This window comes from Artemia sp. Qi Xiang Cuo, chromosome 14 (assembly GCF_049724085.1).
Source record: "Artemia sp. Qi Xiang Cuo chromosome 14, ASM4972408v1, whole genome shotgun sequence".
NCBI classification, from domain to species: domain Eukaryota; kingdom Metazoa; phylum Arthropoda; class Branchiopoda; order Anostraca; family Artemiidae; genus Artemia; species Artemia sp. Qi Xiang Cuo.
The window spans coordinates 34,340,963-34,447,912 of record NC_142807.1 but is presented as its reverse complement, the minus strand read 5'-3'; the positions used below and the strand labels follow the sequence as shown (position 1 = coordinate 34,447,912).

At 35.7% G+C, this 106,950-nt stretch overlaps 2 protein-coding genes across 2 annotated transcripts; both read right to left on the bottom strand.

Annotated features, from left to right (window-relative positions):
• Positions 1–8,277: 8,277 nt before the first annotated feature.
• LOC148944399 (uncharacterized) lies at positions 8,278–12,936 on the bottom strand. The gene is made up of 2 exons (XM_089099917.1): positions 12,930–12,936; positions 8,278–8,621 (listed from the first exon to the last, which is right to left on the bottom strand). Exons 1-2 carry the CDS (start codon positions 12,934–12,936, stop codon positions 8,278–8,280), a joined length of 351 nt encoding a protein of 116 aa, XP_088956043.1.
• A 4,037-nt stretch (positions 12,937–16,973) lies between these two features.
• Positions 16,974–104,401, bottom strand: hdm (meiosis specific with OB domains hold'em). Its single transcript, XM_089100154.1, has 10 exons — positions 104,251–104,401; positions 79,578–79,712; positions 73,672–73,741; positions 57,189–57,402; positions 46,311–46,464; positions 42,867–43,070; positions 34,321–34,471; positions 32,804–32,902; positions 21,927–22,023; positions 16,974–17,310 (listed from the first exon to the last, which is right to left on the bottom strand). Exons 1-10 carry the CDS (start codon positions 104,351–104,353, stop codon positions 17,122–17,124), a joined length of 1,416 nt encoding a protein of 471 aa, XP_088956280.1. The 5' UTR covers positions 104,354–104,401; the 3' UTR covers positions 16,974–17,121.
• Positions 104,402–106,950: the final 2,549 nt, after the last annotated feature.

Sequence of the window (106,950 nt, the reverse complement as noted above, 5' to 3'; positions counted from 1 at the left end):
CACAGAGCACAGAAATCGATATCTATTATCTTATATTTGAACTCCTTGAGTCAAAAGATCTACTGAAAGATATCTGAGAATATCTAATAAATAAGAGACAACCAAGACAGCAGCTCTGTAGCCCACAGAGTGAAGCAAAAAGAAGAGGGCTAAATAGTACCAACTGAATAGCCCGCCTGCTGTGAATTAGAAGAAGAAGAAGAACCACAAAGAGCAGAAAAAAGCTGACTATGACATACACTATCAAAAGCTTTTGATAGATCTAAAGTACAAAGATATATACTCCTAGATATATATGTAAACTTTGGCGGGAGCAATTGCAGTTGCTTTGGTGCCAATACTGATACCTATACAGCAATACCAATAGACATTTGTGAAGAAGCTATATTTTTCAATTATAGCAAAAATGAGGTTGTTAGTCTTTAATGAATGCAGGTGTCAGAACGAAGATGATTTTGATGCAGTCCAATTTTTTAGAATGACTTCTCAAGACCCTAGCATCTCTACTATGGATTCAAGCAACTTTGCATATGAAGACACAAGGGGAACTTCAGTAAAATTCTAGTTTAGGTACTTTTTGCTATCTTGGAAAGAGGTTAGGTTTCGAAGTCTTAGAAATTCGCCTAGTAGACAGGTAAAGAAATGTATTCAATACCTATTGAAATTTTGACAAAAAAAAAACATTTTTTGTTAATTTCAGTTCAGTTTCTTTTTCTCTGAATTTTGTTCTGAAAATGCAATTCCTGTAATTTGAGTAGAATTTTAGCCCATATAAATGTTTTTTTTTAGTTAGGAATCACCCCTACCCTTAAAGGTGGCAGCCGAATAGACCCATCAAATTAATGCCCTATAGGCAATATATCTTTTGTTCAGAAAATTCTGGAAGGAATAGTAAATACTGCCATTGTCAGACATCTCACCTCCAACAATCTTATTATGCAGTCAGCATGGATTTAGACAAGGACAATCTACTGATACAAATCTGATAGATGTGTACAATTTTGTCAGAGCTTCTGGATAGAGGAATCCCAGTAGACCTTGTTTTCTTAGATCATGCCAAAGCATTTGACAAAGTATGTCATAATTGACAACACACAAAATTAATTGTAATTGGGGTAAGCCAAGAGGTTGTTGAGTGGGGGATGGCATTCCTGATAAATAGAAGGGAGAGTGTAAAGGTGCATGGAGAAAACAGTCAGGTGTTTCACTCAGATAGTACTGAAGTGGAAAGTGGATTCCTACATGGAACAATCTTTGGTCCAGTATAATTTAACATCTATATCAGCTTTGCCCCACAATCTGTCAAAAATAAAATGAACCTGTATCCCAATGATTTGAAAATCATCAGCCCTGCAAAAAAAAAGCCAAAGAGCAAGCCTTATTACAACCTGACCTAGACAAACTACAATTGGGCAAAACTCTGGAGGTTGCAGTTTAACATTAAGAAAAGCAGGACAATTCATTTTAGCAGAAAGAATGTAAAGAGTTAGTATTACATGTGTGGAATGGATGGTGTTGGGCAAATGATTGGTTCCTCTCATGCTGAAAGAGACCTGGGTATGCTTGTAGATGATGAATTGAAATTTGACCAACATGCTTAGTCAAGTTGCCTCCAAAGCACTCCAGACCCTGGGAATTGTAAAAAGAACATTCCAGAGTAGGTGACCAAAGCTGATGTCAAACTATACAAAGGACTTCTTCAACCAAAACTGATGAATTTGGTATGTGTGTGACAACCCCATTAAATAAAAGCAACAAGAAAAAACTAGAGAGTGTCCAAAGGCAAGCAACTAAATCAATAGAGTTTTAAAAGCCTGGACTACCCATCCTGCTTAGAGAAGTTACAGATTTCCTCTCCTACTGAGAGAAGTGTGGGAATGTCATCATAGCATACAAAATGCTACACACTCAGTCCTTGCAACAAAATATGCTTGAACTTGACCAGTCAACAAGAACTAGAGGACACACCATGAACCTGCATTGCAAACAAGCCAACACCAGACTACAGAACAACTACCCAAATAGTCATGGGGCTCTGGAGCTCCCTAAGCAGGGGAGCAGTCTCAGCCCTTAGTCTGGAGGCCTTCAAGCAGAGTTCACAAGCATGCCTAGCTAGAATTCAATGTCTAGGCAATGACCATAGACAAGTAAAATTTGGAGCTTAGCTACACACTCTAGACAAGGTGCTTAGACATTGACTCTAGAACTCAATGTCAAGGATTTTTGATTACAGGCAATCAGACTGTGTCAAGTTCCACTATTTTCATCATTTATGTTTACATTTTCAAACTGTAATTTAATTTTTGTTTTCTCGTTTTTTTTTCTAATTTTAGGAAACATGCAACACCATATATAAAAGAGCCGTTTTTTCACTGATCAGAGTGCTAAGATCTTTAATTTTTTATCAGAAAATACTTAAAAATGACATCTTTGAACTAATGTATCACATATTTTGTTGTTTTTGTGCAAATGTCTTTCATCATTCTGCTCTGATCAGCAGTCTGAGAACAATGATGAGTAGATCATCAAAGTTATCTCATCTTTTTTATATATGGCAGAAAAATAGCATCTTAAATGATTTTTTCTAAGATCAGTGAGCTGTAATATCTTAGAACAAGTATGAGTTGAAAATACAATAATCTTTTCCAGAAAAATGAAAGATCTTAGATGTAAGATCTTAGTGCTAAAAAAAAGGCCTAAGAGTGAAGGACTAAGGCAATTTTTCGCTTATCTCATCCACTATCTAGTGACAGTAAAAATAAGGATTATAATTTTGAGTTTTTCCTGAATAAGCTCTATTGATTGGCAAGAAATGACAATTTAAAATTAAATTTGTAGTTTTTGCTAAGCATCAAATTTTACTTATGAATGGTTGATGCTTAAACATTGAATTCTGGCTAGACATGTATCTCTACATATGGGATTCTAGCTAGACATGCTAGTGAACACTGCTTCAAGGGAGGTTAATTTTTTGTTATTCATATTATTGACTTATGTAAACATACATAAGTCAATGTAAATATACCATGCAATACCTTTTTTATGCTCTTTCCAAATACAATAATCATTTTTGTTGGAAATGAATTTTACCCCCACCCCTGTGTATACTAATTCAGGGTATATATTTGCACATTAGGGGGGCGGGGGTAAATTTTATTTATTATGTAAATGTAAGTTAAAACCTTCCCCCCAACCCCCTAATGTTAAAATATATACCCTGAAGTGGTATGCATTGAGGTGGGGTTAAAATTCATTTCTGACAAAAATGATTCTTGTATTTGGAAAGCGCATTAAAAAAGGCATCAAGTGGTATGTTTATTTTATTCATAAGTCAATACTATGAATAACAACAAATTTACCCAAGGGAGCTGAGGACAAAGATTAATCATCCAAATCATGGCTTTGAGGATGGGATACAGCTGACACATTGGCTCAATATCTTCACTAACCAGCACCTAGAGGATAATTCCTTATTTGCTGGACAATTGGATTAAGGTAGGTCTATTTAAGAAAGTTTTGTTTTACTTCATTTAAGCAGAAGATCAATTTTGCAAGGTTTCACTTTTACAACAAAAATATTTTTTAAGGTCATCAAAGGTCCAAGACCTTTAGAGGGAGAAAGAGGAGAGGTGGTTACTTCAAAATACCTTCCTAGGACATACTTTGGTAAAATTCTACTTTAGCTACTTTGGGCTATCTTGGAGAGGGGTTAAGTTAGGAAGTGAAACTCTCAGGGATGGGGCTACATGCTAAAGTGTGTCCCGGGAAGGTATTTTGAAGTACCTACCTCCACTCCTTCTCCCTCTAGTGGGTCCTGAAATTTGCCTACATGACAGGTTTAGGTCTTGTCAAATGATTTCACTCTTTTGACAGTACCTGAATTAAAATTTTGACAAAACAACATTTTACTTTAATTTTCAGTCATCCGTTTCTTTTACTCTGGCTTTAGTTTTGAAAATACAGTTTCTTTCATTTAAGTAGAATTTTAAGCCATGTCAATAGTTTTTATTTCAATACTTGGGAAATGTATTTGCATATATTTAAAATTTTATAAATTGGGATTGAGCGATGCTGTGAAGCTGAAAACAATTTTGTTGGATTTCATTTAAGCAGAAACTAGATCTGCCAAGGAGAATGTTAAATTTTTTGCAAATCATATTATTGACTTACAAATAAAGTAAACATACCACTTGATGCCTTTTTTTATGCTCTTTATAAATATAATAATCATTTTTGTTGGAAATGAATTTTACTCCCACCCCTATAGATACCAATTCAGGGTACATATTTACACATTAAGGGGGTAAAGTTTAAACACGTCCCATTTTCATAAGAAATTAACTTTACCCTCACCCCCTCAGTGTGCAATATATATACCCTGAATTGGTATATATAGTGGTGGGGGTAAAATTCATTTCTGACAAAAATAATTATTATATTTGGAAAGAGCATCAAAAAAGGGTAAAGTTCTACCAAATCATATTATTGAGTTAGGAATAAAGTGAATACACCATTCTATGCCTTTTTTATGCTGATTACAAATATAATAATCATTTCTATCGGAAATGAATTTCAGCCCCCCCCCCTATATATGCCAAGTAGGGGTAGGTTAGGTTAGGGTGTAGAAATATATACCCTGAATTGGCATGTATAGGGGGGGGGGGGGTGAAATTCATTTACGATAGAAATTATTACTATATTTGTAATCAGCATAAAAAAAGGCATCGAGTGGTATATTCACTTTGTGCTTAAGTCAATAATATGATTTGGTAGAACTTTACCCAAAAAAGGCATCAAGTGGTATGTTTACTTTATTTGTAAGTCAATAATATAATTTGCAAAAAATTTACCAGGAGAATTTGGTGACAGATACTATTGAAACAGTTTCAGTAATTTGGGCAAATGTCATAACAAAAATCATACAGAGCCAGTAACTTGTCAATGTCCCCAAGAGATATGAAAGTTTGGTGTGAGTGATATTGAAATTTGGCAAATTCTTTTCAAAAACCTTACTAAAAGTATGGAAGTACAGATGCCAGCAGATAAATCATGATCCTTGATAGTGTGGATCAGTGTGGAGTGAGGAGGCTCACTCTAAGAATATAGTTAAATTGATTAAATTAAGTGATATAACTAGTTTTTCAAGCAGAAGTAGTTGCAATAGCCAAAGCAGTGAGATACATAATAGATTTGGGACCCACAGGCGAAAAATACATAATCTGTTTGGATTCAAAAAGTGGTTTAGAGGCAATCAAGAATATTTATCTAGCAAATAAAGTAGCTCCCAAAGTGATCTTTTGCCATAAAGAATTACAGAAACTACTGAAAAAGGTAGTAACCATGATAAATATTTACCAAATCATATTATTAAGTTACGACTAAAGTGAGTATACCACTCAATGCCTTTTTTTATGCTCTTTATGAATTTAATAATCATTTTTGTCGGAAATGAATTTTAGCCCCCACCCCTATATATACCAATTCAGGGTATATATTTGCACATTAGGAAGTTTAAAATCCCCCCACCCCCCTAATGTGCAAATATATACCCAGAATTGGTATATATAGGGGTTGGGGCTAGAATTCATTTCTGACAAAAATGATTATTATATTCGTAAAGAGCATAAAAATCGAGTGAGTGGTATATTCACTTTAGTCAAAACTCAATTATATGATTTGGTAAATATTTACCGTAACCAAAACATTGGATTGGGTACCAGGACATGCAAATATTAGTGGAAATGAAATGGCTGACACTGCAGCAAAACAAGCATCCATAAAAGACAGGCAAACATTTGTAGGTATCACACCCAGGATGTTTAATAAAATTGGAATAGTGATAAAGAAATTGAGAATAAAGATATTCAAGGACAGCCGTGTGTTCTCAACAAATATGTTAGTTATACGAAAGAAAGAAAGGCAATTTGAAAAGACAATATATGGACTGCTAAGTAAATCTGAAGCCAGGGTGATATTCAGACTAAGGTCAGGTCATGCAGGAATTCAGAAATATAGAGCCCGTTTTAATATTGAAGATCCGAGATGTGCATTTTGTGGAAATGAGGAAACGGTAAAACATCTGTTATTTAAATGTGCAGGAACAGAAGACAGGAGGAAGGATATTAGACAGTTTAATAGAGAAAAAAGAATTCAACAGAGTAGTGACATACTAAATGGAGCAGGCTTGAACAGTGACTGTGCTGATGGACTTAAGTTGATATGCAAGTTTTTAAAGGATATTAATTGGATGCATCTTATATAAACCAAGTGGTATAGTGATTGTTCCTACTAGATTTCTGTTCCGTCTTTTTGAAAATCCTGAAAATTTCGACACCCGACCACAGAAAATCCGACTATTTTTCCGACACCGTGGTGGTCCGAAATCCGACAAATGTCCAACTGGAACTAAAAAATCTGATAACAGTCCGACTTCAAGAATGAAGCTTCTCTTTTTCTACACTATTTATAGACCTTCAGAACGGCTTAAAACGGTTTCTCAAACGTCTTCTTCTGCAAATGATTTTGGCGATTTCAGCTTGCTGTTGTGTTAGGCTAAAAAGGATGTAGTGAGTCGCCTTTCAGTTCCCCGATCCGATCCTGCTTTCATCCTTTTGGCCCTTCTTTTAGCATGCAGCCTCGCTAGAAATTCCTTGCGCTGACGACGCAGCTATTTGCGGTTCAGACGCCGTGGACCATTAGCCAAGACACTATGTTTTCAAAACGCCGTCAACCGCTTCAAGAAGAAAAAGAAGTTGCACCGAATTCGGAATTTCGATGAACTCCTAGAGTCAAAAGATCTACTGAAAGACATCTGAAAATATCCAATAAATATGAGGCAATCAAGCCAGTATCCCTGCAGCCCACAGGGCAAAGCAAAAGGAAAAGGGCTAAATAGTACTACTGAAAAGCCCGCCTGCTGTTAAATAGAAGAAGAAAGACGAACGGCAACACTTTAAGAAATTTTAAAAATAAGTTTCTTGTGAATTATTGTCTCGATTAATCAGTAGCTGTACTGAACCCCTCGTGCTCAAAATCCTCCTCAGGGCCATACTGTGGTGTTTCTTTTGCGGAAGTTTTCCCCACTGTAGAGTGCAGACGGTCTGGTATCATACTATTATCCTTTCCTTTTTAGCTTAAAGCTTATTAAAAAAGGCAATGCAAAGAACTCTCCCTAAAAAAAAGGTCCCTCCGGATCCCACTCCAAATACTAATGAAATTGATCCATTTTTGCCCCATCCTGGCTGGTCAAGCTCCCTATCACAAAGTTCACATGAAAGCTCAAATTCTAAGAATAGGATAATGATCAGTGTTGGAGCAAATGTCACTATAGATGATAATGGCTTTTAAGACGTCCTTTCTAGGAGCTCCAAAAAAAGGAAAAAAACATCCCCAATCAAAAATATTTCCCCTCCTCCTGTCGAAGATTATCCTTTCCAAAACTTAGGAATTTACCTCACAATTTCTCCAAATACCCCCTTTGAAATAAGAAAGATTACTACAATAAGGGTTGCAATTTTCAAAATGTTAAAATCAATGTTTTCTCGTAACATTCACCGGGATGGATCTTTGCTAATAGCTGTCCAAGATCAGAAATCAGCTGATATAATACTTAATCTAAAGTCTCTTCTGAATACCCCAATTAACTCATCTAAATGGAATCCAAAACAATCCCCAACAAAAATAGTAGTATATAATGTTCCCCTAGAAATACCAATTCAGGAGTTAAAAGAAGGGCTCTCAGATAGGGCTGGTAACACAATCCCTGTAGAAGATGTCACTTAACTGGGTAAACCCAACTCTAATGGATTAAAAACAAGTAGATCTTTCCTATTTACACTGAAGGAAAAAAATAATATCCCAGAAAAGTTATTCCTATTTGGGCAAATCAAACCGCACAAGGAATACAAGCCAAAGCTTATCCAGTGTCACTTGACTTACTTTGACTTAATGCTCCTGCTGGTGGTCCAGCGTAGAGAGACACGTGACTCTTGGCCTCCATTCGGAACGGTCTTGTGCAAGCGTGACTGCTTCTTGTATATCAGTGCCGATCATTGAGAGGTACTGGGTAAGGCTGTCCCTCCATCTGAACCGGGGCCTTCCGCGGGGGCGCTTCCAGCCATGCGCAGGGGGATCAAAATTGAAGAGAGTGCTGGCGGGTGTTTCTGCTGGCATGCGGACCAAATGGCCGAACCACCGTAGGGTTCGTGCAGTGACCTGATGAGAGTCTGGGGTCTGATCTGTTAGTGCCAGCAATTGGGTGTTCGAGACGAAGTCGTCCTATCTGATCCCTTCAATACGTCTCAAGAACTTTGTTTGGGCCACGTCTATGGCATCGCGAGCAGAAGCAGCAGCCGGCCAGGTCTCAGCACCGTAGAGAAGGACTTGGGTTACGGTGATGTTGTAGATCTGCATTTTTGTTTTTCGGCTGATGTTGGGCTTTGACCACACTGAACGGCATAGTCGTGCCATAATTGATGCGGCTTTTCCGATTTGCGACTGAACTTCAGTTTCGACTGAGCCGTTTTCCTTGATGACACATCCAAGGTAGGTGAAAGACTTGACAACCTCGACGGTGTGCCCTGATACGTTGAATGCTGGTGAGTATCCAGGGTCAGAAGTGTCTGAAATTGGGACACACAACAAATAAATACAATGAAATTCTCCTAGCCTGTAGTAATTGTAAAGGCTCCCATCCTAAAGAGTTGACAACTTGCAACAACACTCAGCCTAAATGTATCAATTGTAAAGGTCCACATGAATCTACCAATAAATCACAATGCCCTACATATAAGAAAAGAGCACTAACACTCCAAATAGCAACAGAGAAGGCCATTCCATACCCTTTTGCAGCTATGGAAGCAAATGCTGCCCAATCACACCAAATAAAACCTATATTGAAATCAAATAAAACTCCCAAGTCAAACACTCCCAATACATCAAGTACTCCTTACAAAACACCATCCTTTAAGCCCCCCAGCTCACATCTCTGTCAGAAAGAATCACCAAGCCAACAAGCATCCTTGCCCAGTCAGATGAGGTCGGCCTGGCACCCCCTCCCAACAAGAAACAAACCAGAAACACTACCAGGAATTAATCCCTTAACTGACAAACTGGATGCACAGCCAAACATGCAAACCCCAAATATATGCTTATTCATTCTAAACTGCAATGCAGTTCAGGCCATGAATATACAACAACAACAGAAAACAAAAATCATTGCTGAATTGATAAAAATATATATCCCTAACAAGATACTGATTCAATCAAAAAAATATCTTGCTCTACTATTAAAAAGGCTCAACATTGATACACAGCCATATGAAAAATAAAACAACAACACAACACATATCAATGTTTCATGAGAATATTAGATCCCCTGCTGAACTCAAATTATATGAAGTAAGATCTCTTATGAATAATAATTCCATCAATATTGCTTGCCTCCAGGAAACTCATTTAACCCAAAACCAACAAATTAAAGTCTCTGGGATACACTATCCTGAAAAAGGATAGATCATCAGAAAGAAAAGGAGGTGGAGTAGCTTTAATAGTTAAAAATAATATAAAATTCTGTGGCATCAACTTTCCACATTTTGTAAATGATGTTGATGCAATTGGTATCAGTGTTTGGCTGAATAATACAAAAACTTACATATTAAGCTTTTATAACCCTAATGGCCAAACTACAGATGCCATGGATTTCTTCAGATACATAAATAATTCTGATATGTTGAAAAATATTATTATTTGTGGAGACTTTAATGCCCACAGTCTTTTGTGGGGGAATAAACCAGCAAATAAAGCTGGTAAGTTCATTGAGCATATGCCTTCAAATAATAATGAATTAGCTATTGCTACCCCTCCAAACCTGAATACATATTTCAACCCCAAAAGTGGCAGTTTCTCTACAATTGACCTACAAATTGTGTCTTTAAATATTTTGAATAAAATTTATGTAAATAAAATTTATAGTCTATGTACTAACCACTTTGCCATATTTTGCTCCCTAAATGAACCTGCTGAAACCCTATCACATACCTCCAAATATATCAACGCTAAAGCAAATTGGCATATGTTCCAAAATAAGCTAAATAATAAAATTGAAAGTTTCACCCAAAATTCATGCCTTTCAAATGCAAGAGTTGACACACAAGCTGAAGTTTTACCAACTTTACTAATATATGTAGCTAATCATGCTATCCCCAGGACAACACCCATGAAAACTTTCCCTACATATATTCCAAAAGCATGGTGGACAAATGAGTGCCGAAATATATGGAGAACAAAAAAGGCTGCTAGGAGAACATTCTTAAAAAAAACCATCACCTACTACATATTTTAAAAAAAATACAAGCAGAATCTAATCTAAAAAGGACCATAATAAATGCCAAATATAACTACTGGAATAATTTTGTAAATAATCTCTCCAGAGAAACACATGAGCCAATTATACATAAAGTCATAAGCCACATCTGTGGGAAAAATACTTCCCCCAACCCACTCCTGTATGAGCTTATACATAATAACACCCATTATGACAATGATAATGAAAAAGCTAAGCTATTTGCCACTCTTTTTGTTAATAAGTTTACATCAAACAATTGTAGCAAAATACCCCCAATTCCTATGAACCCAAGTTACCAACCTCGCCCAGGATCCGAGTATATAATCAGCCCATTTTCAATCCAGGAAATGAACAATGCAATACATCATATTAGGACCAAGACTAGCGGCAGCTATGACAATATACACCCTACATGGATAAAGAATCTCACCCCTTCATACAATCAGAAATCTGGATTGTTATAATCATGCTTGGGCTTCATCTATGTTCCCCAATATCTGGAAATGTTCGTCCCTCTTACCAATCCTAAAGAAAAATAAACCCAAAAATAATCCAGAGTCCTATAGGCCCATAATGATTACTCCTGTGATGGGGAAAATAATGGAGAAAATGATCTATTACCGACTCCTCTGGTTTGTTGAAAAAAATAATATAATCCCTCACACTCAAACTGGCTTCAGGAAACACCAGTCCTCAATAGATACTTTCATATTATTAACAAATGCAATAAATGAATCATTCTCAAAAAATAATGTCCTAGTAGCAGCTTTCCTAGACTTTGAAAGGGCATATGATAGCGTGAAACACAAATTCCTTTCAATTAAAAGTGCTAACCTTGGACTACTTCCCAAGCTAATGCTAGCATCTATTATAAAATCTCTAATAGAATCGCGAAGTTTCATTGTTTGTGTAGGTTCGGCTTCTTCACCCCAAAAGACAATAACCAAAGGCCTTCCCCAGGGAGCAGTCCTCAGCTGCCTCCTTTTTGCCCTGTATCTCTGGGACATGAATCTCCCCCATACGAATCTACAATATGCTGATGATCTGGTACTATGGTCATCTGGCAACACATCTGATTGCACAGTAAAAGCTACAAAAGTCACTTTTCCAATTTGAAGAATTTTCTCAACATTCAGATTTACCCATTGCACCCACCAAGTAAAAAATAATCCAATTTCACCAAAAGCGAAATCATGTTAATGTAAAACTAACTCTAAATGGAACAACTATTCCAGAAGATAATCATATCAATTACCTAGTTCTCATGCTTGACCAAAAACTTAATTTCCGCCTCCACATTTCAAACACAATACAAAAAATGCTATAGAAAAACAATTATACTAAAAAGACATTTTTCTACACCCTGGGGCTGTAAAGAGAAAACCTTACTCCAGTTTTATAAATCACATATAAGACCCCATATTGACTATGGGCTCATCGTCTATGGTGCATGTGCAAAGACCCAGATACAAAAAATTTAAAAAATACAAAATGATATAATACGTCTCATATTTGGTCTTATGAAACCCACAAGCACCAAGTTTCTGCTTATGGAGAGTGGATTAACAACAATAAGGGAGAGACGTAGCTTTCTCTTGATAAAACATCTTACAAAAATTGAATCAAATAGCTCACACACCCTACATAATTTTTTAAGAAATTCAGCCATGTATAGAGGCATTGCAGATGAGTATGCCAATATTCAGAAGAAGTTCCCTCTGCCCGCAAAGTCAATTGCACCTACTTTCCCCCAATCCCCTCCATGGAATTGGTCAATCCCCATAATAAATACTGATTTCTCAAAGTGGACTAAAAATTTAACCCCCATTGCTTTTGTCCAGAAAAAATTTGCTGAACTTAATACAATTACTTATAAAAACCATTTCCAAATATTTGTTGATGGGTCCAAAATGAATGAGAAGGTACCAAGTTGTGCGTTTCTTCCTGAGCTTTATATTGTGATGGTTGACATATTGTACCACTATGCATCAATAATAACTACAGATTTAAATTCCATAATCATGACATTAGGATAACGTATGGAAAATAAACCCTTATTTACCAATTAAAGAAATTTTGTAGTTTGTTATGACTCTCTATCAAACCTTGAGTTGCTGTCTTCAGCCCCTCAGTATAAGCTGGATATTGACACTTATCATTGTCTTATTATTATAGATAATCTTGCTTCAAGTGGCATAAGAACTTATCTTCAGTATATTCCCAGCCCCTCTGGTATGAGTGGTAATCATCAGTTTGATGAAATATCGAAAAATGCTATAAATATTGACCATCAAAATGTGAGACCAATCCCCATTAGAGATATTTACCGATGGAGACTATCAGATATTATGTTTAATAAGAAAAATCCTACTCTTTCCCCCTTTCCCAATAAGTACTTTTCTAAAATTTATCACAGAATTCGTTGTGGAGTAAATGGACTCAATCTTCTGGCATTCTCGTATCAGTTTTCTAATTCAAGTTGTTCATTTCCTTTGTCCCCTCTTTGCAGGGTTTTTATTATGAATAGTGAAACAATTGACCACTGCTTATTTGAATGTAATAAGCTAACGTCTGCACAGCATACCTTGCATTATAAACTGTTTAAGTGCTTCAAACACCACAAAATCTCACTATCAGCCAAGAACCTAGCCGACTAATCCTGCACACAGAGCACAGAAATCGATATCAATCATCTTATATTTGAACTCCTTGAGTCGAAAGATCTACTGAAATATATTTGAGAATATCTACTAAATAAGAGACAACCAAGCCAGTATCTCTGTAGCCCACAGAGTGAAGCACAATGAAAAGGGCTAAATAGTATCAACTGAAAAGCCCGCCTGCTGTGAAATAGAAGAAAGACGAAAAACCGAAATTGTGAACCAAAATCCCTCTTTTGGGCGTAAAATAGCCTGTTTATTTTGTTTTCCATACTATTTTACCTTCTGCTTTGCCTTTTTTTTCCATCGGATCAAATGACCGAGAGCAACTTCTACTTCTTCTTGGGCTGTTGTGCGGCGATCTTGACCACGTTTTAGACAGTGTTATACCTTATGGGCCTAATGGTCCAGTCCAGTACAGGCTCTCTACGAAGGTGACGAACGCAGTGACGATTTCAAGAATGCTTAGCTACTCATGAGTATTCATTTATTGGAAAACTGGTATAAAAAATCAGACTATTAATGTAAACAAGTATGGCAGTCTTTGGCAATAGTTTCGCATATTCAAAAGAAGAAAAAAAAGAAAAAAAAAACGCTGTAGCTGCTGCCTTGTAGATGGCACAAATCCATAGGACTATGCCCAAACGAGCGATGTAAGCCTGATTGTAGAAGCATAAGAAAATGTATCTCTTTTCCTCTCTCAAGATCAACATTGCGATTTTCGCCGTGTACGAGACATCCGAAACAGTGGAAAAGTAATGCGAAACAGGGTTTTCGGTTTTTGTTTTCTTTTAGGAGAGATACTTGCAGCTTAAACATTCACTTATGCTCCTTACCCTCTTACGTCGTTCATCTGCACCTAACTTTTTACTTCTGTCAGAAAACTTGTTATCATAAGGAAAAATTGTTACTTCCAAGAAAAATTTGGCATCATTGACAGTAAACTTGTTACTTCTAATAGATAACTTGTTATTATTGGCGAAAAAATTGTAACTTTTAAGTGAAATTTATTATCATTGAGGGAAAGGTTGGTGTTTTTGTGGTCACAACCGATGCTAGTTAAAGGGTATTGGCGCTATTCTTTCGCAAATAATCCCGGTAGAAAACCTTAATCCTCTAGAGGGAACGCCTAAACAAAAACAAATACAAAAAGTTAGATGCTATTCGAGTAGAACTTTATCAAAAGGCGAAAGTAGTTATTCAGCCACAAACTTAGAATTATTATCAATAATCCATCACTTGGATAAATTTAGACACTATTTAATTGGTAGAAAATTTATACTACGATCAGACCATAAAAGCTTGCAGCACCTGCGCACATTTAAAACCCCACGGGCATTCTAGCTAGATGTATTATGAAAATCCAAGATCTAGATTACGAATTTGAATATTTAAAAGGTAAACGAAATGCAGCTTACGACTTTTTGAGTAGACACCCAGCAAATATTCCGTCGGAAGCTGAGAAAAATGAAGTTAACGCTATCAATGCTAAGAGCAAACATGGACATAAGAAAAACAAAGTCAAGGACACGGTAAAAGAAAACAAGATTAACTATTGTCCCGTGTCTTTAGAAAATATAAACAGAAAGCAAAAAAAGGACGAAAGGTGTGTAGCATTAATTAATTATTTTGTGAAGGACGATGTGTTACCGGATAAATTCAAAACTCTTAGAAAAGAGATAGATAATCTTTACTATGATCTTGATAAAGTAATTCTATGTAGAATCGTGACTGCTGAGACAAATAGAAACCAAACCTCAATAATACCTGTATTACCACAAAACTTAATAATAACTGCGTTTGAATATTTTCATTCAGATATAGGTGGACACTTAGGAGTAACGAAAACTTTCCATAAATTAAAACAATATTTTTACGTGCCGTCGGGAATAACAAAACTTAAAGAATTAGTAAGTACATGCGAAGCGTGTAACTTAAGAAAAATCCACCAAGCTTATCCTAATCCTCCAATGGGAAGGGTCCCGGTAGCAAAGTACCCCTTCGATATTGTCTCATTTGACCTATATGGAACAAGTGGAGGCTTGCCTGTTTCCAACAGAGGCCATACTTGTATTCTTTCAGTTATAGATCACTTTTCTGGATTTACTTTAGCAAAAGCATTAAAAAATCAAGGTGCTTACGCCACCAGTAAGAAGTTAGCAAAATTATTTTTAAAATTTGGCATTCCAAATAAGGTTTTAAGTGACAACGGAAGCAATTTTGTTTCAAAAGTAACAAAAGACTTAATGAGTTTTCTTAATATAGAGAAAATGGTGACAGCTCCTTACCACCCACAAGCTAATGGTAAAATAGAAAATAGGCATAAAATATTTTCGATAAAAAATATTTTAGATAGGGATGTAGAATAAAATAAGAAAAGTAATAGAGAGAACTTTTAGCACTCCTCATTAAGCAAAAAAAACAACAAAAAAACAATATAAATCAAAATTATGTAGAATAAATAGTTAATAAATTGCGAACATTTCAAAAGCCCAAAGGCAAGCAAGTCCTAATGACGGGACGTCATTGAATAAAGGGAAGGGTAATATGTACCGTGAGTAAAATTCGATATATTTAAAATACAAAAATAAAGGTCCTTCTTCCTAAAGATGATTCCGACTTCATCTAATTAAGTTTAAATCGAGTTTCAAAAAAAAGAAATGTCCTTAATCAGCAAAGAGAAAAATTGCAGTTAGCCTCAGACAAAGAACGGCGCTATCCAGCTTTGGATTTCGCTAAGATAGTGGGCAATACAAAAGATGCTGCACACAATATTTCTAAGGAATTTTAAATTATAAGAGCCGTGTGAACGTTTGAATCATCAGAAATATTTAAGACAGATTATTGGACGGAGGGTTCGGCCCGCCTCAGGACTTAGGCCAATCGTGGGGTAGCTCCCACGGCACATGATCAGGATTTAGTATTTATAGTAAAGAAAAGTGATTTTCGTGCTCTCATTATCATAGTCGACAGACTTATTTCGGCAATCAAGCTTTGTAATTCTATCATTGTTGTTATCTCAGTCACCGTTGTTGTCATTTGAAGTGGCCCACTGCTGTTCACCTAATTATGTAAGTCTCAATAAATCTATTGCTTTTTACTTGTGTTTATTTTATTTTATATGTCTGTATCTAGTTACACGACAGGTAATTAGTTCTTATGTCTCCAAGGTACGTTCCCAGAAATCTGATCTCCAGATAGCTCAAGGAAAAGAGGTAACATTTATATTTCTACGCATTTTATTTTCACTCAATAATTGAGGGTGGCACGGTCATAAATTTACTTCACTCCCCATTGCTGTGGCGCAGGCCTTGATGGTACAATCTTTAGCGCTATAAGCGGCGCTATCGGAGAACTTATAAGGTGTAAGTTCGCAGCTTTAGCTTTAGTACGATATTAGATTTGACGCGGTCAATATTTATTACCACATTTGCCTCAGTCACTTTCTTTTTATCGCTACAATTCTTTGATATTTACCCAGATGCACTTCCTTCTTGGAGGAAGGGGAAGGGTGTTCCTTTTTGCCCATCACGCATATTTTATTATGTAAGGTAGTTTTCGGGGACAATTCCAATATTGATAGGAGAAAAAAATTTGGAATCAAAGTTAAAGTTAGAAGTTTTTCTTGTGGTATATTCTCGTCTAGTTATATTCTTACGTTTCACTTAGGTATAGACCTATCTAGAATTTTCTTTTTTTCACTTAAGTACCATTTTTCTTTTAATTTTAGATACAGTAATATTGAACGTGAACGGTTTTAAGTTTCACTATAGAAAAAAAAGACATTAAAAGTTTTATTCCCTTTGCATCTTCTTATGATTATAAATACAATAATGATAAAAAATCCTATGCTCGTGTCACCTAACAGCTCGTTTCAGTTACATCTACATACGGTATTTTACTAGTAGAACATGTTTTCTAATTAAACAATAATGGTTTCTTTAGCTTTCGAAGTACATAAAGACACATATTTTTCAAAATTTATTTTCGTCATAAACTCTTGGTATAAACGTAATATCAAACTCCAATATCAATAAGTTAACGAGAGAAAATATTTTGGCCTAGGAACAAAATGAAAGAAAAAAAGGCAAAAGAGAGAATAAAAAGGTAACAAAATTAGGCAGCAGAGCAGCGGACAGTTACTTCATCCAGATTGGCTCGTTCGGCAAACAGAATCCAAATATCCGCCTGGGATTGGTCAGATTTCTTTGGCGCTGCTGATATATAAACTTTACATCTTTCAAGTAGAAACTGCCATTTGATCATAGTCAGCTCGTGAGGTGCCAAATTCATGAATGCCTCAGGCTAAAAAGAGAGAATTTTCTAAAAGGCCATAGTCACTAAATTTGAAATCAACTGAACTTTAGTTTTGACTATGTTAAGTTCTGAATGTAATGTTTTTCATAAATCGTTATTAACCAAATTTGTACGACTTTTTGGTAAAATCACATGGTGAGTGGGCCTTAAACATTGTTTCCGTGTTTCGAGAGAGCCCATGAGTTCACATGACACCACCCATCCACCTCATTCATAGACACGAAATTTCTAAAATTCAGATTCCTTTTTCTTTTTTTAGTTAACTCAGATTATTCGAAGAATATAAACAATCAACCGAATTTTCTTTTCATAGTAATTGACTGACCTACATCTGCACATATGGGGAGAAGGAAGATATTACGACCAAAGACTGACCTCAGAAACTTGTTTTTAATATTTAAAAATTTGACAAAAATAATAGTGTAATTGAGCGTAATAATGTACAAGAATTATATAGTAGAATTTGGGCCTGAGGATGGAATTTTATTTTTTGCACAAAAACTCCCTGAAATTTAATACCACAAGGGGGTATTAGGATTTTAGAAATGCCTAGGTAGGGCACAACCCGAAATCGTGAGGACATCCTCTTCATGCGGTACGTAGTCTCCGTCTCTTTTTGTCGTGTTTTAATGTGATACTTAAAGATTTATTGTTACTTTTTACTTGTTTTCTAGTAAAGAGAAAAAATCTTGCTTTATAAATTAGGTATATTTCCATTTATTTCGATAATTAATTCCATTAGAATAGAATTCTTCTAAATGAAACTGGTAAAAACTTTCAATATATTTTAATGGTTTACAAAGGAAACAGCAGGCCATAAAAAAGGGCCTAGGATTTTCGAACTGATTTTAATTACTTCAGCGTAGTCGAATGATGTGAAATCGGTTTTTCTCTATCAGCTCTATGATTTTAGATATATTTATCTATCAGCCAATGTTTTCTACTAAAAAATTTTAATTATAAACGATGTAAAACTAAAAATCCCAGCTTAGCTTACTATTATTCGTAAAAATTTTTATGAACTTCATAAACTCTCCAAAATTTTGTAAAAGGATTGTATATTATTTTCTTATTAAACTTTTAAAAAGAAGGCTTTCAAGTAATCATCGGAATTATTGTCAAATTATTCAGTTTAATTATTTCTGTTTTTAATTTAATTTTATTAGATTTAATTAATCAACTTTAATTCATATTATTGTATTAGATTTTAACATTAAATAAAATAAACAAATATAATTATAGGTTGAATAGAACTATTAAATTCATAAATATTATTAAACATTAAAAATTGTTCAAGTTCCCTTATGGACTGTTTCTAGCTAAAAGATTACCGCCTCACAGTTTGACAAAAGAAGCGGTACTTGTTAATTAAACGAAACACACTCAAGAATTACGCTTAGGTTTGATCTCAGAAAACCGGTTTCATTGCCTCAAAGACAAATGATGGGTGATAGAATGCATTGAACTTGTATTATTTGGGTTATATATTTGCATATTAGATAGGGGGGGGGGGGAGTTAGGTTAGGTTATGTTAGAGGCGCTGTCCAAATACTTTACCCCCCCCATAATGTGCAAATAAATAGCCCAAATTATATTACTATATAAACTAAGGTTTATATGAAGGTTATATTTCATTAGGATTAATTTAACTTCACTTCTTGGATGTGTTTCTTTTAATTAATATGTACCAAAGAAACAAAACATATATGTGGTAGGCAAAAGGATCCGTGGTATTTAAAATCCATCGCTTGATTAGAAATAAAAATAATATAATACAAATAAATCATATCGAAAAAGTGAAGTACTCACAATGGAAAATGTTGATGTATTGCCGACCACTATGATTTAGGTACTTGTTTTACATGAGATAGAAACAATAATGAGGAAAAATTTAAAGAAAAAACAAATACATTAAAACTTAACCACCAAGAATTTCTGTTCGTTTATATGGAAAAGATTAACGACAACCCTTTTAAAGAAAGGGGAAAGATCACTATTTGCGATATATTAATTACAATTCTATTAAACTAAAAAGTTAGGCCTAAATGTCTGTAAGATGTTAGTTTCCTTGCGGCAAGCGGGATCAAACTTGGCCACCTTTAATTACGGAGCTTGGACTCTTCCCCCATGCTACCGCAAGGAAATGTGTAAAATGGTTTTTAACATAATATATAAAGTTGTTGAAACAAAACTGATCTTTGATCATTTCATGCTGTCCTGTCGGTTCGAAAATTTACTTACGTGCATGGATAGAAAAAAGAAAGAAAACGGGGTTAAATTTTTTTTTATTTAGTGATTGACCTCTCCAGAAGGAAACGCTCTAAAGTTCTAAAACTACTAAAAAGTTTACAATATACTTTACTTATAAAATACCAATATCCAAAATACAAGATAAGAAGGGGGGCACCATTGCTCTAACTCAAACTAATTCGCTAAACCGAAACAATCAAAATTTACATTACTGGTCAACCCTCATCCGGACAGAAATTCTCAAATAGGGATGAGGTGGCTACTTTCTCAGAGTCCCTCATTGCTAGTTCGACAGTTTTGCTCTACTGAAAACTAAATGGACTGCTACAAAAATTACCAATTAACATTTCAAACTTCCGTTTGAAACGTTAAGCTATAAGTAATATCTATTAAGCTATTAGTAACTCATAGAATGTAGATTTCCCATATATTTTTGAATTGTAGTTGAAAGTTTGACAGTTAAGAACTGAATGTACCATAATAAAAGAAGTCATGAATTGACTTATTTTTTCTAGCGGGGAGGGGGGGGGACTTGAAAAAAAAGCTTGATCATTTGACTAGGAAGTGTCCAGAAACTGAAGAAAGTATGGAGTGTCAGAGGGTTTGGCCCAAAGCACCACGCCTGCCCTCGACCCTAAAGAAACCCAAGCCTATTTATCTTAAATCAAAGAATTACTACTAGTCTAGTTTACATGTCCTTATAAAGCAAATACTGTCTAAAACAAATTGAATTACTTTATATTACGATAATTTCTATCTATTTATTTCCAGAATCACTCCTGGTTTAACAGCTTTCACCCCCCCCCCCAAGTGCCTGGTCGTGATGTCAATTCACAAAAATATAAGACACAAAATGTATTTTACAGTGTGCAGGGGAGGGGGGCAAACTTGTCATTTTGAAACTGGAAAAACAAAAAGGCTTTTTTCAATAAAAACACTCCCAAAAAGGTTTTTTTTAAAAATCAAAATATAATTTTCTCTTTATTAAAAAATTAAAACAAAAAACCCCTTACTTCACTGATGCCTGGATATAGCCTTGGTTTTAAACGAAAGTTGACTCATTTTGACAGTTTGCACTGTTCAGCTGTGCATAATGCCAAATAAAAAACTAGAAAACTTTAGCTTATGATCTTATATAATATCCAAGCTTTAGGGGAGAAGGTAGTAAAAAGTTCAGAAACTGTAAGGGATTCAGAAAAATTCAATAAAAAACAATCTTCAAGGAAACATTTTTTGAGTTTAATGAAGTAATAATAATGAAGTAATAATCAAAACCTAACACTTTACGTCACTGACAAAAACAATTTACGTCACTGATACCGTCACTGTTTTTAGCCTTGGTTTTAAACGAAAGTTGACTCATTTTGACAATTTCTGCTATGCAGCTGTGCATAATACCAAATGAGAAACTAGCAATCTTTAGCTTATGACCTTATATTATATCCAAACGTTAGGGGAGAATATATTCAAAAGTCAAACTATAAGGGATACAGAAAACCCAACAAAAGACAAACTTCAAGAAAAACATTTTTGAATTTAATCAAATAATAACTTTAGTAGTATAGTATTTGCATCCAAGAGGACACGATCTTACTCTAGCTCAAATAACAACGCGCTACCTGTACTACAATTACTTATTAATAATGTTTACCTATGTTTTGTATAATAACATTTACCAACGTTTTATGTATCTATGCAATTACATTTTTAACTGACTTCAGCCTAACCCTCGTTCGTATTATGTATAAATGAACCGGAACAACATACTGCAAGAGTATTTTCTCAACGTCCTAAATGAGTAATTGACGAAGGAAAATATTCCGAATGTTTGAACAAAACGATACAAATTGTGTGTGTTTTCGTAACCATCATAATTTAAGATGCTATAAATGTATGAGAGTATTATCTGATGCACCATAAATGAATGCCCATATCGACTAAATCGAAAACCGTTAATTTTTCATGGGGAAACATTGGTTGCTAATGAGGAACTTCTTGACTTCTTTTAGAACGTGCTATATACATAACAGTTTTAGGACCGTAACAACAATAGCAGCATTTTATTGGAAACGTTTGATTTAAATAAGAAATGCCAAAAGTAAAAAAAAAGCACTAAGTGTCCGTTTCAAAGCTCCATAAGTACCATGACCTAAGTACGCGAACTGCGATGAAAAAACTTAAAATTAGACAAGAATATATCGTTCAAGGGCTTCTTGACACGCTTAATTTATTTTATGGGTTTTTCAAGGATCAAAACTTTATCGAACACGTGTACCAAGATCAGCTCATAATATGTTTTGATTCTTAAAAACATGCGCGATGTCTATTTTTCAAAAAGAATTAATTTTACTCACTTGAGTTGCGAAGAGGCGTTCTGCGGCTATACCAGTAAGACGACAATTGTTGATAGATCCGGTGGAATCTGACAGAGTCACGCGTATGTCAAAGTTCCTGAAAAAAGTTACTGTGAAATCTGGATGTGTCAAAAGTTGCTATAAACCAACAAAACATTCATTACACAACGATTTCGCCTTTTGAAAATTAAATTTCGGTTAAATAGAACCTATTTCGATTTTAAGTCATATGCTTGAAATATAAGCGTCGGATTGTTCAACAGTCATGGGATTCGCTTGTCAGTTTTAAGAATGAAAAGAAAAAATCCTACTCGATAGAATTATTAAGAAATTTTCGAAACAAAAAATGGTGCAATAGAATCATTGGAAGTTATCAAAGTAGTTAAAGAGCCAAATGGGCTTTAGAATTTTTTCATTAGCAAAATTTACAGTTTTCGCATTAAGCTATGACATTTCACAAGTTGCAGTCTCTGTGAAGAATCCAAAGCTATAATTTCGCACTAACTCAACGAAATACAGGCGCTTTCATTTGTAAGTTAAAAATCAAATTTTGCCAACATAAATGAGTTCATTTTAAATGAATATAATGAGTATAAATGAATATTGTATAAATGTATAAATGAATAAATATATATCATAAATGAATATGAGTATAATGAATATAAATGAAAATAAATGAGTTAATTTTAGTTCTTCCAACTCTGGATTTTCCGTATTTTCTTTGCTTCCTGATAAAAATTACTTTTGATTCTTGATTCAGTAAAATGTTTTGAAATAAAGACCTCTAAAGGGCTGTGGAAGACAATTAGATTTTCAGGGGAACGAGGAAATAATACATTAAAGCTGCAAATCAGTAAAATATAGACAAAAAACTGTATGTATGTATTGGATTAATGACGCTTCTTGAATACTAAGGTCCTTGCATCGACCCTGAAGTGTGTTACAGCTGAGTTTGAACTGAGTTCGAACAGCTGAGTTTGAAAACACTGCGCCAACACAGGACAACGAAATAAACAACAGCTAGATACTAGGATGTACCCATTTTGAATTCTAAACTTTCATGATGATGTCAATTCGGGAGAGGGGGAGGGCAAGAGCAGTTCATCCATGAACAAACGGATGATGACTAATACAGAGTGCATTACAATAGTAACAGCATCCAAAATTAATATCTAAACATGACGGAATAGTAATTTCGGTTGGCCAAAAGAACTACCTATTGCTGAAGCAGTTGCAACGTCAAAGTTTGCAAGATGGTGCCAACAGTATTTGCATCGATATTGCGCCTCAATTAATATTGGAACAGATATCGGTGTTTATATCCGAGAGGAGAATGATATTAGCTGGGAGATAGTTTGAGGTTCGATATTTCTCCGTGAAATAGTTGGAACTTTTCTTGACATGTTACTAATATTTTCAATGCATCTATATCTCTTGACGTGGAGCTATTTGGTCAATTAAAAAAAATCTGTTTTGTGCTTTGTTTTCCCAGCATGGATTTGTACTTCAAGTGATGACCAAAGAACGAAGATATCTTATTTTGTACTTGAACAGCTGAAATCATCTCCATTTTAGATTCAAATAGCATGAGCTACTCAAATCTTCGAGTATATAAAGCCATTAGTAGGGATGCCATTGAAAGAGCTTGTTCAATAATGACGGTCATTAATTCCATACAGATGTAGCTATTCTGCAAGCAATATGAGCAACTATAGATTAAAGCAACTGCCACAGAATTATGAAAATGTCACGGTCCTTTATAGAGTCTGTAAATCTGGCATCACTTACAAAAGGTGCATTTGTTTTTTAGCCAGGTACATCTTACTTATTGACAGGAAATTCCCACACTGCAGTCACTGCAGTCCACTGGCTGGCTTAGTCTAAAGCTTAAATAAAGGAAACCCAATTTCCCAGTTGCCGCTGATCTTGTTGACCCTGTTGAAATATTTTTAACACTGAAGACTAGCGATGCAGTTTGCAACGAAAATTATTTTAAGCACCTTTTCCATCCGCCTTCTTGAAATTTTTAGCCTATTGGCCATAATACTCGTACATCGCTGAAAAGTCAAAATTTCGGGACTCGATGAGAATTTAGTGGATGATATTTCAAATGCTTTTACGTACAGATGCTTAGCAAAGTCACAAAACTATCTAACAGTTCGTGGTAACGAACTGTAAGTAAGGAGAGACCCGGCTCAATAGTAACCGAAACTCTAAAAAAGGAATTTTGATACCAATAGATATATCAAAAGAATTTGATTTTTACGTTGATTTCAAATATATAAGGTTTATCAAGTTTAATCTTATCCATCAAAAGTTATGAGCCTGAGAAAATTTGCATTATTTTTAAAATAAGGGAAAAACACCCCCTAAAAGTCATAGAATTTAAATGAAAATCAAACCATCAAATTTAGCGTAGTAGAGAACCCTAGTGTAGAGGTTTCAAGCTCCTTTCTGCAAAAGTGTTGAATTTTGTATTTTTTTTTGCCAGAATACCGATCACGGATGCGTGGTTATTTGTTTTTTCTTTTACACAGGGGTGATCGTATGGACCCAGTGGTCCTAGAATATCACGGGAGGGCTCATTTGAATGGAAATTAAAAGTTATAGTGCCTTTTTTAAGTGACCAAAAATGGCGGGCAACTAGGCCCCCTCCAGCGCTCCTTTTTCCCCCAAAGTCATCCGATCAAAATTTGAGATAGCCATTTTGTTCAGCATGGTCAAAAGAATAATAACTATATCTTTGAGGATGACTTAATCCCCAACAGTCTCTGGGGGAAGGGCTGCAAGTTATGAACTTTGCCTAATATTGACATATAGTATTGGTTATTGGGTAGTTTACAGACGTTTTCAGGGGGGATGTTTTCTGGTAGTGGGGGGGGGGTCGGGGGTTACGTCAGAGGATCTTTCCATAGAGGAAGTTTTCATGGGGGAAGGGACATTGCAATGATTTCCTAGCATTATTGAAAAAAACGATCAGAAATTAAATTAAAAAAAAGTTTTTCAACTAAAAGTAAGGAGCAACATTAAAACTTAAAACGAACAGAAATTATTACGTATATGATTGGATTCGCCCCCTATTCAATACCTCGCTCTTTACGCTAAAGTTTTTTTTAGTACTTTCATAAGAGCTATTTATTCTAAAAAACGGCTTTTGTAATTAAAGGGTCATTTTTAAAGAATTGGAACAAAATTCGAACTTTAGCGTAAAGAGCGAGGAACCCAATAATATACGTATTAAAAATATATGAATATAGAAGTTCGTTACGTAATTTAATTCGTAAGTTACGTATATTTATTGCTAATAAAAACGTTCGTAAATAAAATTAAACAACTTTAGAGAAAACTATTTAACCAAAAAATAAAATAAAATTTATATGCAAATTTCGTTTTAATTATTCATGTACAGCGAGCCAAAATCAAAACCTACATTAATTCAAAAACGTTCATAAACTAAAAAAAAAAAAAATTTTAACTGAAAGTAAGGAGCGACATAAAAACTTAAAACGAATAGAAATTATTCCGTATATGAAAGGGGCCATTCCCTCCTCAACGACTCGCTCTTTACGCTGAAGTTTGGCTTTTTCTCACAACTCTTTTTTTTAAAACAATAAAAACTTTAGCGTAAAGAGCGAGGCGTTGAGGAGGGGACAGCCCCTTTCATATACAGAATAATTTCTGTTCGTTTTAAGTTTTAATGTCGCTCCTTACTTTCATTGAAAAGAACTGTTTTTTTTATTTAATAGACGAAAAGAATGGGTTGTTTTGAAAAGTCTACCTCTTTTTTGACAAGAAATTCCAGAAAATGATAAAATTGAAAACCGCAAGCTTTGAGGTTGCATTTGTTGAAACTATCTTTCAATGGTCGAGCAACAATGGCTAGAAAATCCCACCAAGACAATCATAACTTATTTACAGGCTATTTATTGGTCTCTACTGCTTTTTCTAAAGCATAGTTAACTTTTTCTCCAAAACCCATCATTACTGCCAGGATTTCTGAATTGTAAATTTAGCACCCCGTTTATTTGACAGATGTCAATACCCTAAATATGTCATACTATAACGGATAAAACAAATAAAGAAAAAACTCTATAACAAAGAAAGCTACCCATAAATCTCAAATTCCAGGTTCAATTTTAAACATCGGTCATTCAATTTCCTGATTTTACCGGAAATTTTTGAATATTTCATGACTTTCCATCCTGCTTTTGTAATTCCCTAATCATTCCAGGTTATTCTCCTTACCTTCAGAAATCGCACTCACCTACATGGTTTGGCATAAAAAAAGAAAAAAAAAATTTGTCAACTCGATATCGTTATTTTCTGAATACTATATTGTTAAAACGAAAAAATAAAAATAAAAAACAAACAGTCTAAATAACAGCATTTCAAAAAATGCAATGTCTGGTCTCCAAATAATAGATTCACGATTCTAAAAAAAAAAAAAAAAAAAAAAAAAAAAAAAAAAAAAAAATCCAGTCAAAATAAGACACATAGACCTGAGGGCTGTAACACAGGACACCCACCATATAGGGGGTGATTATCTTTTGTTTCTTAAAGAAGAAATTTAAGGAAGGCAATGGACTAAATATTAGGCTTGATTTGGTCAATACCCTTAAGACTTTTATTTAAATGATAAAACGCTTGTGTCCTAGAATTAGGTCGAAAGTGGAAATCAGAGATAGTTACAGGAATAGCGACATATTGAGAATCTTAGTGTGTTGCGCACCACAAACAATTTTATTAAGATTTGTAGGTGGAAGATTTTGATTCTATTAATGCCTCGATGGAACAAGGGAAAAAGCGCACCAATTTGTATCACTAAAATTACAAGTAAAAAACATAGATTGGGAAAAAGTTTTCCACTTAAAAAGTATTCAGTATTGATTCAGAGTTCAAAGTGAACGCACCTGTACTAAATTGGGTATTCCATTAAAAAATCAGTAAGCTTTTAAAGTGAATTTTAATCCCTGTTTGTCAGATTTCGCAATCTTTGGCAAATTATGAATTGTACGATTTAGATTATGGCTGCTTACGAGTGAAATAAGATTATTGAAAAGTTGGTGTTCAGCCCCATTCTGAACTTTTTCATTAGATCACTCACAGAAGGTGTTAAACTTGATCTGATCGTCAACAGTGTTATTAATTATTTCGAACACGATGGAGTTTTACAAGCTAAGAAGACCCTTCATAGTGAGCTGGATATCCAAATCAGGATGGTTTCGTATGCCAAGGATGATGAGAATATTACTGATATGTGCAAGTCACTAGGCACGGCGGCAAAGCAAAATGTTCTGATCCCAAAGTTTGTAATTTTCAGTCCGTGTGAAGTAACTGCCATCGGCGAGTTTGTTCATGCCACAGTAGTTTCGAAAGTAAATGAACTTCCGAAAAAAATAGATGGATTTATGTTGAATGCTAGCTGCTTCCCGACCAGCCTGCCTGACAAGTCCCAGCCTCCTCAATCCACATCCCCCTTATAACTCTACTCTGTGATACTTAAGAAACCCCAAAAGACTTAAAAGGCCCAAATGAACGAAAAACATTCATCTATAAGGTGTGCCCAAATCCGAACGATATAGCCGAGTTACGCCACCCTAACGACGAGTGGAAAATTGTGGTTCAGTCCATGAAAACCGCGGGCCAGATAGTCGAAAATGTTAAGTGCGCCGAACCCTCGCTCAACATTTTCCTCAATGAGTCTGCTTTTATCGCAGCGATTAAGCGAGTACCAGAAGATTTAGACGAAATGTCGCTGAAACAGCTAATCCTCAAGTGCACTAAAACGGTACAGTGTGGTAACTCCCGAACATTTAAAGTTTATTTTCCGTCTCAAACTGATATTGATACGTTTCTGAAAGCATATATGAAAGTTGGATATGAATGCCTTCCGGTTGAAGAGTTCGTGTTCCTACCACGTCGCTGCTTCAATTGCCATGCGATCGGTCACCTCGCCGTGAATTGTAAGAACTGTGCACTGTGTTCTAAATGTGGCTCTATCGATCACAAATCAACGCCTGATACTCTATGCCAAAACAGTGCCTTTTGCGTTTGTTTCAAGACCAATGGTCATACGTGTTATAGTGTAATGCGCCCAAAAAACCGCAAAACTTAAACCCATGGACTCGTTTCTACTATCATGGAATATAAACGGGTCATTTGCAAATAAATTTTCTGTGTTGCCAAGCCTCAGATCCAGTTATAACGTGATTTTCCCCCAGGAATATTTTGTTACTAAACATGGTATCAACATACTTACACTTGATTGCATGGTGTCGCACTCCATGCCTACTAGAAAGCTGTATAAAAGAGGCAGATGCTCTGGTGGACTTGTTACTTTCGTTAAATCGACTCTCCGTTCTGCTTGTTCGAACTAAATGATCATTACTTAGCCGTGAGAGTGGACTCCTCTGTTTATATTTGTGTGTATCTACCCTCTGACTATTCCAACCATCAGTCAGGGCGATTATTTGCTTTATCGTACGAAAAGTTAGGTTCTTGTGTAGAAAAAAATCGGCGTCTAGTTTTACCTTGTGTTATAGCCGGATACTTTAATTATAATTTGTCTGAACCAGATTCTCATGTGTCTCCACGTACTACTATAGTTAAGGGTTTATTTAGTGATTTTTTGCGTGTATTACATAAAATGTCGATTTATGTATATTCACACGTCTTTGCGAACCTCTAACTTGGACCACGTTTGCTATATCTTTAAATCTGACCGCCGATACAGTTAACGTTATATTTGATTATCAGCTGTCTGACCACTTACCTATAATTTGCTCTATCGGTGTGCCATCTTCGGTTTCTCAAAGTAGTCCACTAGCACGTGATTCCTCAGCACGGCGGTATCGTCGTGATTGGTCAAAGATTGACCAAACTCGGTTCCTCGAGTCGGTTGACTAGATTCTAAGTAAAATTTGTGCCCCATTTCACAATCTCCAAAAGTCACTCCAGTTGCCTATGAGTGAGGCCATAATTTGTCTTGATCTATATTGTGCTGAAACATGCCATGCCCTCTGCTTTGCCGAAAAACAAGCTGTCCCCATTCAACATGTCTTCAAAGAAGTCGTTCCTGGATGGTCCACAAATCCAGAGCTTTTTACTTCATGTGGACAAGCAAATTTTTGGTTTTCTATATGGCAAAAGTGGGGGCGTCCTAGTCCGGGCATGTGAATGATATAAGGATCTCTACAAAGCGGAAGTTTTCCAAAATACTTGCTCAGCATAGTAGAGCTGTTCTGCCCATGCAAAAGAAGATCGAAATATGGTATTTAAATTTGTCTCCTCCTCACCACACGCTTCTTCGCCACCGTCCTCAGCTGACATTCCAGAAGCTGAATGGTATTCATGTTATGAATCTGAGTTTTCTGTCCCTGATCCCATCATAGAGCAATCTTAAGAAGTAGCTCTGGATCAGTTTTTGGATGCTCAACCCGATTAAGATTGTGTGGTCAGTATCCGTTCTTTCGAAGATCCCATCCAAAAACTAAAATGGAAACGTTCATCTGGTATTGATCAAGTCAGAGCGATTCATTTGAAATACGGGGGAAAACCTCTTACGGTTCATCTGTCTCTGCTTATGCAGATGATTTTCACTCAGGATATCGTTCCTTCTTCTTTTTGCATCGGAGATCTGATTCCTATCTCTAAAAAGGGAAATCTGAAGTCCACTGTACATCATTCCGCCCTATTACTGTAGATACATCATTTGAAAGCTCTTTCAGCTACTATTCATTAGGAAACTTCAAAAAGACTGCTATACCCCCCCCCCCCACACTAGTTCGGATTTAAGCGAGGCACCGGGTGTGTCGACGTTTTAACCGCTGTTGCATATGCCCTGATTGATGCGGAATCGTTTGGAGAAAGCCTTGTTTTGGGGGGACATGATGTCAGACGTGCACTCAATTCTCTTATCCACGCAGCGATGCTTCTGAAAGCTGGTAAACGTGTATTGAATCTGGCCATTATTCGTTCTCTTCGGGATTTATATTCAAGACTTCATATCCACCTGAAACTACCCCCAGATAAAGGCATGCCCCCGATTCCGCGTAGACAACTTATCCTAATCAAGAAAGGGACCCGTCAAGGAGCTGTCACCTCTCCCGACCAATTTAATAGCTATGTTCTGGAAGCACAAGATTAATGCCCACCTTCACTAATTTTGTTTTCTGTAGACCTTTCCTTGGTTTTCTATGCTGACGACATCCTAAGTCTTAGTCGAACTCTTGAACGTATCACCATAATTTTGGAATCCTTGAGGCAAAATATCAGAAAGCTGGGCTTCAATTCAACTCCTCCAAATCTGAAGTTGTCCTGTTTAACTTGAAAACAAATTCCTCTGCCCCTTCCATTACGCTTTGATCTAGCTCTGTTCAACCTATAGATTCTTCTTGAATTAGACAAATCAGACGTAGATTCTCAGCAACTTACGCTTCCATTGTATCTTGTAATCTTCGATTCAACCGACCACTTCTAGCGAGTCTATATAATGCTGTTGCCCTTCCCCATATCCTCTACACCGAACCATTCTGGAAACTCCTAACTAAAACTGACTGAAGTAAAATCCACTATTGCGAAATTCAAGGTTGCTGACCCAGAGGTTGAGGTTGCCAGACGGATAGCGAAACATAACAGAAAAATTGATAGAAATTTAAATAATTGGTCCCAAATTCTTAAGCAGGGATATATATATATATATATATATATATATATATATATATATATATATATATATATATATATATATACATATACATATATATATATATATATATATATATATATATATATATATATATATATATATATATATATATATATATATATATATATATATATATATATATCGTTACACCTTTGCGTGCTGGAGGATAAGCTAGTGTTTGTGACACTTCTGCTTCCTCGAGGATAAGTTGGAGGTTTTCACGACACTTTTACTTCCTTGAGGATAAGTAGATTTGAGGATATGTAGAGGGTATTCATGGCACTTCTGATTGCTGAAGGATAACTAGATTGAATGATAAATAGAAAATGCTGATGACAGTTTTGGTTAAACATTGTGAGTGCTTAATGTAGGACATTTACAAGATCACCAGTAAGGAATTTTTACTTATCTATATTGAAGAATGTTTTAAGTCCTGTGTATTTTTTTTCAAGATTTATTTAATGATAGTAGTTTGATACTTGGATTTTGATATATATATATATATATATATATATATATATATATATATATATATATATATATATATATATATATATATATATATATATATATATATATATATATATATATATATATATATATATATATATATATATATATATATATATATATATATATATATATATATATATTGGTGAATGACTCATTTTTATTGTTGTTAGGTAATTGATTTCAATTCTTACAATTTTTTGGCTTTCATTGAATTTTATTCATCTTTTAATTTTTTAGTTTTTTCATTGTTTTTTTTTTTCCACATTCCTATTGACTTTCCGCGTTTTCTTTGTTGGGTTGTTCATCGGCACTCTCAATGATTATATTTTTTCATTTCGCGCTGAAGAAGAGAGGCGTTTGCCCCCTCGAAGTATTTGCTTTGTCGTGTTTTGTCAGTAATTTCATTTGGTCTTTTAAAACCCAATTTTGCTCGTTTATCTTTCTTTGTTACGTCAGGCCAATGTGGTTTAAGAAATTTTCTTTATATATATATATATATATATATATATATATATATATATATATATATATATATATATATATATATATATATATATATATATATATATATATATATAAATAAAGGTTTATAAATATATAAACCTTTAAAGAAAGTTCTTTTTCTTTTTTTTTTTTTATTAATGTGTGAGTTTCAAACGCTACGGAAATTTCTTTTTTAAAGGCGATTAAAGAGCGATATCAAAACCATAAACAAACAGAAATAAAGTTATAAAATAATTACATCATACAACGAACAAAAATTAAAATGAATATAAATTCAGAAATAAAAATAAAGATGTTTCTGTGACAAAGCACTGTAACAAACTTAGGCTAGGAAAAGTCACTAACTTAATATTTATTTTATTTTCAAATATAGAAATGAGAAAGCTCCTGGGTTTTATTAATAGAAGCTGCAGTCGAATATTATTGCGTATTCCCTCTCACAAAAAAAAAGACATACATGCCAATTTATGCGTGTTCATTTACATGATCTGACTTAGGCTTGGAAAAGCTTGGAGTTTTATTTTTATTAAAGTAATTAGGACAGGGGTCGAATATTAGTCAATACTTGGTGAAAACTAATTTAAAAAAAGTGATGAGACCATTTTTTAAAAAGAAATGCAGGCCTTTTACTTAAAACTAGATTTTTAGGATTGCATTTTGTATGCATTTTGTACAGTTTCATTTATAAAAATAAATGGAACTATAGTTCGCAGGAGTGGCTGCATACTGAGCAATTAGGTAGGAGAGAGCGGGGAAGTTTAACTTTAAGTTTATGCATCCAGACGAATAGTCTTTTAGACCAAGTTGATGAGTTACCAGGAACTGTTTGACATAGGAACTAAAAAGTTGTTAAAAAGAAAGAATGAATAACATTTTTCTTTTTTTTAGTTTTTCTACAAATTTCTAAAAGGATATATACCTAACCAATGCTGTAAACTCTAGTTAGATCTAAAAAAAAAAAAATTTCATACGCTAAATAGGTCTCAACCAAACACCTCAAAAAGTCCACAACCAAACAACATGTTTTTTTGTTTTTTGGTATAAATAATGATTTTAAAGGAATATTCGTAAAAAGTAAAAAACTATGACTAAACTAAGCGCTTGGATGCTAAGAAAAGGGCTTCTGAATGGCCCACAAAAACAGAAAACTTACATATGATGTTTTCCGGCGTAACTTGATCCATCACAATTTAAATCTGAACAAGCATAATAGTTTGATGACTGACGAGACACACGACCACCGCAAACGCCACTGAAATTGAGAGAAGTTATCCTTTTACTGCAGATATGCTTCTTAAGATAAAATTTCATAATGAAAAAGCAAAAATATTATTAGAACGATACACTCCAAAATTGATTACACTTTGTTCTTAGTGTAGAAAACACCCAAAGAATACAATAATAAATTGGTATAACCATCAAAAATTCAATAAAAATCAATTAGCATTTTCATTTTGCAAACTCGTTTTACAAAAAAAAACGAATAAAAATTTTGCATTCAATTGCACGTATAATCCAATTCTACAGTAACCTTTGTAGGTATAACTTGGATTAGGTGCATTCTAAACATTTAGAATACACCAATGAATTGCCGTCCCAACTTACGTTCATAAAAGAACAACAACTTTTTTTCCGTTTCAAGCAATTCCCTCCTAAAGTCCCTTTAATGCCCAATCACTCCAAGGGTAGAAATTGTTTGCCAAATGCTGAATAGTGGTACAGAGTTTAAAAATGACGAGGTCTTTACTTACTTACCAGTTAAACAAAAATCTGGGAAGAGAGAAGAACTTTAACTGAGATACAAATCTGGCTACCTGGTGTCAAGAAGAAGAGTATTAAATATTGACTTGGTTGGGGATTTCTTAGCACGTTTTGCCAAGGCTTAGACATAGACCAATCTTCTCTTTTCAAGGTATCCCAATCTCTACTTTCTCGAGGAAACACATACATAGTCTATGTATATCAAATTAATTCATGGCTACCTCAATACACCGGAGGGGAAATTCCTTCCAGTGGGTGGGGAGGGGGAGGGAGATTCTCCCAAATCGTAAATGTTGGAATATAAGAGGGAAGCTGAGCCCATACGCCACTTGCGTACGTGGCTCGTTACCTCTTCCACGACCCTGTACCTTGAGGACAGGGTACCAATTATACCCTGTCCTAAAGTTCTCTTGGGATATGATAAGATTTTTGAGAAAGATGTTGGACAGATGTTTTCCTGGATTAAAGTTGAAATTTCCTAAGCTAGAATTCAAAAGTACAACCTGTATCCTTAGTTTAATAGCTCTTCGACAGATTATTTCTTAAATGTACTTTTGATTTAATCAAGATTGAAAAATACCAGCTTTAGATAGCTCAAGCATTTGTAGACGGTGCTAGAGGAGGGAAAGTCCCTTTTCTTTTACTCAGGTCATTACAGCTCCTTCAGACGAATACTTCCAAAACTGGGGCCAGGGACCAAATTTTCTGCAAAGGACTGAAAATTTTCAGCAGAATTTTTTCAGTGTTTATTATTTTTATTTTGGTTTTAATAGCAACAATTTACTATCGGAGACTTATTGTCTATTTGTTTACCAAAAAGCCCGCTTCAGGGCCTTTTTAACGGTCTTCATTTTGTTTGGACTGCAGCTCGGATGGTTTTAGATAGTATATAATAAAAAAAAAACGAACCAAGAGCCAGAGAATATGGAAGTGTGTTCACTGTCTATGTCAAACTCCGAGAAAAAGCAATACAGCACAGCATCCAAGTGTCTTCCCTTTCCAATTTGTGGTGTCACTTCTTTAAGCTGCTCAACATTAAAAATGCGATTGATCTTGCTCACTAGAGAAAAAAACAATTGTCATGTTAGAAGCATAAAGAAAGTTGATATAAACAAGCAGAGCCATTCCTAGAGTTGGTGGTAGCCCGGGGAAAAATTAATTGCAGCGCCTCGATCCCGACCCAAAGATAAGCAAAAAAAAAGAAGAAGCTGAATCAAACATAAAAACTTGATCAAAGTGGGCAATCCTCCAGCCGCGGCGCCCCTCCCGCAGCTGCGGTCATCAGGACAGCTGACCTGCCCCCCCCCCCAGGAGCAGTTTTGTAAGCCTCCCCCCCCCCCCCCAGGAAAGGCTTACTGAACATTTCGCGAGGGAGTTTTTGAAAAAAAATCGCGTGAAAAATATGGAGTTATAGTTAGCTTGGCCTAACGATATTACCTAATCCCCGAGAAATGAGTTATTTAAGTTGGCCCACGAAAAAATTTTGAATGAGGGTAGCAACATATAGCTGAGAGGATGGGAATATTACTGATGGCTTAGACTTATCAGATGCAGATAAATTATACAGATAGTCGCTTATTAATGCAAAGATTAATTAGTTAATTCAATAAAAGTATTCAACTAATGAAGTATTCAGTCACACTAAAATCACACAGTAAAACTTTCGGACACTTTAGATTTGTCTTTGAAGAGTTATATCTGTATCGTCTTTATTGTTTCCATAGTTTTTGCCCATAGAACAATTACTATTCCCGCAGCTCAGGAAATGCATGAAGAATAAAGAAAGGTTCAAGCCAGGAAAATATATAAAACAGTTCGTGGTAACGTATTGTAAGTAAGGAGCGACGCGGCTCAATAGTAACCGAAACTCTAAAAACAGAATTTTGATACTAACAGATATATCAAAAGAATCTGATTACAGAAAATATAGAAAGTTTCATTAAGTTTAGTGTTACCCCTTAAATGCTAAGAGCCTGAGAAAATTTGCCTGATTTTCAAAAAAAAAGGGAGGAAGATCTCACTAAAAGTCAAAGAATCTTAATGAAAATCACATCATCAGGATCAGCGTATCAGAGAAAACTACTGTAGAGGTTTCAAGCTCCTATCAACAGAATTATAGTATTATTCAGTTTTTGCCAGAAGAAACATCACGGATGCATATTTATTTATTTGTTATTTGTTTTTTTTTCTCAGGGGTGATCGTATCGACCCGATGGTCCTAGAATATCGGGAGAAGGCTCATTCAAACAGAAATTAAAAGTTCTATAGCGTTCTTTTTAAGCGACCAAAAAGATTGGAGGAAAACTAGGCCCCCTTCCACGCCCCTACTTTCTCAAAATCATCCGATTAAAATTTTGAGATAGCCATTTTGTTCAGCATAGCTGAAAGATCCAATAGCTATGCCTTTAGAGATAACATACCCCCCCCCCCCCCCAACTCCCAGGGAAGGTCTTTAAGTTATAAAAATTTGCCCATTGTGGGTAATATACATACAATTTCGGTTGGGGGGGGGGTGATTTTTCTGCTAAAGAGCGTTTTCCACGGGGAGAATTTACCATGGGGAGGGGAGTTTCCAGGGTTCAAGCTTTCAGGGGTAATTTTACACAGAGAGAATTTGCCAGAATTCCTGTACGAAATTCTTCTTATATGTCTTGCCTTCTCTTTTTCGACACAATTTTACGCTTGGAGATGTTAAGGGTAATTGTCCGGGGTAAATTTTTACCGGGATTGAATTATGTAGAGTATATTTCCGTAGGGACGGGAGATTTTTCCGTGGAGGTGGAGCCAGATTTCCAGGCATTATTTAAAAAACGATCAGAGATCAAATAAAAAGAAATTCAACTGCAAATAAGGAGCAACATAAAAGCTTAAAAAAAACCAGCAATTATTATGTATATGAGGGGTGCTGCCCCCTCCTTAATACCTCGCTCTTCACGCTAAAGTTTGAATGGTGTCCAAATTCTTTAAGAATGACTCCTGAAACACAAGAGTCGTTTTATTTGAAAATTAAGAAGCTTTTTAAAAGTACTGAAACACTTTAGCGTGAAGAGCAAGGTGTTGGAGGGGGCAACAACCCTTACATACGTAATAATTTCTGTTCGTTTTAAGTTTTAATGTTGCTCCTTGCTTTCAGTTTAAAGAACTCGTTTTTTTTTTTATTTAACAGTATAAAGAAGCAAGCTACATTTGAAAATACACTTCATTTTAATGCTCAATCTGCAAACAATTTGCCAATTACTTAAACTATCAAGACTTGAAAATAAAAATACATTTTGCCACCTGGACCATTTTCAGGTCTATTATTACTAAAGTCCGTGATTTTCTATTTTTCTTTTGATTGTTTCGAAGTTTTAAGGACAGTACGATATTTTCGTCAGCGTTGCCATATTGAACTGTGAAAATAAAACAAGCAAAACTATTCAATAAATTTGACGACACTTTTGTTCTAATGACGTTTTTAAAAGCCAAAATTGATAGGAGGGAATCAGCCCGTCATGTGCCCTTTCTTGATACCCGGTCCTCTTAGCCCCCAAAGATATTTGATCAAAATTTTGATACAGCCATTTTGTTCAGAATAATCGACAGCTCAGATAAATATGCCTCGGGGGATGACACGACCCCCCCCACACACACTTACAATCCCTAGGGCAATGGCCGTAAATTATTACGAGATGCCCATTTTTAAATATGGTTTCTTTAATGAAAAGGGGGAGAGGGCATGTTTAATGTTGGGTGTACAGTTGGCTCAGACCTACCAGGAACCGTTCTCTGGGTAAAAAAGATCAAACAAAGAGGGTAGGTGACCCAGAAATCGGCCAAAAACTTTTTGTTCCTGATTAATTGCATTTCGAGCAAGATCTTACGGATCATACGGTATGCAAAATTCCCAAGTTTCCCAAGAGTATACTCTGGAAACGACAAGCCTACCTAAGTAAATCAAAGCTTGGGGGAAGTTAAATCGAAAAATTATATTTATCCAGGTTATCGAAATAACTTACCTGTCACGTCTTGGGGGATGAAACTTAAACTTTAAGATACAATTGTAAAAAGAAAGGGGGGCAATGGAAATTTAAGTTTAGTGTTGGGAAAGGGGGAAGATGTTACGCAATTTTTGTCTTCGATTCAGACAAAAATAACGATTTGCACAATAAGCTCCTATGGGACTTGATTCATACATGGTAAAATGGCGAGAAAAATCAAGCTAAATCAATAGACTATATGCATCTAGGTCATCCAAATACCATACATCCACTATCGTGGGAACAGAAATGGGCTAATGAAACGAAAAATTGAAAGTTCCAATGCCTTTTTTGGGATTAAACAATGGCTGGAGTGCAACCAGTCCCCTCTGGTGCTCTTTTTCCTAGCCTCCCCCTGCAACCCCAAAGACTTTTGATCAAAATTTTGAGATTCGTGTTTTCCTCAAAATAGTCAAAATGCTCATCAAAGTTATCTCTAAGGATGACACTACACCCTCAGACCCTGGGACAAAGGCAGTAAATTATGCAAGTTGTCAGTTCCTTTACTCATAATTGAAAAAGAGTTTGATCCCGGGTGTCCTATTGGCTCGAAGCTTTCGTGAACCATTTATTGGGCCAAGAAAATCATACATGTTGCTGGGAGTCTAGAAGGGAAGTCTTAGGGAGCCCAATATGGGCCGAAAAACTTTTTGTTCTAAATTAGTTATATTAACAGCGAATTCTTGCAGATAGATTGCTTGGTCAGACTTCCAAGAGTTTTCACGGAGTTTACTCTAGAAACGAAACACATAGCTGAGTAAATTGAAAAACTGTATGTGCATCTGATTAGTCAAGTTATTTACAATGTCTTGGGAATGATTTAATGAATAGAGCTGAAACTTTGAGGGAGTATTGGACGGTGGAGGGGTGGAATGGATTTGTAATTCTGACTTGAGACGGGGGAACTGAAGATAAATTGAAAGACACTACATGCATTCAGGTCATCGAAAACACATGTCTTCAATATATTTGGAATGATTTGGGGCATGGAGTCGAAAATATTAAGGTACTGTTAGAGAAAAGAAAGGGAAGGGGTTGCTGATAAAAATTCAAATTTAGATTTGGGGGAAAAAGGAAAGGGTCAACTAATTTTGTCTCCAATTCATGTATAAATTTCCCCCGCCGTGTTTATCCACTATAAAGCATAACTTTCACCGAGCATTACTGCACTATAAGCTCCTATAAAACGTATAATTGTCATGCAGCGTTACGTAGAGAGACAGATCAAACGGCTACGTAGCGAGACAGCGAGACAGGTACTATGTACTATCTTGGGAAAGGAAACTAAATTCAAGCTTTAAGAGAATTTTTTTGGAGGGGGGCAAATTGACGTTAAATTATAACTTCGGCGAAAGAGTAGAGCTAAATCTAAAGACACTGTGTGCATCCAGGTTATCAAAATACCATACCTTCAATTTTCTGGCAACGAAAATTAACGACTTAAGGAATCCAGTTGAAACTTTAACGAAGTATTGGAAAAGGTGGGGGGTCAAACAGAATTTCAAATTTTGACTTATGAGAATAAAGGGGAAATTATCAACGGCAATAAAGTTCATAATAACTATGTGGTTGCAATGATTCTTAACGGAAAATTAGAAATTTTTTTAGGCTTATCTGCTTTAAAAAATTTCTGGTCGAAGTCTCAATTAAAATCTCTGAACCAAGAGAATCTCAATCAGGAAAAAAAAATGGTTTTATTGAAACTTAAGGTTCTACTGTTATTTAAAATTTTTAAACAGCCTAAACAGAACTCTGCTTAATAAATGACCTCAAATTCATTTAAGTAAGCAAACAAGCAGCTAGAATAAAATATAATAGAATAAGATTCTTATAATAAAACGGTGTATCAATATGCATCAATATTCAAGATTTTAACAAAATGGATAAGTCCTATAGAAAGCCAAAATTGATCAGTTTTCTATCAATTTGAATCCCCTTTTTCATCCAACGAAAGTTCTACACTAGAACTATTATCAAGATTTGTCGCAAATTTTGTCCAAAATTAAATTAGCAATCCAAAATCTTAATTCTTAAGCAGAGAAACTGATTTCTTTTTTTTTTACATATAAATATCCTTTTTTTTTAAATTGAAAAAGTAAAGTTAATTCAAACCGAACAGATAATAACTTAAAAATTGCTGAGACTCTCGGGAATGAATATCATTACATATTCAACAATCAGTCTAACTTCCAATAGCTTTTTTTCAGTAATCTTGTTAATTATTGTGATTTATTTTGTTGTGTTGTTGTTGTATTCGTTGATGCTTTGGCAAATACAAGCACATTGTTCAAAGGTTTGTAGTTTTCAATGAAATTAAAATGGCAATCAAGCCGTTTTGAGGTTTAGAGAGGTATTACTAGTCTTATTAGTAAAGCTTGATTAGTCTAAATATAATTTTTTTTGGGTTTTGTCTTGTTGTTGATGTGGGAAAAAAAAAAAACACATGATCCAAAGTAAAAATTGCTTTCAATAAAGCGCAAATGCACTCTGATTTCTCGAATGCTTAGAAGGTGTTGCCTATTTCCTCTTTGTGATAATTTTTTTTTTAAGTTTATAATTATTAGATAACTTTATTTCTGCTTGTTATTTGTTTAACATAACACTTTAATTTACTTTGAAAAATCTCATCTTTGGAAATTTCTTTCAGATTGATTTATACAAACACTTGCTATTATCCGTAACATCGCCCAGCCTGAAAAGCGGTAAAAAAAAGGTGAAATAGCACGCAAATGCAGGAGTAAAAGTGCATCATACAAGGAAGCAACGATACTGCAACTTAATCTGTTTCATAACAACTGTCAGACCTAATACTTTCGTAATCTTATTGGCAAAAATACCTTCAATAAATCTTGGATTGAACGGAAATCATTCCTGATGGGTGAACAGGTATTGCTCGGTTGAATACGCAGAATTGCAGTAAGTTAAGTAAGTTAATTGTGTTTATGAGCAACATGACCACCAAGAAACAGATAAACTGGCTCTCGAATATGGCGAGAAAAAAAAGGAATTCAATTTTATTCTCGTTGAAACTTAGACTGATGCATTCATACTCACAGAGATGTAGCTAGGGTTCTCAGCACCCCGGGCAATGCTAGTGTTTGCCCTCCTACCATCACTACCATAATATAAGTTTAAAAAACAAATCAAAAACTTCATTTTTGCACCCCCTCAGAGGCTGCAGCAGAGGGCAGCCACCCCCCTTCTCTTAGCTACTTTACTGCATACTCCTAGACGAAAATCCTCTTCTAGCCCAGTTTGCGTTCCACTAATACATAAACTACCATCAGCAAAATTTCCCAACGATACATCAACTTTTCCGAATACAAAAATAATACAACCTTCTGCCGCAATTAAGTAATACTATGGTATAACAAATGTAGAGGCCATTACACCTCATATAATGCATAGCTTTATCAGGATTTAGTCATTGGTAAGTTCAGTAGCAGCAGAATATACAACCGTCTTAACTTTAGCATTCGGCTTTCTATAGGTGCGGCAGGAAATTAATGATTGATATTTTTTTTAACAAATTTTTATTTCTTCCCAACATCAGTGTTATTCCTTACAAAGTAGTCCCCTTGGGCAGCTACACACCAATGGTGACATTTTTCCTATTGTTCGTAGCAGCACTGGAAATCTTCAACCGTTACGGTCCCCAACATATCTGTTATAGTCTTTTGGATGGTTTCTTAAGTCCTGAAACGAAGACCTTTGGGGACATTTTTCAGTTTATGAAAAAAGAAGAAGTCACAAGGACTGAGGTCAGGGGAATAAGGGGGACGGGGAAAAACAGAAATGCCTTTTGAGGTAAAAAATTCTGTTATGGAGAGGGCAGTGTGACACGGGGCGCTGTCGTGATGGAGCAATAATTTCGTTGCATTGCCTGGTCACAACCGATTCTCTCTTTTTCTGAGCGTTTCAACGACGGATTTGTAAAAAATTGGGTAACAGTTTGTCCTGGAGGAACGAATTCTTTGTGGACGAGTCCCCTTCTTTCAAAAAAGCAAATCAGTATTGATTTGATCTTCGATTTGCTCATTTGAGCTTTCTTTGGTCGAAAAGAGCTGGGAGTGTGCCGCTTCTCGCTTTCTTTCTTAGTCTCAGGGTTGCATTAAAAAATCCATGTTTCATCACCTGTGACCATACGACTAAAAAAATCTTGTTCATTAGCGATTCTCTCCAGAAGACCAAGAAAGTTATTTTTCGCGCATCATTCTGCTTAATTGAGAGGTTTTTGGCACAATTTTGGCAAATCTTTAACATTTTCTCTGCTACCAAGAATGCTTTGAGCCAGCGAAACACTTGAGCTTGGAACAAAGAGTCCTCCCCATAAGCCTGTTTTAACTTTTCAAACGTCACAGTTGCCGATTTTCCAAAATAGACACAAAATTTAACAGCATAATGCTGCTCCAAATTCCGATGTTCCATTTTGCATGACGCACAACAAAAACGTAACTTGACTAATTGCAGTTAACTAGTGAACGGACGGAGTACAAACTTGAACCAAAACGATGGGAGGGTTCTGATACACGTACTCTTACAAGGGCAACAGCGCAGGGTTGCAAGACCCCTTGCAGTATTGCTAGTCTCATTAGTTTTCTGCCACACCGTACAAATGATAAAAGCATTTGCATGCGAAGAATCCATGAACATTTGTAGACAGTTTCATGGAAAACTTTGAATAAATAAGAAAAAATGAACTTATTTAAAAACAAATTGAAAGAATTAGGGACAAAGGAAGAAAAGACTCCGGATAAAAACACATTTAAAGTAAAATCTGTCTAACGTCAAAGCGTAAAAACAAATAAAACAAGAAAGTAGGCCTATCACTAATACAAGCCTAGGCCTTTCACTTTGTACCTCATACTTGCTTTTGCTGGATCACAATGACAACACGCCTTGTTTTTTTTTAAGCGGAGGGAGGTGGGGGGGGGGAGCGTATCAAGGACACCCCTGCATAGTCGATAATAAGTGACCAGATTTGAAAAATAATAAATAATCGACCATACTAGCTTGTGCCATGAAGTTTCTATAGAATTTAAAGTTTATATTTTTTCGCTTATGAAGATGAACTATTTTGCTGGACCGTCAAATCTCTCAGGGCCATCAGATTGTTTTATATTTAAGATGCTCCTAAGCCTCTCCCAGTATGCATATCCCGTAGTCAAATTTTTAAGACAAATTCCTAACTTTTCGCATTTGTTTTTCTTATTTGCTTTACGAGTATTTCCAAAATTCATCTAAAGAAAAAGCTTACTCAACTATCTGAAATAAATTTCAGCGTTTGATTTCTATTTAGACAGCAGCTGAAAATTCTATCAAATAAAGTCTGTTTAAACGCAGTCGCGAATTGCTGGTAAGGCGTGGACGGACTCTAATATATTAATCCATGACGGAATTCATACAGCCTAAAGAATAAGAATGGAGCCAACTTACAATCAGTATTAAAATCTGGTTCAAATCGTGAGCCCTCATCAACAATATCATCAAGCAGACCTTCAGCACTTATTGCATACTGAAGCAAATTTTTTCCTTCTTCACAATCTGGCTGCACTGTGCAAATACTTCTGGATGTAAGCTGTACAATAAGGCCGCATCGAAAAGCATCCCATTTCAAGTAAGCGTCAGAGATGAAAAGGACTAGAATAACAATGGATTAACAGAATTTGTTTAACAGAATAAGCCAAGTTACTAAAACATTAGTGATGCATTTGTAATGAATTATAGTAAATTACAAAGTATTGGAAGAGCTCGTACATGAAAGAGGCAGTGCTATGATTAGTAAGAACAGTAGGAGCCATGTTAGGAATAGTCACGGAAAAAGCAGTCGCAGTAAGCATATTCCTAGGAGTCGAGGTTACGCATTAACCGGTGAAAAAAGGTATGGGAAAATCAGGGTTGCCAACGCTTTCAGATAAATTGTACTGGTTTTCTGACCAAATTTTAGCCTACATAGAAAACACTTTATATCACAACTAAAATATTCTACGTCAGTTTCACTTTCACAGACAAAATAACTAGAATAAACTGAAAGACGAGTAACTTTTTTTTCACTCATATGTTTATCCTCTATCAAGACAAAAAATTTACCTGAATGTACCAGAGACTTTGGATTATACCATCAAATATGCAAATGTACCAAATTGTACAAGGACCTCTAAATTGTACCAAAACCAGTACAATTGTGCAGCGCTGGCAACGCTGAGCAGATTTCTGACAGTCGTAACCACAACTGATTAAAAGCTCTTAAAAAACCTCCGCTCACAAGGCTCCATGTCTTTCATGGTTTCCATCTTATATTATCATAACCAAAACAAAAGACCATATCAAACGTTTCATGTTATGCAAGAAAACAATAACAACATTTTTTAGACTTTTCGCGGGAACAACTTTTGTTTAATGACTCGAAAGAAAAAAAAATTTTTAAAAACAGTAGTTTGGGAAAATGATATGCAAGACGATTAATTTAACGTGTGACATGTCAATGTGGTAAAAATAAAGTCAGCAACTCTAGAAATAACTGATACATGGTGATTAAACAGTTGCTTCCTATTTAAAAATATTACAAATATTTTTATTTGCAGTTCATTTCTTCTCAAAGATGTAACATTATGATTATTAAGAGGTAACAAGTTCTGCGTTGTTACTTGTCTTTTCAGATGATTAAAGAATCAAAACAATATAAAGATGCCAATATTGCCAACTATAAAAAACTATACACTCAAGGAACTGGAATAGTGTATTTGGAAGCCACATCGCTATGACTAAGACTCTCTAAAATATTATGATGTTTTTTTTATTCTTAGGAGTTACGACTAGGTATTATAAATTGATGGGTTTATGAGTCCTCAAAACTAATATTAATGGAAAAACGATGATATTTGAACAATGTCAGAGATATTTCAAAACCAACCTATGATAACAGTGTGGTGTGGACTGACTAAACAGGATTATAGGTCCTTTCATCTATAGCAGAACCAAAAATGCCAAAACCAAAAGGTGCCTTGCTAAACTTAAAAATGATGCGATTATTAACATGGGTAGTTGTCTGGACAAATCTGGGATAGTATTAAAGACTTCATATTAATACAAGATAAAGCTCCACCATATTTTGCTATTACTTCTCTTGAATGGTTGAATAAGCATTTATCTTTGAGATAATTATGTCGACGCATCCCTATAGAATAGCCGGGAAGAAGCCCTGATCTGAAATCTCAAAACAATTTTCTTGGGACTAAACTAAAAAAGCAATTTCGTCCAACAAAACCAAAGACTGAGAAGAACTGGAAAGGCGAACGAATAAACTTAGTTTAGCCGTCCTACAAGAGGTGCTGAGAAAACTAGTCGATGCCATTCCAAATAGGGCTTATGAAATTGAAGGCAAGTACTGGTGCATATCTCAAAATTTAAGTAAAACCTTATATTACAAGTGTTCTTTTCCTATTCATTTTTGTAAAGGATTGATTCATAAATATATCAAGATTTTCAAAACAGGCCGTGACTATTCAGTTATCCTGTATCTAGTAGCTAGAGCCGACAAAATGCAAATCCATGATGCTTTAGCAGCTGCCGCCAAATTTTGATGCATATATCGAATTACAAATTAAATCTTGTTTTACGAATTGAAGCCTCCGCATGCTTCAAGTCACTATTTTTTATTTGGAAAAATAAATACCTATCTATAAGACTAAAGATACCACTTTACCATACTATAGTGATTCAGGTTGCAACGTACGGAACAGAGAGATGGACTCTAAAAGCCGATTGACAAGCACTGACGGACAACTTTCGAAACTAAATCACTCCAAAAGCTTGCTGGCATCACTCATCTGCATCACACCTATCTACCAAAAGGCTCCTCTCCTCTCTAAAATACCCTTGAATGTCCTCTCCAAAAGCTTGCTGGCATCACTCATCTGCATCACACGTATCTACCAAAAGGCTCCTCTCCTCTCTAAAATACCCTTGAATGTCCTCTCCAAAAGCTTGCTGGCATCACTCATCTGCATCACACCTATCTACCAAAAGGCTCCTCTCCTCTCTAAAATACCCTCTAAAAATCACGCAAACCAAGCAATTCCCAACAAAACCGGGCGGATGGGAGCTAAGTAGTAGCAGCAAGTAATTTTTGATAATTACCGATTAGTGAATATATTACAAAGCTTTTCAATTAGTCTTTATAATCTTTATCTTCCATACGGCAAAAGATATAAACATGACTTTTAGAGAGCGCATAGTTCTTCTTCAGTGGGACTAGTGATTTCAAGTCTGAAATAGCAACGCCTCTAGCATATAATATACTTAGAATCCACAAGAAAAAAGAAATTGGTGATGTTTTTGAAAAATTTGAAAAAAATATTCTGATTATAAATAAGAAATAATTATAAAAGAAACACAAAATTTCCACAAAAAAATCTCACGGAGGCTAGCAAAAGGAGAAAAATCGAAGAGAAAAATATTTGTCCGTGTGGGACTTCTGAAAAAATAAAATCGGAGTTACAACATAAGAGCATAGTTATAAATAAATGCTTACATCTTAGCAAAAAGAAACTGATTTACTTGTCAATAAAGATGCAGAAAATGAAGACTTTAAAATTTATAGGCTAAAGCAAAATGATTGAACGTTCATTAGATTGGAAAAAAATATGCAAAAATTACAAAATATTGGAAGATAACAAGGAACCTTCTGATGAAGATGAAAGAAATTTCTTTTTTTTTACATTATATTTCACTGAAGGTAATATAGCCGACACATTCACTTAGGTTATAGATTATATTTTATTCACTTATTCACTCACAGAAAATTCCTTGTTGCCTTCTTAAATTTTGTATGGTGGAAAGGCAGTATGGCATTCGTAATTATTTATAAAAAAAACTTACTAGTTTGAAATGGAACCCAGGTTTTAGCAAACTGAACATCACATCTATCCCACATGACAAGATGTAGGTTGCAACCAGACTGGTCAAAGCAGGTAACATCAAGTCGCACGGCATCTCTTCCATCACGCGTGCGAAAAATACGTTCTGCTCCAACCTAAAATTACTATGTATGTTTATGGGTGTACCAGAAAATATTGCACGCAAAAAGGGTGGGAATAAGATTTACACATTGTTTTGAGGAAAGGGCCATCGTGTAAATTTTATTTTTACTTACTTTTATACCGATTTGTTGAGAAAAAAGAAATCAACAATTACAAAAATGAGTATTTTAAAGCAGAAAACTTGCAAATCTCCGTTAAGGTCAATTTACTACATTTTGTTGATAAGAAAAGAAGACTCCCCAGTATGGAGCTTTCTAATACGGTGAATAAACTTAGAATATATATATAAAAAAACGAAAATATTCAACAGAAAAAAAGAACAAACAAATGATTTTTGAAATTAAAAAGATCTACCCTTCAAAAAAGTTATCAAGATTGTTCTCACAATTTCTTATAATTTACAAATAATTTACTCATTTTTCCATTTTTTACTATGCCCACCTCCTCCTTCCCAAAATTAACTCTTGGGTGCGTACCTATTTTTTTTTATCAGGTATAACACCGAAATCATATGCTACTAGCCCTATTTTTTTTTTCCAGTATCTATTATAGCTTCTCTTAATGCCAACTACAAAAAGTTTTGCTTGAAGTTGTTCTCGAATAATCTCGACTGGAAGGTCATTCCACACGCGGAAACTATGTTGAACATAACTGTTCTAGGTACTCTTGGAATGGGATTCCCCGCTATAGGTAGCCCTGACAAGCCAAACAATGACGAGTTTTTCATTAGCCTAGCTCTGCCAGGAGTGAGCTTCGACAGCTCCTCCTATAGAGGATAGAGCATGTCTTGTGAAGTAAATAGAAAATGTGAAGTCACTCCAGCGATGGCCGAGGAGGATTGGTAAAAGATTACCATATGATGCTGCTCTGATTGCTTGATTTTAAATTCGCTAAATAGAAGTAATATGTGTCTATGAAGTAGGGGCTGAAAGAGGATAAGCATATCCAATTCTAGGTTAAGTTCTAAATCTGAAATATTGGAAATATGGATTGGTTTGGGAGAAGGTCTATCCTCCTATAGAGGATAGAGCATATCTTGTGAAGTAAATAGAAAATGTGAAGTCACTCCAGCGATGGCCGAGGAGGATTGGTAAAAGATTACCATATGATGCTGCTCTGATTGCTTGATTTTAAATTCGCTAAATAGAAGTAATATGTGTCTATGAAGTAGGGGCTGAAAGAGGATAAGCATATCCAATTCTAGGTTAAGTTCTAAATCTGAAATATTGGAAATATGGATTGGTTGGGGAGAAGGTCTATCCTCCTATAGAGGATAGAGCATATCTTGTGAAGTAAATAGACAATGTGAAGTCGCTCCAACGATGGCCGAGGAGGATTAGTAAAAGATTACCATATGATGCTGCTCTGATTGTTTGATTTTAATTTCGCTAAATAGAAGTAATATGTGTCTATGAAGTAGGGGCTGAAAGAGGATAAGCATATCCAATTCTAGGTTAAGTTCTAAATCTGAAATATTGGAAATATGGATTGGTTGGGGAGAAGGTCTATCCTCCTATAGAGGATAGAGCATATCTTGTGAAGTAAATAGAAAATGTGAAGTCACTCCAGCGATGGCCGAGGAGGATTGGTAAAAGATTACCATATGATGCTGCTCTGATTGCTTGATTTTAAATTCGCTCAATAGAAGTAATATGTGTCTATGAAGTAGGGGCTGAAAGAGGATAAGCATATCCAATTCTAGGTTAAGTTCTAAATCTGAAATATTGGAAATATGGATTGGTTGGGGAGAAGGTTTTTACGTCGGAAGATGACTCTTAGCTTCGGGAAAAAGATAATTCCATTTCGCCAAAATATCCCGACCAATTCAATACTAAAAGAATGAGAGTATCGACTCTCACCATTAACTCCGTTTAGAGTATAAGCCTCAGGATGTTTTTGCCCTTCTTGCTTTGAAATTTAGCATCATTTCATTTTTTTAAACATTCTAAACATCTACCCAGTCTTCAATCTTCATCAGTTTAACCTGGAAGTTAAAAGGGCACTCATTTGGATGGCCTTGCCAAAAGATTAGAATTCGAGTCGTTGTATCATAAGAACAAAGGTGAGATTTATTCATAAGACTATCATCCACTTGATGGATAGAAACCGAGAACAGAGTCGGGCCTATAATGCTTCCTTGAGCACTGGTCCACTTAGCACTAGGTTTTTTCTTTACATAAAACCGTCAATATTAATTCTGAAAGACAGTTGGGGAAAGAAATCCGCAAGGATCTCAAAGATTCGCCATAGAATCCACAGCCCTGAAGATTGCAAAAATTGACCAGCCTACCATCAATGAAAGTAGGCATATGACTTTCAGAGTTATGGGATTTGCGGTCACACTTCTAGATTGGTTCTCAACTTCATACATAATATATATATATATATATATATATATATATATATATATATATATATATATATATATATATATATATATATATATATATATATATATATATATATAATGTATGTATATATGTCAGCACAATCTAAGGCCCAATTCACGCGCAAATTTTATGACCACTACCTTCAAACCTAAGAATCGTTTAGACATTTTAAAAAGGTCCCCAGAGTTATACATCTTAATAGAAGTAATCAAATTGGTACATATCGGGACGACTTACTTTTAGTAAAAAGAATTATGCAGTGCAGTTCACGTCTTGTTTAGATTAATTTTGAAAAAAAAAATGCCGAACAAACAGAACTTTGACTCCTCTCCACCACCCCACCCCAACGATACACTTTTTAAAGTCTATTATGCGTTTATTGAAAACAATATGTATGTTGAAAAATGTTGTTTTAATTTTTCAAAACATCAACAGAAAGTAAAAAATATCACATTAATAATTCGGGCGACTGGAAAAAGTTAACGGAAATAAACTGATTGATAAATAAATAACGATAACAATTGCTGAAAATCTCAGCAATTCAACATTTAAGATTTTATTTAACAGTTGTTTCAATGTTATAAACACTAAAATAAAGCTGAAATATATTTCGTTTTCAGTAAAGTGCAAATGGCTTTAGGAGGCTTATAGTTAGGGGAGGGGGCAGTAGCCAAACTCTTTTTCTTAGTAAATTTTGTTCGTATTTTGTTCGACTTAAGTATTCATTATAACTTCTCTTGTTTTGGGATTTATTTATTCATCCATATGAGTAGCTGTTGCTTTCATGTGTGATATGATTGTTTATTTTAACTTCTGCTCATTGCGGCTTTCGTTTATTCTTTAATAGTGATTTCTGGGCGTTTTAGGTTTTAATTATTACAACACTTTATTTCTGATGGTCTTCAGTTTAATACGGCACTTTACTTTCCATTGAAAAAATTATTTTTCGGTAAGTTTTTTTTTTTTTTTTAATTAATTTCTTTTCGCTTTCGATTGCCTGGCTTTTATTATTGGTCTTTCAGGTTTTTGGCTTAAGAATTAACATGTCAGATTCTAATTTAAATTCTTAAGTTTTATAAGGTGATGTGAGCAGTATCTTTGATTACATGCAATATAATTACTGCATACATTTCTTTCAATTTGAAATCAATTTTTGGAACAGTTCTTAAAATAAGATTTTAATTTAACAGAAACTTAGATAATATGCTCGAAAGAATCCTCCTGGAGAATGTTCAAAATATTGTATATGAACTGAAATAGAATAAGAGAATGAATATATATATCAGAGGCATGACAAAGATCTCTTTATTTCTTACTCTTTTAATCTGCTTTACTCTTTTATTACTGCAGAAGCCTAAAACCTACTTCGTCATTGGCGCCTTACTGAAAACTATACGAGTCTTGAAAAGTCTTGGAAAGTATAAACAAAATCAAATTGAATATTAGATATATAATAATATTAATTGTTGAAAGATCTATCAGTTCAAGATTTTTTTTTTCACTGTAATTTTAATTTTTCATTTTCAATACTGTAAGAAATGGAAAAGAATAAATTTGTAATATACGAGTAATTCGTTTTCAGTGAAGCGCAAATGACGCAGTAGGCTTTAGGTTTTTACACTTAAAGAAGGAGGCAGTATCCAAATTTTGTTTGTAGTGAAACTATATTTGTCTTGACCAATCTTAGAAAGAACTAATAAATTAAACTGAATATTTGATCTATAATGATATTAATTGCTGAAAGCTCATCAGTTCAAAATTTTACTGTAATTTGAACATTTATTTTCTATATTAAGTACAAAAGAAAACATTTATAATATAATTTGTTTTCAGTAAAGCGCCAATGAAGCAGTAGGTTTTAGGCTTTTGCAGTGAGGCGATACCCAAACTCTTATTTGTAGTTATTCTTATTCGAATCAAACTTGATTTGCATATTCAATTTAAGTTTCACTCGTTTTAAGATTTATTTATTCATTTACATTAATAAATATTGGATGTTTGTTTGCATTAATTGTTTATTTAATTTTTTTTCGTTTTGGGTTTCATTTATGCTTTAATAGAAAAATTTTTTTTTTTCGTTTTAAGCTTGATTTGCATATTCGATTTAAGCTTTACTCGATTTAAGATTTATTTATTCATTTATATTAGTACTTGTTGTATGTTTTTTGCTATGATTGTTTATTTATTTTTTGTTCGTTTTGGGTTTCATTTATTCTTTAATAGTAATATCTGGTCGTTTTGAGTTTGAATTTTAACAGGTATTTATATCTCCTGAGCTTAAGTTTAAAATGGGCTTTACTTTTCTTTGAAAAACTTATTTTTCGGAAAGTTTTTGTTTTAATTAATTTTTGTTCGTTTTTGATCGCAAAAAGTTTCAAGTTTTTATGGCATGGGGGGGGGGGTTGCTTACTGTCCGATTATTCTTTACTTTTAAAAACGGATCTAAAACTTTCAATTTAAATCGAATGAGGCTTTTTTCAAAGTCTATACGATTACCCCTTTGATAAAAACCTTATATATGAACAATAGACAGCTTGCATAACTTGTGGACAGCGATTGACAACAATGCATGGATTGAAAAAATACCTCCAATAAGGGGGTTTAGACCATTTCAATTGCTGACACAAAGGGATCACGACTGTTTGGAATTGACCTTAATAGGATTTTGTGTGCCAAAGCAATTTCGCATCTATCACAGAGTATGTATTTTAACCTTGTAATTGGATAATTATAATAGATTTACTTTGTATTCTTCCCATACACACGTTTAGCTTATTAAAGTCTTTGGGGTTGGGGCGGCGTACTTGGCATAAAGAAGAAAACTTTAGCGTAGACAGTAGGAGAGGGGGAGGGTGAGGTTGGAGAAACATCCAATACGGGGCGGAACTTCACTTATCTCCTCTCTTCCCGATTTAGGAGAATAGACAGACTCATTTGGGCTGTAGAATGTTGGACCGGTTGAGTTGTAGAAGACCCTTGTGGAAAACCTTATATGCCCCCAGGGCATAACTTAAAACCCTTGCCTTAAGGGTTGTGGGGGATTGTCCTCTTAACTTAAAACAATTGCCCTAAGGGTTGTGTGGGATTGTCCTCCTCAAAAACATAACTTCTATCTGGAAATCAACTACGCTGAACAAAATGGCTATCTCAAAATTTTGATTGGATGTGTTTGGGGGAATGATGGGCCCAGGAGGGGGGGGGCTAGTTGCCCTACAATCACTTAGCGACTATTAAAAAGGGCACTAGCCCTTTGAATTTCTAATCAAATGAGCCTTTTTTGAAGTTTCTACGACAACGCATTCTATAAAAACCGTATATGCCCCAAGGGCATAACTTACAACCCTTGCCCTGAGGGTTGTGGGGGAGTGTCCTCCTCAAAAACATATTTTCTATCTGGAAATCAACTACGCTGAACAAAATGGTTATCTCAAATTTTGATTGGATGTGTTTGGGGAAATGATGGGGGTGGGGGGGGCTAGATGCCCCGGGGACATATAAGGTTTTTTTTTATAGAAGGCGTTGTCATAGAAACTTCAAGAAAGGCGCATTCGACTGGAAATTCAAAGGGCTAGTGCCCTTTTTAAAAGTCGAAAGTGATTGGAGGGCAACTAGCCCCCCCCCCCACGTCCATCATTTCCCCAAACACATCCAATCAAAATTTTGAGATAACTATTTTGTTCAACATAGTTGATTTCTAGATAGAAAATATGTTTTTGAGGAGGAAACTCCCCCACAACCCTCGTGGCAATGGTTTTAAGTTATGCTCTGGGGGCATATAAGGTTTTTATAGAAGGCGTTGTCGTAGAAACTTCAAAACAGGCTCATTCGACTGGAAATTTCAAAGGGCTAGTGCTCTTTTTAATAGTTGAAAGTGATTGGAGGACAACTAGCCTCCCCACGCCCATCATTTCCCCAAACACATCCAATCAAAATTTTGAGATAGCCATTTTGTTCAGCGTAGTTGATTTCCAGATATAAAATATGTTTTTGAGGAGGATACTCTCCCACAGCCCTCATAGCAAGGGTTTTAATTAATGCCCTGGGGTCATATAAGGTTTTTAAAGAATGCGCTGTCATAGAAACTTCAAAAAAAATCTCATTCGATTGGAAATTTAAAGGAATAGTGCCCTTTTTAATAGTCGAAAGTGATTGGAGGGCAACTAGACCTCCCCCAAGCCCATCATCCCCCCAAGCCCATAATTCCCCCAAACACATCCAATAACAATTTTGAGATAGCCATTTTGTTCAGCGTAGTTGATTTCCAGATAGAAAATATATTTTTGAGGAGGACACTCCCCCCACAACCCTGGGGGCAAGGATTATCATCTTTGTCGTAGAAACTTGAAAAAGGGCTTATTCGATTTGAAATTCAAAGGGATAGTACCCTTTTTAATAGTCGAAAATGATTGGAGGGTAACTAACCCCCCACTCAAGCCCACCTTTTCCCCAAACACCTTCACTCAAAATTTTTAGATGGCCATTTTGTTCAACTTAGTTAAAAATTTTGGAAATTAGGTCTTTAAGGATGACAACCCTTCCCCCCACAGCCCTCAGGGCAAGGGTTGTAAGTTATGCCCTGGGGCATATAATTTTTTATTGAAAGCGTTGTCGTAGAAACTTCAAAAGGGCTCATTCAATTGGAAATTGAAAGGGCCAGTGCCTTTTTTAATAGTTGAAAGTGATTGGATAGCGACTAACGCCCCTCTCACGCCCACCATTTTTCAAAAAACATCCAATTAAAATTTTGAGATATCCATTTTGTTCAACGTAGATGAACGTTCTGGAAATTAGGTCTTTTAGGTTGATAACCCCCTCAGAGTCCTCAGTGCAAGGGTTGTAAGTTATACCCTGGGGGCATATAAGGTTTATATAGAAACCCGATGCATAAATCATAGGCAGCAGGATCGCACTACCTAAGCATATACCGGGGACATTCAAGACTGAGATACGAAACGGGGACTAAGTCAAGAGGAGGATCTTCCCCCACAGCCCTCAGGTCAAGTGTGTTAAATTGTATCCTTGAGGAATGTAAGAACGATGTTGGCACAATGTATTATTTATTACATTTTTCCTTTAGAGCAGGGTACTTCGTATCGAAGAAGTTGTCGTAGAAACTTTGAAAAGCTTTCATTCAATTGGAAATTGGAATGGCTTGTGCCCTTTTTAATAGTCAAAAGTGATTTGAAGGCGACTAACACCCCTCTCACGCCCACCATTTCCCCAAACACATCCAATTAAAACTTTTAGATAGCCATGTCGTTTAACGTAGTTGAAATTTCTGGAAATTCGGTCTTAGAGGATGACAACCACCCTAACAGACCTTAGGGTGAGGGTTGTAATTTATGCCCTTGGGGCATATAAGGTGTTTATAGAAAGCGTTGTCGTTTCCAAAAGGGATCATTCGAATGGAAATCGAAAGGCCTAATGCCCTTTTTAATAGTAGAAAGTGATTGGAAGGCTTGACATTTTTATAGCAAAGATCGAAGTGGGTATAATGTATTATTTTTGTTGTTGTTGTTGTTTAGACCAGGGCACTTCGTATCGAAGGAGTTGTCGTGGGAACTTCAAAAAGGGCTCATTCGATTGAAAATAGAAAGGGCTGATGCCCTTTTTAATAGTCGAAAATGATTTGAGGGCAACTAATGCCCCTTCCACTCCCACCCTCCCACGCCAACCCTCCCATTTCTGTTCTTAAAATTTAAATAAATCAAAATAGCGTAAGTGTATCCAAGCTATCAAAGAAAGTAAACAGATTTTTTTGCCTATGGTATCAAGTTTTCAATTTCAAGTCAACTAGAGGAGGTATGAAACAGTTAAACACTACTATTTATTTGTGGCCAGATTTTTAAAAGGGAGTATACTGTTAAAAATTGTTGAAAATTTTCCTCCAGCATACAAATAGCAGACCAAACTACAAAGTCTTAAAAAAACGAAAAGATTTAAAGTATTATTTACATTTTCCCTGAAAAGACTATGTCAATATAAAACTAACAGAAATTAATTTCAAAAAAAATTTTTACACAAAATAAGTTTTTCAAAGCAAAGTAAAGAACTCCATTAAACAAAAAATGAGCAAAAATAAAATAGTCGACCAAGCATAAAACTACCACAAATCAGCATCGATAAATAAATGAAACCCAAAACGAACAGAAATTACAATAATTAACCGAGTCAAACTCAAAACGAGCAGAAACTAACACAAGTTGGGCGCAAAACACCTATGCTTTCCCAAGGCCAGAACAAAATTTGCACTTTACTGAAAAAATACAAATGAATGTGCATTGTTAGTTTAATATACATATACTGATATTTAGTAATCAAAATAACAATATTATTTGATTTATTAAAGCTATAAAAGTAGAAAAATTTATATTTTTTCAATAAAGTGCAAATTTTGTTCTGGCCTTAGGAAGGCATAGGGGTTTTGTGCCCAACTTATGTTAATTTCTGCTCGTTTTAAGTTTGACTCGGTTAATTATTGTAATTTCTGTTCGTTTTGGGTTTCATTTATTTATCGATGCTGATTTGTGGTAATTTCACGCTTGGTAGATTGTTTTATTTTGTTTTTGCTCATGGAGTTCTTTACTTTTCTTTGAAAAACTTATTTTGTGGAAAAAGTTTTTTAAATTAATCTTTTATGTAAAAATGGGCAAAATGCATAATTTAAAACCCTTGCCCTAGGAGCTATGAGGTTCATGTCATCCCCAGAGGACAAGTATTTGGACCTCTTGACTATTTTGAACAAAATGGTCATCCCAACATTTTGAAAAGTGTTGAGGAAGGGCATCTAAAAGGGCTAGGGGAAAAGGGGTTGGTTGCTCTACGACCAATTTTCAGTATCCCCTCAACATGCCCTGTAAGTTTCAACTTAATTACCTCAGTCGTTCCTAGGATATTGCTGATTCGTCCTTTTGACAACCAGCATACATATAATGTGTTTTGAATTTGTTCCCATTTCCTGAAAGTTTGACCATAAAAATTACGCTTTCTTGGAAACCCAGGATCCAACATTCCTTCCCTCACTTCCCCAATAACGAGCCCTATATGTAATCCCTTGCCCTAGAGGCTTTGGGTTGTAATGTTATCTCCGGAGACTTGAGTTACTTGAGTTTTAGTTAATTTTGAATAAAATGGCTACCTCAAAAATTTTGATCGGGGGTATTTGGAGGCAGGGTATCTGAAAAGGGCGTAAGAGTGGAGCTGGTTACCCTCCGATTACTTGGTATTTTTAAAAGGCAATAGAACTTCAAATTTCCAATCAAATGAGCCCCCTAAAAAGTTTCAGCGACTACCCCTTCCATATAAAGTGGCTCTCGAAAAAAGAAGAAATAATAATAAATAATATATTGAAGCCTTGTGGCTATTTACTATAAGCGAAGCTAGAGCGTTGCCTGTAATCTATTCATATTAAAGTTCTACGACGTTTCTGAATTTTGGACCCGGTAGCGCCGTTCAGCAACTAAGCCCAGTTAGCCCCGCAAAGATTCAGAAGTGGGTTAGCATCTGTCTGGCGGGTAATGGAGTGAGGAATAACGATGAAGTCGATTAGTTTGAGAGTTCTTACTGTGCAGTTAGGTGGATGTGTCTCAGAAGCATTATTTTTTTTATCAGGATTTAGTTTTTATAAAAGTTGTAAAACTGCATCATAGGTTAATTTCCTTTTATTATGGCTGTGGTTTAGAGTTAAAAAAATGAGTTTCGGTTGAAGTAGAAGAAGTTGTGCGAATCATTCCGATGTGTATTCCTACATATGAGGAGAATTTACTTTTGAAGAAAACAGTAAACCTATTGTTAACTTTGTAAAGAAAATAACAATAGCCTACGTGATTTTATAACTTGATTGGTAAATTTATAGCTTATATTACCACACCAATTAAATCTTGGATTCTTAAATAAAAAAAGTTGCTTCTTTACCTTTTTTTTATAAATAATAAGAAACTTGCTTTCCAAAAATCCTTGCACAGAATCGAATTTGGGGATAGTTATTTTAGTTAAAGCATTTAGGCTACAGAAAGGTTTTAGCACAATTTACGAAGTTCATAGGAGTATATCAAACAACAGTCAATGACTCTAAACATTAAGTAGTAAAACAAAGGATGCCAGACTCTGGTAGACCATCAGTAAAGTCAAAATTGGGAGACCAAAAATACCCCCTCTTCTGCACACTTCGATCACACAGATATAAAACGTACTGTAAGTTTTTACGTAAGAGTAAAAGCTCCATGAACAGATTTCAATTTCGAGTTAATCTAAAGTTTTAGAATATTAAGGCCCATCTGAAGTCCAACCTTAAAGAAAGAGACAAAATGGAAAAAAAGGCTTATTACCTTCTGGACTGCCACTAAAAGGTTTGCAGATGACTTGTCAAGACCTTCAGAGCCAGCTCGAATATCTGCGACAGTAAGACTCTCCTGAACAGGTCCATTTGGTAAGTGAATTAGTTGCTTCAGCATTTCACACATCCCATAACCAAGTAGTCCATGATTTTGGTCATAGACTTGAATTTCTCCTCCATTTTCTGAAACTTGCAAATGCGATCCACTAAAAGGACAAACATTTAATTTCCAAAAAAAATTTTGGAAATTAAATAAAAAAAAAAAAAAAATTTCCAAACATACACTGATGACAAACCATTTTTTTTAAGGAATAGGGCACACGATAAAACCAGAATTAAGATTTTCATGCCTGAAAAAACGATATAGATAGGTAAAGAGTTTGTAAAAAGATATGACTATGTGAAGGATAAACAGGAAATAGCAATTTAATTCAGTCTAAAATTTCTTAATTCACTTGAAATTTCTGATTTATCCCCCTGTGACTTGAAAATGAAGATCAGCAGGGTAAATATACAAATGCATAATTTGAGAATCATAAATATAAAAGCCTTCCGCGTGCCGAGTACCAGGAAGCTAGTAAAGCTCGGTCTCCCGCAATTATACTTTATTTTAAAAAGCAAATACACTCAAGGCCGTACCCAGCGGGGGGGTGGGACGGGCTAGGGGGGTTCCCCCCCCCAGAAATGTTTATCTGACTCGTAAAAACTTAACAAAAATGGATATAAACAAATTTTGTATGCGTTTTTTGAGGTTTTTTTGTGAAAACTCTCCCCCCCCCCTCGAAAATTGTTTTTTTGAGTAAAACCACCTCCGAAAAAAAATTCTTGGGTACGGCCTTGAATACACTTAAAGAGCTCTTTTTATTGAAGCATTAGTCTGCAAAAGGTAAACTTAGTTTTAAAGAGTCGGGCTGGAAGGGCCAGTAGCTCTCATAAAATTTAGGGTGCCAGTAGAATGGCCTTATTGAGCCCCACGATTCACCCCTGCTGCCACCTATAACTTTTTTGCACCCCAAATATGGGCATAGAGTCATTAGGGAGAACACGTGGTTAATGGGGTCAATGACCTCTTTTTCCAAGGTCGATTTATTTGATGTTTCTATGTGTAATAACTCCGGAACGAAGGTTGCACATGCGTATTGAATTCTAACGGGAACAATGTTATTGATCTAGGACACGAGGGGGAAGTGAATTTCCGAGAACTTGATTGCGTAATCGATCGTGAATGTCATGGTGTCCAGAAATAGTATTTGTTGTTGTTGCTCGAGCCAAATGCTATGACATTCCCGGAAACAGTTAGATCACGTGTTTCCTTCTCAGCCAATCAGCGAGTCGGATACATCCTCCTTCTCAGCCAATCAGAGGCCTGCTTACATATAATTTTCACCATTACATAACAATTCGCCTTTGAGATTTCGTATGTAACGGACATGCAATGTGATTAAATTATTAGAAATTATTTTGACACAGTGTAAACAACAATGGATAATATTGATGAATTAGAAGCCTTGGCAACTACAATTTACCATGTAAGTTCCGTTTTAGTACATTTTAAAATAAAATTATTTTCCTTGGAAATCCTCCATTATATTCCGCTAAAACGTAAATATATTCCTTTACCCCAAACACCCCCCCCCCCCAAACCATACAAACATCATTATAATCAATGGAAAACATAAAATATATTCTTTTACCCTCGAAACCTACCCCCCCCCAAACCATACAAACATCATTATAATCAATGGAAAACATAAAATATATTCTTTTACCCTCGAAACCTAACCCCCCCCCCCCACCATTGTTTTACAATCCCAAATTCTCGCAAAAATAAATAATTTTCTTTGTTTAAATTTATGAATTTTTATGTGTCTATATCCTAGCTAAAAGCGACCATTGACTTCCGTCACTGTTGTTATTAACCTAACCTGGTTTTGACATAATGCTCTACGCGAGGTTAAAATTAGCTGTCTCCCCTTTTCCTATGTGTTTACGAGCGCGGCAGCCAAAGTCAAAAGGAACTGTTTCTCCGTCAAAATTAAATACATAAAATTTTTTATTTTACCCAACAACCATAACCCCCCCCCCTCACCGTCATAACAAAAAATTCTCGAAAAAGAAATAATTTCAAGTTATTTAAATTTTTTAACATTTATTTTGTATATATACACTATAAAAGCAAGCATTTAATTACGTCAAGGGTGTTACTAACACGCTCTGGTTTGACACGAGGCTCTCCGGCGCGAGGCCTATAATTAGCTGTCACCCTTTCCCCTCTGTGTTTACGAACGCAGCAGCCAAAGTCAAAAGGAACTGTTTCTCCGTCAAAATTAAAACACTTTGAGGCAATTGATATAATTAGGCGCAGACGCAATGTGCTATTTTGGAGAAGAGAAACAGATTATTTTCAAGCTTTCTTTCGATAAAGTTTCTTTTATATTCCCGGGAGGGGAGCGTGAATCCAGGATTTTTTGCTGGGGATGGGGGTTAGCACTTTTAATAGTGACAAAATAGAAAAGATAATTGTTTCTTACCTTAATTGCTTCTTCATCATTTAGTGATTTTAGCTATAACATTTGAATAAAAGGTAGTAAGATATGGATTTTTTTTAATCCATATCTTTCGCTTGAATAAAACACATGATTAACTCAATGAGAGGGTAGACTTAGGGTGGGTTAATTTTCCTAAATTTAGGGGGAGAGAATATTTGTTTTTTGCTTTACTAAAATGCAATACTTTTCTAAACAAAATTGTAGTTAATAACTTTCTTTCTGTAAAAAAGGGGCAAATTATTTAGATACTAATTTTTTCTCTTCTTTTTAAGGCCAATTATGAAGAATGCGTGCCCCCTCCTTCCAAGAAAGCCAGAGATGACGAGGCAACCACCATACAGTCCGGTCAAAAACCGAAAAGAGAATGGGCGGCTTCTTATAATATGGTGAACCCTGCCGGCTCATCTATGCAAGATCGTGAAAGAGCTGGCCCAGTCACGCAAGAACAGAGCGACGCCGCCCCGTCCACCCTCCAACACACACTACCTGGTCCTTCGGGTGCCCAAGTCCAGAGTGATTATGTAAATGTAAGCATTTTTTCCTACCTTTCTTTTTCTTCCAATTTTTAGTCCTTTTCAATCCCAATATAAACTTATCTCTGTGAGATATTAACCTCATATTACATATCTAAATGTAATTTTTTTTTTGCAAAGATACCACTCTTTTCTAATCTTTGCTATCGCTTCGATATCTCATAAGCGAATATTTTTAGGTAATTTCTATTAATAATCACTGCCTTTGAAACTCAAAATGCTATTTTTTCTAATCTTTGCTATTTTCTATGCCTTCCACCTATCTCTTCGCCGCTATATCATAAGCGAATATTTTTCATGGGTAATTTCTAGTCAATTAATGCTCACCATTTGAAACTCAAAATCCCCTATTTTTCACAATTGATTATCGCAAAGTTTTATGAGAAGGAACTGCGAGATTATTCACATTTATCTATTTGTCACATATGGATCCCGTAATTTGCGCAAGGATATTTTAAAATAGCCTTCAATCTTACAAACCCTTGCCAATATTTTAGTGATGGGGAAATATTGTTGACGATATACTGAGTTAATGGTTTACAGCATTTAAGTGTACTGTTTTCTCGTCTGAAGTTCGGTCCTAGAAATCGGAACACTCGTGTGGCGGCTTTCAATAATTGTGAGCTAATGAGGAGTTCACCAAACCTGTAGAATGAAATTAGAGAAATACTTGGACTTCTGCAGTCTAAGCGAATATTTCAACGTTTGGTTGACATTATGTAAATGGCCATGGAGCCCGGAATGCGCCGATGGGTCCGGGAAGCGCTGTGGGAAGCGCCGGGGGAAGCGCCGCGAGCCCGAGAAGCGCCACGGGCCAGAGAAGCATCGCGGGGAGCGATGCGGGCCCCGAGAAGCGCCACGGGGATGCGCTGTGGCTCCGAAAAGCGCCGAAAAAAAAAATTCGGGGGGGAGAGTGAGCACTTTTAATAGTGACAAAATAGAAATGAAAAGATAAGTGTTTCTTACTTCAGTGTCTAACCATTTCTCTTCAAAATTTAGCGATTTTAGCTATAACAATTTTCCTAAATTTAGGGGAGGGGGCGTGAACCAATGATTTTTGTTGGGGAGGGGGAGAGCACTTTTAAGAGTGACAAAATAGAAATGAAATTTAATTTAAACACTTTTTTTTTCAGATATAATAATGTTTGGTGTGATTGACACAGAATATATTGGTCTGAAATATTCCGCAACTGGCATTATATTCGAAGCAGCTTTCTTACTCCTAGACAATCAACGACGTGAAATTCATTGCTATAAATGGAACATCAGATACAATATTTATAAGTACGAGAAAAAAAGATGGAGTCCAACACTAAATTTTATAAATCGAAATGGCTTTTACGCTAAAACCATACGACCACATACTGAAAATGGCTATGAAATAAAACATGTACAAGAGAAAATTCAGGAAATATGCAGTTTTTTCGGTGTGCAAGCTGTTTATGTTAAGGGAAACATGCCAACTGATAAACTCTTACTAGAAAAATGTGATAAAAACATAGCATTATTCAATTTAGAAGACTTCAAATGTGAGAAATACATGCATTCAGTCCATGACCCACAAGATGAAGTTAGATATTTCGCTAAATGGATACCGAAAAAGATACCTGACATGGAAAAATGCATCAGATATCCAAAGTCCTAAACTTGCTCCTCCTCATATCAAATGGATTAAGCTTCTTTTTTTTTAAATATGTCATTATTTTTTTCAAATGTTTTAAATATTTTTAAGCAATAAATATCTTAATCCTCGACCGTTTTTAATCTTTAGAATAGTCCATCACCATGAAAATTATACTTTCAGATTCAACATGACAGGGAACACACTTTCAAGTTCAGCATGTTGGAGAACCCTAAATAGTCACCCCTAAAAGGTAAGTTAACCCTAAAAGGTTAAAGAATTTTTCTGAAATTATCTTAAGCCTGATACGTTTTTATTCTTTAGAATAGTCCTTCGCCACGAAAATTAGACTTTCAGATTCAACATGCCAGGGAACACACTTTCAAGTTCAGCATGTTGGAGAACCCTAAATAGTCACCCCTAAAAAGGTAAGTTAACTCTAAAAGGTTAAAGAATTTTTCTGAAATTATCTTAAGCCTGATACGTTTTTGTTCTTTAGAATAGGACATAGCCACGAAAATTATACTTTCATATTCAACATGCCAGGGAACACACTTTAAAGTTCAGCATGTTGGAGAACCCTAAATAGTTATCCATAAAAAGGTAAGTTAACTCTAAAAGGTTAAAGAATTTTTCTGAAATTATCTTAAGCCTGAGACGTTTTTATTATTTATAATATTACATAGCCAATAAAATTAGACTTTTAGATTCAACATGCCAGGGAACACACTTTCAAGTTCAGCATGTTGGAGAACCCTAAATAGTCACCCCTAAAAAGGTAAGTTAACCCTAAAAGGTTAAAGAATTTTTCTGAAATTATCTTAAGCCTGAGACGTTTTTATTCTTTAGAATAGTCCATCCCCACCAAAATTAGACATTCATATTAAACAATACAGGGAACACACATTAAAGTTCCACATGTTGGAGAACCCTAAATAGTCATCCATACAAAGGTAAGTTAACCCTAAACGGTTAAAGAATTTTTCTGAAATTAAACTTTCAGATCCAGTATGTCAGGGAACACACTTTCAGGTTCAGCATGTAGGAGAACCCTAAATGCTCATCCCCAAAAAGGGAAGTTAACCCTCAATGGTTAAAGAATTTCTCTTTTTATGTAGAGTTTCAACTAGCTAGGGCTAAGTTTGTTAAAGACAAACTATTTTCTTGCGAAAACGCACAAAATCAGAAAAAATGTTCAATGTTCCTTTAGTACCTACGCAATTAGGCTTAAATGAAGATATTTATGCAGAGTTTCAACTAGCTATGGCTAAGTTTGCTAAAGACAAGCTATTTTCTTGCGAAAACACACAAACTCAGAAATAATGTTAAATGTTCCTTTAGTACCTACGAAATTAGGCTTAAATGAAGATATTTATGCAGAGTTTCAACTAGCTATGGCTAAGTTTGCTAATGACAAGCTATTTTCTTGTGAAAACACACAAAATCAGAAAAAATGTTCAATGCTCCTTTAGTACCTACACAATTAGACTAAAAATGAAGATATATATGCAGAGTTTCAACTAGCTATGGCTAAGTTTGCTAAAGACAAGCTATTTTCTTATGAAAACACACAAAATCATAAAAAATTATCAATGTTCCTTTAGTACCTACACAATTAGACTAAAAATGAAGATATATATTCAGTTTTTCAAGGATATTTTTATGAGTTTTCTAAATAAAATATTATTTATCACTAAAAAAAACAAAAACAGAAAAAAATGTTAAATGTTCGTCTAGTACCTATACACTTCCACTAAAAATGACTATATTTTTAAACAATTTAAAATATCTAGTAATTTGTTTGATAAAGAATCGATTTTTTAGTGCTAAAACACAAAATCAGAAAAAATGTTCAATATTCCTTTACTACATACGCAATTAGACTAAAAATGAAGATATTTATGCAGAGTTTAAACTAGCAATGGGTAAGTTTAATAAAGACAAGCTATTTTCTTGCGAAAACACACAAACTCAGAAAAAATGTTCAATATTCCTTTAGTACCTACGCAATTAGACTAAAAATGAAGATATTTATGCAGAGTTTCAACTAGCTATGGCTAAGTCTGTTAAAGACAAGCTATTTTCTTGCGAAAACCCAAAAAATCATAAAAATATTCAATTTTACTTTAGTACCTAACCAATTAGACTTAAAATGAAGATATTTATGCAGAGTTTCAACGAGCTATGGCTAATTTTGCTAAAGACAAGCTATTTTCTTGTGAAAACACACAAAATCAAAAAAATGTCCAATATTGCTTTAGCACCTATTCACTTAGGCTTAAATGAAGATATTTATACAGAGTTTCAAGTAGCTATGGCTAAGTTTGCTAAAGACAAGCTATTTTCTTGTGAAAACACACAAAAACAGAAAAAATGTTCAATGTTCCTTGAGTACCTACGCAATTAGACTAAATATGAAGATATTTATGTAGAGTTTCAACTATCTGTGGCTACGTGTGCTTAAGACAAACTACTTTCTTGCGAAAACACACTAACTCAGAAAAAATATTCAATGTTCCTTTAGTACCCTCACAATTAGTAAGATTGAAGATATCTATGCAGAGTTTCAACTATCTATGGTTAAGTTTGCTAAAGACAAGCTATTTTCTTGCGAAAACACACAAAATCAGAAAAAATGTTCAATGTTCCTTTAGTACCTACACAATTAGGCTAAAAATGAAGAAATTTATGAAGAGTTTAAACTAGCTATGGATGAGTTTGCTAAAGACAAGCTATTTTCTTGCGAAAACACACAAAATCAGAAAAAATGTTCAATGTTCCTTTAGTACCTACACAATTAGGCTAAAAATGAAGTTATTTATGCAGAGTTTCAACTAGCTATGGTTAAGTTTGCTAAAGACAAGCTATTTTCTTGCTAAAACACACAAAATCAGAAAAAATGTTCAATGTTCCTTTTGTACCTAAGCAATTAGGCTTAAGTGAAGATCTTTATGCAGAGTTTCAACTATCTATGTCTAAGTTTGCTAAAGACAAGCTATTTTCTTGCGAAAACACACAAACTCAGATAAAATGTTCAATGTTCCTTTAGTACCTACGCAATTAGGCTTAAATGAATATATTTATGCATAGTTTCAACTAGCTTTGGCTAAGTTTGCTAAAGACAAGCTATTTTCTTGCGAAAACACACAAAATCAGATAAAAAAATGTTCAATGTTCCTCTAGTACCTACGCAATTAGGCTGAAATGAAGATATTTATGCAGAGTTTCAACTAGCTATGGCTAAGTTTGCTAAAGACAAGCTATTTTCTTGCGAAAACACACAAAATCAGAAAAAATATTTTTAGGTTAGGTTAGGTTAGCCTACGTACGCGCGCATATAGGTTAGGTTAGGTTAGGTTGGATTAAGTTAGGTTAGGTTAAGTTAGGTTAGATTAAGTTAGGTTAGGTTAAGTTAGGTTAGATTAAGTTAGGTTAGGCTAAGTTAGGTTAGGCTAGGTTAGCCTACGTACGCGCGCGTACGTAGGCTAACCTAGCCTAACCTAACTTAGCCTAACCTAACTTAATCTAACCTATCCTAACCTAACTTAACCTAACCTAACTTAATCTAACCTAACTTAACCTAACCTAACTTAATCCAACCTAACCTAACCTATATGCACGCGTACGTAGACTAACCTAACCTAATCTAACTTAATCTAACCTAACAATATTTTTTGTGATTGTGTGTGTTTTCGCAAGAAAATAGCTTGTCTTTAGCAAACTTAGCCATAGATAGTTGAAACTCTGCATAAATATCTTCATTTCAGCCTAATTGCGTAGCTACTAGAGGAAAATTTACCATTTTTTTTCTGATTTTGTGTGTTTTCGCAAGAAAATAGATTGTCTTTAGCAAACTTAGCCATAGCTAGTTGAAATTATGCATAAATATCTTCATTTAAGCATAATTGCGTAGGTACTAAAGGAACATTGAACATTTTTTCTGAGTTTGTGTGTTTTCGCAAGAAAATAGCTTGTCTTTAGAAAACTTAGCCATAGCTAGTTGAAACTCTGCATAAATATCTTCATATAAGCATAATTGCTTAGGTAATAAATGAACATTGAACTTTTTTTCTGAGTTTGTGTGTTTTCGCAAGAAAATAGCTTGTCTTTAGCAAACTTAACCATAGCTAGTTGAAACTCTGAATAAATAACTTTATTTTTAGCCTAATTGCGTAGGTACTAATTGAACATTGAACATTTTTTCTGATTTTGTGTGTTTTCGCAAGAAAATAGCTTGTCTTTAGCAAACTTAGCCATAGCTAGTTGAAACTCTGCATAAATATCTTCATTTTTAGCCTAATTGTGTATGTACTAGAGGAACACTGAACATTTTTTCTGATTTTGTGTGTTTTCGATAGAAAATAGCTTGTCTTTAGCAAACTTAGCCATAGCTAGTTGAAACTCTGCATAAATATCTTCATTTTTACTAATTGTGAGGGTACTAAAGGAACATTGAACATTTTTTCTGATTTTGTGTGTTTTCGCAAGAAAATAGCTTGTCTTTAGCAAACTTAGCCATAGATAGTTGAAAATCTGCATATATATTTTCATTTTTAGTCTAATTGCGTAGGTAATAAAGTAACATTGAACATATTTTCTCGATTTTGTGTGTTTTCGCAATAAAATAGCCTGTCATTAGCAAACTTAGCCATAGCTACTTGAAACTTTGTATAAATATCTTCATTTCAGCCTAATTGCTTAGGTACTAAAGCAAAATTGGACATTTTTTTGATTTTGTGTGTTTTCGCCCGAAAATAGCTTGTCTTTAGCAAACTTAGCCATAGCTAGTTGAAACTCTGTATAAATATCTTCATTTTACGTCTAATTGCGTAGGTACTAAAGTAACATTGAACATTTTTAGTATTTTGTGGGTTTTCGCAAGAAAATAGCTTGTCTTTAGCAAACATAGCCATAGCTAGTTGAAACTCTGCATAAATATCTTCATTTTTAGTCTAATTGCGTAGGTACTAAAGCAACATTGAACATTTTTTCTGAGTTTGTGGGTTTTCGCACGAAAATAGCTTGTCATTAGCAAACTTAGCCATAGCTAGTTGAAACTCTGCATAAATATCTTCATTTTTAGTCTAAATGCGTAGGTACTAAAGGAGCATTGAACATTTTTTCTTATTTTGTGTGTTTTCGAAAGAAAATAGATTGTCTTAAGCAAAATTAGCCATATCTAGTTGAAACTCTACATAGATATCATATTTTTTAGTGTAAGTGAGTAGGTAATATAGTAACTTTTAACATTTTTTCTGATTTTGTGTGTTTTCGTAAGAAAATAGCTTGTCTTTATCAAACTTAGCCATAGATACATGAAACACTGCATAGATATCTTAAGTTTTAGTCTAATTGTGTATGTACTAACGGAACATTGAACATTTTTTCTGATTTTGTGTGTTTTCATAAGAAAATAGCTTGTCTTTAGCAAACTTAGCCATAGATAGTTGAAACTCTGAATAGATATCTTAATTTTTAGTCTAATTGTGTAGGTACTAAAGGAACATTGTTCATTTTTTCTGATTTTTTGTGTTTTCACAAGAAAAAAGCTTGTCTTTATCAAACTTAGCCATAGCTAGTTGAAACTCTGCATATATATCTTCATTTAAGCCTAATTGCGTAGGTCCTAAAGGAACATTGAACATTTTTTATGAGTTTGTGTGTTTTGGCAAGAAAATAGCTTGTCTTTAGCAAACTTAGCCATAGCTAGTTGAAACTCTGCATAAATATCTTCATTTAAGCCAAATTGCGTAGGTACTAAAGGAACATTGAACATTTTTTCCGATTTTGTGTGTTTTCGCAAGAAAATAGTTTGTCTTTAACAAACTTAGCCATAGCTAGTTGAAAATCTACATAAATAGAGAAATTCTTTAACCATTTAGGGTTAACTTATCTTCTTAGGGATGAGAATTTGGGGTTCTCCTACATGCTGAACCTGAAAGTGTGTTCCCTGACATACTGGATCTGAAAGTGTCATTTCAGAAAAATTCTTTAACCTTTTAGGGTTAACTTACCTTTTTAGGGATGACTCTTTAGGGTTCTCCAACATGTTGAACTTGAAAGTGTGTTCCCTGGCATGTTGAATTTGAAAGTCTAATTTTCGTGGCGATGGACTATTATAAATAATAAAAACGTCTCAGGCTTAAGATAATTTCAGAAAAATTCTTTAACCTTTTAGTGTTAACTTACTTGTTTAGGGTTGACTATTTAGGGTTCTCCAACATGATGATCTTGAATGTGTGTTCCCTGGCATTTTGAATCTGAAAGTATAATTTTCGTGGCGATGGACTATTCTAAAGAATAAAAACGTCTCAGGCTTAAGATAATTTCAGAAAAATTCTTTAACCTTCTAGAGTTAACTTACATTTTTATGGATAACTATTTAGGGTTCTCCAACATGCTGAACTTTAAAGTGTGTTCCCTTGCATGTTGAATCTGAAAGTATAATTTTTTTGGCGATGGACTATTCTAAAGAATAAAAACGTCTCAGGCTTAAGATACTTTCAGAAAAATTCTTTAACCTTTTAGAGTTAACTTACCTTTTTAGGGGTTACTATTTATGGTTCTCCAACATGCTGAACTTGAAAGTGTGTTCCCTGGAATGTTTAATCTGAAAGTATATTTTTCGTGGCGAAGGATTATTCTAAATAATAAAAACGTATCAGGCTTAAGATAATTTCAGAAAAATTCTTTAACCTTTTAGTGTTAACTTACCTTTATAGGGGTGACTATTTAGGGTTCTCCAACACGCTGAACTTGAAAGTGTGTTCACTGTAATGTTGAATATGAAAGTATAATTTTCATGTAGATTGAATATTATAAAGAATAAAAACGGTTGAGGCTTAAGATATTTATTGCTTAAACATATTTAAAACATTTGAAAAAAATAATGACATATTTAAAAAAAAAAAGCTTAATCCATTTGATATGAGGAGGAGCAAGTTTAGGACTTTGGATATCTGATGCATTTTTCCATGTCAGGTATCTTTTCCGGTATCCATTGAGCGAAATATCTAACTTCATCTTCTGGGTCATGGACTGAATGCAGGTATTCTTCACATTTGAAGTCTTCTAAATTGAATAATGCTATGTTTTTATCACATTTTTCTAGTAAGAATTTATCAGTTGGCATGTTTCCCTTAACATAAACAGCTTGCACACCGAAAAAACAGAATATTTCCTGAATTTCCTCTTGTACATGTTTTATTTCATAGCCATTTTCATTATGTGGTCGTATGGTTTTAGCGTAAAAGCCATTTCGATTTATAAAATTTAGTGTTGGACTCCATCTGTTTTTCTCGTACTTATACATATTGTATCTGATGTTCCATTTATAGCAATGAATTTCACGTCGTTGATTGTCTAGGAGTAAGAAAGCTGCTTCGAATATAATGCCAGTTGAGGAATATTTCAGACCAATATATTCTGTGTCAATCACACCAAACATTATTATATCTGAAAAAAAAGTGTTGAAATTAAATTTCATTTCTATTTTGTCACTATTAAAAGTGCTAACTCCGTCCCCAACAAAAATCATGGATTCACGCCCCCGCCCCGAAATTTAGGAAAATTGTTATAGCTAAAATCGCTAAATTTCGAAGAGAAATGGTTAGACACTGAAGTAAGAAACAATTATCTTTTCATTTCAATTTTGTCACTATTAAAATTGCTACCTCCCCCCCCTAAATATTTTTTTGTTCGGAGCCACAGCTCATCCCCGTGACGCGGCTCGGGGCCCGCGTCGCTCACCGCGCTGCTTCTCGGGCCCGTAGCGCTTCTCGGGCCCGCGGCGCTTCCCCCGGCGCTTCCCACAGAGCTTCCCGGACCCACAGGCGCATTCCGGGCTCCACGGACATGGACAGACTGTCCACCAAAAAAGTTAAACTAGTCGCTTAGACTGCATAAGTCCAAGTTTTTCTATAAGCTCGTTCTGTAGGTTTGGTGAACTCTTCATTAGCTCACAATTATTGAAGGCCATCACACCAGTGTTCAGGTTTCTAAGACTGACCTTCAGATGAGAAAACAGTACACTTAAATGCTGTAAACCGTTAACTCAGTATATCGTCAACAATGTTTCCCCATCACTAAAATATTGGCAAGGGTTTGTAAGATTGAAGGCTATTTTAAAATATCCTTGCGCAAATTACGGGATCCATATGTGACAAATAGATAAATGTGAATAATCTCGCAGTTCCTTCTCATAAAACTTTGCGATAATCAATTGTGAAAAATAGGGGATTTTGAGTTTCAAATGGTGAGCATTAATTGACTAGAAATTACCTATGAAAAATATTCGCTTATGAGATAGCGGCGAAGAGATAGGGGGAATGCATAGAAAATAGCAAAGATTAGAAAAAATAGCATTTTGAGTTTCAAAGGCAGTGATTATTAATAGAAATTACCTAAAAATATTCGCTTATGAAATATCGAAGCGATAGAAAATATTATAAAAGAGTGTTTTCTTTGCAAAAAAAAATTACATTTATATATTTAATATGAGGTTAATATATCACAGAGATAAGTTTATATTGGGATTGAAAATGACTAAAAATTTTAAGAAATAGAAAGGTAGGAAAAAATGCTTACATTTGCATGATCCTTCTGGGCTTGGGCACCCGAAGGACCAGGTAGTGCGTGTTGGAGGGTGGACGGGGGGGCGTCGCTATGTTCTTGCGCGACTGGGCCGGCTATTTCACGATCTTGCATAGATGAGCCGGCATGGTTCACCATATTATAAGAAGCCGCCCATTCTCTTTTCGGTTTTTGACCGGACTGTATGGTGGTTGCCTCGTCATCTCTGGCTTTCTTGGAAGGAGGGGGCACGCATTCTTCATAATTGGCCTTAAAAGAAGAGAAAAAATTAGTATCTAAATAATTTGCCCCTTTTTTACAGAAAGAAAGTTATTAACTACAATTTTGTTTAGAAAAGTATTGTATTTTAGTAAAGCAAAAAACCCATATTCTCTCCCCTAAATTTAGGAAAATTAACCCACCCTAAGTCTACCCTCTCATTGAGTTAATCATGTGTTTTATTCAAGCGAAAGATATGGATTAAAAAAAATCCATATCTTACTACCTTTTATTCAAATGTTATAGCTAAAATCACTAAATGATGAAGAAGCAATTAAGGTAAGAAACAATTATCTTTTCTATTTTGTCACTATTAAAAGTGCTAACCCCACCCCCAGCAAAAAATCCTGGATTCACGCTCCCCTCCTGGGAATATAAAAGAAACTTTATACAAAGAAAGCTTGAAAATAATATGTTTCTCTTCTCCAAAATAGCACATTGCGTCTGCGCCTAATTATTAAAATTGCCTCAAAGTGTTTTAATTTTGACGGAGAAACAGTTCCTTTTGATTTTGGCTGCTGCGCTCGTAAACACAGAGGGAAAAGGGTTACAGCTAATTATAGGCCTCGCGCTGGAGCTTGTGTCAAAACCAGAGCGTGTTAATAACAAACGGGACTGAAGTCAGGGCTTTAGTTTAGCTAGGGTATAGAAAAATAAAAAGTTCCTAAATTTTAACTAACTGATAATTTATTCTTTTTGCGAGAGTTTTGTTGTATAACAATGTGGGGGGGGGGGGTTGGGTTTGTGGGTAAAAGAAAATATTTTATGTATTTAATTTTGACGGAGAAAAAGGTCATTTTGTCGTTGGCTGCCGCGTTCGTAAACACATAGGAAAAGGGGGGACAGCTAATTTTAACCTCACGTAGAGCATTATGTCAAAACCAGGTTAGGTTAATAACAACAGTGACGGAAGTCAATGGTCGCTTTTAGCTAGGATATAGACACTTAAAATTGCATAAATTTAACGAAAGAAAATTATTTATTTTTGCGAGAATTTGGGATTGTAAAACAATGGTGGGGGGGGTTAGGTTTCGAGGGTAAAAGAATATATTTTATGTTTTCCATTGATTATAATGATGTTTGTATGGTTTGGGGGGGGGTTAGGTTTCGAGGGTAAAAGAATATATTTTATGTTTTCCATTGATTATAATGATGTTTGTATGGTTTGGGGGGGGGGGTGTTTGGGGTAAAGGAATATATTTACGTTTTAGCCGAATATACTGGAGGATGTCCAAGGAAAATAATTTTATTTGAAAATGTACTAAAACGGAACTTACATGGTAAATTGTAGTTGCCAAGGCTTCTAATTCATCAATATTATCCATTGTTGTTTACACTGTGTCAAAATACTTTCTAATAATTTAATCACATTGAATGTCCGTTACATACGAAATCTCAAGGGCGAATTGTTATGTAATGGGGAAAATTATATGTAAGCAGGCCTCTGATTGGCTGAGAAGGAGGATGTATCCGACTCGCTGATTGGCTGAGAAGGAAACACGTGATCTAACTGTTTCCGGGAATGTCATAACATTTGGCTCGAGCAACAACAACAAATACTATTTCTGGACACCATGACATTCACGATTGATTACGCAATCAAGTTCTCGGGAATTCACTTCCCCCTTGTGTCCTAGATTAATAACATTGTTCCCGTTAGAATTCAATGCGCATGTGCAACCTTCGTTCTGGAGTTATTACACATAGAAACACCAAATAAATCGACCTTGGAAAAAGAGGTCATTGACCCCATTAACCACGTGTTCTCCCTAATGACTCTATGCCCATATTTGGGGTGCAAAAAAGTTATAGGTGGCAGCAGGGGTGAATCGTGGGGCTCAATAAGGCCATTCTACTGGTGCCACTGAGGGTGGTATTGAAATGACTTGTAACTAAAAAAAAAAAAAAAAAAAAAAAAAAAAAAAAAAAAAAAAAAAAATCCCCAATGCAACACTGAGTAGTTGAAAATTGTAGATTAATTTGGTGTATAGCCAAAAACAGCGTCAGGTAAAATTTGATCAATAGGTAAGATAATCGAGCTACCCCTTATGAAGCTCAATTCAATATTCTATTCCGATCAAAATACCAAGTACTGACAAAACAGAGACAAACAAAAGCAACAGAAAAACAGAGAAAATATGATGCACATATAAAGTAGCCGTTATCGGCTAGAAATCCAACCAGTATTTTTCAGTATTTTATTTCATTTTAAAAAATTAAAATAGAGGCTCATATTACTATGACTACCTATGGATCTGATTAATCATTAGCAAGCGAAAATTCACACACAACTCTGTAGCACTTACACTATGAAGTAGTTTATGTAAGAAACTTAGGATATCATCATACCCTACTTTAAAATCGCGCCAGGCATGAAGCATATGATCTTGAACCGGCAACGGGAAGTTTAATACTATAGCACTACATGTAGGAGCCATCCCAACATAACAATCTTCTTACGAGAGCAACGAGACTGACTAGAAGAAATTGTCACTACCAGAGCCGAAACTACAGTAGCATCAATTTTGATACTACGATTACCCACCGTAGGTACCCGCCATTTTTCGGGTGTAGCTACCCACCCAAAAATTTATCTGGTAGTATGACAAAAAAAAAGATACACAAAGAACCAAAAATCTGAGGAATGCGGAATTAAGTTAAACAGGGGTTGAGTTAAATGAGGGTTGAATTGCAACGGTTCGAGAGTGACTGAAGGTTGAGATGAATGGGATTGAGTTGGATGGAGTAGAGTGGCATGGGAACCGTTAAAGACATATCTAAGAAAAATATTAGTTTTAGGTAGTTGGTATTTTAATGGCTTGGGCTGGCAGTATGCAACATACTTGCAGATACAAGCTAGGCCTACGCACGAAATATAGTACAACCAGGAACTGTAAATAGACGAATACACAAAATGCATACCATGTAACTCTGGGCTTGTATTGATCACCACCAGGAGACGCAGGTGAGAGCTTGATATTGGTAATACCAACTGAAAAGTAATGAGACACATTAAGAAACAGTCACTATGCCTACAACAAGTCAATTAATCCCACTTCACAAACACAAATTCCATAGTTCAAATAGTACTGGCTTACCCATTAAACATGGCTGTGATCACAAAAGAAAGGAAATTCAAGGAAAGTTTGCTCGCGGACAATCCTCCCTCCCCCTTTGGTAGAAAACTCAACACCACGGACATTTTCCCCCGTGTAATAACAACAATCGTATTTTAAAATTCAAAAGCATTTGAAAAATTACACCTGGAAAATTCACCCTTCCATTGGGACTCCCCCCGCAGGAAAAGTCCCACGCGTACCCCCCCCCCCCTGGAAAAGTTTTCCCAAGTAAACCCTCAATACGCAAAATTACCCCCTCTTCCCGATAAATCCTCTATGTATATTAACAAAAATATTTTTACATCTAAAAAGTATTTGAAATCAACGACAGTTTTAAATACCAAATCCTTAGAATTTATTGAAAAAGAAATGTTATAATCTCGAAAGTGTGTTAGACAACAGAATTCATAATTAACTACATTTTAATTGAATATCTATAAAATATAAATAATACAGCCAGAAGGGATTTTGAATTATTTGCGTCGAGGGGCCTCTAACATTATTCACATGGCCATGTTTATTTTTATGAGTAAAACCTTCGGGAGATTGTACTCAACAACTTCTTAAAGTTTTTCCCAACAATCAAATGAACAGTGTAGTAGTGTAATATTTTTCTCTAAGGGGGGGGCTTAAACCCCCTCAATCCCCCTCCCCGGACACAGCCTTAATATATATAATATATATATATGTATATATATATATATATATATATTTATATATATATATATATATATATATATATATATATATATATATATATATATATATATATATATATATATATATATATATATATATATATATATATATATATATATATATATATATATATATATATATATATATATATATATATATATATATATATATATATATATATATATATATATATCATAGGCATTACAACAGTGCTGCCTAAGTAAAGAGCAATGTGGTCACGATGTGTTATTTTTTTCACCAAGGCACTTCACATAGAATGAATTAATGCAGAAACTTTTAAAGGAGCTAATTCAATTGGAAACTGAAAATTCTAGTACCCTTTCTAAGAGTAAAAAGTGACTGAGGGGCAACCAGGCCCCCCACCCCCAACTATCATTTCCCCAAACACATCAAATCAAAATTGTTAGATATCAATTTTTCAGCATAGTTGATAAATCCAGCAATTATATTTTTGGGGAAGCCAACCCCCACAGCGCTCAGGGGAAGGGCTATAATTTATGCTAGTCGCTCAGTTTTAACATATAATGTTTTTATGGAAGAGGTGGTTGTAAAAACTTCGAAGGAGGTTCATTCCTGAAAATATGAAGTTCAGTGCCCTCTTTAAGAGTCAAAAGTGACCAGAGGACAATTTCCCCCCCCCCCCCCACCTACACCCTCTTTTTCCCAAGTGCATCCAATCAAACTTTGAGTTAGCCATTTTGGTCAAAATAGTCCAAACATCATATAACAATGACAAAGGGCATTCAGATGAGCCTTTCAGTGAATGCTGAATTAAATCAAAACACGTTAGGTGCATACGGGTTGTCAAAAGTGCGTAACTCAGGAATGACAAAGTCTATTAATTTGAAACTTTCAGGAAATTATAAGGGAGATGATCAACTGACCACAATGATAAGGTTGCACGTTACTACAACTACCATTACTACTACTGCTACCGCCACTACTACTTGACTTATATCCCATCCGGCCTTTGTGGCTGTATATGGGCTTCTTCTCTTCTCACTAGTGGTTGAATATGGCGACGGTATTCGGCTCTGTCTGGTGCTAGACGCAGGAGTTGGGGGAGGTTCTGGCCATTGAAGTTGTCGTACCAGCTCTTGGGGGGGGGGGGGGGTCGGTCACGAGGTCGTCTGCCATGTACCCATCCTTCAATGTGATTTTTCGGAGCTGATTTGATGCCATTTCGTTGGATATGACCAAGCCAGCGGAGTTGTGTGCAGGTTGTCGAAAGGGCGCAGCAATATCTTAGGAACAGTTTGGTGTGTGAAGCTTAAATTGACAGGGCTTGTTGTTGGGGACCCTGAACTAACCAAAAGACAGTATTCGCATCCTAACAAAACTACTTCTTCTCATTCCACTACTACTATTATAACTACTGCTACTACCACTGGTACAACTGGCCAAAAAATTGGTGAATATTAAAATAATATTGAATTAAATCAAAACACACTAGGCACATACAGGTTGTCAAGAGGATGTATCAGCAATTCTTTTGGAACGGTTTATGATATTAAGGTGAAACCTTCAGCGCGTGTTGTGGGGGATGTTGAAGAAAATCAAAGGTGTTATAAGCATACTGCTACTAATGCTACTACAACAATTGCTACTACGCATGCTAAGGGTATTAAGGTGAAGCTCTCAAGGAAAACGTAGGCGGATGTTAAACTAACTCTAAATGAACTATGAGTATGTCGATTTTCAAAAGGGTCACACAGCAATGTCTCAAGAACGGCTTAAATTATTAAGTTAGACCCTTCAGGGTAAGTTGTGGCGGATTTTGAACTAGCCAAAAGGCACTATGTGTACACTATTAATAGTATACACATATGCCGAAGGCCTCGACAGAGTCCGTTGATTTTTGAATTATCAACTTGGTGGTGGAAGTGATTGAAGACGTGAGAGCCACGGCTTATTAGAAAAAGCCAAGACAGATAGTCTCTGTGAGGGAAAACTAGCATAAATTTTCCAGAATTGGATAAAAATGATTCTTTTCACTTTTTGATGAGCAGGTCTATCAACCATCCTAGGGCAGAACTATTACCACTACACTACGTTGTTGTAGCTAATAACACTAAGGGTATTAAGGTGAAACTTTTCGGAAACGTTTGGGGGGAGTTTCAAATAAACGAAAAAACTATATGCATGCAGTTTTTCAAAAGGACATGTAAGCAATATCATAGGCAATGCTTCTCTATCATAGCAAGCAATATCACTGAAACTTTTAAAGGAGCGGATTTGGTTGGAAAGTCAAAAGTTCTAGCAACCTTTTTAAGAGTCGAAAGTGATTGGATTGCAAGCAGCCTTCCTCCAATGCCCATAATTTTGCAAACACATTCAATTAAAGGTATGAGACTGCCATTTCGTTCAGCAGAGGTGAACGGTCAAGTAACAATGTCTAGGGATATTAGATATGTCAACCTCCCTCAGTTATGCACATTGCCATTATACAATACAACTAAATGTTGCTTTGAAATTAAATCAAAAGGTACTGTGTGTATTCTAATTGCCAATTAGATACCTCAGCAATATCCAAAGAAGGACTGAGGGTATTAAGGTGAAAAATTCAGGGTTACTGCTATTACTACATATGCTCTTACAATTTAACTCAATCAAAAGAGTGTATGTGTATCCAGATGGTCAAAGAGATTTGGTATAGTTTTTTTGGGAATTGTATTATGTTTTATTTTTCAGGTCAACTTGAGCAGGTATAAAACGAAATTAAACAATATTACTTGTGTTCAGATTTTCAAAGAAGTATAGGCCTATGTTGTTAAAAATTGTTGAAACAATTTTTCTCCAACATACTAACAGCAAGCCAAACTATGGTTTCTTATAGAAAAAACAAAAAGATTTAAAAGTTATTTTCTATTTCCATGAAAAAGATTATGTCAATAAAAAAAGGAACAGAAACTAATTAAAAAGTTTTTTCCAAAAATTAAAGTTTTTCAAAGAAAAGTAAAGAACTTTATTAAACCAAAAAAGAGCAGAAATAAAGTCAAGTAATCTTCTAAGCGTCAAGCTACCTAGAATCACTATCAATGAGTAAATAAAACATAAAACGAACAGATATTACAACAAATAATTGAGTCAAAACTCAAAACGAGCAGGAATTAACATAAGTAAGGCTGACACCCCATACCTTCTGAAGACCAGAACACAATTTCCACTTTACTAAAAAAATAAATAAATAAGTATGGATTGACAGTTTATTATACATATATATTCCTTGAAGTCTTAATAATTTTTGATTTGTTAAAGTTACAAAAGTGAAAACCCTGAAAATGTATTTTGTTTTCAGTAAAGTACAAATTATGTTTTAGTCTTCAGAAGACATGGTTACAGTCACAGGCAACTTAAATAAGCTTATGAACACATTTTTGAAAACCATTTATTAAAAATCATGTTAACTATGAATCTAACTAATCTTGTTCTTAATCAAAACATAGTTGCTAACAGGTGCAGGATTCTGGCTAGATTGCTTATGGATGCCCAGAATCAAGAGTTTGAGGTCCATCTCTGTGCATTGAATCTTTCCAAGGATTGGTGAAAAAAAAAAAAACAGCAGAGAGCTCACCTAACTCTTTACTTAGGCAGTGCTATTGTACTTCCTACAACAAAAGGATTATATTACGGTGTTGTTACAACTGATATTACTATTTTGCTTAAAAAATAGGCTGAAAGGCTTGCCCAAAATGGGGACTTCAGTCTTGGCCCATTTTGTCCGCTGAACCATCTACTTTGCACTCAGTTTTGTTTTCGAGTAGCTAATGATTCATTTGCATTTGTTGCATTGTTGCACTGTGTAATGCTATGTTGTTAAATTGCATAATTTTATTTTTATAGTTCCACAATATTTTCTTTTTGCAGTATGCCCTGTTTTTGTCTTATATGGTAAGAAGGTAGATTATTATCACTATTGTAAGCTTGTTTTTGAAAAGTACAGTTTAAAATATTTACACTGAGGAAAGACCAATTGCTTCTTGAAAAACTTATACAGACATAAAACTTTTATTAAAAAAAGCTCTCCCTCCAAAAAAAAAATCAAATCAACTAAGTACTGGAAATTACAGCAAGAACAGTAATTAATTGTTTGTTTCTTACCACAGAAGTGGCTTCATGAGAAAGCGGGCCCTTTTTTCTCTAACTTACAAATAAACTCTGTTTCGAGCAACATCAAACAGAAAAACGGAAAACACAAATTGGGCAACACTTTTGCATTTGATACTTTTTGCATTTCTGAAATTGTCTTTCTTCTATTTACATTTGACAATATGCGAAAAAGATTGATAGCATCACAGAGTAACAAGGTTCAAAGTGCTACCATTAGTTCCCTTTTACCTAACCCTAATTGTCACTGTGTTTTAAAGAAGGGTGCTATTTGCAGGTTTCATGAACTTACGTAGTTGCACTCAGATTCAGCTCTTAGGGAAATTCAAATAGAAAAAAAGTTACATATTTGGTCTTCTATTTTTTTAGGGGGGAGGGCACACCTCAAGCCACTCATGGGGAGGCGGGAAGTTTGACTACCCTGTTAGACAGGTGTACAAGCTTGTAATGCAGCTTAATACACTTTAAATGTGTGTGTATGAATGTAATTGTTCCTCTGCAACTCTGCTTTATGCAATACATTTTTTTCTTGGGACAAGTTCAAGGCCAGCAAAAAAAACAAAACATATATCCAATTTTATTCCACAAGAAGGAGAGGTGTTTTCAACTTGAGAAATGACCTTTCCTGCTTTTCTATAATCCAAAAAGTGCCTGTTTTCATACATTAAAATTTTTCTCCTTTGGGTGGGGTGGGGACTTGACCTTTAAACACTCACATTGATCAGGCTACTTTCCATAGCCTTTGACTTATTGGCAAGAGTTCTTGGAAAAAAAGATAGTTGTTTTTACTAAATTGACATAACAAAAAGACTAATAGAAATTGTGTAGGCTATGAAACCCAATCTTTGAAAACAAAGAGGAAAAGATCAAACTTAAACAAACCTATTGATCCAACTTCAATTTGACTATCTGCTTGTATAACAAATTGTTGACTTCCCCAGCAGCTAACATTCGCTGTATCATATGGTGAATCTCGTATGGTTAGGTTGAAGACCCATCTATCACCAGAAGTACTTTCTAATGAAAAGAAAGAATTTTTTTTTAAACTTACTTCACTTTACAAAAATTGCTGAAGACATTGCTAAGTGATGAAAACGCTTAAAATACACAAAAGAAACAAGGAAATATTCAATGAATGGAATATTTACACAATAAATTAAGCTTCCACTAAATTTCTGCCAAAATCTTTCCTTCTCTTTTTGACATATACTACGGCACTCACTTTAAGGTTTGACCACAAGCAATTTGCAGAAAAATTATTGCTATACCAAGTTGCAGAAAAAAAAATGAATATGAACAACAAACAGTAAATTCTTCTTTCTTCTTCTTCTATTTAACAGCGGGCGGGCTTTTCAGTGATACTATTTAGCCCTTTTCCTTTTGCTTCACTCTGTGGGCTACAGAGCTACTGGCTTGATTGCCTCATGATTATTAGATATTTTCAGATATCTTTCAGTAGATCTTTCGACTCTAGGAGTTCAATTATGAGTTGATAGATGTCGATTTCTATGCTCTGTGTGCAGGTTTTGTGGCTAGGCTCTTGGCTGATAGTGAGATTTTGAGGTGTTTGAAGCATTTTAACAGTTTGCAAAGCAAGGTATGTTGTGCAGACGTCAGCATATTACATTCAAATAGGCAATAGTCAATTGTTTCATTATTCATATTACAATGCCTGCAAAGAGGGGACAGGGGAGTTGAACCACTTGAATTAGAAAAATTATACGAAAATGCAAGAAAATTTAGTCCATTTGTTCCAGAACGAATTCTATGATAAATTTTAGAAAGATACTTATTGGTAAAGGGGGAAAGGATAGGATTAATCTTATTAATTTTAATATCTGATAGCCTCCATTGGTAAATATCTCTAATCGGGATTGGTCTCCCACTTGGCTGGTCAATATTTATAGCATTTTTTGCTATTTCATCAACCTGATGATTACCATTTATGCCAGAGTGGCTAGGAATATACTGAAAATAAGTTTTTATGCCACTTGAAGCAAGATTATCTAAAATACTGAGGAGCTGAGGCCAGCAACTCAAGGCTGGATAAAGAGTCGGAATATACAATAATATTATTTGAATTTGCAATCAAAGGTTGGTTTTCCTTAATGTGTTCTAATGCCATGATTATGGCATTTAACTCAGCAGACATTATAGATAAATTATTATACAGTCTCTCGCCCATTGTAATTTTCAGGTGAGGAAAGAAAGCACCACTTGCGACCTTCTCATTCATTTTTGACCCATCAACAAATATTTGGAAGTGATTTTTATAGGTAATTGTATTAAGTTCAGCAAATTTTTCTGGACAAAAGCGATGGGGGTTAAATTTTAGTCCACTTTGAGAAATCAGTATTTATTATCGGACTTGACCAATTCCATGGAGGGGATTGGGGGAAAGTTGGTGCAATAGACTTTGCTGGTACGGGGAACTTCTTCTGAATGTTGGCATACTCATCTGTAATGCCTATATACATGGCTGGATTTCTTAACCAATTATGTAGGGTGTGTGAGCTATTTGATTCAATTTTTGTAAGATGTTTTGTCAAGAGAAAGCTACGTCTCTCCCTTATTGTTGTTAATCCACTCTCCGACAAGCAGAAACTTGGTGCTTCTGGGTTTCCCAAGACCAAATATCAGACGTATTATATCATTTTGTGTTGTTTCAATTTTTTGCATCTGGGTCTTTGCACGTGCACCATATACGATGAGCCCATAGTCAATATGGGGTCTTATATGTGATTTATAAAACTGGAGTAAGGTTTTCTCCTTACAGCCCCAGGGTGTGGAAAGAAGTCTTTTAGTATATTTGTTTTTCTATAGCATTTTTTTATTGTGTTTGAAATGTGGAGGTGGAAATTAAGTTTTTGGTCAAGCATGAGACCTAGGTAATTAATATGATTATCTTCTGGAACAGTTGTTTTATTTAGAGTTAATTTTGCATTAACATGGTTTTGCTTCCGGTGAAATTGGATTATTTTGGACTTGGTAGGTGCAATGGGTAAATCTGAATGTTGAGAGAATTTTTCAAATTGGAAAAGTGACTTTCGCAGATTTGACTGTGCTATCTCAAATGTGTTGTCAGATGACCATAGCACCAGATCGTCAGCCTATTGTAGATTCGTGTGGGGTAGGTTCATGTCCCAGAGATATAGGGCAAACAGGAGGCAACTGAGGACTGCTCCCTGAGGTAGGCCTTTGGTTGTTGTCTTTTGGGGTGAAGAGGCTGAACCAACACAAACAATGAAACTTCGCACTTCTATGAAGGATTTTATAAAAGATACTAGCTTGGCGGGTAGTCCAAGGTTTGCAAGTTTGTTTAAAAGGATTTGGTAGTTCACATTGTCATATGCCCCTTCAAAATCTAGGAAAGCTGCAACTAGGACATCATTTTTTGAGAATGATTCATTTATTGCATTTGTTAGCAAAATGAAAGCATCTGTTGAGGAGTGGTATTTCCTGAATCCAGTTTGAGTGTGAGGGATCATATTGTTTTTTTCAACAAACCAGAGGAGTCTGTGATAGATCATTTTCTCCATTATTTTCCCCATCACAGGAGTAATCATTATGGGCCTATAGGACTCAGGGTTCTCTTTGGGTTTATTTTTCTTTAGGATTGGTAGGAGGGACGAACATTTCCATATATTGGAGAACATAGCAGATGCCCAAGCGTGATTATAACAGTTTAGCAGTTTTTGTTTGTATGAAGGGGTGAGATTCTTTATCCTTGTAGGGTGTATATTGTCATAGCTGCCACTAGTTTTGGTCCTAATATGATGTATTGCATTACTAATTTCCTGGATTGAAAATGGACTACTTATATACTCGGATCCTGGGCGTGGTTGGTAACTTGGTTTCATAGGAATTGGGGACATTTTGCTTCAATTATTTGATGTTAGCTTATTAACAAAAAGAGTTGCAAAGAGCTTAGCTTTTTCATTATCATTGTCATAATGGGTATTATTATGTATAAGCTCATACTGGAGTGGGTTGGGGGAAATCTTTTTCCCACTGATGTGGCTTATGACTTTATGTATAATTGGCTCACGTGTTTCCCTGGAGAGATTATTTGCAAAATTATTCCAGTAATTATATTTAGCATCTATTATAATCCTTTTTAGGTTAAATTCTGCTTGTAATTTTTCTAAATATGTAGTAGGTGAGGTTTTTTTTTATGAATTCTGTCCTAGCTGCCTTTTTTATTATCCATTTATTTTGGCACTCACTTGTCCACCATGCCTTAGGAATGTGTTTATGGAAGGTTTTCTTGGGTATTGCCCTGGGGATAGCATGATTAGCTGTATTTATTAGTAACGATGTCAATACTTCAGCATGTGTGTCAACTGTTGTGTTTGAAATGTATGAATTTTGGGTGAAACTTGTGATTTCATCATTTAGCTTATTTTGGAACCTAGGCCAATTTGCTTTAGTGTTGATATATTTGGAGGTATGTGGTAGAGTTTCAGCAGGTTCATTTAGGGAGCACACTATAGCAAAGTGGTCAGTACATAGACTATCAATTTTATTTATATAAATTTTATTCAAAATATTTAATGACACAATTTGTAGGTCAATTGTGGAGAATCTGCCACTTTTGGGGTTGAAATAAGTATTCAGGTTTGGAGGGGTAGCAACAGCTAATTCATTATTATTTGAAGTCATATACTAAATCAATTTATCAGCTTTATTTGCTGGTTCATTCCCCCACAGAATGCTGTGGGCATTGAAATCTCGACAAACAATGATATTTTTTAACATATTAGGATTATTTATATAATTAAAGAAATCCATGACATCTGTAGTTTGGCCATTACGGTTATAAAAGCTTATTATGTAGGTTTTTATATTATTCAGCCAAACACTGATACCAATTGCATCAACATCATTAGCAAAATCTGGAAAATTGATGCCACGGAATTTTATATTATTTTTAACTACTAGAGCTACACCACCTCATTTTCTCTCTGATGATCTATCCTTTCTCAGGATAGTATATCCCAGAGACTTAATTTGTTGATTTTGGGTTAAATGAGTTTCCTGGAGGCAAGCAATATTAATGGAATTATTATTCATAAAAGATATTAGTTCATTTAGCTTATTTTCTGTGAGTGATCTTATGTTCCACTGGAGTATTGATATGTGTTGTGTTGTTGATTTATTTTTTATTATAACTGTGCATCAATGTTCAACTTTGTTAAAAATAAAGTTAGATTTTTTTTTTCTTGAATGAGCATATCATCAGTGATGTAGACTTTTGCCGATTCTGCAATGATTTTTGTTTTCTGTACTTGATGTATGTTCATGGCCTGAACTGCATTACTGTTTAGAATGAATAAACATATATTTGGGGATTGCATGTTTGGTTGTGCATCCTGTTTGTCAGTTAAGGAAATAATTCCTGGTAGTGTTTCTGGTTTGTTTCTTCTTGGGAGGGGGGGCCAGGCTGACCTCATGTCACCAGACAAGGTCGCTTGTTGACTTGGTGAGTACGTCTGTGAAGGATGTGCGCAAGGTGGCTTAGAAGAGGGTGTTTTCGCCAGAGTAGGGGATGCAGGGGGGGTGATTGACTTGGGGGTTTTGGTTGGTTTCGTTATAGGCTTTATTTGGTATTGTTGGGCAGCATTTGCTTCCATTGCTGCAAAGGGGCATGGGATGGCCTTCTCTGTTACTATTTGGAGTGTTAGAGCTCTTTTCTTATATGCAGGGCATAGTGATTTATTTGTAGATTCATGTGGGCCTTTGCAATTGATACATGTAGGCTGAGTGTTGTTGCAAGTTGTCAACTCTTTAGGATGGTATGCTTTACAATTACTACACTCTAGGAGAATTTCATTGCATTTGTTTGTTGTGTGTCCCAGTTTGAGACACTTCTGACGCTGTATAGGCTTAGGTTTGTATTCCTTGTGTGGTTTGATTTGCCCAAATAGGAATAACTTTTCTGGAATACTAATTTTTTCCTCCAGTGTGAATAAGAAGGATCTACTAGTTTTTAGGCCATTAGAGTTAGGTTTGCCAAGTTGGGTAACATCTTCAACTGGGATTGTGTTGCCAGCCCTATCTGAGAGCCCTTCTTTTAACTCCTGAATGGATATCTCAGGGGGGATATTATAAACTACTGTTTTTGTTGGTGATTGTTTTGGGTTCCATTTAGATGCATTAATTGGGGTATTCAGAAGGTATTTTAGGTTCATTATTGTGTCTTCTGATTTCTGATCTTGGACAGATATTAACAGAGTTCCATCATGGTTAATATTAAGAGAGAACATTGATTTTATCAATTTAAAAATTGCAACTCTTATTGCAGTAATCTTTTTTATTTCAAAGGGGGTAGTAGGAGTAATTTTAAGGTAAATTCCTAAGCTTTTGGAGGGAGGATCTTGGGCAGGGAGAGGGGAAATGCTTTTGATTGGGGAGATTTTTTTTCTTTTTTAGAGCTTCTAGAAAGGACCTCTTGAAACCCATTATCACCATTTATGGTGACATTAGCCCCTACACTTATCATTGCCCTATTCTCAGAATTGGAGCTATCATTTGAACTTTGAGAAAGTGTGCTTGACCAGCCAAGATGGGTATCACTTTAACTGTCATTTGAGGTGGGATTTGAGGGGACTTTTTTTTTTGAGGACTTCCAATCATTGTCTATTTGAAAGAGCTTTAAACAAAAACAAAACTAAAACAAGAAGGGATAATAGAATGATATCAAACCGTCTGCACTATACTATTGGGAGGAGAAACACCACAGTATAGCCCTGAAGATGAATTGAGCAGGATTGGTCCGGTAAAACTGCTGATTAAATGCGATAATATTTCACAAGAAAATTTATTTTAAATTTCTTATAAAGTTGCTGCTGTCTGCAAGTAAATTTCTAGGTGGCCCTATAATTCTTCTTCTTCTTCTTTAGTTATACGCTTTGGATAAATCCATTTAACCTTTTTCGTATTGTCTGATTATGTCAGGGGGACCCTGGGAAATCAAATAAAAAAATTAGTCTATTATTGTTTAATAACAGAATTTATATATCATTGATGAAAGCACCTATATTTAGGCAGTTAAAAACAACTTTGAAGAATTCGACATCATTGATTGGAGAGAGTTTGCTTTGTGTTAGTTGGTCAATATTAGGGGTTAGCTTAAGGCGCTTGAATATAGCAGATAAAGTTAGCCATTCTTTTTTATGGTTGAGATTTGTCACAGGGCAACCAAAAAGAACGTGGTTAATGGTCTCGTCATGGGTTTGGCATAGGCGGCAAAGAGGGCTCGTTACCGTCGGAGTGGTTGTTTTGGAACTGATAAGTTTGGCAGTTAAGACCAGTAGCATTTGATCGTATTCTGTGGTACATCTTTGAGTCTTTCCGGGATGCAAATGGAGAAAGGTTTGGTGGGTTTTGGTTTGCTAGATAAATTTTTAGGCGCCAACGGTTTATATCTCTTACTAGGATAGGCCTTCCAGATATTATTTCAAGTTGAAGGGCGGATTTAGCTATTTCACCTGCCTTGTGGTTTCCTTTAATGCCCATATGACTTCAAATTCACTTTATTTTCCCCTTAATATTCTTGTTAACAACAAAAATAACAGCGGAAGTCAAACAATTTAAAAACACTTACAAAATTAAATTATTCAAACTTGATTTATTTACAATTTTTCTGGGTCACCATTGTAGTGTTTTACGAAGTATGGACCAAATGACTTCAGGTAGCGCTCGGATGAGTGGATCGGCGGTCGTTCCAGCTGTGCTGCATTTTTCGTTATTTCTCTGAGCCTCGTAGAATGTTGACTTTGGCGCGCCTCAAAATCCGGAAGTAGATCGCGGTGTGTTTCAGAGTCGAGGATTTTTCGTCCAAAGTCCATGACCAGTATGGGCCTTCTCTCTTTGAGGGACTCCAACTTCAGAACTTTGAGGCTCATCTCATAGTCAACGTAACTACTCCCCAGTATTATTTCGTAGCCCCTTTTCTGTAATCCTTCAATTTTGTCGCTTTGATCTATGGTCAGTGCGCTGTGCCACACTGGGCAGGCATATTCAGTGAGCGGTCTAATGTAGCATTTGTAGCATACAACCATGATCTCAGTTTTCATCCCAAAGCGGCGAAGGTAGGCAAAAGATATTAGGAGGAAGGCGGTCTTCGAGACGATTGACGATACGTGGGTATTCCACTTCAAATCGGCATCCAGGTGGACACCAAGGATCTTCACTCTTTTTACAGCCTTCAGCCAACCACATGGCGGGTCTGGAACTGGCCATTTAAGGAAATTAACCCCATCTAGGACTGTTTTTTCCTGACGGAGTATAAGTTTCACGTGGTTTGCTTCATCCTCGATTTTCGCATTACTGTTAGGATTGGGTCTGGCTGTATGCTCTGTGAGAAAATTCTGAGGAGGAGGGTGGAGAGATCGTCAGCGAATTTGTAGCGTTCCATAATTTCACGCAAAAGTTTGTTGATCACAATAAGGAAGGCTCAAGGGCCTAACTTCGACCCTTGTGCTGCACCGCAGGTCAGCTCCCTGATGTTTGACGTTTCGCCATTGTGAAGTTGTACTTTCTGTTCGTGGTTCGTCAGGAAACTGCCAACCATTCGCAAGACAATTTGTCTTGCTCCAAGGTAAGTTGCCTCGTCGATAACAACTGAGTGGTCGAGCAAGTCAAACGCTTTCACGCAGTCCGCAATGATGCAGTCAATATAAGCACCGTCAATCTCCAAATGCTCCAGGATGTCTCTGATGAGGTGAATCAGGTAATACACAGATCTCTGACCTGGATGAAAGCCGCACTGCCGAGGATCAAGATTTTCACTAATATCTTCGAAAAGCCATTTGAAGATAATTTCTTCTAGGACTTTTGAGAAAATCGATGTCTCTGAGATGGTTCTTAAGTCATTTGCAGATTCGACGGATGATTTTTTCGGTATAGGAATGGCCACCGCAGTTTTGAATCGTGTCGGGAAGGTGCCCTCATTCAGCCATTGGTTTACTACGGCAGTAAACGGTACCGCAAGCTCGTTGCTGCATGCTTTGATCAGTTTGATCGGCAGTTCTCCAGGAAATGAGGCCTTGGATGCGTCCAGTTTTAAGAAAGCGGTCTGGATGGTTTCTGCTTCAATGACAGGGATTTCAGTAATGCTTGGAAGGTCGGGAAGTGATGTAAGACAAGGGTACTTTGTACAGATTGTAGCAAAGTGGTCGTTAATCGCGTTAGCGGTAAGTTTCTCCCCTTTTTCGTTTCTTAATTCAACGTTTTTCTACTTTCGGCCAAGAATGTTCTGAACCGTGCTATGAAACTTTTTAGAATCGGAAGATAGAAGCTTCTGTACAGTCAAGCGGCCGTGCTGCTTCCTTACATACTTTATCTTTCTCACCACTATATTTCGCAACTTGTTGGACTCTGCTCTGTTAGAGTTGTACAAGTTATCCCGCCTTAGGATAAGCTCTTTTATATCTGGCGTGATCCAGGGTTTCATTTCATTTCCTACTACCCGTTTCTTTTCTGGAAAATGCTCTTCGAACATTTTCTGAAGTTGGTCGCAGAAGGTATTTGTCATGTCTTCAGCGGACGGTAGTCTGTAAATAGAGGTCCAGTTCTGCAATGTTAGCTTTCCCTTAAAGGCGGGGATTTGTTCATCCCTGATCGGTCGATAGGTTACTGTTTGTTTAATTACCTTACGCCGTGACGAATGCGTCGGTCTCCAGGTCACTGTTAGGTGATCACTTAAGCCAATGCTTGCTGTGATTACTAGCTCGTTGTAGTACTGTTCGAGGTTAGTGAAGACCATGTCAAGTAGGTTACAGCCGCGGGTTGGAGACTTCACCACTTGTTTCAGTGATAGGCTGGACTTTATCCAGGAAGGCTTAATATCATTGAAGTTTCCGCATATCACAATTCCGGCAAAGGGATATTTACTCCGGAAGTGGTCGACAGAGTATTGTAGGTAGTTGACTAGAGTCTTCCGGAATGGGGCTTTGGGTGGGTAGTAGACGACTCCAAAGATTAGGGATGACACTCCTCTTGGTAGGAAGCGCGGTCTTACCCAGACCCATAGCACTTCGAGTTCTGGGGATTTGGGTATTGGAGGATCGAGTATTCGGCTGGGCGTATCGTTTCAGCAGATAAGACCAACTCCTCCACCGTGGCTGATTTCTTCTTTTTTTTCGTCTGCTGACTTCCGAGGTAATATGTATGCATTGTTGCCATCGAGGCTGAGTAAACTGCTATTTGTAAGCCAAGTTTCGGTAAGACAGGCCACATCGATCTGTTTACCTCGCATCAAGATGTCCGGTTCCTCGATTTTTTTTTTTATTGACTGGACGTTCGACAGCAATATAGAGGGAAATTCTGGATTCCGCTTTAATCTTGATTTCCTTTTTACAGGATCAGAGGTTTGGGTCCTTGCCGCGTGGCAGTTACTTGTCTGTGCCGGCGGAGGGACCTTCTTGTAATACGTCATCCAGGACTGATGTTCATTATCACTTGGTAGGTATGAAGGAGCGTTTGCTGTTTGTGGTAGAGTTGAAGTTAGACTTGGAGGTGGTGGGCTCAGGCGGTAAAGGTCGAGTATGGATCGTTGTAGCAGGTCGTGTTTTTTAGTTTCTACACTAGCGTTTCTAGCAGAGTGGTGGGAGATACAGTAGGTCGGTAAGTATGAGTGTGATTTGTTCTGGAAGTCCTTTGCTCTTGGTAAATACGATTTGGATGGTGGTGATTGGGTTTTGTGTTTTTCGTACCACTTGTTCTTCTCTCTCCTGGTCCTCCTCTCTTCTGGTTGACGGTTGAGGATCTTAAGCAGGTCCATGGTTTTGATGATTCTGGTTGGTGGTTGGTGTTTGCTATGCCAGAGAACCTACTGCTGTAGAAAACGCGAGTCCGGAAGTGATTGTAGTTGTTAACTGTCGGTGGGTGATGATTCGGGTGCATATAGTTTTTTGAACTTGTTTGTTCCGTGTCCGATCTCGTTTTCTGGTGGTTTAGTGCTAGTTTGATTGGGTGAAAGAAGTTGCATCGTTGTCCTTTGGTGCAACGCCCGTCCGCAAACCTCTTACATTTTTCAGGATGCAGTTTTTTGCATTTTGCTGACTTGGCGTTTTGGCAACCATCTTGAGCGGAGTGATGTTCACAAACTGGAGGAGTCTCAACGAGATGATAGAAACGACACTGGTTGACCCATCTGCAGTGACCTTTTTTAAAATAAATGCACTCAGTTTGCGTATTTTGGAATGCTCTGACAGGTTGACTGAGTACAATGACTGATCTGTCTTGTTCTGCTCCCCTCGTGCCTTCTTCAATGTCAGGATTTCTGAGTTGAACCTGGCCTGAGTTGCTGGGTTCTTCTGCTGCTGGTGCTCCTGGAGTCGGACTGACTAATCACAGGAAATTTCGGACAATAATAGTCTCAAGAGGATCAGTCACCGTACTCGCATTCTTCTTTTCAGGCTGGGCCAATGATCGGTTTTCAAGTTGCGATTGATTGTTCTTTAGAAGCATTTCCGTCATTTCAAGTATTTGTTGCTTGTATACCGTGTTGGAAGCAGAAAGCTGCGCAATCAGCGTCCTTTGATTGAGAATGGTCTGATTCTGCTGCTCAATTCTTCCTGTAAGAGCATTAATCATTGCAAATTCCAGAGAGTCTTCTGGGTTACGAACGGAGGTATCAACATTAAGACTAGAGCAGTTGAAGCTTGCTATGACCGGGACACCGTTTTTGAAAGGCGGTTCCGCAAGTTGAGTATCAAACTTCGGTGGGTGGTGAATTACGGACGATAAGAGACGGTTTTCTTCCGCTAAAGCCGGTTTCCTAGAACGGGCCTGTAGAACCTCGTAGGGCGTTGTTCCTGCGTCATCCCACAACATCGAACTTGCTGCCAGAGGGGAGGCTCTTGGACATTCAAACGTGTTAGAGTGGGCAAGGTAAGCGTTTTCAGTTTCCCTTCTGTCGCTTTCCACGAACGGGGTCGACGGCCGTAGTATTTCTCCCTCCCAGAAACGGGAATAACTCGAATCAAAATTTGAATCACTGACAGGAAAGAAATTTATCGTCTGATTTGCTTTTGTTAATTTCGTGTATTGCCGTCTATCAAATCCGTGAAGGTCAAGCGCTGTGATTAAATTTTCCTCAGTAGATGGTACTAGCGTCGCCTTGGAGAGAGAGCACTTCGTTACTGCTGTGCTAGTTTCGAATTTTTCGGACTGCTTTTCTCGTCCATTTTCAAATACTGAACAATTTGAGAAAGTAGTTACCTTAGTTTGAGTTGTTACACCGGATGTGGGTTGACACGGGTTTTCAGAATTCAAATTGTCCATTACTGCATCATTAGCGGTGGATATAATTGATTGGCATGTAGGTTGCGTCGCTGCTTTCTTTACACTCCTGGTTTTCCGCACGTCCTTCTTCATAGCAGGAGTTACTCCTTCTGGTTCACCTTTTGGGGAACACGCAACACAAGTCCATTTAGGATCCGGAATATAAATCTTTGTGAGTCTAATTCCTGCACAAAACGCGTGAGTTCATTCCTTACATTTGCTACATTCCACGGAGTTTGAGGTCACATGTTTGTGGCAAGACACACATAGCAACTTATGTTTTACTCCTGTTTTCTTCTGGGTAGACGTCGCTGTTGCTGCTTTTGCCATTAAGAGTCAGGTTACTTAGTGTCAGTAATGACCAGGGCGGGAAGCGTGGCTGGGCACCAGCTTTATGACAGATCCAAGCGGTGGGCGGTTTTGGTCTTTTGACGCACCAATGCCACCTAATTTTTAAAAACAGTCTACAATCGGTGGGCTTATAGAACGATCTATCACAAAACGCATTGACCTATTAGTCGAACGCGTTCAAACCCCCTAACAAAACCAGGAGCAAGGGAAACATCAGGAGCAAGAGATCACCGGGAGCAAGGGAAGCGTCGAGACTGCTCACCTGTTCCCTGCAATTTAAGGCTAATTAACCGGCAGGTACCAATACGGCGCTTCCGGCAGGTTCTCTCCTCTCTTCTGCTTGGTCCCAAGCGATCCACGCAGTCCACAGGACTTCACTTATTCAGAAGAAACATATACACAGGTGGCAACAAAGATAGTGCTATACGAAGATAGCACAATAGATGGCGTGCCAATCAATATGAAAAAAAGATGGCGCTAGTGGTAATAACCAGAGAGAAAGACATATACTAAGAACTATAGAAGGTCCCTCAAAAACAACTCAACTAAAAATCTATAATTAGAATTTACAAATCAATATTGAAATAACCTCAAAGTAATGCAGAAGCTTTATTCCATTAAGGTAAAAGATGCAAACTCAGCTACAATAACTCTGAATATAACATAGATGGCGTGAAAGACGGTTGACTTGGGATATCTTGGAATTTTGTGGATATACCTTGTTAAAGTAGTTGGCCCAACAGTACAAGAGTGGTAGAGATATCATTGTCTGGGTAGTCTGAATACTCTGGTGATATTGAGGCAAGGGCTGATTTTGAGTCTGAAAAAATTATAAGAGGGGTGTTTCTTGGAGGGTTTGGCATCTTTATAATGGTTTCCAATGCAATGTTGATGACAGCTATTTTGGCTGTCATGATACTCACATCATTTTGGAGCTTTTCTGCAGCTGCTATACATAAAAATGGGAATTGGACTCCACATTAAGCCATCCACAAAAATTGGGAGGAGGTGGATTTCTCTGAGACTCAAATTTATGGAATAATGATTTTACATAGGCAAGGGAGAGATCTGCCTTAATAGCTGGCGCAAACAAAAGGTTCACTTCTGGGTAGTGGTTAGTCCAGGATGGTGTCCGGGGGTATATTTGGAATAAAGAAGATGAAGGTATGGGGAAGGTCATATGGGTTGTTGCCAATTCCCGTGCAAGGCCCCGAAAAACGCGAGGCTTTCTTAGCCAATCATGTAATCTATGGGAGCTATTACCTTCAATTTTTGTAAAGTAGTGGGCAAGTAGGTTTTCTCTACCTGTAGCAACAGAGAATTGGTTTTGGTGTTATTCCTGAGGCCAAGTATACCACGGATCATAGTATTTTGGACAGTCTCCAGACTGCATAATAGGGTTTTTGAGCATGAGCCGTAGACAATTAGTCCATAATCAATCTGAGATCTGACATAAGTCTTATAGAAATTTATTAGAGTTTTTTCATGGCAACTTTAAGGTGTATTAAGTAGCCTTTGTAAGACGCGCATTTTTCTGAGGCATTTTACACTCACATTTTCAATATGGAACCTGAAAGTTTTTGGTCTAGAGTGAGGCCTAGATATTTGACGTGTTGTTGCTCTTGGATGACAACACCATTTAGGGTTAATAGGGCAGATTGGGGGTTTCTCTTATTATGGAACTGTACTATAGCTGATTTTGATGGGGCGGTGGGTAGGTATGAATTGTTAGAGAAACGTTCAAAGGGATAAAGCAACTTTTGTAACTTAGATTGAGCTAGTTCAAATTTATTTGAGGTAGACCATAGGACTATACCATCTGCAAACTGAATATTTGTATATGGTAAATTCAGATCCCATAAATATAACAAGAACAGGAGACAGCTGAGGACAGTACCTTGAGGAAGGCCTTTGGAGACAGACTTTTTAGAAAAGATGTAGGAATTTACTTGGAGAACGAAAGAGCGTTTGGATAGGTAACTTTTAAAGAAATTCACTACAGGTAGCAGAAAACCCATTTTTGATAATTTTTGCAGTAGGAGTGGATGTTGGATATTATCATATGCATTTTCTAAGTCCAAGAAGGCAGCAACTAGGACTTGGTTATCTTTCAGACGCTCAGATATGGCATTGGCTAAGTAAACAAATGCATCAGTGGTAGAATGATATTTCCTAAAGGCTGTTTGAGTATGTGGGATGAGGTGGTTAGACTCCACAAATCAATGCAATCGGGAGTGAATTATCTTCTCATATAATTTTCCCAGAACTGGGGTAATTATAATAGGTCTGAAAGAGTTGGGGTCATCTTTGGGTTTATTTTGCTTTAATATAGGGACAATGAGTGATGTTATCTAGGTGGATGGGAAGAAGGAATTACTCTAAGCATCAAGGAGGCACACTTGTGCCTCTATAAAGAGGCTACCCACCACAATGTTAAGCGATTTCAGGTCCTAGAGGTCGCAGAGAGACGGCGGTAATTGCATTTTGTAGCCCAAGCTCAAACTAAGAAACTTGCAAAATTTCATCCTCCTCCGACTTTATCTTCATGGGGTAAACTGGGCCGGAAGTTTGGACCCTCCCACCACAGCCCCCTTTAACGTTGTCCGATTGGGCTGAAATTTAGAGGTTAAGCTTTCCTAGGGCCCGGGAGCTTATCCTCGAAATTTCAGCTCAATCCGATCACTCCTTCCCTGTTTTCAAAAAACCAAATATAGCCACTTAAAATTCATCTCTTTTTTTTTTGTTAGCCACGCCTACAGGCCACAGTTGGCACCGGATCCGGTTGAATGAGGACTCATTCGAAGCAGAATTCGACCTGTTAGGGCCTTTTGATATTTTCAGACCGAAAAAATTATCCCCCGAATTTACATTTACGAAAAACCTCGTTTTCCTATATTAGACCATGTTAATTTTTCCCTCCACAACCCCCCCTTTAACGGTGTCTGATCGGGCTGAAATTTAGAGGATAAGCTTTCCTGGGGCCTGGGAGCTTATCGTCGAAATTTCAGCTCAATCTGATCACTCCTTCCCTGTTTTCCAAAAACCACATATCAAGATTTTTGGGAATTTGCTTGCGTCGAAAATACCTTCTATTTGCTAAACAACAATTACTATTGTGTTTGTATAGTCCAGCGGCTAAGACTTCAGACTTTCAGGCGGAAAACTCGGGTTCGATTCACCATCAGAGCAACTTTTTTATATACTTTGAAAAGAAACTCAGTTTCTTTTTTAAATTATTTGAAAAAAATTACGTTTTCTAAAGAGTTAAAGAGGCTGAGTTACAAGGTCGACCCTTAAAACGTACAGGGATTAGGAGGCACAGTTGGGGGGCTGTTAAAGAGGCTGAGTCACAAGTTCGAACCTTAAAACGTACAGGGATTAGGAGGCACCCTGTACGACGTGATTTGAGTATTCAGGAATTAAAAGCCTTAACACAAGAATGTTCAAGAGCGGGGGGTTTGGGGGCGGAAGCCCCCAACTTTAACTCCTGACACGATCAGCTAACAGTTAGTCAAGCAATAATAAGTAATAAACTGTACAAAAACGTGCAGAAATTATTTGAAAAAAACTACGTTTTGAGGCTGAGTCACAAGTTCGAACCTTAAAACGTACAGGGATTAGGAGGCACCCTGTACGACGTGATTTGAGTATTCAGGAATTAAAAGCCTTAACATAAGAATGTTCAAGAGCGGGGGTTTGGGGGCGGCAGCCCCCAACTTTAACTCCTGACACGATCAGCTAACAGTTAGTCAAGCAATAATAAGTAATAAACTGTACAAAAACGTGCAGAAATTATTTGAAAAAAACTACGTTTTCTAAAGAGTTAAAGAGGCTGAGTTACAAGGTCGAACCTTAAAACGTACAGGGATTAGGAGGCACAGTTGGGGGGCTGCCGCCCCCAAACCCCCGCTTTCGCAGCCTTTAAATATAAAAAAAAATTTCTTTAAACTGAAAGTAAGGAGCGACATTAAAACTTAAAAATAACATAAATTATTCCTTATATGAAAGAGGCTGTGCCCTCCTCAACGCCTCGCTATTTACGATAAATTTTTTATTGTTTAAAAAAAGAGTTTTGATAAAGTAAAACTTTATCGTAAAGAGCGAGGCGTTGAGGAGGGCACAGCCTCTTTCATATAAGGAATAATTTCTGTTCTTTTTAATTTTTAATGTCGCTCCTTACTTTCAGTTTAAAGAAATTTTTTTTTATATTTAAAGGCTGCGAAAGCGGGGGTTTGGGGGCGGCAGCCCCCAACTGTGCCTCCTAATCCCTGTACGTTTTAAGGTTCGACCTTGTAACTCAGCCTCTTTAACTCTTTAGAAAACGTAGTTTTTTTCAAATAATTGTTGAAGAGAGATTGGATACTTTTTTTTAAAGTCAATTGGAAGGTGTTGGAGCAAAGATGGATGGATCTGGTTGTGGTTACAAGATGTTTTGGGTTTAATTGAATTGATTGCTTTATCTAGCTCAATTATTGTAAAATTTTGGAGTAGATACTGGGACCCAGGCAAGTCAAAATGGGGTGTTAGGCTGATCTGAGGTGAATTATGAGAGGTGATTTTGAATTTCTTCTAAAAAAAATTGCCAAAAATTAAGCTTTTTCTTTGTTGGTTTCCAGCTGCTGACCATTTAGAGTTAGCTTGTAATGGAAGGGGTTTTGTGTGGAGAATTTGCCACACATCTTGTCTAGGAATCTATGGATCTTTGACTCTTGTGTTTCATGGGACACTGATAAGAGGAAGTTTTTGCATGCCTCTTCTTTTGCAAGTTTGATTGTTCTCTTAAGTTTTGCCTCTGCGTGTAGTTTTGCTATATATTTTCCAGAGGATGGATTTCTCTTAAAGGATCTGATGGCGTTCCTTTTATTGTGCCAAGCTTCTTGGCAAGAGGCTATCCACCATGGCTTAGGGGGTTTATTATTCTTCAATATTTTTGGGTGTTGGGACTGGGGTATGGTAAGTTTTGCAGCATCAAGAAGTAGTGATGTGAGATTTTCAGAGAGCTGGTTTTGGCCAGTGAACGGTGAAGCGTAGTCATGGTCTGAGACAACATGGGAGAAATTTGGGCAATCTTTTTTTTACCACACATAGTGAGGAATGAAGTTATCAATGATGGCTGGGTCACAAATCTTTGTGTATATGGCTAAATGGTTGCTTAGGAGGATGTCAATTCTGTTGACAGTAATGTTATTCATTAAATTTGATGAGGCTAATTGAAGATCAATAGTTGAATAGCTCTCACTTCTTTTATCAAAGTAGGTATTTAGATGTCTAGGAGTCACTAGTACTATATTGGTAAAATTGATGAGGAATTCCTCTATGTATTTGCCAGCATTATTTCAAGAACCCCAGATAGGACTATGGGCATTAAAGTCCCCAACAACCACTAGATTTGAATTTGAGAAATTATTAGATATGAAATTGAAAAAATCTTGTCCATTGTTATTACCATTTGGGTTATATAAATTATTAACTTTAACCTCCATGTTTGCCAGCCACAACTTTACATCAATTGCATCAATGTCATGACTGAAATCAGGGAGGCTTATACCACAGAATTTGAAGTGTGATCTTACAAGAATGGCAACTCCACCACCAATTCTATTGGAAGATCTATCTTTTCTTAGGACATCATAACCAGGAACTTTAACTGATGAGTTTTAATGGGTTTCTTGGAGGCATATTATGTCTACGTTATGAGAAGAAATATACTTAAAAGGTCGGTAAGTTTAAAATCATTTAAGGATCTCACATTCCACTGCAAAACTGTGGTGGATAGAGATAACAGAGGGTTAGCCATTGATAGAGAGATTTATTTTTTTGAGTATAGTGCTGAAATCTGTGTTAGCTGTGTCCTTGAGATTTTGTGGGAAGTAGGTATTAGCCATCTCTTCTAGAATTGACGATTTCTGATCTTCTGTGAGGGATGTTCTGGAAAATGAGTTGAAGTTGAATATGTAGAGACATAAGTTTGTAAGTAGATTTGGATTTTCTTCTGATGTTTCCTTTGTTGATTTTGATGAGGTCAGTTTCTCAGGTTTACTTTTAGAAGATTCTGGGCCTTGGTCTCTGGTTGGAAGGGGGGAAAATCTAAGGTTTTTATTCCAGGGAATGTTTTTGTGGTTGGGTCCTTGTTAGTTTTATGCTGTAAAGTTTTTTGATTAGGTTGTGTGTTTGATTCAGGAAATTCATGTGTATCTGCAGTTTGTAACATGAGTTTAATTTTTGCAAACTGAAAGGGAGGTTTTCTTTTTCAGACAGCCTTAGAGCCATTAATCTTGACTTGTATTTTGGAAATACAGATCTGTTGTCTGAAGAATGGGGACCTTTGCAATTAATGCATGTTAATTTCTTGTTTTCACAGTTTGCTGTGTTTGGAGGATGGATATTTTGGCATAGATTACACCTTTTCAGGTTTGTTTTGTGTGACCCATTATCAGACATGTTTCACACTGTATTGGCTTAGCTTTATACTCTTTGTAAGGCTTTATCTGGCCAAATAAGAATATAGGTCCACTGAAATTCTCCAGGTTGGAGTTCAGGATGAGCAGGTAGGATTTAGATATGTATATACCATCATTGTTAGGTTTTCCAAGTCTAGAGATTGTTGATAAAGATATTTTTTGGCCTTTGCAGTTCATGAGGCCATCCTTTAGATCAGTTTCAGGAATATTGTTATGGGTATTGTATATAACAATTTTTGTTTGGGTGAGGGGAGGGCAAGTCCATTTCTTTGAATGGACCTTGATGCCTCCAAGGGAGTTGAGCGACAACAGATTTGTTTTTGCATCTTCATAGCCTGCTTGAATAGATATTAAAATTGAACCATCTCTATTGATGTTGAGGTTGTAATTAATTTTCAGACTTTTGAAGAGCTCAAGTTGAAGTGGTTGGATGTTTTTTATTTGGAAAGTGGTCTCGGGAGAAATAGGCAAAATGTAGATGAAGTGCTCTTCTTCCAAAATAGATGGGGGTGGAAACTGTTTTTAATGAGGAGAAACTGGTGTACCATTTTTTCTTGGGTCTTTTAGGGGTGACAGTTTTGAAGCCATCATCATGGTGGTTTGAGTCCTCAGAATGGACAGAGATCATAGTTTCGTTGGAGTCTGAGTTCTCAGAAAGGTCACTTGGTAATGGGGAGATGTGGCCTAGCATTTGGTTATCAGTATCTTCCTCCTCAGGGGATAATTTCATTGGGATCATGGCTGAGATAAATTCCCCACTTTATCTAAATCAAAAGTACTAAAAAAAAACTTCACTTGATAGTCCTTTTTTCACAAAAAGTTCAAATTCTCTAGCACAATTATTTTTAATATTTTTCTTCTTTTCTTTTTGACTATTTTATTTTGCACTATTCTTGGCTTTTTCAAATAAATTGGCTTTATCAATAATTTTTCTTCTTCTTCTTCTATTTCACAGCAGGCGGGCTTTTCAGTTTATACTATTTAGCCCTTTTTCTTTTGCTTCACTCTGTGGGCTACAGAGCTACTGGCTTGGTTGCCTCTCACTTATTAGATATTCTCAGATACCTTTCAGTAGATCTTTCAACTCAAGGAGTTCAAATGTAAGATGATAGATGTCGATTTCTATGCTCTGTGTGCAGGTATAGTTGGCTAGGCTCTTGCCTGATAGTGAGATTTTGTGGTGTTTGAAGCACTTTAACAGTTTACAAAGCAAGGTATGCTGTGCAGACGTCAACATATTACATTCAAATAGGCAGTGGTCAATTGTTTCATTATTCTTATTACAATACCTGCAAAGAGGGGACAAGGGAACTGAACCACTTGAATTAGGAGACTGGTATAAGAATGCAAGAAAGTTTATTCCATTTGTTCCAGAACGAATTCTATGATAAATTTTAGAAAATACTTATTGGGAAAGGGGGAAAGAATAGGATTATTCTTATTAAACATAATATCTGAGTCTCCATTGGTAAATATCTCTAATGAGGATTGGGCTCCCACTTGGCTGGTCAACATTTATAGGATTTTTTCCTATTTCATCAACCTGATGATTACCACTTATACCAGAGTGGCTAGGAAGATACTGAAGATAAGTTGTTATGCCACTTGAAGCAAGATTATCTATGATACTAAGACAATGTGTCAATTTGCAACTTTTACTGAGGAGGTGAAGACAGCAACTCAAGGCTTGACAAAGAGTCAGAATAAACTTCAATATTATTTGAGTTATCAATGAAATGTTGTTTTCTCTTAAGGTATTCTAATACCATGATTATGACATCTAGGTCTGTTGATATTATAGGTACATTATTATACAATCTCTCACCCAATGCAATTTTCAGGTGAGGAAGGAAAACATCACTTGCTACCTTCTCATTCATTTTGGACCAATCAACAAAGATTCGGAAATGGTTTTTATAAGTAATCGTATTAAGTTCAGCAAATTTTTTCTGGACAAAAGCAATGGGGGTTAAATCTTTAGTCCATTTTGAGAAATCAGTATTTATTATGGGGATTGACAATTCCATGGAGGGGATTGGGGGAAAGTAGGTGCAATAGACTATATAATAATAATTTAGCTAGGATGAAAGTGAAAATGTCTTCTTCTTCTTTGGAAAAACAGCACTTGGAGTCTAAACACAGTCTCTTTTCAGCTTCATAACCAAACTGAAGCAGGTTTCAGGGTCATGTCAACCATTTTAAACTAAATCATTCCACTTTAGAAAACAAATAATCTCCCAGAATAGTATTCTTTCCTCATTTCCTGGTAGCTTGATGTAAAGCAGTTCACTAGTGTCAGGTTTCATTTTCAAGCTTGAAAAGATATTTTTTGTTTTATTTGCCAACTTTTCAATACTATTGCAACTAAAGATGAGGTGTTGTGAAGTCTCAGGGACTAAAGATCAAAATCTACAATATGGGTCCCCTCTTGTTTTCCAGTTGTATTCTTCTTTCCTCAGGATCAATGTATCACTTCGAATTCGGAAGTATAGGGCATTTTCTTCACGTGATGGAAAAATGAGTACTAGCTGTGGTAGGCCACAAAGGTATTTTATATGAATTATGAAAAAGCATCAAATGATAATGTTTTCACTTTCATCCTAGCTAAATTATATGGTCCACTGCAAATTTACCATGAACTTTAGCCTTTCTTCCCTAATGTACAAATGTATAGCCTACCCTGAATTGGAATATAGTCTACCCTAAATTTTGATGACAAAGTTTCAAATCACAAAATTCAGCATTATTTTTGTCAACAGCATCTGAAAAACTTGAAACAGTAGGAAAACTGTTTGAATTGAAAATCAAGTGTTTTGCAGGTTTGGCCTATAACTTCTTTGCATGGTTAGAAAAATGAAATACCTTTGGGGCCCCTTTAAGGGCTCAAGCTGCAACTTGCACCAGATACAATTATTGTATTATGAAAGAGCATAAAAAAAGCATCATATGATGTTTTCAATTTTGGTAAATATTTACCAAATCATATTAGTGACTTACAAATAAAGTGAATATACCACTTGATGCCTTTTTTATGCTCTTTCCTAATATAATACTCATTTTTGTCAGAAATGAATTTTACCCCCACCCCTCTATATACCAATTCAGGGTAGGCCTATATATCTGCACATTAGGGGGGGGGGTTACCTAACCTACATATGACAATATAGATAATATTTTCTTTATATCTGAGCAATAGAAAATTTTCATTTACTCTTAGATAGAATGCAGAATAACGTCAAACAGAAGAAAGTATATTGCTTTCTTCTATTATGTAGAATGATAAAAAGTCGTACAGATGACTTTATGCCTCATTCTTTTATAGAGCAAATATAAGTCATACAAATGACTTTTTATACCTCATGCTATTATAGAGCCAGCAAAAATAAAGCCATACAAATGACTTTTTATATATCTCACTATTATTGAGAAAACATGAATAAAGCCATACAGATGACTTTTTATATCTTACACTATTATAGAGAAAACATGAATAGAGTAATGCAGATGACATTTTATACCTTGTACTATTATATAGCAAACATGAACAAGTCCTACAGATAACTTGGTATTTTTATGTTAAATGCACTCTTTTATATATGTCAAACTGGAGATACAACAGAAAATCCATTTGGTATGGGTCAATTTAAGACACTATTATGCAGTAATTAATGCTTAGCGTGGTTTCCAATGTGTTGACAATATTTAAACTGTTGTTTTTGGGGGTTTAGGGGGAGAAATAGGTACCTACGTTAGGTTACATATTTAATATATGCTATGCTTTACAAATGACTTTTTATACCTTTTGTGTTTGTAATTATATATTTCTATTTCTAGAGAAATGATAGAAAGTCTTCTGTATGACTTTTTAATCATCAAATTATTGTTAAGAAGTACAAATAAAGTTATACAAAAGACATTTTGGTTTTCTTATTTAATATATGATCCACTAAAATGTCATACAGAAGAAATTAAATTACCTCACTGATACATAGAGAAAACAACAAAAAGTCATTTGTAAGAATTTATTCATGTTTGCCCTATACTAATATGAGGTATAAAAAGTCATCTGTAAGACTTTATTTATGTTTGCTCTATAATAGCGCGAGGTATAAAAAGTCATCTGTATCACTTTATTAATTATGCTTTATAATAGAATTATATATTATAAAGTCAACTGTATGACTTTATTTATGTTTGCTCTATAATAGCAGGAGACATGAAAAGTCATCTGTATGACTTTATTCATAATACTTTATAGTAGAATGACATATGAAAAAGTCATCTGTATGACATAATTTAGGCTACTCTATAAATGAAATCATGTAGGCCTATACTATAAAAAGCCATCTGTATGACTTTTTGTTGTTTTCTCTATGTACTAGCAGGAGGTATAAAAAGTCATCTGTATGACTTTATTGAAGTTTGCTCTATAAAAGAAAGGCATACAAAGTCATATGTAGGACTTCATTCAGCTTTGCTCTATAATAGTATGAGGTATAAAAAGCCATCTGTATGACTTGATTGAAGTTTGCTCTGTAATAGTAGAAGACATAAAGAGTCATCCTTGTGACTTTATTCATAATGCTTTATAGTAGAATGGTATATTAAAGTCATCTATATGACTTTATTCAGGCTGCTCTATATATGAAATCCTGTAGGCCTAGGCTATAAAAAGCCATCTGTATGACTTTTTGTTGTTTTCTCTATGGAATAGCGGGAGGTATAAAAAGTCATCTGTATGACTTTATTGAAGTTTGCTCTATAAAAGAAAAGCATAAAAAGTCATATGTAGGACTTCATTCATGTTTGCTCTATAACAATATGAGGTATAAAAAGCCATCTGTATGTCTTTATTTATGTTGCTCTATAATAACAGGATACATAAAAAGTCATCTGTATGACTTTATTCATAATGCTTTATAATAGAATGATATATTAAAAAGTCATCTGTATGACTTTATTTATGTTTGCTCTATAATAGCAGGAGACATAAAAAGTCATCTCTATGACTTTAATCATTATGCTTTATAGTAGAACGATATATTAAAAAGTAATCTGTATGACTTTATTTAGGCTGCTCTATATATAAAATCCTGTAGGTCTATGATATAAACAGCTATCTGTATGACTATTCGTTGTTTTCTCTATCTACTAGCAAGAAGGTAGAAAAATTCATCTATATGCCTTCATTGAGGTGTGCTTTGTAAAAGAAAGGCATAAAGTCATATGTAGGACTTTATTCATGTTTTCTCTATAATAGTATAAGGTTTAAAAAGCCATCTGTATGACTTTATTTATGTTTGCTCTATAATAGCAGGATGCATAAAAAGTTATCTGTATGACTTTATTCATAATGCTTTATAGTAGAATGATATATTAAAAAGTCATCTGTATGACTTTATTTATGTTTGCTCTATAATAGCAGGAGACATAAAAAGTCATCTCTATGACTTTATTCATTATTCTTTAAAGTAGAATGATATATTAAAAAGTCATCTGTATGACTTTATTTAGGCTGCTCTGTATATGAAATCATGTAGGCCTAGGCTATAAAAAGCCATCTGCATGACTTTTTGTTGTTTCTCTATGTATCAGTAGGGTAGGCCAATATAATTTTTTCTGTGTGACATTTTAGTGGATCATATATGAAATAAGAAAACCAAAAAGTCTTCTGTATGACTTTATTCATACTTCTCTATAATAATTTGATGTTTAAAAAGTCATACAGAAGACTTTATATCATTCTCCATGTTTAAAGGAAACACAATATTGTTTGTTGTTTGACTTTATAGTGCTTTCTCATGACAATATTTGTTGTAAATATTGACAATATTTGTAAATGACAATATTTGTTGCTTAGAGTATAAAGAACCAATGACTTTAATAGTCAAACAGTGCTCACCCTTAGGGCGGGGGGTAAATTTGTTTTCTGATGTAAATGGGAGGTAAGTTTAAACTTTACCCCCACCCAACTAATGAGCAAATATATACCCTGAATTGGTATATAGCCTAGGGATGGGGGTAAAATTCATTTTCAACAAAAATGAGTATTGTAATTGGAAAGAGCATAAAAAAGGCATTGAGTGGCATATTCACTTTATTCATAAGTCAGTAATATGATTTGATGAATATTTACCTCACTTTCATCCTAGCTAAATTATAAGGCCACCTAGAAATTTACCTAGCCTAGGCTATCAAACTAGCTTAGGCCTATACCAAAAAAATCTTGCCTCTCCTAAATTTTAGTGAATTGGTAGCCCTGATTAAGTTTATGACCGACAAAAAGCTAAATTTGGTGGCCCTGACTAGCTGGACTATAATCCCCAGGTGATAAGACTAGTTTAGTTAGGTTTAGGCCTAACCCAATGATTTTTTTTGTAGCCTACAATTTCAGTCTAGACTATTAGGGACAATAGCAACTTAAGCTAAATTTAAAAAAGCAGGGAAATTACTGAGGTTCCTAGGATCCTGCTTTTTAATAACAAGACCGACGACTGTTGGACTAACAGATACTCCAGGAAAAAGCGAACCGATTCTAATTCGTTTGCAAGACATGTTTTGATCTCTTTAAAATCGTTGCTTCGTTAAATCAGTAGCGACAAATTTCAAATCTCAAGACGAGGCATTTTACGTCGAGTAAACGTAACCTTATAGGCCTATATTTCATAAGAAATGCTGACTTTTGCGAGATGTGCTGTTAAAAGATATAAATGTTTGCATTTTAACAAACTAAACGGTTTGTCTTCATTCCTTTGCTTACCTCTGTCGGTATAGAGTAGGAAAAGTGAAACCCAGTAGCCTATAGCCAACAACTGGGTTAGCCTAAGAGGAATGCTGGGTAAATTTGCAGTTGACACTATAATTTAGCTAGGATGAAAGTGGAAACATCATTTGATGCCTTTTATTATGCTTTCTCATAAGTCAATAATCGCTTCTGTTGCTAATTGCACCTTGAGCCCTTAAAGAGGCCCCAAAGGTATTTTATATGAATTATGAAAGAGAATAAAAAAAAGCATCAAATGATGTTTTCACTTTTATCCTGGCTAAATTATAATGCCACCTGCAAATTTACAGAATGCTGCTTCCCCTGAAATCTACAAACTTGGCATAGGCTAGACATTAGGGTAAATGTATGCATTATCATATAATTTAGCAGTCAGTATATACCAAATTATATTATTGAGTTAGGACTAAAGTGAATACTACATTTGATGCCTTTTTTATGCTGATTACGAATATAATAAGCATTTCTATTGGAAATGAATTTCAGCCCCCCCTATATATGCCAATTCAGGGTTAGGTTAGGTTGGGTTAGGTATAGCCTATATAGGGGGGGGGGCTGAAATTCATTTCTGATGGAAATGCTTATTATATTCATAATCAGCATAAAAAAAAGGCATCAAATGGTGTATTCACTTTATTTGAAACTCAATAATATGATTTGGTATATATTGACCAATTTAGCTAAGAAAAAAACTAAATGCATCATTTTATCCCTTTTCACAACTGCTTCTGGGGCAAATATTGAGCCCTTAATGGGAACTCCAAAGGTAGCCTAACTTGTTAAAAGTAAGAGGTAAGGTAAAGGATATGGCTCCAGACCCTTACAGGGGTATCATTTGGGAGGGGTTGGCTGGGGCTATACCCCCCCTCTGATTTTGGAGGGGCCCAAATCAGTAGTCAGAATTATATTGATTTGATCTTAAGTATGAAAAAATTGTGTTTTCACTTAAAACAAATCCTTTTCTAATAGAGCTGCACTTCACAACAATCTAGGCTATTGTGAGCTTCATTCCCAAACACATTTATTTATTATTCCCATACATGTTATGTACCCTACTCTTTATTTCTTTGTGTGTGTTCTTGAATTCTTAAATTTTAATTGTCTTGAAATTTAACTTCTTGAATTTTGAGACAATCAAAGTGAGAATTTCAGACCAGTTATTTTTTTATGATTTCGGGAAAGATGAAAAAAATTATATTATATAAAGGGGCAACTAAAAGAATCGATAAAAATCTTGAAGGACAATACCTAATATTACAAACTCAAAATTATAACAAAATTGGAAATCATTGAAAAAGCACAAGATTTGTTAATAGGACAGTTAAAAAGAAATTGTACCAACAATCAAAGACTAATATTTTTACTTCACAACTGAAAGGCCTTATCAATGGGGGGAGGGGACTTGGTTTGAACCAACTTATAGGAAAGGCAAAAAAACACAAATAAGATATCTACCAATTGGTGTCAATTCAAGAAATTTTGCATGGGAGGGGGGGGGGAGAATTTGTTGTTTTTTTATTTATTCTATGAAAATATCAAGTCAGTGTCCTAAGCAGCCACATTCAGGTATGCAAGCTGGTATTAAAGCAGTTGCACCAAATGCAATTTACATTCCCCACAGTGCTCATAGACTCAACCTGGTATTGGGTGATTGTATTTAGAACTTGAGACGAATGGCATCTTTCTTTTCCATTCTTCAAGAGCTGTATTCTTTTTTTGCAAATAGCAATATACACTACCAAGTGTTTGTTGCTCAAAAAGCCACTGGCATAACTGTTCCTCAGTTGGAGAAATTATCTACTTTGGAGAAAGATTGGTATACTGATATATATTGGTGAACAAAGTACAAAATAGATACAACTGTGTCTTGACTGTTTCATCAGTTACCAAAACACTCTTCAGACATGGGCTCAGACCCATGGACTTGTAACCAGTCTTCAGACATTGGAATTTATATTTACACTTCATCTAGCAGAATTGTTTTTGCCACAGTATCTCTGTTTGAGCAACTGCAGGTGGTAGACCTAGTTTTTTCTAGAGCTACTGGTCTTACTGCAGCTATGTAAGATAAAATTATTGACAATCAACTGAAAAGTTTTTGATGTAATGTTTCATAAAGCAAAAGAATTTTCTTGGGAGTGTGGCCTCACTGAAGACCTTTTGCAAAATTTTCAGAATTCTGGTTCCTCATGAAAAAGACCAAAGTTTGCACAGTGAGTAGTTTACGTCATTTTATAACCTTGTCAACTTTGTGAACAAGTGACCATGCTGAAGTGAAAGAATCAACTAAAGATGCTTTCAGAAAGGATTATTTTCTTGTGATAGACAGATTGTGTTGTGAGTTTGAAAGCCACTTTACAAATGCTCT

Coding starts and splice junctions, on each gene's coding strand:
- hdm (XM_089100154.1), bottom strand. CDS start 104,353: ATGTCTTGCAAACGAATTAGAATCGGTTCGCTTTTTCCTGGAGTATCT. Junction 57,403..73,671: donor TACAAGCCCAGAGTTACATG/GTATGCATTTTG, acceptor TTGTCCTTTTAG/TGGATCGCATTTGCAAGTTT. Junction 34,472..42,866: donor ACCAGATTTTAATACTGATT/GTAAGTTGGCTC, acceptor TTTTTTCTCTAG/TGAGCAAGATCAATCGCATT.